Source organism: Mytilus trossulus, chromosome 2 (assembly GCF_036588685.1).
Source record: "Mytilus trossulus isolate FHL-02 chromosome 2, PNRI_Mtr1.1.1.hap1, whole genome shotgun sequence".
NCBI classification, from domain to species: Eukaryota; Metazoa; Mollusca; class Bivalvia; order Mytilida; family Mytilidae; genus Mytilus; species Mytilus trossulus.
The window spans coordinates 83,184,131-83,293,295 of record NC_086374.1 but is presented as its reverse complement, the minus strand read 5'-3'; the positions used below and the strand labels follow the sequence as shown (position 1 = coordinate 83,293,295).

Genomic DNA, 109,165 nt, shown 5'->3' with positions numbered 1-109,165 from the left:
ACACTGAATAACCTGTGTAGCGTGTTATTGTAAAGTGTGCACCACATTTTTTTAATGTTATTTCGAATAGACAGAAAAGACATTTTTGTTAATTTTAGTTTTCTAGGATTTCAATGTCAAGCTGTATTTGTTCCTGTATCATATAATGGAAGCATTATGGCTTTAAATGTATGACAGATTTGGTTTTGAAGGTTGCGGCGATGTAACCACCAACCACAGACTGTTCCTAAATGTTAACGATGCAATCGACGACGAAAGAGATCAGTCTCATTACCGCAACAAAATGTTGACTGAAATATTATGCAGCCAGATATCATCCCCACAGAATTAGTCAAAAGCACATTTTAAAATTTCCTTCCTAAAGATTTCTTTGGGAATTGTAAAGTAGTTTTCTATTTTGCAGTCATTTAAAATATACACTCAAAACAAAACTTAATTGGTGCTGATTTCCAAGTGTTTTTCTTATCAACTGGATTCGTTGATTAGTTTTTCTAATCTTTACCAGACTTGTTTCTTTGGTTAGTTTATGTAATCTTCACCAGCCTGGTACCTTTGATTAAGCAAATATGGATTTCATATCTTAACCAGCCTAGTACCTTTGATTATGCAAATATTGGTTTCACACCTTCACCAGCCTGGTAACTTTGATTAAGCAAATATTGATTTCATAATCTTCACCAGCCTGGTAACTTTGATTAAGCAAATATGGATTTCATAATCTTCACCAGCCTAGTAACTTTGATTAAGCAAATATTGATTTCATAATCTTCACCAGCCTAGTAACTTTGATTAAGCAAATATAGATTTCATAATCTTCACCAGCCTGGTAACTTTGATTAAGCAAATATTGATTTCATAATCTTCGCTAGCCTGGTACAGTTGATTACATTTTATAAACTTCACCAGATTGATATATTAGACTAGTATTGATTATCTTCATCGGGTTAACTCATTAACAAAGTAAGTGGAAAACCAAAATACAATTTTCGAAAGCAGAAAAACCCTATATATGTATCATCCCGTTTTTAATGCACTTCCTACCGAGTTGGTTCTACACTTTGTGTTTATTATGATGAGTTTATTTAATAATCAAGAATGCTGTTTATACTCTATATACTACCGAAATTACCAAAAAAATATTGACTTCAATGAAATTTAATATAAAGAGCGAGATGGTTCTTGTATTCTTGTGTTCTGTATTGTCAGTATACTTTTTGACGGGGATGTTCTTTCATTCCATGTTACAGTATTTTATAAGCCATTGATTGTAATGACGTTATACATTTGACGAATTAAGTCTAGTTTTCACATGTAACAGAAAGGCGAAAGATATTAACGTACATTCAAAAGTTGAAAATAAACTGACAACCACATTGCAAAAACAGAACAAGATACTTCACAGGGCACATTCAAGCTTGATACAGCTCTGAATTTGGATTATGATTAAAAATCGGACACATAATAGATTTCTGACACAGAATGATCGAATGTGGTCCAAGACCTTAAATAAAATTAAATTGAACATTTACCTTTTATGGTCCAATACCCAAAATCTAAATTCATGGTTAGATTAAGCATATCAAAGAACCCCAAGAATTCGATTTTTGATGAAATCAAATAAAGTTCAATATTTTCACCTTTAAAACCCAATGTTGATAAATGGGCCCAAATATCAAAAATCGAAATACATTGTTAGATTCAGCATGTCAAAGAACCCCATATATTAAATTTTTGTTACAATCGAACTAATTTTAATTTTGAACCATTTGGACCTTAATGTAGACCAATCTGAAAATGGGACCCAAAAAAATCAGAATCTAAATACACTGTTAGAATCGGCACATCAAAAAGACAAACAACAGAATACAAAATACAACATAAAAACTAACAACTAAAAACAAGAACTCCTAAAAAAAATTAGGGATGAACTTATTTGTTGGTGAAGGGTAGGCAAGTCCTACTCCACATGTGATAATCGATTAAGACAGGGATTTTTTTACAAATTACTGCAAACATAAGAAATTTGGCTGCAACTTGTTTAAATAGGACATAGTATCATTATTTTTATAAAACCTCATCTCAATATCATACATGTTCCATTATCATCTTATAGATCTTTGAATGATTCTCAAAGGTTTTCAATTTAACACTGCAATAACATCTTAGAATATTATCCATACCCGACCTAATATTAATTTGGTATAAATTAATTAGATAAAGGCAACAGTAGTATACCACTAATCGAATTTCATAAATCAATTGAGAAAAAAAAAAATTCGGGTTACAACTTAAAACTAGGGAAAACACATCAAATATAAGAAGAGAGCAACGACACAACAGAAACACAACATTAAAAAGCAACACACATAGAAACGAACTATAATAACACAATGGCCATTTTCCTGACATTTTAAGAAAAAATGGTGGGTTGAACCTGGTTTTGAGACTATCCAAACCTCCCACTGTTATGGCAATGTTAAATATAACATTAAAATGACAACATTACATGACAGGAATACACTACAAATAAATGAAACGAAAATGCAAGTAATTCTTATATCTAAATTAACTAAATATTTATTCCTACTCAGTTATGAACATTTACAGTCAATCCCTTTGATACCGAAAAACATTGCAAAAGTACATGTTTCCCTCAGCTGTTTTTTTTGCAACTTAACACTAATAGATACATATGTACTTATTGATTTTAGTCTAACATCCATTATTTATTTACTAATTGTAATATTTGCTTTAAACTAGGTTTCAGTATGTGTGAGTACTTTTTTCTTTATTATGTTTGCAATCTTGTGAGTGAAACCTGTTACAATGATATTTACTTTTTGGTCTTGTTATTAAATTGTGAAGCCACAAAAAAAACACTAATTTCTAAATTACCAATGAAAATTTGCCTATTGAGTTATCAAGTTGATGTATATTACTATTATTTATTTGTTATAAAGCAGTTTATATCTAGAATTTAATAAAATATTATGGTCCTTGTAAGTGATTCATGTTACTAATACAAACAAAAAAGTGACAAAATATAAAACTTTTATCAAAGGGAAAATCTTTATACTTTGATTGATATTGTTTTCATGGATAGAAGAAAACTTGCATTTTCGTTGATATTTGATTTCCTGGTTTTATCAATCTCTGCAAACAAAGCCTTTGCCAAATTTCTGTTTGTTAAAGATTTGAAATTGTGGTTCACTTATACCCACAACACACACGCACATTAATATCCAACGATTGTTCTTAAATGAATCTACAGTATGTGAACTTTTAAGAGGGTGTCCATAAAAAAAAAACAGGCAGTGGATGGCGCATGACATATTTTGTTTTCAAATTTTTTCCATCAATTTCATATCACAAATTCATTCTTTCTCAAAGTTAAATTTTGTTTTTTTATTAACTGCAACAAATAAACATAAAAAAATACATAGAAAGCACTGAAAATTCATTGAAAAAGGGAGATAACTCTTTGTTTTGTACAAAATTTTGTTACATTGTTAGTGAACTTTAAAATCATTTACCGAGCCATCCACTGTAAATTCAAAAATATCTTTGACATATATATCCTTTGTATGATATAAATATTGCATTGGAACCAAAAATTCAGTTGGGAAAAAAAACGTTGTGCCACCCATGTCATTGGATTTGCCTGATATTTACTTGGACAGCCTCTTAACTCTTTATATATTCTCCTTACACACATTGCCTTTTTAAATTATGCTTAGTCAATGACTTGTTACTTGTCTATCACAAAACCATTTTCAATATTTAATAAACACATTTATGGCTTTGTTTGAAAAAAGAGGGGAAAAAGATACCAGAGGGACAGTCAAACTCATGGATTGAAAATAAACTAACAATGCCATGACTAAACTGTTTGATTTTTAAAAAATCATTTTACAAAATCAGCATGATATTTTTTATTTCATCAACAACAAATAAATCTTATTTAGAGATCACAGCTTGGAAAAAGGGTAACAGAATATTTAACAGCAAGTATAAGTTTGTCTAAAGCGTCAGCAAAGGTCTCCCAGCAAATATAATTATGAACTAATGTTATCCAAAACCATTTAATAAAATGAATGTTCTATAATGATTCGCTGACTAATGAAAGCTTTTCCTAAAAAAAGTTACAATCTTCTAAATAGCATTGTTTTATATTTTTAAAAAATTAAGTAGATTTTATTCTAGACATCAGTGTTGTTGATGAATCTCAACCCATGCATTACGGTACTGGTATAGATTCACACTCACAATCCTCGATAATGTCAACCTACAATAGGAAAAACATGTATGAGAATATTGATCATAATAAATCTTACTACAATTGTTAATAAACTGTTATGACAGAGATATTTCTCGCCTTTTTGTTATTTTGATTATCAAATGTTGAAATAACAAGTGACAAATTGTGAGCTACTGCTCACTGATGATACCCCCGCCGCAAGTGGATAATATTAATAGTGTAAAAATATGCAAGTGTTCGGTAAACAGGAAGTTGTCAAGTGATGAATCTGAAAACGCATCACACGATATAGCTGACTTATATAAACCCTGAAACCAAATTTCAGAAATCCTTGTATTGTAGTTCCTGAGAAAAATGTGACGAAAATTTTCAACTTGGCTATCATGTGTAAAATCATACAAGTGTTCGGTAAACAGGAAGTTGTCAAGTGATCAATCTGAAAACACATCACACAGTATGGCTGACATATATAAATGTTGATACCAAATTACAGAAAGGGTGGATGTGTAGTTCCTGAGAAAAGTGTGACGAAAGTTTCATGGGACGGACTGACTGACGGACGGACAGACTGACGGACGGACGGACTGACAGACAGAGGTAAAACAGTAAACCCCCCTTTTTTAAAGCGGGGGTATAACCTTTTTTAAAGCGGGGGTATAAAAATAGCATACTTTAACATCTCACAAAAGTTATGCAAATATTCAAAGTTAATGAACCATGACTGAGGTACATGCCATAACAATCTCAATGTTAATGAGATGTGCCAATGCTTATACAACTGCATACTAAAAATCATTGACTTATTATAAGTTGTTCCCTTTAAACCATAAAGAGAGGGTTTGGGATATATAATTTCCATGGAAACAATATTTGTATACCTAATATCATTGACTTAACATAAGCAATTCCTCTTAGACTGATCTAATCACAAACCAATATATGTAAACTAAGCAAAAGTTTCAAAATCGAAAGGCCGTGACTGAGGAGGCAGGGCCAAATTTTCTCCATGGAAATGAGATGTGCTATTTACTTTAAATTGATTTTGCTTTTATATTAAGCCATACCTACCTTTTTCATCCCTGTTGTCTGGTCTTTACACACCAACTCTACATCTACCTGCTTTGTGATTGGCTTACAACATAAATTAGCATACGGGCCACACCCTCCATCACATTTCCCTAGATTAACCTTTCTCTCAGATAAACAACCTTCATCATTTCTTATTGTTTCTAATCTTGGCATCTTGGTACAGTTGAGTGGTTGTGCTAAAAGAACAGTTAAGATTGGTTACTGTAGTGTTACAAGAGGCATACATGTGCCTGTATCTCTCACCTGATATGAAGCATCCTTAGTTACTATAATTTATATGAAAATACAATAGTTACTCTATTGTTGTGTGGCAATATTGGAATTAAGAGTTATTTATTAGCTCCCTTTTAAGTTTAAGCATATTTACATTTTATATAATTACAATTGTTTACATGAAAACTTTCACCTGTGTTTATGTATACAATAACTTTACTCCTTTTCTAAACCGGTTATTAATAGTTAAAGGTAAGATTGTGTTGGTTAAATTGCAAATCTTATTCAAGAAAGTACCATGATCAGTCCGTTCACAGTTGATTGTTTTTTACTATTACAATGAATGTTGAATTTGTTCTGGCAGTTAAATTTAAATTGGGAATGCCTTTAACTTGTTTTCAGCCAATCAAAATACTGATTCTTATGAAACATACATCTAATGTCATACCCGTAGCCTGGGGGTTCGGGAGGTTGGGAAGAACCCCCCCCCTTGAAACCAAATAAGCACTGTTTAAGTCAATGTTCTGTTCAAATTGTGACTGTTAAAGTCGAGTTCATGAGTCCAAATAACCCCCCTTGGAAATTCCTGGCTAAGGGCCTGAATGTAATTATTGATGTATATTGAAAATGAGAAGATTTTGACAATTTCAATACCAAACTTTTCATACAGGGATTTGCTTTATGCATTTACAAAATATCTACATTTAGCATAAATATTGTTTCATTCATCAAAATATTTGATGAACAGAAAATGGGGGGGGGAGGGGTAACTTTATATCATGTTTAATACTATGTTATTTTTATGATTATGAAATAACCAAAATGAACGTCATCAAGAACTTCTACTATTACAGTACTCCACATCTATTCTAATTCATACTTACTTCCACAGGTACCAGCATACAATTCTTCATATGGCTCCCCTTCATCACATGCTTGTTTGGAAAGCTCACAAGGATTTTTATATGTTTTTGTGTACTGAGATCCAATCTTTCCACAGACTGGGTCCTCTCCATGATCTGTACAGTCAGGACACACACAGAATCCTTCTCCTGTCTCACTTTCAACACAAACTTGACTTGTGTTGCAGTTAATACCCTCGCAGGAACCTAAAAAATTAGCATGTAAGGTCACAACAACACTTAATCCTTGAATAAAACAATAACACAGGATTTTTGACAAGAGCATGCACCTGTATCCCTGCATGTATTTGATTAAGGTAATGGATTATTACTTATCATTCCCAGATCATATATTAAAATCCTAACTTCAAAAGGAGCAAAGAAAAGTTTGATAAAAATTTTCCTTATTCAACGAGTGTTATACAATTCTAAACTATCAGCAAATAGGAAGTGGCTATAAGGCTGATTTTAAAATTTGTTACTCAATACAACTCAACATTATCAAGTTACCAATTCAAATATGAAATCACAAATTTCATAGAACCTCAAAATAATTGACAAAACTTTCTTTCAGAAAAACAAACAGACAGGCTGAGTAGTGTTACAAAACCTCATCCTTTGGCAAAGCAGGTAAATATTTCAACACAGGAAAAAAACATTTGAGGTATTAACACAAAATTGACACCGGAACAAATGATTGACAAATATTTTCTTGTACAGGGTAGTTAAACTTACTTCCCACACAAGGTGGTTTGTAACAATCTGATGCTTGGTTCAGTGGATACTTCTCTGTCAGGAAATCATCAAACTCTGCCATAGCTTGTCTATCTCTGGTCATTGTACCATTACCACAGGTTACACTGCATGGTGACCATTCGGACCACTCTGTCACTACCTCAACTGTACAAAGAATAGGAATTAATCATCAATTACAGGTAACACTGCATGGTGGCCATTCTGACCACTCTGTTACTACCTCAACTGTACAAAGAATAAGAATTAATCATCAATTACAGGTAACACTGCATGGTGGCCATTCTGACCACTCTGTTACTACCTCAACTGTACAAAGAATAAGAATTAATCATCAATTACAGGTAACACTGCATGGTGGCCATTCTGACCACTCTGTTACTACCTCAACTGTACAAAGAATAAGAATTAATCATCAATTACAGGTAACACTGCATGGTGGCCATTCTGACCACTCTTTCACTACCTCAACTGTTCAAGGAATAGCAATTAATCATCAATTACAGGTAACACTGCATGGTGGCCAATCTGACCACTCTTTCACTACTTAAACTCTCAACTGTACAAGGAATAGGAATTAATCATAAAATTTGTGTTAAAAAATATACTGGGTCATATTGTAAATTTCTGTGTAGACAGCTGTTTCCTGTACCAATCAAGTAATCAATTTTGTTTTTAAAGAATTGTGTTTTTATATATTGTGCAAAATGAAGATTTTGAGAAAATAAGTGCTGCCTTCTGTCAAACTATGTAGATCACCAAAAGGTTTAAGAGTGATTTAAGATATTTACTTTAAAGCTGTTATAAAATAGCAGACAAAAAGCCAAACTTTAACCCAGGGAACCTAGATAATTGATGAACAATATGATTACTACTGTTATAATTGACAAAGAAGGGTAAAAGATATTAAATGGACATTCAAACTCATGAATGTCAAAAATAAAATGACAACACCATGGTAAATAAAGAAAAAAGACAAAACTAAGACCACTCACGTCCTTTCTTTTCTTCACATGGTGCTATGGTGTTCTCTATAATGGTATCCTCTCTGTCCAGTGCACACTGGATTTTCTTAAAAGAACATATGTTGGTATATATATCCAACGTGCTACTGCAAACTTTTACTGAAAAATTAGAAAATCTTTAATTAGTAAATGAGTCTGTTTAAAAAAAGTTGTTCAAGTGGAGTTTGTGCTTCTCTATGTTTTAAAATATTTCTTTGTTTATATTTAGAAATCTTTTTTCTGCTGTTTTGGTCATAGATTTGTCTATTTTGATTATCTATGACATCTTCCCCCCCTTTTTTTTTTTATCTTTATTCAATTCTTCAACATATATATATACAACAGATATATTACATATTACACAAAAATATCACAAAGCAATGTTTTTAAGTATAATGACATATATAATCAGAACAATAATTAGAAATTAAATGTTATGACACCTTTGGTTTCTTGTACCAGAATATTATTCCTTAAAAAGTATTTCTCAAAAACATTTCTCATACATTTTGCATCACACAAATATTCATATATATGACATCTTCCTATCAATAATCGATTGGCTATGATTATTGCAGTGGGTATTCCAAGCAGAGCAAGAAGTAACTGCTATACTTTCCAAACATTGTAAATTTCAAAGCTACTCTGCTAAAATGATTAGTGTAGGACTATTAAATATTCCCAATTAATTTTACAAAGACAGTTTTTCAAATAGTTAGCAATTAAAGCTGCTTAGAGATTGTTACAGGTTCCATTACTCACCTTTGTCAAGGGAGGTAACTTGGTATTAATCATTTACATTAAAGTCTACCTACCTTCTGACACCACTTCTTCTGGTGAACATGGTGGACAAGTACATTCAGGTTTTCCTGTTTCCTCACTGATATTACATGTCTGCATACCTGGACAGCTATTCTCCCCAGGGCAGGAGTCTACATAATTATAACAGAAGAATTACAGATTGCAAATGGTAATAAGCTTTAACTACTATGGAAATACACATTAGACAGACAGTTTGAAAGTCCTTTTTTCTATGTAAGCTGTTGGTCATACTCTATTACTAGAAAATAAACTTATTCATTTTTACATTTCTGTCCAATGTATTGCCCTAAAATTTCATGGGATTTGGTGAAAGCAAATTTGAAGATGAAGTTACTATCAATCATCAAACAATCATTTAAGTTAACTTGATGATTTGTATACTATATACTGTAAACCAACTTATTTTCGCGGATAATTTAATTCGTGATTTATCATTACAAGTCCACTTCGCGGCTATTTAATTTCGCGATTTTTTAAATTTATATGGTGTAGTTTAATAAGGAAAGATCCAAGTTTTACAATTTTCGGAAAGATTTCCATTGTGTTTTTCTACACGCGAAATTAAGTTGGTTTACAGTACTAGAATTGAAAATTGATCTTTTTTTAATGTTTAACTATTTTTATTTTAAATATTCATACCTAGACAAGGTCCTCTGTAATTTAGACCAATCTTTTTACCCTTTTCACATCTTGCTACAATCAAATCTCCCTCTGAGCTGTAAGTCACACCATCAGTGCCACATACCTGTACACAAAATACAACTGTAATTTTTTTTTTACCTAAATGATAAAACTTCTATAATGGCTAAGACAAAATACATATTATCTAAATTAGAAAATAAGTGTGTAAATATGGGAATGTACCTGAATGACATCACTTTTTTTATGGCTATGACAAAATAAATGAATATTTTGTAAATTTGAAGAACATTTAGGCACAAATAGTTAAAGCTAAAGTTAAAACAAAATTCTGTCATCACAATTTGAATTTGTAACAGATCTTTAATTTGCTACTCTAAAATCTAATATAAAAGTCTGCAAGTATTAAAATGCTTTAAAGTTATATATTTTCTAAGGCAATAGCTTTATTGAACCTACCATTTGATTGTAGGGTTACTATGAATTTTATCCCTAACAATACTAGGTCAAATCAAAACCACCATTATAAACTTTTAACAAAAACATCAATAAACAAATTGCAAAAGAATTTAAAATTTAAGATTCTAAAAGTGCTTCATAGAAAGTCAATTTCATTTCTTAATTTACACTCAGACATATAAACATATGCAATGCATTACATAGTTGATGGGGGATAGGACCTATATCAGGATTTCGAGATTTACCCTTTAGGGATCAGGAAATTCAATTTTTCGATTTTCAGGACCTCAGGATTTCATATTTTTAAGCCTGTGATTTCAGAATTTCGTGATTTTAAGCCCAGGATTTCTGGATCAGGGCCCCTCCTAACCCCCCTCATAGTTAAATTACACATAACATATAACTTACTTCTCCTGGAATATTACATTTACCTCCATAGCATACACAACATTTGCCATCTGGTGAACCAGCTGGAAAAAAATCATGAACATTGTTAAAGGCTATATAATTGATTGATAAGTATTTGGTCTAAGCCTCATTAGCACAAAAAAAAAACTATATTAAGGAAAGCTATATTAAAAGAGTTTTCTCATTCTTTCTTTGTTGCTAAAACTGGTTTTTTCCTTCAAAAAACAGATTTCACAAACAGGGTTCACAAGCATTATCATATATAAATTATAACTTAGAAATTAATCACATCTTAATTTTTACAACAATTTCTGTTACAGGTATAATCCAAAAAGTTTGAAATCTCCCTAACTTTAAAGCAGAACAATAAGTACTGTGAAATTCAATCATATTTTTGAGGTGTACCAATTTTCATGGATTGCTGGAAAAAAAATGATATTTTGAGGATATTTGATTAGATGGTTTTACAAAAGTCTCCAATCAAGCATAAGGAAAATTTATTCTTAGCTGAACATTTAAATTTGTTGTTCACCTTTACTACTGGGGTCGGAGGGGTCCTGATACTTTTCCATATTGTGAAAGGACCAAACTAGTAGTTGTAAAATGCAAGTTAGAAAACATCTTTATTATCTTTAGAATGCTTTTGAGAAATGGTTTCAGAAAATAAAGATATTATTTGTATTTTTCTATTGGATTCTATGTTATAATTTGTTTGTAGAACTATTCCCAACAGCAGTAATCACTGGCTGATCCAAACCTTTTCCGTCATCCACAACCTCTAAGAGGCTGGTAAAGGGTTATTTTCGTGCAACGTGTTTTGCCATTTTAATTTCACTTGCAGCCATGAAAAAGGTTTGTTATTCACTGTGTTTCGTGAAAAATATCAACGTGCAAGACATTTCTAATTGTTCGTTCATCGTGAAATTGCAATTTTATTTCCTGTTCTTCCATGAAGATACCCCCCTTTACGCCCCTCCTCTAAGTAAGACGTACCTGAGCAGGGTTCACATGCGAAGCTACCTGGTTTGTTCATACATTTAGTTCCGTCTCCACAGGTGGCAGTTCCAATCTTACATTCATTTATGTCTGGAAACAAATTTTTATATAATGAGTTCTTAATATTTGTGGCTAGTATTTAGATATGGTGCAATAAATATACATAAGTAATGTTGGCCTTTTAGATTTTCAAGATTTCTGTTTTGATTTTCATGCAATATTCAAATTTTATACAAATTTATTATAATGCATTTTCTGAAATAGATTATATAAGGTCTATCTTGTTTCTTGAATACAAGCTATTCTTTAATTACTGCGATTTCTAACCATATCTTAAATATGCAAAAGTCTTCTCTTTTTTTTTTAACTACAGATATTTTTTCATAAATTTTTTACAGAATATTTTTTAAATCATAAAGCTTTCTACCCATGCATACATATTACATATCCGTTATTGTTTATTTCATATACTGACACATATACAAGTGTTGTCAACTGAAATGAGTATGGGGTATTGTTTACAATATTCCAGTTTATCTCAAATATTCTATTTTGAATAAACACATGCATATGAAGTAACACAACATAAAATAATAATAAAATAAAGGTTTATTCCTACCTTTACATCGTTCATTATCTTTCTGGTAGCCCTCAATACATTGACATGTATAACTACCCACGGTATTCTTACATCTGGAATGTGGGGGACACTCATCAGTTTTTGTTGCACACTCATCTATATCTGAAAAAAACCCATACAAAACATATTCAATTTTAACTTCTATAAAAATACAAAATTCCAGTTGTAAAATAAATTTTGTGAATTGAAAAACAATGTGTTTCATTACTTTGAAATACTGTGGTGGGGTTAAAATTTCGTGGTTTTGTCTCTCTATAAGATTTCATGGGGATTATTTTCATGGTTTCCTTAAGTTTATGTGGTATTATATGAACGTTCTATACTGGCACAATTTAGATGCGGCATACTTCCTTTGAGGATCGAAACCGGACAGTTCGTCGGAGAAGCAGAAGTTGATCGCATTTGCAAAATGTGTGACTCATGTGATGTTGAAAATGAACGCCACTTCCTGATGGACTGTGTCTTTTACCGAGATTTAAGAAATCAACTTATATTGGATATAGAACACTCTTTTGAAAACCTTTCTAATGATGAACAATTTAAACTTCTTATCTGCAATTATCCTAGAAAAACTGCTAAATTTTTGAACAATGCATTTAATAAAAGAAAAAACTTTCTGTATAGGAACAATCAAACATAAACTCTAACTTTGTCCGCTGTTAAATGATTATTATTTTTTATGTATAAATGTTTAAAGTGACTTATAGGTCCAAAGGGCCGGGTGTTGATACATGTAATTACAACTGCTTATTGAAATATTGTATATTGTCATATAACACATTTCACTATAATAAATAATTTGGTATTGGTATTGGTATTATATATGGAGGTTTAAATATTCGTGGGGGTTTTAATTTCGTGGATATATTTTTTTCACGAAGGAAACGAAATTTGATCTTCCCCGAAAATTTCTGCTTTTACAGTATTAGGATACAATTCTTAGACACGAAATATAAATGTAAACTGGAATTTTAATAATAATTACACCTTATGTAAGAATCCTGGATTTTGATTGGTCGATAGCCAGTGTATTTTTCACCAATTTTTTGTTATCAAATGAATATCGTTCATTTTTTAACGCCGCCGGGGTATTTGCCAAAAGGATTTGCCTTTTTTACCCTCTCTGTCGTGGTATTTGCCAAAAAATACTCTATCTGATTGGACGCTTGTAACGTCATGATCATCACTGCGTTTTAGAACATTAACATTTGGTGTAATTAAACAGATATATCATGTTCTTGAGGGGTATTTGCGAAAAATACCAGTCTTGAGAATGAATTTCCCTCGCCTTACGGCTCGCGAAATTTAACATCCTCTCGACTGGTATTTTTCGCAAATACCCCTCCTTAACATGATGTATCTGTTTAAAACTCATCAAAGATACCAGACACTTCTGATTTTGTATACCAGACTGCTGTTTTGTTTACATAAGACTTATTAGTGACGCTCATATCAAAACAGTTGGAAAGTCAAATCAAATGCAATGTTGAAGAGCAATAAAATTAAAAAAAATCAAGAAAATTGTGCCTAATAAGACTAAAGCAATCTATAATATCAAATGGTAAAAAAAATAGTCTTCAAAATATTGTTGGCAAACTGGAAGTAGAAAATTGAAGGTATTGAATACATGTCTCCATGTATTGCATACCTATATGAAGCTAATGTGCCATATATTGATATATGAATGTGGTTGCTGGCACAAATGTGACACAAATGTACAGACAATAATAAATTATAAAATCCCCTCTTTTTGAGCTGTTGTAATGAATGGAAATTGAGACAAAATGAAGTTAAAAATGTCTGATCTTTGTTTCATATTCAGTCTGATTGTTTAATGATCAATGAAGTGAATCCAAACTGGTACCTACCTTGACAGTTATTACATTCTCCCTGGAATCCCATCTGACATTCACAGATATAGTACTCTCCCTTTACTGGTACCTACCTTGACAGTTATTACATTCTCCCTGGAATCCCATCTGACATTCACAGATGTTTGACTCTCCCTTTACTGGTACCTACCTTGACAATTGTTACATTCTCCCTGGAATCCCATCTGACATTCACAGATATAGTACTCTCCCTTTACTGGTACTAACCTTGACAGTTATTACATTCTCCCTGGAATCCCATCTGACATTCACAGATATAGGACTCTCCCTTTACTGGTACCTACCTTGACAGTTATTACATTCTCTCTGGAATCCCATCTGACATTCACAGATATAGGACTCTCCCTTTACTTGTACATACCTTGACAGTTATTACATTCTCCCTAGAATCCCATCTGACATTCACAGATTAGGGCTCTCCCTTTACTGGTACCTACCTTGACAATTGTTACCTTCTCTCTGGAATCCCATCTGACATTCACAGATTAGGGCTCTCCCTTTACTGGTACCTACCTTGACAATTGTTACATTCTCTCTGGAATCCCATCTGACATTCACAGATATAGGACTCTCCCTTAACTGGTACATACCTTGACAGTTATTACATTCTCCCTAGAATCCCATCTGACATTCACAGATTAGGGCTCTCCCTTTACTGGTACCTACCTTGACAATTGTTACATTCTCTCTGGAATCCCATCTGACATTCACAGATTAGGGCTCTCCCTTTACTGGTACTTACCTTGACAGTTATTACATTCTCCCTGGAATCCCATCTGACATTCACAGATATAGGACTCTCCCTTTACTGGTACTTACCTTGACAGTTATTACATTCTCTCTGGAATCCCATCTGACATTCACAGATTAGGGCTCTCCCTTTACTGGTACTTACCTTGACAGTTATTACATTCTCTCTGGAATCCCATCTGACATTCACAGATTAGGGCTCTCCCTTTACTGGTACCTACCTTGACAGTTGTTACATTCTCCCTGGAATCCCATCTGACATTCACAGATTAGGGCTCTCCCTTTACTGGTACTTACCTTGACAGTTATTACATTCTCTCTGGAATCCCATCTGACATTAACAGATATAGGACTCTCCCTTTACTGGTACTTACCTTGACAGTTATTACATGCTCCCTGGAATCCCATCTGACATTCACAGATATAGGACTCTCCCTTTACTGGTACCTACCTTGACAGTTATTACATTCTCCCTGGAATCCCATCTGACATTCACAGATATAGGACTCTCCCTTTACTGGTACCTACCTTGACAGTTATTACATTCTCCCTGGAATCCCATCTGACATTCACAGATGTTTGACTCTCCCTTTACTGGTACCTACCTTGACAGTTATTACATTCTCCCTGGAATCCCATCTGACATTCACAGATATAGGACTCTCCCTTTACTGGTACCTACCTTGACAGTTATTACATTCTCCCTGGAATCCCATCTGACATTCACAGATATAGCACTCTCCCTTTACTGGTACCTACCTTGACAGTTGTTACATTCTCCCTGGAATCCCATCTGACATTCACAGATATAGGACTCTCCCTTTGCTGGTACTTACCTTGACAGTTATTACATTCTCCCTGGAATCCCATCTGACATTCACAGATATAGGACTCTCCCTTTACAACACAATTCTCATTCGGATTACATGGGTTGGTACCACAAGGATTAACTAGAAAACAAAACAATTATATGTTTTAGTTTTGAAATAAGACTTTGTACTGTCACATGTTCTAACTGCAACATGGCAAATTATTTGAATCTTGAAAAAATCATGTACTATATACATTTATAGGCATAGACTTGGAATTCATTTTGTTGTGCATAATTTCAAATTTATTTAAGAAATTTACCATTATTTAACTATTTGCTTTTGTTGCATTGTTTTCCTCTCTTTAATGAATGAAATTTCTTTGATAAATTATTTTCCCTTTTTGAATGTTAAACCTTTGTTGAATGTTAAATGAATTAATCGATTGGTTAAAGAAGTGTTGCAGACAAGAAACAACAATAAACAACCACAAAACGACAGACAAATTAAAAGAAAATTAACAAACAAACAAAAGTATAAACATTCCCAAAATATCCTGATGTTTATATCTGAAAGATTTGTATAAAAATGTCCAAAGTTGGGACACATTTGATTGGCTGAATGTTTTTGTCTAGTTATATATTTACATTCACACTTTTCTCCGTCTCCCATGAATCCTTGTTTACAATAACATCCATACACGCCTGTATCTTTATCCAAACCACATGTGGCATTCTCACTGCAGGTCAGAGGTCGTGAGGTGAATGACCTGTCAGACTGACATGTAGACATTGTTGTGCATTCTTGATCAGTGTAGAACTCTCCAACCTATATTAAAAATCAAAATTCATAATTGTAAGGTCCATATGTTATGCGTTAGTAAAATATCATTCTATCAGTAATCAAATAGTATCTCAGTTTCAGTTTGTTACTTTTTTAGCATGATGGTAATGTCCCTCTTTTAATTAAAATGGCTGAATAGTTATGAACTGTTTGGTAAGGTTGAGTTAAGGTCAAGGATTGGGTGAGCCAAGGTTTAGTCCAAATAATTATGAGGTCTTGAAAGGTTATCTTTTTTTCTGTGAAGCCTTTCTACCATGTTCTAACACTGAAGCCTCTTTTTCTGTGGACCTTGAGAGAATTTTTGGTGTAATTTAATATTTTGAGACCTATTTTGCCAAGAAATCTTCACTCATGGCTAGAAATGTTTGCATTTTACAAATTCTTACCTTTTTTGTACTTCTTCATGCAAAATATGTCCAGATATATCAAAGTAATTATGAAATAATTAGTAACATATCCATTTTAGGCAGGCCCGTAGCCAGGAATTTCCAGGGGGGGGGGGGGGGGGGGGTTGTTGGACTCACAAACTCGACTTTAACAGTCACAATTCGAACAGAACATTGACTTAATTTATATTATCCTAAAAATTCTGGTTGACTAAATTTTAGTAGTTTGATATTACTCTCCAGACATGAAGGATCTTTGGAAATAAGAGAAAACATTTCACATATGAAGTTAATAATTTGCAGTGCCTCCATAAGCAAAAATCTGTAAATTATGGACCCTCATGAATTGTTATGGAAGTTAACTTAGTCTTCCTAATACAAACTCTGTGTTAAATATTTACGAAGATTTATTCACGATTATTATACATAATTTAAACTTGAGCTATTGCTAGATCTGTTCAAATGGACAAATGGATAAATGACAGACTAGAGAGAGGATTACCAACAGAGGTATGCCATAGTTTAACAATAACTTACAGAATAGTAGAAACCATTATACAGACATCCACACTGTTCATATTCCACACACTTATTACCATCCAAGAACATGTTCTCTTTACAATAGCAGTCGGCTGTACATTTCTCATAGGAATCAGTCTCTATTGTGGTCGTATTCTCACATGTTCTCATTCTATCTTCACTGCCACATGTTAAATACTCCATATTTACTGGACAACTTGGAGCTAAAAAAATATGTGTGAGAAATAAAATTATATTGATACATGTTAGGTATGTTGTCTTCCACAGGACTTGGCTATAAAATTTGGGTTTATAGGTAGCAGTGAGTCATTGCAATAATTTTTTGTAAATGTTATATACAATGTAGAAGCCATGTTCACTCTGCAGTTGTAAATCTTATAACATTTTCTAAAACAGAACATTTAAAGAAATCTGTTGACAAAATGAACTGCAACTTTTTCCCTTATCAACCTCACAGTCTCACTTTCTTGAAAACCATATCGCAGTTTTAATGTTTCAAAAGCATATAGCCCTCTCATTAAAAATTGCAGTGATCAGAAAACTTATTTCAACTTTTGCTTGGAGAGTATTTTGGAGATTAGCTTTGGCAAAAAAACTCACAGTGTTCTTCCTATAGCCTTTTAGCATCATGGTTATATAATGCTATAAACTTAAGGTGGTACCTAACACTACAGGGAGATAACTCTGTAATATCAGCAGAACGTTTTAATGACGTTGTGTTGTGAAGGCAGTATAAAGCTTCTCAATGATCAAAATTGGTGTTTGTCAAACTGCTATATAACCAGTGTAATTTTTCTGATAAAACGCTTGGTTCAAATTTTTTGAATTTTTTATATTTCTGTTTAAGGCTCAAAGTAAATACTTTGTCAAAATTTTATGAAAATTAAAAGAGCCAAATTAATTTTAGTGAAAGTGTTGGGTACCACCTTAAATGTGATAATTTCTGAAGGGGTTTTCTTATAGATTATGTTATGGATGTGATGCTAAAACTTTCAGAAACAAGATGATATTTTTCAATTTCCACTGTTTTCCAGGATTCTTAATGACATATCTGGGAAGAACACTAAACAATGAGTCTTTCCTCTTTCCACTAAAATATCACATGGTTATAACAAAGACATATTACATATTTAAACATTTGTCACTGGAATACACCATCACTATATATCCCACCATAGGGGTGAGTACAATACAAGAAAACTACTTAGGCAATTAAATCCAGGAATAAGATTTTAAAATAAATCAAACTGATAACATTGTTTAAGATTATTCAATTTTAACTATAACTAAATCAAAACTCACAAAAATAATTATACATAAAACTTAATTTATAAAACTTACAACACATTTCCTGAGTTCTCCAATCAGAAATGACTGTGTCATAATTATCCTGACATTCCTTGACAATGTTTTCAGCAATTGCGCACATGACTAACTCTCTGTTCTCTGTTACTTTACATTCATCAAAGATACAAGTCGAGTAGAAACTTTCTAGAACACCATCAATATCCATCTTCTCAAGACATGTCTGTCAAGATAGGAGGGCAAATATAGAATTAGTTTTGGATTCATAAATATCAGTTACATACCATTTTTGGTAGAATTACATGTATTCTTTTTTATGTTTGAGAATACCATTTTTTTTTTTTTCATTTTTTGTAACATTAGTTCATTATTCCCTCTTATGTAAACCCAATACAAACTGTCAATTATTCTTAAACCTGTCTGCTATAATAAATACATGAGAATAAACGAACATGCATGTTTTAATTAAATGGCCAGCATGTGATTCGATTTGTCAGTGCTATCAAATATTTTGTCATAGTTCTACTTGTATTGATCTTACATGTTAAAGACTGCCACAGTGGCTTTTAACTTAACAGTAAATATGCCGCTTATTGACAACAGCATTAAAGCTTATTACAGTTGACATATTTCTCACCATGAATTTTCCATCATAAGAAATGGTTTGTCTCTCATAATATCAATCTCAGTTAATGACAACTTGCAACCTTGTAACATATTTATTTCTCAGTTGAATCCTCTATTCAGAACAAAGTTTTATGGCAGTGACTTTTGAGGGAGGGAAGGAGGGGTCCTGATCCCGAAATCCTGTGCTTAAAAATGCGAAATCCTGAAATCCTGTCCTTAAAAACAACATATTTCTGAGGTCCCGAAATTAGAATTAGGAATTCCTGGATCCCAAAAGGGTCAATCGTGAAATCCCGAGCTTATAAACACCAAATCCTGGAGTCCCAATAAAGGTCCTATCCCCCCTCACTTTTGCATATATATCAAAAAATTTCAACTTTATGACTACAGTACTAGAGTTCAACCTCTTCATATTAAGACTTTTTTCTCACCTTGAATTTTCCATTCATGTCAAACACTTTGTTGCAGTAGAATTTAGATAATGTCATATCCATGCCTGTACAAGGTTCTTTGGATGGTGGAGGTTGGTTACAATCAAATGAACATTGTGGGTTGGCATCTTTATAACTCACATCAACAAAGGAGTTACCAAATTTGTTTGGATTGTTTGTCTACAAGAAAAAAAGTAAGAGATAAATGTAATGAGGTTTTAGAATATTAAATGTTCCAGCTATCCAGTTGAATTCAGAAACATGACTCAGTGACATTTTCCCCCCAATGAAATAAATCTTTCCTGTAATGTTTTACTACATAAAGAATAGAAATGTATTTTAATACATTATCAGTTATTTCATTATAACTTGATATTAAAATGTAAACAAATTGCTTTGCTCTTGGTCAATTCAGTTTGAATTTTACTAAGAACTTTTGAGCATTTTTTTAAATGAAAAAAATACTGCTCAGGTCCCAGAGCTTGTTTCAGGTGAATTAACCTTTAAAAATGTATACCATCATTGACAAGAAATAGAATTAACAATTGTACTTATATCATTTTGCATATAAATAAACATACTATTGTTCCTTGACCAGCACAAGCAGGACCAAGTGTCCAATCATCTGCAGGGTTGCTGTTATAATTACCACACAGACCACACATCTTATCCTGATAATTTGGTGGCACTTTTACTTCGACTTTCTCAAATCCATCCCAGTTGACGTTGACACCAATTGTTGTTCTTACTTCCTGTTAAAAATAAGTCTCATTGTCATTGAATGTTATGAAAAAGGGACGAAAGATACCAAAGGGACAGTCAAACTCATTAATCTAAAACAAACTGACAACGCCATGGCTAAAAATGAAAAAGACAAACAGACAAACAATAGTACACAGGACACAACATAGAAAACCAAGGAATAAACAACACAAACCCCATCAAAAACTAGGGGTGATCTCAGGTGCTCTGGAAGGGTAAGCAGATTCGCTCCACATGTGGCACCTGTCGTGTTGCTTATGCCATATCAAATCCGCGAAATAGTCTAATCGGTAGGTCACATTCATGAAAGGGAAGAGGATTGTAGTTACGACGTTAGGAACATATCCGATATCATTTGTGAAACGGTTATTCCATAACGGTCAACCAACTCGTGATGGCATCCGTTAAATTTACAAAGGGATGATTTCAACTTCACCATTTGAAACTCTTGGTTTAATAGCTTCCTTGTGAGCAGCAAAAATATGCATGTGTGAAGCAGTGACATATTCTAAATTTAATTAGAAAACATTTCATAAGCAAAAAATATATTTTTACAATGCTAAGTCGACTCTTTCAGATTTTATAACATCTAGACTTTTAGCGATTAAGAGAATATTATAATATTTTTTGGTAAACATATTGATAGGTTTACATCCTTTAAACCTTACCAACACTTTTTTTTTATATAGATTATGCCTTGATTGTATGTTAATTTTTCACTCAAATGGCAAGGTTACCCTTGTTTCTTTTGTTTTGTTTAGACCTTTTAAGAGCAATTTTTTTAAACAACAAATAAAATCAAAATCCTCCTCCTTAATGCAAAACATTTGAATTTTATAAATGTTCTTTGTTCAAGATAATACAACTTAAAAGTAATGGTTCAACAAAAACAAAACAATGATGGCCTTTGTATTAAGTAATTGGATTGTATATATAGAATAATAATGAAAATATGAATAATATATAATTACAATCCATTTTCCTCTCCTCTGTGCTAACATGTTATCTGTTTTGACAGGTACCGATCTTTTTAATCCATCAACCTTAAGCTCATGATCCTGGCCTAACTCTACAACCTAAAAAATACATAGAATACAAGTTAGGACAAAAGATCTTTTTAATCCATCAACCTTCAACTCATGATCCTGGCCTAACTCTACAACCTAAAAAATACATAGAATACAAGTTAGGACAAAAGATCTTTTTAATCCATCAAACTTCAACTCATGATCCTGGCCGTAATTTTTCTGATCATTTGGTTGGCTCAAATTTTCTGAAATTTTTATATTTTTGTCAAAGGGTCAAAGTAAACACTTGGTCAAAATTTGATGAAAATTAAACGAGCCAAATTATTTTAAGTGAACTACAACCTACAAAATATGAAATACAAAGTTAAGACAAACTTTTAGTGAACAAAAACATTGTTCTTTATTTTTTGTACTATAACATATAGACACAATTAAATGAAATTTCTAGAGAAGATGGTACCACTTCTGTTTTTTGGAATTTAGTAAATTTAGTCAACTTTCTATCAAATGGGCTTCTAAGATTTATCAAGTATTACATGTATTAGTCAGCTTTGTTTGTTCATGTTTTTTTGTATTGTCCAACTAATTTCAGCTTATAAAGTGATCTCTGATTGTGTGTATGCTAAGATAGCACTTTTATTTAAATAAAACTATACATTCGCTAAAATTATAATACTTTAATTTAATAATTTTTATAAATAATGTATTTTTTATTGTTTGACTAATTTCAGCTTACAAAGTGATATCTGATTGTGTGTATGCTAGAATAGCACTTTTATTTAAATAAAACTATGCATTCCCTAATACTTGTCATTTTTATGAACACATGTATTTTGTATTGTCCAACTAATTTCAGCTTATAAAGTGATATCTGATTGTGTTTATGCTTTTTATATTTTTTATATTTTTTTATAATTTCACTAATATTTGATATTTTTTCTCAACAAATTCTCAGATTTTAACAAGTAACTTTGAAGATGCATTTCAGAGTTTCTAACAGTATCTGAATATAAGAGAATGGTCCATATGAAAAGTAATTGTAATACTTACATGACCTGGGAATGTGAATATGACCTTTTCTACCCAGGTGGCATCTTCAATACCAACTATGTTTTTGTTCCAATGTTTTGTTAGTACTTTAAAGGTCTGATCGGTTCCGTTACACCCGTCCTGACTCATCACATACTGACAGTCTCCTTGGTAATGGAGGAACTTAGAATCATATGATATACAATGTGGGTCACCAAAACATGTACAAAGACCAACAGCTGAAAAAGAAAGTACAGATATCAATAGCTAAACTTGAATATTAAAAACTAGAGGCTATAACCTGGATCTATTATCATTTTCAACAAATGGCCATTGTAGACTAATATAATATTTCATGATTAACGAGTCTAAATTGAAAACTACATTCAAACCTATGATTGCATTGGATAATATATATTTGATGATTTTATATTGCTGATAACTTTTCTACTATTGTTTTTTACTGTTTATTTGGGATTAGAAAAATAATCATCTTTAAAGGGCAATAACTAGTGAGAAAGAGCCAACTACCAATTTTTTAAAATATAGGAGTCACAAAAATATATTAGGTCAGTAAGATTCCAATAAATGTTCACATCATTCTGTCAAGAGCTCAGGAGCAGATATTAATACAAAAGTATGACTGAAGGATAATCAGACTAACAGACAGACACCCCTCCCCCATCACTATTAATTTTTAAAACTCCTGCTTTGAGAATTTTTCATAAAATATTTTTTTGAATGCTTAATTTTTATTTTACATAAAAGGATTGTATTATTTGTTTGAGGAAAGAATAAATGGTTTAGCTTTCCCAATACCATACTATATAATAACATGTAAAAATTTATCTCTTAAAAACAAATGTATTTTTTTTCTAAAACAAAAAATTGTTGATATCTTACGTATGCATTCTACTCCATCTCCTCTATACCCTCTCTTGCAGCGACAGCTGTAGGACCCCTGTAGATTGGTACACACAGCGTTCTCACTACAATTATTTTTCTTTGGATCAGCACATTCATCTATATCCTTGCAAACAGCTTTACATTGTTGGTAGCCTATAAGTGAATTTACAATGTGTTTTTCAACTCATTAACAAACATTATAGTTATATTTAACACTGTTTTGTATGTTTTTTGCTATTAAAACATTATAGAATTGACATTGCAACAGTGTTAATGGTGAATCATAATCTTTTTTTGTCATTTTAAAAACAGATGTTGATGCTTCTGTAACTCAGAATGCAATTTTGAAATGGTTAAATACATACATAGTAAATCAAATGGCTACAGCTATAATATGGATAATAAATATTGCAATATATTTCTTGAATATAAGGAATAAAATATTTTTTTTAGCAAATTCCAAGAATAAATGGTCATCATGGTCATTTCTGTCTAAAAATTTCAACAATATAAAAAAAATTTAGGATGATTGGTGTTGCTGCCATAATAGCAAAAAATATGCCTAAGTCTGACCTCCACACCTTTGATTCACCTGTGACTTACCTCCACATTCCTCGGGTAACTCCTGTGTATATCCAGGTTTACATTTACATTTGAAGGATCCAGGTATGTTCTCACATTCTGCTGAGTGTGGACACCAACCCAAAGCACACTCATTATCATCTAAAAGAAATAAAATAAAGCATTTAATAAAAAAAACCGATATAAAACTAATTTTCATATTCCTTATAAGGTACAAGAACTTAACAAATGTGTTATTCATGTTGTCTGGGTTTTTTTTCTCTTGAGCCCTGTAAAATATACACTTAAACTTTCAAAGGCTAATGATGCATATAGATACACAATGTACTGTAACAGTTTTTGATATTAAAGCAGAAATCTATTATAGTTGCTGTCAACAAATAGATCACACACCAGATGTACATGAACAGCTAGTGGCTCTCATGACAACAGAGGAGGTTCTTATATAATGCAAAAGTTCCTAGAGTACTCCGTGTTCTTGCCTTACTCTAATAGTCCAGTCAATTTAGCATAAATTTGACCCTAACCAGAAAGTAATTGCAACAGAAGAATTTAAAGTTTTAATCTTTAGCAATATATCCCAAATATACGAAGAAAAAAGTCCCATAAAATTAACTTGAGGGAAACTGAAAAAAATCACTATTTAAAATTCCTATGGAGATTTGCATTGAAAAGGGAGATAACTCTTGCAGAAATGGCAGAAATATCAATAAAAATTGTTAAATTTTAGTTTGACCGGACTATAAAGCCCTATTTACCTTTACATTGATTCTGTCTTTGTTGATACATGCTGTTTGTAATTTTAACACAAAAGTTCTAAATACTTACCATAACAGTTTCTACCATTAGCGTATACCCCAGATACTTTCTTCCCTTGATAGCCAGGCTTACAATTGCATTCAAAGGTTCCATCTTTGTTGGTACATGTTGCATGTTCATGACAATCATTAAATCCTGTATCACATTCATTCAAGTCTGTGAAAAAAATTAAGAATCAAAATTAAGATGTTTTTTTGGTTGGATGTTTCTAAGCATTGTCTATTTATACATGGAGATAAGTTACTTTGTACTTTTAATAGTCTTTAAAGATTTAAAGGTTTTTTAAATACAAGAAACAGACAAAATTCTTAGAATTTTTAAGTAAAAGAAGAGTGCATATATTCTATTACCCTAAAAAGTCTAAAAACAAGGCTGTTGAGTGCATAACTTTCTAAACTTGGTTATCAATCAAGTAAGGGATAAATTAATATCAATCTCACTAAAAAATAACTTACCAAACTCCACTTGACTGCAGAAAAGTTTTCCAAGAGTAATCTTGCCCGTAGCATTAACTCTGCCAGAGTCTAGGAAAGTCATACTAACGACAGGCAAGTTATTGGTAAATACTCCAGCATCACTTCTCCATTGTAACTCGCCTGCATCACAGCTACACTTTCTAATGAAAAACAACCAAAGTAAAAAGTTTATTACTTCAAAGAATCAAAGCAAAGTTTACTATTTCTCAAATAGCCAAAGCAAAGTTTACTATTTCTCAAATAGCCAAAGCAAAGTTTACTATTTCTCAAATAGCCAAAGCAAAGTTTACTATTTCTCAAATAGCCAAAGCAAAGTTTACTATTTCTCAAATAGCCAAAGCAAAGTTTACTATTTCTCAAATAACTAGGGCAAAGTTTATTATTTTTAAATAACCAGAGCAAAGTTTACTATTTTCAAATAGCCAGAGAAAAGTTTACTACTTCTCAAATAACTATAGGGCAAAGATTATTATTTTTCAAATAACAAAGGCAGGGTACACTTATACTCAAGTAACCAGAGCATATTTTACAATATATGCTGTGTCACTGTTACATGTATTAATATAATTCAATACATTCAAATCTACTTTTGAGGAGATTAAAACATGTTGTATTGTAAAGGTTAATGAATGCTCTTGCAGAAAAATAATGGAGATTAAAATATAATGAAATTTGATATTTTGATGACCTTACATGAATGATGATTATTATGGGTAAGTTATAAATCATAGCCAATGATAGGTGTATCTGAATGTTTTGAAGAAAGATGGTAACACTATCTCTATTACAGGGACATGTTTATGCATATTACCTTGTTTCTAAGACACTTTTTGTATTGTCTCCTCCACACAGTTTATCTATCCCTCCACTACAGGAGCACCCACTACTTCCAGTTCCTAGGTAGTATTTACTTTGACCACCAGTGCCAGTCCAGTAAAATTTACCATATCCAATAAACTGTAAATGAAAACTAGTGCAAAAAACAAATCTGTCAAAATTGGTCAAAATTTCCTTAGTATCATAACATTCATATTTGATTGGGTGTTCGCAGTATTGTGACATGTCAGTGTTGCCTACTAACTTTAATTAAACATGTGTATTATAACAGTCATATTTGATTGGCTGCTAGCAGTATTGTGACACATCAGTTAAGAGACTATTGACTTACATGTGTATTATAACAGTCATATTTGATTGGTTGATAGCAGTATTGTGACACGTCAGTAAGACCATCCACTTGTTGACTGGAGGCATTGTTATAGGTAACAGTTTCTGTGACTGTTCCCTCAGTTACTGTTGGCTTCTCATGGTCATGGCTTACCACTGTAACTCCTATAAAAAAAATATCAGTAGATGAAAAATTCATTGAAAATTACCCCTTGATAAAGAAGTAGGTCCGGTTAACGACCCATTTTTGTCCCCAAAATATAGCAGTTTTACAAAATTGTTAAACAGTACACTTTTAGTTATTTATTGAACAGTAGAATGTTTCTGCTACATAAATATGGGCTGTTTTTGACAATACAGTGCACATATATGAGGTACTAGCACCATTAAGTCATATGCTAAATCACTGAAATCTCACAATTCTAGCATTTTAGTCAAATTTTAGACGGTTTTCATGTAAAACAAAAGTGGCAGCATTCGTATTCATCCTTAATATTAAAATGTAAGTTGTGTTTGATGATAATACATAACATATAGACAGTATGAGGATGAACATGGATGCAGCCACTTTAATTTTTGACAAAACCCTTCTGAAAACGGACATTTTTTGGCATATTTTGTAGATTTTTCATATTTGAGCTTGAATCGGATAGTTTTAATGACAAAAACAGTTAAAATCTTTAACATAACCTAATAAAATCAAATAAAATAGACACTTAAGTGTTTAAAAAGTGGTCAAAATCTTTCGTCAGATGAACCTGAAATTTGAGGCCAAATTCAGTCCTTACCAGAGCTACTCCTTTAGGAGATACTGCGGATTCATACAATAGTCACATGTTTCTTTGATACCAAATTTTGTGAATTTGGTGGGTACAGAGGAGCCACGAATTTAACTGCCCAACAAATTGAAAATTTTCTAAAAATATGTGTGCAGACTTTCCCAATACCTCAAAATTTGATGTCCACGAATATGCAAGTTTTTCTCGAACCAAGAAAAATTGGTACACATTAAAATAACTGAATCCACAGTACCTTTATAAACGTATTTACAATTTTGGTTTATAGCTGAATTTTGTCTCTGAATGACCTTAGATCTGCTCTAAATAACCTTCAAAGCAACTAACACTTCTTAATGGTGATGTCAAATCTTTTGAATAGATTAGAGTATCAAATTTTATTGGAACTTGTGTGATTTTATGTAATGGCGGACAAATTTGCAAACAAGTGTGAATATGTCTATTGTATATGAAGCTTTGCCTACATCAAACACAGGTTTTATTGTTGCAGATTGAGTAGTTGGATAGATCATAACATACCATGTCCTGGAACTATCTCCATATCACAATAAACCATGTAAGGTTTTGTATCAGTAGTTGGGTAGATCATAAATTCTCCACTTTTTTGGAAACCATTCTTGTAAACCTCCTCACAATCTTTAGGTAAGTCTAAAACAGAAAAGCAGTTTTAAAATACCTTCAATGTTTCTTACTGTAAACATTGGTTGGCTGTGTCTAAAATATTTATAAATTTATAACTAATATATTCATAATCAAATAGATTGCCATTTATAAAACATGATATTGGAAGAAGAAGTGACAATTTATAAAACATAATATTGGAAGAAGAAGTGACAAAGAGTTGATGTAATCCCAAACAGAAAATGTTGTAAAAGTAATATAGTCCTTATAGGATTTACATGATAAATAATCCTTTATATGCATGGACATCATTGAAACTTGGGTACAGAATTTTAGGAGTAAAATTATGGGTCCTTGAAAGAGAGAGTATGGTATTGACTTAAAGCTGCCATTCTAACAATTTCTCTATGACTAAGATTTGAAAAGAGAGCTTTATGTCATAAAAAAAAGATACTCAATAAGAATTGTACAAATGTATTCACCTAATTAGACAAGCTATTAAAATAATGTCATTGTTTTATACCTACTCAAGAGTCAAACATTACTTTAAAGGGTAGTTTTAAATCAATCATTCCCAATATAATGGCTTGAACAAACATTATACTCTTGGTTATTGTCTACATTTAGCTGTTATGGAAGTTTTGTTGAAGTATCTAAACTGATATTTGGAAAATGAATTGTAAAATAAACTGCGTTATTTTGACCATTGATAAATATTTTAGTTAGAAAATATATCTACAAACTTACCAAAAGGTGTAGGACCACATCGTACATCACCAACAGTTGCAGTGGCTGTGGCTCCAGGTGTAGATTGACCTCCAAGGTTTAACTGTACTATAGGCATTACATTTGTATCTGTTAATATTCCATAGTCGTATGCAACCATTGGTCCTAAAATGTAAAGAAATAGGCATAACGTTTGTATCTGTTCATATTCCAAAGTCATATGCCACCATTGGTCCTAAAATGTAAAGAAATAGGCTTAATTTTTGTATCTGTTCATATTCCATAGTCATGGGCAACCATTGGTCCTAAAATGTAAAGAAATAGGCATAACATCTGTATCTGTTAATATTCCATAGTCGTAGGCAACCATTGGCCTAAAATGTAAAGAAATAGGCATAACATCTGTATCTGTTAATATTCCTTAGTCTTATGCCACCATTGATCCTAAAATGTAAAGAAAAAGGCTCAACATCTGTATCTGTTAATATTCCATAGTCGTAGGCAACCATTGGTCCTAAAATGTAAAGAAATAGGCATAACATTTGTATCTGATAATATTCCATAGTCGTAGGCGACCATTTGTCCTAAAATGCAAAGAAATGGGCACCATCTTAACCAGATATTGCCAATTAATCCTTGAATAAATAGAATATCAAAATTTAAAAATAATTTTATAAATGCTACATGGCTGAGATTTTTCCATTGTTAAAGGCAGTGTGATGACCTATATTACGTTTATCTATGTCATTTGAAATCTGGTAGATAAATATGCCATTTGTAATCTTATCAAAACTCCTTATTTCTATAATCCATGCTTAATAAATAATATATATCAGTAGTCAATACAGCTAAATCCAAAAACAAATTACCCATTGACAGGTTCAATTAAAATCTTTATACTATTGGTGCCTTTTGAACTAAACATTTTTTTCACTTATCACTGTAAAGTCATATGGCTTTGTCAATATCTAATGACTATGTCAATATCTAATGACTATGTCAATATCTAATGACTATGTCAATATCTAATGACTATGTCAATATCTAATGACTATAGAACATATTTTATTTTCAATTAAGGGCCCACAAGGGGCATACAGAGCATACATGAATATAAAGGAAAAAGAATATTGATTTGATAGATCCATAGATACAAACACTATTTTACATACAGTAACAATACAATTACTAACTCATATTCACTTTAATAAATTTACCAACAGCATTAAGGACCTGATTGTCTTCACAGTTTAATAAATAAATAAATTTATGCTGGTTATCAAGTATAGACAAATTTTGAATTCTTTGGCAAACAAAGTCAAAGAGAGCATCTCTATCTGATTTAAAATTTTCACAGTTAGTTAAAAAATGGATTTCATCTTCAGCACAGCCAGAGGAGCATTTTTTTGCAAATATCAAAATATGTCAATATTATATATGTCAATATCAAAATATGTCAATATTATATATGTCAATATCAAAACATACACTGTCTTCCTTCCTACCAAATATTGTAGACCTGTGATGCATGCTTTCTGAATCATTTCATATTGTATGATACTATAGCAGAATGTTCTGCATGTTTGTAATAGGGATAAAAAAAAATTCTAGTTGTGGTTGCAAATTCAGCAATTACACTTCTGGTCTATCATAGAGCAAAATGGAAACATGTTTTTCAATACATTTATTGCACTTTACTTTGTATTCTTACCTTTAGCATCACAATGACAATTTGTTCCTGGTGGACAGGTTCCAGTCAGAACACATGCACATCCAGTAACATCAGACTGGAAACCAGTACCAAAACTTGACGACTGGACTCCTCCGTATGTGGTGTAGAACCCATCAGCAGGTGAATTATTATTAATGAGAGCTGTTTCTTTACATTCATACTGTATTCCCTGTTGATAAATAAATACATATTACAATCAATGTATAATTAAGTCATATTATTATATTGAGATTGACAAAGGAACCAACTTATAATTTTACAAATCAACTTGATCTGAAACCATTCTTATACATTGACCTTCAAATATTTAGCTTTCCTTAAGTGTTCCTGATTAAGGTGAATTCACCAAAGTGCTTTGGAAGAATAAATTCATAAAGTGTTGTTTTTCATTTTTTCTGAAGATTTTTACAAGAATCCTAAATACCTAATCTTGAATTTGACATTGAATCTTTTATAATGGAAAACAAGAAAGAAAAGGAACATTTTTTACTACTCATAAATTTGTTCATGTTTTGTGAACCTCTACAAAAGATAATGTTACCCTGCATAAATTGTTATACTGTTGGCATTCATGTCGGTTCAAACAGAAACAATAAATAAATCTATACTAAAACTTAACAGGAAGAATCAGTTTAAATCATCATAAAAAATTAGCTGTGTTTTGACTTTAATCTATCTATCATCACTGTTATTACCTGTGAACAGAATCCTGATTGCTTAGTCAGAACATTTATTTGTTCAGGTGTGACATCTGGATATACAATATCTGTGACCTGTGATCCTGGTCCAGTTTGTCCTTCAACTTTTATGCTGTCTGGCTGTCCTGGTATCTACAATTAAATAAGGTGAAGGTCATATATAAGCCCTACCAGACAGATATAATCACCTAACAATCAATCCATACAACAAGTAGAGTTTTAACAATAGATTATAGTATCATAGAATATGTCCTAATTATCATGAAATGAAATGAAAGTTTACCAGTTGCAATGAACACCAAAAATCAGGCTATGGTCAGATGAAATCTGTCAAATGGACATGTACATTAAACAACCATTTTATACAAAAATACAGTCAACTTATAGCTTGAGTCTATGACAGATTTATTTAGGAAATCTTAACAATGACGTCTGAGACAGATCTATTAAGGAAATCTTAACACCAAAGGCGGATCCAGTGGGAAACATTTGATTGATTCTATAGGGAATCACTGAAGCGTAACTAGAGCAGCCCCCCCCCCCCCCAAAAAAAAAGAGTTCTGAATTGTCGAGAAGACCGCGGATCGGCACTGTATCGGAAGTCACATTGTATCTAAGGTCGATGTCACACGGCGACGTGTCCTTATCTTTTCTTGGTAACTAGTAAACGTCAAACTACAAAGCTGTTGTGTATTTTATCAGAGTTATATCATAAGATATTGTCCCCACTTAACATTGATGTCTGAGACAGATCTATTAAGGAAATCTTAACACCATAGGCGGATCCAGTAGGAAAAATTTGGTTGATTCTATAGGGAATCACTGAAGTGTGACTAGAGCAAGCGCCCCCCCCCAAAAAAAAAGAGTTCTAAATCCACCACTGAACACTGATGTACACTTATACACCTGACAAACATTCCATACACCAAATAAAGTTGGCCTTTTGCTTATATGAGTAAGGGACCTAATTTTGAAAACTAAATGATGACCAATGAGCCATGAAAATAAGGTAAAGTGAACGCTGTTCGACAGACATGAGTTCTTGCAATATAATTCAATATACTTTTGCCATTTCTAGTATTAATAATAACCAGAAAAACATGTTATAAACAAACTTAACAGTTATAAAAAGGGACTGAACCATAAAATGAGATTGTGGACAATTGACATACTCCAGAAAGAAATATGAGAACATGAATTCTAAAATAATTCTTGAGAGATAAGTCTTTCATGATGTGTATAAATGAAGCAATTATTACTCACAATTGTGATACCAATACTAGGGTCTGTTTTAAAATCACATGTGACCTCAAAGAATTCCACGCCGCCTGGACCATCAGGGTCTACGGCATATTTATTCCCTCTATATTGGGCAGAGTTCGTAATGGCTTTGTTTACTTTTATATCATGGCAGTCTTTGTACAAATCTGAAAATCAAATTAAATTATTTAAATTAATTGATTTGGTAAAAAAAAATGGATATAAATAAATTGCATGATCAAATTCATGTATATTCAGGCTAAGACAATTTAGCTGTACTTCTGATTTTTTTCTGTTTAGCTGACCTGCTTCCTAAATGATGTTGGCCCTTCTTTGATCATGCTAATATACGAATACTTTTAATCTATATCTAGACAGATATGATAAAGTGTTTAGACCAACAGGGTTAAAGTCCATAGGAGACCAATCACATCATAATAAATTTCCCTGACATATAACAAATAAGCCTGTTCTTACTCTTTAATCCAATAGTCATGATTGCATTGTCTTTCAATCTGACAGCAAGTACAAGTCACAAAATCATTGGTTTGGCCAAATAGAGTAAGGTGATTAGTTTTTGCAGTTTACCAATATCAGTTTGGTTTTTTTTTGGTTTTGTTTAACCATTAATTTTAGTGTTCACAAAATACAGAAATTTAACCAATAACATACAATTTTCATCATTCTATGAAATTTGGTACTGATTAAAATAAAACTGACAGATAGTATTTGTCTGGATGGCAATATGTTAAAACTGCATCCAATATTTGAGTCAACAATCAACACTCCACCAAATATAACAACAGGTTACAACATCTTATGTTTTAATAAGCAATTTAAATGAAATCTCAATTACAATGATACAAAATTGACCCCAGGATTAGTCACTAAACCTACCATAACATTTGAGTGGTCCAATATGTACTTTCCTGTCTGCTGTGGATGTATCTAGTATAACTGCTATAACTGGTAAACTACTCTGAACTTTAACAAATCCACCATGAATCTGTCCATCTGAACAGGAACAGGCTCCTTCTTTACACTGAATGGTTCCTAAATAAAAAAATAATGGGTTCAAACTCCCAACATCAGTGTTGACAGGCTTGTGATATAGTAAATGACTATTTAGATAGTGCTCAATGAGATTGCTAAGAATATTTACATTACATGGCACTCACAATACTTATAAACTTTCCCTATAGATTATTTACATTACACAGCACTCACTTTACTTATAAACTTTCCCTATAGATTATTTACATTACACAGCACTCACTTTACTTATAAACTTTCTCTATAAACTGTTGAAATTTCATTAGATGGTTTTTGTAAAACTATAAATTTAGGCAAACTTTAAAAAAAAATTAGGCAGAAAATGTTTGACTTTTTAGTATTTTAAAATAGTTTAGCCTCTTGATAAAGCACAGTAGCCCATAACCTGCTAGCTGTTTGTTTGTGCATGTCAGTTAATATCCCATGAGATCTTACAGTGAGTGTATTTGTTATAGCCATGCAGACATGTTACCAAGAGTGTTGTTCTCTAAAGATTTTTTGTATAAATATTTTAAGACAAAAACTTTTCAGACTTTTTTAAAATGAAAGGAATTAAAAAATAACAGTATAAATGAAAATCAACTATATTTACCGTCGTTAGTTACAATCCACTCATCATAGGATCCCCGCTGTGTTGGAGGCTGAGCGCCATTACATAAAACATAAACTTCCTGTTCACAGAACACTGCCTCGCTTACCACAACTTTCATATACTCCAGAATATATACATAGTAGTCCACTATAATCATTCCACCTTCCCCAGGGACTGGATTAGTCTCTTTTTTAGGATATATGGTCTGTTAAAAGTAAAGGCATTAACAGCTATGAATTTCAAGTACCAAATGTAATCACATTTTTAAAAAATTCAATGACATTGGTTTAATTCAAATCATTTTGTCAATAGGGTGACACCACATACATACAATATACTATGAACCTTTTTTCCAGTGGTAGTCAAGCTGTCTTTCCCAAAATTCATCCCAGACAGTCTCTATTATGGACTTACTTTATGTATTGTGGATTCATTTATATTCGTGGGTACCAATTTTTGTGGTTTGAGGAAAACTTACATATTCGTGGATATTTAATTTCGTGGTTTTAACAAAGTCTAGACTCATTCCTTTAGAAAATATGTTATTCGTTGAACATTTGAATTCTTGGTTCCCCTGTACCCACAAAATCCACGAAAATTGATATCCAACGAATATTAATGAATCCACAGTATTACTTATTGTAAATTTGATCTCATATTGATCATGTATGAAATATTTGCCACTGGATGTTAGGCAACTTACAATCAATCAATCATTTTCACAATACATTATAATATGAACCTATGATAGTTGAAAAAAAAAGTGTTTCAACTTTTCAAGTTGCCTGCAGAAAGATAAAGGAAAAGACATAAAGTTAATGCCCATGAAATGAGGTTTAAAATACAGATTCAACCTTTATAAGACATTTGAAACTATATTCAGTCAACTTTTTCTTTCATATAAATTAGCTATTTGTAATATAAAACAATTATTTCCTTTTTTCACTTACCACAATTCCTGCTGGTGGATGGGCCAGTATTTCACAGAATATAGGGAAAGGGGGATTTCCCTTGTCATATCCATCTGGATCAATATAAACTGTATCTGAAGGCTGTGGAGAATTAGTAGACTCACGTCTTGCTTGACAAGAACCAAACACACCTACAATTTCAGAAGGTATTAAAAAAGGTAACACATATATATACTGTTTAGCAGAATTATTTTTTTAAACAGATATGAAAATAATATTGATTTATTTAATAATAATTGTACATAATCATTGATCCTAATTGAATCTGTATAAACTAAAAAATTGCAGACAAAAAATTGTAGCAGCACGTTCTTTTGTTAGTACAATTTATTTCTAAATTATAAGACTATAATAATAAGACTGTTTTTGCCTTTTTGATTTATTTAATGCCTTTAGAAATTTGTAATAGCATTAGAATTGTTTTCTTTAGTCATATTATCACAACACAGGTTTCTTATCTGTTATATGTGTTTTCATAACAAAATACAATCACTACAATAAGCAACAAATGAAAGCAAAGAACTAAGGGGAGACAACTGAATATTTAATTTGGAGGTAAAAATTTAATTTTTTGAGAAAGACATGTAGAAGTCTGAAATATATTTTGCAAATTAAAAAATATACAGAGTAATATCACCTCAGAATGATAACAAAAATAAAGGACCTCATTGTCTCATCTGTAAAAAGAATAATAAACACCTCAAAGTTGGGTCAACTTTGACTTGCACTTTTCCCCACCATGGACATATTTTTCTATGCAGTCTCAGGTTTTTGTGAATAATTTTGTATCATTTTTAAGCGTCTGTTCTGGATGAATTGGAGTGCTTTATGATATAATACGTTGAACTTGGCATTGATTAAGATATGCTGAAGTTTTTAATGATTTTTAAAATGGAACCTTTTTTGAAGACTTTGTGATGAACTTCATACATATCATTTGGTAAAACTTGTGACTAACCTACCTATATTATAATCACTACATTTGAGAGACGAGACTTCATATGAAGCAGATCTTGATGGTTGCTGAGGGTTAACAGGATCTATCGTCATACAAACTTCACAAACAGGAAGCCGAGATTTGTCTCTAATCATTCCCCCGTCTGAACGCTGTTGTCCATCTTGGATTGCACAGTTACATTCATTAACTTCTCCGCTAAGACTAGCACAAGTTCCTGTTACACCACAAGCACACATGTCTTCTCCATTTGATCCAGCAAAACCTGATAAAATAAACATATTTATATTATTAACAATGGTGATGAAAACATATCCCTTCCACCCCTTTCCATACCAAATTTCATTAATCAAACATCTTTTATGTCTGTTATCATCTTATAATCCTTTCAAAAATGGAAAAAAACAGATCTCCTCATAAGCAGGATTTGGAAAGGAAAGAATGTTTATTTAAGAGCAGAAAAAATCAACAGAAAGAACTCTCTGGACACTTAATTCTTATGTACCATATTGACAGGGGTCGAAATAAGTGCTAGTCCGGTAGTCTAGGACTAGTAAAATTGGCGTTAAACCAGCAGATTTTGTCAGCTGGTGGTCCAGCGGACCAGTAGAAATTTGTTGATAAAAATCACTGATTGCATCGAAATCTCCGTCTGTTTACAGAACAATTTACCTGTGAAATCAATTACATGGTACTGGGGGGTATTACAATTGATCAAGTTAATTAATATCTCGGGTGAGCGTCCTTCACAACAATATAAAAAGTGGAAATTTTTGGAAGGAGTTAAACCGCGGGACAAAAAAATTAAGATAATTTAATCCTGTCCCTTCCTGCTCATTCTGCTGATGCAAAAAGGGTTTTTTCTGAGATGAAACTTGTAAAGAATGATTGGCGATCAAAATTGCATCCAACTGTTTTATCAGATCTTTTATTCATTATGTTTCACACTGAAGATATAGCATCATGTGATCCAGTCCCGGCTATTGAAATGTGAAATATTTTGATTGGAGCCAGACCAGTAGAGTTTTCAGTCCACTGGTCTGGCTGGCCAGTACACAAAAAAGCTTAAATTCGACCCCTGCATATTGACCAATGAAACTCTACAGAACATAATTCATATTGACCAATGAAACTCTACAGAACATAATTCATATTGACCAATGAAACTCTACAGAACATACTTCATGTTACTAATGTACCATATTAACCAATGAAACTCTACAGAACATACTTCATGTTACTAATGTACCATATTAACCAATGAAACTCTACAGAACATACTTCATGTTACTAATGTACCATATTAACCAATGAAACTCTACAGAACATACTTCATGTTACTAATGTACCATATTGACCAATGAAACTCTACAGAACATACTTCATGTTACTAATGTACCATATTAACCAATGAAACTCTACAGAACATACTTCATGTTACTAATGTACCATATTGACCAATGAAACTCTACAGAACATACTTCATGTTTTATCCTTTTACAGTACGCTTTACATGCTGTTCTTCAAGATCATTTTTTTTTTAAATATTTTTTCTCATTTTGAAATACAGTAGTGACATTTTCACTGTTAACAACAGTGGCTTCAGTGGATAATCAGTGGTCAAAGTAGTTCATTTACAATATCACTAGCCTGTCAACATTGAGGTTGTTAGTTCAAACTCCACATGCTTTAGTGTGTTCTTCTTTAATCTTGATTGACTATTGTTATTAGTTTTTCTACCAAAGGTCAGTCAGTGATTATCCAGGCACTCTGGCTTCCTCAACAAATAAAAACTAACTGCCAAGAATTAGCAAATAGTACTGAAGATAGCTTTTTACACCAACAATCAATCAATATAACTGAACAGAACAAGAAGTACCCACTATAAAGGCCATTGATTTTTCCTTGTGCAAAGGAGTATGTCCGGTAAGGACCGATTTTGGCCTCAAATTTCAGTTTCATCTGACGAAAGATTTTTACCACTTTTTAAACACTTAAGTGTCTATTTCATTTGATTCAATTAATTTTTGTGAAAGATTTTAACTCATTTAGTCAATTAAAACGATCCGATTCAAGCTAAAATATGAAAAATCTACCAAATATGCGAAAAAATGTCACTTTTCAGATGGTTTTTGTCAAAAATGAAAGTGGCTGCATCCGTGTTCATCCTCAATCTTTATATATGTTATGTATTATCATCAAATACAACTTCCATTTCAATATTTTGGATGAACACGAATGCGGCCACTTTCGTTTTACAGGGAAACCGTCTAAAATTTGACTAAAATGCTGGAATTGTGAAGATTTCCGTAATTTAGCATGACTAAATGGTGCTAGTACTCAATATATGTGCAGTGTATTGTCAAAAACAGCTAATATTTATGTAGCAGAACCATTCTACTATCCAATAAATAACTAAAAGTTTACATTTTAACAATTTTGTAAAACTGCTATATTTTGGGGCCAAAAAGGGCTCTTACCGGACCTACTCCTTTAGGATCATCACAACCCATTTCTTAATTGTCAGCAATACATAACCATTAAACCAAGAGGACATTAAAATTTTGGACCTCAGCCAAATAAAATCCAACAATATTTCTCAATTTTGTCACCAAATCTGCAAAGTCTACAAAAAGATTTTTTTTGATTCCAACTATACCACTTAATTCTACAAAAAATTATAATGCACCCACAGTGTGTAGCTAAAACAGAGCGATTAAGAAATTGTACATTCTTTTATTTCATAGAATACTGTGGATTCATTTATTTTCGTGGGTACCAATTTTCATGGTTTGAGAAAAATTTGCATATTCGTGGATATTTGACTTCGTGCTAAAGTCTGCTCATATTCCTTTAGGAAATTTGTATTTCGTTGAATATTTGAATTCGTGGTTCTCCTGTACCCATGAAATCCACGAAAATAAGTATCCAATGAATATTAATGAATCCACAGTAACTATCTTCAAGTTAGAAAGATTTGTGATTTCAAAATAAAATTATCCTAATTTTAGGAAAACTGATTGGTTGTTGGTTGCTTAATGTCTAGTGGCTAAATGTTTTATGTATTACAAAAACATATGTATAAAAATTATATGTATAAAAATATAAGTAATATTAACCTGGTTGTTTGTTCCCGTCACATGTGTCATAATGAACACGGTCTGTAACAGGGGCATTAACACAGTTATACACAAGTTCCTGTACACATGTCTTGGAGTTATCAATCAGTGCCTAAAATATACAATACAAATGGTGAACACTACCCTCAATTCTGTCAATTTGGTTAGTTTGGTAAATCTATTCATTCTGTTACCAGGCAGTATCTTGCACCTTTACAATAAGCCACATTATTCTCAATAATTATGGGGGCTTTGGTGGACAAGTGTTCTAAGTAGTTCTATTAATGTAATCACTAACCAGTCCACACTTAGGTTTACTACTAGTAGATTTTGAAAAGGCTTTTGACTCTATTGAATGGTCTTTTTTGAAAAAAGCATTGAAGAGTTTCAATTTTGGGCCATCTATATGCAGATGGTTTGAAGTATTTTATTTGAAAGCATCAAGTTGTGTTATAAATAATGGCCATCTTTCAAGCTTCTTTAATTTGGAGAGAAGCTGTAGACAAGGTGACCCCCTCTCCCCTTATCTTTTTATTATAGGTGTTGAGTTACTTTCTATGAAAATAAGGTCAAACCCCAAAATAAAGGGAACTTTTGTTCATGAAAATGAATCCCTTTTGAGTCAATATGCTGATGACACTTTCCTTGTTTTGGATGGAACTGAAACATCTTTGAGGGAGACTTTAAATTGTTTCGACTCATTCCACAAAGTATCTGGGTTAAAAATTAATTCTTCCAAAACTAAAGCTGTGTGGGTTGGCAATAAAAAGTATTCAGATCTGATTCTCTGTCCTGATTTAAAACTTCAGTGGTGCTATTCAAATTTTAAACTTTTGGGAATTGAATTCTCTTTAGATCTTGATAGTATGCCAGAAATTAATTTCTCCAAAAAGATAAAGGAAGTGTCAGGCATTCTTAAGAGTTGGCAACATAGAAAATTAACCCTAATGGGAAAGATTACTGTTATCAAGACTTTGGCACTTCCAAAATTAATTCACCTGTTGACTGCACTACCCAACTTGCCAGAATCAAAATTAAATGAGTTGAATACTTTATTCTTTCAATTCATATGGAATGGAAAACCTGATCGAATTAGACGAAGTACTTTAATCAGAGATATTCCACAAGGAGGTTTAAATATGATTAATATACATTATTTTAATATATACCTTAAGATTGGCTGGATAAAGAGGTTTTCATCCAATTTATATGGTAGTTGGCAATCATTATTATTAAAAAACCTTGAACAGTATGGTGGAGAAAGGGTATTGCATTTTCAAAAGGAGAAACTCAGAGAAATCTCTGATAGTCTTAGCAATCCTTTTTGGAAGGATGTATTTTTTAGCTTTCATGTAGCAAGGTCTGCTACCAATATTTCTGTTCAAGATATTTTGTCATTAGATATTTTAAATTTTGCACCTCTAGTAGATTTTCCGTATTTTATTCAGTGGCATAGAAGGGGAGTGCAGTCTTTGTTTGACCTTATTAACTTAGAGACTAAGGACTTTTGTAATTTTGATCAGATAGGACCAAGACTTCAAACAAATAATTTTTTAAAGTATTATGGTCTCATTGCTAACATTCCAAAGTATATGAGAGAATATATTAAAGAAAATATTGCTCATGTAAATTTTGAAACTTTTAACTGTATTGATATTTTTTTGGAAAGATTATTGTGTAACAAAAAGGCAAAGTTTGTATACAAAGATCTTGTTGACAGAAATGTGCAACTGCCAACAGAAAAGTTCTTACAATGGGAGGAATCACTAGGTATTGAAATTGCAGATTGGTCAGAATATTATGTTATTTTAAGAAAATCATGTAAAGACACTTATTTAAGAACTTTTCAATATAAATTTTTACATAGAATAATTGCAACTAACACTTTCTTATATAAAGTTAAACTTAAAGATTCAAAGCTTTGTACTTTTTGTAAGGTTTCTGATGAAACCATGGAGCATTTATTCTATGAATGTCCAATAACACATTTTATATGGCAAACTTTTTCACAAAAACTGAAAAGATATTTTGTGAACTTTACATTATCTAAGAAGCACATTTTTCTTGGTCTTCAAAATGAGAGTTTACTGTTGAATTTGATTATTATTATTGCAAAGAACTATATATACAAATGTAAATTGTATGAAAAGAAACCAAGTATTATAGGGTTATTAGCAAAAATAAGAAAATATCAGGAAAATGAACATTATATAGCAAAGAAAAATGGTACCACACCTTATTTTCAAAAATTCTGGGCCCCATTAGATTACATTTTTACTGATTAGTCACCATTACTTTTGATTCAAATCATATAAAATAAAAAATGAAACTTACAGTTCATAAAGAGCAGATCTTTACAAAGATAACATTTTTCTTTGCAATACACAAGTTGATTTATGTTATGTTAATGCAGGAACATATATATTAACGGGACTTGACACTACCTAATTATCGCCGATTTCCTTGTCGTGAATTTAATAATAAATGACACGATACGGAAACGGACATGGTATAAATTCGTATTCGCAATTATGGTCGATAATTAACGGCTCTACATTTCCTATTCGAAACAGCTCAAAAACTATTGGTTTGGAAACTTGTTTTTCTTTATTCATTGAAATAGGAATATAATGAATCACTATTATAAATATACAGTATAATAAAAAAGAGATATATTGTATTAAAAACGGCAAATTATTGTTATAATCGTCTCCTTTTTTCAAAATTAAATAAATAAAAAGTTTTTGAACAAGTTTTTTTTTTAAATTAAAAACAAACCTCTTCTAGAAAATCGTTTTATCTTGAGAAAATAGCTTTTTTGTTCTTAAATGATTTATTTTAGTTTCCATATTAAAATACAAAGTCTTGGATAATTCTTTTAAATAAGGAAGCATAGTGAAATAATTACAAAATTACTTGTTTATACAAGTCCTCATCATACTTTTTTTTATGTTTAAGGTTCCAATATGAATAATTGTTTTTATTAAACTGCTTTTTAGCTGATAAAAATGTAATTTCGAATTTGATTGCGGATCAAAAGATTTGATTAACGCAATTAAAACAAATATCATCCCAATAAAAAATGATGAAAATATTATGAAAAACAACCCAAGCCGACCGAGAAAACTTGCTTTGAACATGATTCCTCAACATTCATGACAAAATACACACAAGCCCACAACATGTGAATGAAGTTTGTAAATCCAAATCATTCATTTGCTAACCATGTACGACAAAGAGAACTTCTTATCTCGGTCTGATGGTCTGCCTCTTTTCCGGTTAGGCCGATGCCTTAAGAAAGTTTATTGCTATAGCAAACTTTCCAAAAACCCACAGAAGAAGAAAAAAGAGAACTTCTCTACTCGGTCTGATGATATGGACTTTGATGGTTTACTAGAATGCTAAACAGAGTCTGACACTGCTGAGTTTTTCAGATGAAGAGTTTGAACCTTTAGCTGCCAAAAAGTCTAAAATTGCAATAACAACACCATGTCAGCCTAGCCAACTGAACACACCCTGTTATCAGTGTCCAGATTGTGATAAGACGTAAAAGTCAATTGCTGGGTTTAGAGGTCATGTACGACAAAAAGATTGGCATTACAAGAATAAAAGGAATTTTCTTCTATTCACACCTATATTAATATGTCTTCTTTTCTCAAACGTCGACTAAATAAATAAATACTCGACATCCAACCAGTAACAAAAAACCTACAGGTGTTGTATTATAAAATGAACGCCAATGAGACAATATGGCTCTTTACAAAATAAAATATGTTTTTCATTAACTATAGGTTACCGTATAAATAACCCTGCAAAAAGTAATCTTATACAACCGAGAGTTATCAAAAACCAGCGGAAAATAATTGAAACAGTCTAATTTAAATACATAACAAAAACTTGTAAACAAAACAACTATTCACCAAAGACCAAATATTTTGCTGTATGCAAATATTGTTTTTATAACCTTCAACATGGAGCACATTGAACCAGGCTATTTAGAAACAGAATGAATAGTGTTAAACAGTTTGAAAGAGAAAACCAACGGCATAATTTACAAATAATACAACAACAAAAAAATGACTTTCAAAAACACTAAAAATAACCATTGCATTAACCCAATTTCCGTTACATACTTGATTGTAAGCGGTGCAAATGTGCTACCATAAAACTTTAGTATTTCATACCATCGCACTTTAGCGTGTTATACCATCGTACTTTAGCGTGACAAACACCATCGCACTTTAGGGTATCATGCCATCGCACTTTAGCGTGTCATACACAATTGCACTTTAGCTTGTCATAGACCATCGCACTTTAGCGTGTCATACCATCGCACTTTAGTGCGTCATCTTTTTACACTTAAAAACAAACAACAATCGCACTTTAGCGACTTACATCATCGCACTTTAGCATAGACCATTGCACTTTAGCGTGACCATCGCACTTTAGAGTCTTACAAATATATATATATATATTGCAGTGCTTTAAAAACATAATGATATCAGATGTGGAATGATTGCACATGAGCTTACTTTCATTTTTTGATAAGATTGTGCAAGCTTTTCGCACTTTTTCTAGTTCCTAAATATATACATAAATTTTCCGAAAAAGTTGTAGATTTTGTCGTGCTTGAAAGACAGATTAACATTTGCAATGCGAATGCTTAAGAATGTTTTTTTTTGTCAGTGCATATTTTAGTATGGAAAACCTTAAACCTCAATCATGACCAGTTCTTTGGTATATATATTTTAAGTCTTCATATCAATTGTATCCTAGTTAGATTGAATAACTATAACAAGTATTTTCCCATGTTTAACCCGCCACATTCTGTATGTATGTGCCTGTCCCAAGTCAAGAGACTGGGTTCAGTGGTTTTCGTTTGTTTCTGTATAACATATTTGTTTTTCAATGATATTTTTTACATAAATAAGGCCGTTAGTTTTCTCGTTTGAATTGTTTTACATTGTTTTACCAGGGCCTTTTATAGCTGACTATGCGGTATGGGCTTTGCTCATTGTTGAAGGCCGTATGGTGACCTATAGTTGTTAATGTCTGTGTCATTTTGGTCTTTTGTGGATAGTTGTCTCATTGGCAATCAATAATTTAACTGCTATAATTCTTGCAATGATTGATTAACGTTTTCTATTTGTGACAATACCAATTAGACTTTTTATTAATAATGAAATAAATAACAAACAAACTTATATATTGATATGCTCTCTTTAATAGAGAAAGGATCGCATTGGTATAGTTTTATATGTCTCATCTTGCTCAATAAGGAAAGCTGGTGTCTGAACACTGCTTATATCACATAATACTGTCAATTCAGTGATGGCCCAAAAAACTGTATCTGTATGAACTGTATATGTAACTGCAATAAAAATTATAATTTTACTAAATTGATAAAATATAAATTGGGAATGTGTCCATAGGGCACAAATTATACCCCTGCTGCAAAGCTTCAAAAATTCAAACTAAACCTAAACTATTATCATGATTATATATTTACTTTTGAACACATATACATATATTTATATTAAAGTTTAGGAAATGTGTCATTATACTTGAAAAATGAAGATTTATTTAATATTTATCATGCAAAAATAATATTTCTTGGCACCATGAAGCCATTTAGGTGCCAAGCCACTTTGACATTTTGTTTTTTTAACAATAATTTGATCATCTTTAATTTTTTTTTGATAATTTTTGTTTACAAAGTTTGTTTATATACAATAGTTCAAGTATAATACAAATATATTTTTTGTATAAATAAGCGTCTTTTATTCAAAGAAAATAATCAGAAAAAAATAATTGTGACTTCCTGTCCTACATTCGCTTCGTACACCCTCATAAGCCACCTCTAAATTTTGTGAAGAAATGAATCATTTATGATCTAAAACTTTGAAAAAAATGGGACAAATAAAGGTTGCAATACTTATATATTATAAATAAAAAAATAGTGTTATTGTTGTAAAATAATGACATTTTTCTGTGTGTTTGTGTGTGGGGCGGGGGGGGGGGGGACATTTATGTACTTCATCAAAATCACATATGCATGTCAAATTTTATATTTATTTTAGTGTTTATGTGCTTTAAAAGGAGTTTTATTGTGATGGAGATTAAATAAGGTACACCTTGGAATAGTATAATATAATAATATATATGTTCCTGGGTACACCGACTGGCCAGATAACAATGGATAAGGACCAAAAATGGCAAAATTGATGACTCGATATTTCTTTTAATATCAATAAAATGTCATTAAAACTAAGTTACCCGGGATGCCAGTGTATCAAACTTGTAATCTGCAACATTTTTTTTGTAATAATTGCATTCATTTAATTACAATACGTTGGACAATGCAAGAGGGGGGATAATAAAAATGGCGCCAATGGCATTTCGGAATGAGACCGCGAATGATGACTGATTTCTTTATCAATACCAATAAAATAACATCCAAACTACATGAAACGTGAAGCTAGTGTACTAGACTTGTAAACTGTCGCTTCAAATTTGTCATGATCGCATTTTTTTCATCACAAAACGTTGGGCAATGCAATCGGATAATACAAAAAAAATGGCACCAGTAGCATTTTTCAATGATCGTGAATTTGGCCAAAGTAATAAAACACTTTACATAGAATAAATCACTCTCATATTAGTTACTTCATGTGAAAAAATATATCTTCTTTATGCTTAAACTTACCAACTCATTAAAGTTGTTGAACGTGTGGAATTATGTGGATGATTCATTAGCAGTCACGATAGCTTTCAGTCCGACGCTTCCAGTCTCCATTAATCTCGCGAAGTCTCGTGACGTACGGGAGTGAAATAACTTTATACTGAAATGCGTACGAGATTCATTTCCCGTTAGATATACTGTTCCCAGGTTAATGCAAGTGCGAGAGTGTGTGTATGTGTGCGTGATTGTTTCTTTTCCACTTTTTATTATAATGTTAATATTTAAATAATATATATTCACATTAGAAGAAAAAAATGTAGTCAATTTTTTGTTGTATATATATATATCAAACCTCTTAACACCATGGTCAGGTGGTGATGTAAAGGGATTGTAAAAGCCTGACTACTGAAAAACAAATTAAAAAAAAAAAAAAAAAGGTTTAGATCCCAACCTTGCAGGTGCCCTCAACTCCAATCCAAATTGACAAGGGTTGTCAGTTTTTCTTAAGAAGGTTGGTGGTTTTCTCTGGACAGTCCGGCTTCTCTTCCCATACAAACTGACCACCACGAAATAGCCCAAAAGTGGTGCTTAAAAATGACTTTAAAACACCAACAATCAATCAATCAATCTCAAAAGTTACACACCTCACTGCTTAATTTTCATCACAATGTTTGCATTGGCGAATTTAGGCCATTGTCCAACACCTGGACTAAGTTTCAGAATGTTTGCATTGGCGAATTTAGGTGATTGTCCAACACCTGGACTAAGTTTCACAATGTTTGCATGGGCGAATTTAGGCCAACACCTGGACTAAGTTTCATAATGTTTGCATTGGCGAATTTAGGCCAACACCTGGACTAAGATTTTCAAAATAGTTGACCAACGGATAAGACTTGTTGAATAGCTAAGTAACACTGATTTATTCATACTTTATTAACTGGTCAGTAGTTATTTAAGAGATAAGAGTTTCAAGCCACTCCCTCCTGGTTTACTTACCTGTACTTGTTCCTTAGTTATTCCATTGCCATAGTTTATATCAAAACATTTAGTAATGGGGTCAGTTCCATCTGGAGATTCAGTGCCATTGGTATTAGTACCTTAATATAAAATAATATGGTATGAGACATAAGAAAAAATAAAATGAACATGATGACAGACAGGATAACCCATCAGATTCCCATGGAGGATTATGCACCTTTGGAATAAGATTTTACCTATCCATTGTATGGTTTTTTCATGTAATTGCTCCTAGCTATATAGGGATTTGGATCGTCTGTGGATTCCATTTTGAATATCCAGTATGGATCATAGCATGAATAAAAAAGGCCCAATAATTAAAACAAACTAGAGGCTCTAAAGAGCCTGTGATGCTCACCTTGGTCTATGTGCATATTAAAGGACACAAATGGATTCATGACAAAATTGTATTTTGGTGATGGTGATGTGTTGGAAGTTCTTACTTTTCTGAACGTTCTTGCTTCTTACAATTATATCTATAATGACCTTGCCCATTAGTAACAGAGAAAAATATTTGGTAAAAATTTACATAAATTAACCGAATTAATGAAAATTGTTAAAAATTGACTATAAAGGGCAATAACTCCTTAAGGGGTCAATTGACCATTTAGGTCATGTTGACTTATTTGTAGATCTTACTTTGCTGAACATTATTGCTGTTTACAGTTTATCTCTATCTATAATAGTATTCAAGATAATAACCAAAAACGGCAAAATTTCTTTAAAAATTACCAATTGGAGGGCAGCAAGCCAACAACCGATTGTCCAATTCATCTGAAAATTTCAGGGCAGATAGATATTGACCTGATAAACATTTTTATCCCATGTCAAATTTCCTCAAAATGCTTTGGTTTTTGAGTTATAAGCCAAAAACTGCATTTTACCCCTATGTTCTATTTTTAGCCGTGGCGGCCATCTTGGTTGGATGACCGGGTCACGCCACACATTTTTTAAACTAGATACCCCAATGATGATTGTGGCCAAGTTTGGTTTGAATTGGCCCAGTAGTTTCAGAGGAGAAGATTTTTGTAAAAGTTGACGACGGACGACGACGGACGACGACAGACGACGGACGACAGACGACGGACAACGGACGACGGACGCAAAGTGATGGGAAAAGCTCACTTGGCCCTTCGGGCCAGGTGAGCTAAAAAGCATATTAACTGAGGACAAATTCTGAGGTAGATATACTCCTTCTGATTAATATATATAGAATAATAGGCATTTGAGTTTTTGATACTGACTATATCATGTGGAATATCTAGACGAGCCCGTTTGGGCGAGTTAAGATATTCAACATGATAAAGTCAGTATCAAAAACGAAACTACCTATTATTCTGTTTATCGGTAACTATGACGTCAGGCAATGTATTGCCTAATATTTTCAGTGATACTGCCAGTACGTTGATACTCGAAAATATTAGGCAGTAAGATCAAAAGGAAAATATACGAATTACCGATAAATCCTAGTATGGTCCTCATACAAAGGCTACAATTGTTATATTATCATTGTCTATACATTGTTGTAAATTTAGTATTATCAAACATTATCAAACTTGTGAACAGTAAATACAAACCAGGTAAGATTGGAATCTCTGTTTTAGGGAACTGACATGTGACCTTGAAAGATTCCACACCACCAGCGCCATCTGGGTTGATTGTGTATTCACCATTCTTAACCATAGCCTCATTTTCAAACCGATGAAAGTACATATAGGCAAACAGATCACTGCATGTAGGGAAAGTATCTGTAATGATAAGTAAAAAAAAACATTTCCTAGACAAATGCAGAAAACAGGAAGTAGAGTAGGTGTCTGGTAATGATAATCAAAAAATGAGTTTATTTAGTAATAAGAAAACAAATATTTACAAATCACAGTATGTAGGGTAGGTGTTTGGTATTTGCATTAAGTAAAATAAAAATCTGGCACAAAGCATTGTTTGTTTTTTCTTCACTGGAGGAGTAAAAATTATAATAACAGGTTTAAACAGAGGGTAGAATTACTGTACGATCAGACAAAGAGAATGTATTCTTTCCTTTTGTTTTATGATATCAAATACTTATATGGTCTAGGTGAATATTTTTAAGCTCACTTTGTAGTGTGGGTTTTGCCCATTGTTGAAAGCCAAACGATGACTTATAGTTAAAAAATTCTACTTCAATTGATTTCATGTTAAGAGTTGATTCATTGGCAATCGGCAATGTGGTATACATTTTATTTTATTATAAATGTTAACATGCTATTATGATATGTATATTTAATGATATGTATATTTAATGCCGCAAAACAATATCCAATAATATTCTTTTTAGATTAACTGATTGCTGTTCTTACCATAACATTTCAATGGTCCTACATTGATTGATGGTCCAAAACCTTTGACCTCAGCAGCAGGAAGGTCATCTTTCAAAATCAGGTTACCCACATCTTCTCTATAAATATAAATATTTGGGAGAACATTTTAAAAGCCTTCATTACACTGGAAGATATATTTTTTTTATGAAATCATAAAAAATGGCAACTATGCCTTTTGAAGTTATGTAATTTTGGCTGTAAAGTGAAGAATGTCACCATGGTTAAATTCTACAATTTTAAGTGCAGTAACACAATGTAAAAGGAAGGCCTACGGTGACCTATAGTGGTTAATGTCTGTGTCATTTTGGTGTGTTGTGGACAGTTGTTTCATTTACAATCATACCACATCTTCTTTTTAATATAATGTGATTTTTTTTTTAAATAAGATTGTTTTTTACCTTTTCTGTGCATCATTTTTATCACAGTTACAGAGTGAGCCAGCCCCACCATCACATGTTCCCGTCAGAGCACAGGCACATCCATCTTTGCTACCATTACCATTGAAGTAGGAATGGGCGTCTCCTTCTATATCATACCACTCGATGTTAGGAGCACCACCTACAATTAATACGAGTACCGGTATGGTATTTATTACCACAAAAAATGTTGGAATCTGTTTTGTCTATAAATGATTTAAAGACTCTTTTCTAATGATCTGCAAAAACATGTTCATTCTATCTGACTTCAATAGGCATAGTTGCCTTTTCTCTAACGCAAAAAAAAATGGAAATTCAGAGGAAAACAAGTAAATTTAATGCCATAATTGAATTTTGACTAATAAATAACTGTTTTCAACAAATCAAAACAAAAATAATCATTAGGTCTCTAAAGTGATAACTCAAATTAGAATTAGAACACAATATTATATCTTTAAATTCTATACTGAACTGACCTTCAAAAATAGGTGAAGTTGTGCATTGAAATGACACGGCCTGTGTACAAAACACTGATCTCTTGCGTAGTTTTTGAAATTGTAGTGCAGATACATAGTAATAATTCAGTACCAATGACCCTTCCAAGGTTTCCTGTGATTAAAGTAAGGAAAATCTATTAATAGAATCTAAATTGTAAAAAGAAAAGGAAAATTAATTTAAAATATATTAAAAAAATATATATCAAAACATTGCAGGTAAAAAATTGAAACCATCAAAATAAAAATAAAAATTACTATAATTATGATCTTGTTTTTTAAAATGCGAGTTGCTTTATAACTGTAATTCAGTGGTTGTCGTTTGTTGCTGCGTTACATATTTGCTTTTTGTTAATATTTTTTTTTACATAAATAATGCTGTTAGTTTTCTCATTTGATTTTTTTTACATTTGTCAATATAAAGCCTTTTATAGAAGAGGGAAAAAAGATACCAAAGGGACAGTCAATTTTTATAGCTGTACGGACTTTGTTGTTGAAAGCTGTACGGTTCCCTATAGTTGTTTATTTCAGTGTCCTTTATTTAATTAGTCTCTTGTGAAAAGTTTTCTCATTTGCATATACACATCTTCTTTTTTATAATCAGGAAAACTTGTAATAAAAAAGCTTCTAGCATTTACAGATTTATATACAATTTACTTACATAATTTTCGTTTTCATGATGTATAATTGTAACACCGTGTGGTGGTTCCTTTACCATTACACACTGAGCAGGGAAAGGAGCAACATTTTCTGTAATGTAAATTACATATATATAGCATCATTAAACAAAGATTACAAAATGTACTTGGTATTAGGATTTTTGTAATTTGAATGCACACAAATGCTTTTAATGGGTATATCTATCATTTTTCAAAGTCATACAGATTTTTCTCTAATAGACATATATCACAATAAAGCTCCAACTAAACAGTATATCAGAGTCCAGTGACAGAGGTCTTTGTGGGTCTAGACTATCAATTAAATACAAGTTGCAATACATCCCTGTGATACCAGCTGCAGTGATACTTTATGTTATACCTGTATCTACAGAGTCAAAAGGTAGAGATCAATCTGGATCTATCATGTAGGTTAAAAAAAATACATTTGAACATTTTCCCATCCTTACCAATTACTGTGGATTCATTTATATTCGTGGGTATCAATTTTCGTGGATTGCTAAAAACTTGCATATTTGATGGTATTTGATTTAGTGGGTTTGCCAATCTCTGTATACAAGGTCTATTAAAAATATGATATTTGTTGAACATTTTAATTCGTGGTTCACCTGTACCATCGAAACCCATGAAAATTGGTATCCAACGAATAATAATGAATCCACAGTATACAGTATAGTTTACCTATATCCACAGAGTCAATACTGAATAGGTGGAAGTTGATATGAATCTATCTAGTAGGTTTAAGTCTTTATTACCCTATCATCTTATGTGGATTCATTACCATTTATGTGATACTGTGGATTCATTTATTTTTGTGGGTACCAATTTTCGTGGATTAGGGGAAAATAAAATGTTCGTGGATATTAAATTTCGTGGTTTTGCCTAGGTCTGCATACAAATATTTAGAAAATTTGTTATTTGTTGAACATTTAATTTCTGGTTCACCTGGATCTACGGAATCTATGAAAATTGGTATCCAACGAATAATAATGAATCCACAGTACACTAATTTTCGTGAATTTCATTGGTAAAGGTGAAGTACGAATTTAAATGGTCAACAAGTACAAATCTTCTATAGGCTTGTCACAGTGCAGCCTTTTTCAAAACTACAAAATTAAATATCTACGAAAATAATATTTTCCCCTAAATACTAAATATGTACATGAAAATTGGTACCTTTGACAAGTAAATGAATCCACAGTATATTGTATATTATACCAGAGTCATTAGGTAAAGGTCCATTTGAATATATCTAGTAGGTATAAGTCAAACTACTTAACCACAGTATATTATACCTCCATCTATAGAGTCAATAGGTAGGGATCTATCTGGAAATATCTAGTAGGCATAAGTCACATTACCTAGGAAACTATATAGTATATCATACCTGTATCTACAGCATCAATATCTGGGTCTATCCAGTAGGTATATGATACATCACCTTACCAACTATATAGTATATCATACCTGTATCTACAGCATCAATAGCTGAGGGACCATCTGGGTCTATCCAGTAGGTATATGATACATCACCTTACTAACTATATTGTACATCATACCTGTATCTACAGCATCAATAGCTGAGGGACCATCTGGGTCTATCCAGTACGTATATGATACATCACCTTACCAACTATATAGTACATCATACCTGTATCTACAGCATCAATAGCTGAGGGACCATCTGGGTCTATCCAGTACGTATATGATACATCAGAACCTTTTTGTAGAAGAACTTCACAGTTTGCTTCAAAACCTGTAAATAATTCAAACATTTTAATGATCATGATGATAGTAAAGTTATTCAGGATCAGCAAATCTCAAAATAATTTTAAAGTTTATCAAGAAGGACAACATTAATCATAATACTGCAGAATATATTTATAAATCTGTCAACGTGTGTTGTAAACTAAATGAGCTTAAACTGCTACTGACAATTTGACTGTTGAATACATTTTAAATTTTTAATCTTAAAAAGTAATGTTGTAAAGAGATTTAAATATTTCCTCTGTCAGACATAAAGATCTGCCAACTGATAGGAAGACACAAAGAATGTATTTATCAAATATGAAGCTGTTCATTATCTGTAGTTTAATGTTACTTTACTTTTTACTATATACCTTAAACTTCATCCTTGAAGATAGTTGGCACTTTTAACCATGCAATTTTAGAAAGCTAATTTTACAGTGAAGCACATGATTTGTTTGAGAATAAAGGTGACTCATTCTAGCTTATAATTATTATTGATTGATTGTTTATTGTCTTTATTAGCGACATCCAGTTCTCTTGGCTTTATCATATAATTGAATAACATGCTTACCAAATTCTCGTCTACTACACATCAATGGACCTAGAGTAACAGTGGAATTATTTCCTGGGTCTGTTGATGTTATAGACCCTACAGGCAGATCTCCTTTGTTTGTCACTGGACCAAAGTCTTGTCGTCGGACGCCATCAACCGTGTCACAATTACATTGTTTGGTTTTATCAAAACATGTTCCTGTCAAACCACAAGCACACCTTCCAGGCAGACCTCCTGGATAGTAATCTTTCACGTTACCGTCTATATCTACAATCTGTGTGTTACCATTGGCCATAATTGGTGAGTCCTACAAAAATAGCAGGTACTTGAAATTGTAATTTTCAGCAAGAAATATTTTAGTGTTGTTGATACATTTATGACAATTTGCAAAGATAACCTATTACAAAATGTAGGTTATTGGGGTTAAATTTTCCTAACACTTCAGGGCGATAACTCAGTAAAAATCAGCTGAATGTTTGAATTACGCTAAATTGTTTTGGAAATAGTAACCTTTTCAATTATCAAAAAGTGTTTGTCAAACTGCTATACATTCAATAAAATCTTTCAGATAAAGTGTGTGGTTCAATTTTTTTTCAATTTTCATATTTTATGTCAGGGAAATTAAAGAAGCCGAAATTAATTTTAGTCAAAGTTTTTGGTACCACCTTAGGAAACATGATATGCAGTAAAAACAATACTAAGTTAAACATTATTAATTACCTGACAATCATATGTGACATCTTGTCTACAGAATGCTGATTTTTCAATAATTTTACTGATGTCTCCGTTATTACCAGCATATTCAATGGGTGTATTAGGTGGAGTGGGACCTGGCCTGAAGCAAATAAAATAACTCAATTATGTATATGGCATGTCTAAAATTATTTTTGTTATTCTACATAAACTATACACCTAGTTCCTTTATTTTTTGCTCAATGAACAAAGTAAGACGACTCTTTTTTTAAGCAATAAATAATAGATTTTATACATATAATAATGCTCATTTTCATGTTTTTCATGAAACAAGATTCAAATGTTTAACAAAGTTTAAATTTCTTATAGGGTTGTACACTGACTTTAGCTAAACCATGAAAACTAAATTTTATGATTGCTATTTAAGTTAACAGAAAGTTGAATTTTTAAAATGTATGACATCGTATGGTATGTTCACATAAAGCAGATTCAGGAAAATTTTATTTGTATTTCCGTAGAAAAAATTAATGAACATTTCATGCGCTACCATTATAATACTTTAACACATTAAAATTCAAACTTTTCTTACTGATCATGGACTATAACTGTGATGCCAACATGTGGATAGGATTCCATGTCACATTGGACCAAGATAGGGTTCGCTGGTCCATCAGGCCCATCAACATCTATGATCAGAGGTCCATCTTTCTTGATTTTATCCCCACTAAACTTTGCTTCATAACAATCGATTGGAAATCCTTTAAAAGAAGGCAAATTATTGTATTGTCATTACAGAAACAGACTAATCCGTTTCAGCTGAAACATAAAAGAGTACAATAAAAATATCCTTGCAGAAATAGAATATAGTAATTTAAATCTTGTTGAAATAAATTACAATAACATCCCTCGTGTTGCACACATTTTATATGTCAAGGGCAAGAACAAAGAAAAATGTTTTTTGTTCTTTATAAATATTTTATAAATATCTTTATAAAGAAATGAATGCTTTAGAGAAAATGCAATTAAATTTCAGGTATGATTATTATTTCCAATTAGAATTACCAAATGGTTTAGGTCCACATGTGACTGGTCCGAGGATGATGTCTATCTTCTCAGAACCTGTCAATCCACCAATGTAGACTTTTCTAATAGGAAGCTGATCTTTCTCAATGATTTTTCCATCATCAATTTGTCCATTTACTGTACCATCACACACACAGTTAGAATCAGGATTAGGACAAGCACCTATCTGTCCACATACACACTGTAAAACAAAAAACAAATTTAGATTAAATTAGATGTGGCATTAATATCATTGAAATAGCAATCAAAGAACAATTTGTTAGTTTTTTAAAGAAAGAACAAATGTCAAAAGCATATGTCAAGGCAGTAAGTTATTAACCTTTTCTTCCATTGATTTTTTTTTTGCATGCTTGATTTGCATAGAATTTTTCAATAAAATTTGGATAATATGCTTTCAAGTATTAATACACTGCGAAAAAACAAATATTTCATCAAATAAATTTAAGTCTGATATACTTAAGATATTCCTTTTCATATTGGATACACATTTTATTAAGTCTACTCCAGACACTTTGTAGTCAAAGTGTTTCAGCTGAGGTACTACACAGGCGTCAAAAGGCGTCATTATGGAGTAAAGGGGGTTGCGTCAAAATGCGTCACTATGGAGAAAAGGGTTAATTGTTGTGCAGTACTGTAAACTTTGGATGCACACTGAAATTAATCTTTATCTGTAATTTTGAACATAATTCTGCCAATGAAGGTACACCTCCACATATTATCTCTGGTAAATCTGCCACCACTTTTAGCATTGATCACAACATATCCTTGCAGTATATTGGTAATATACACAAATATTTTAAATAACACAAAAAATAAATATTAGGGCACAATGCTGTATAAGATAAAAGTCTTTTCAATTAAAATTATTTTAACCTTTTATCAAATAGAAACTTATTAACATGACTTAAAGATAACAAAGATAAATGAGTGTTGGAGTAAAGTTTGGAAAAGAACAGAAGAATTGAAAAGTATTTGGTTCCTAATTCATTCACAGATTAACTATTTTCAATAGCTTTTAACATGTTTAAGTGATTTCCAAATACAAATATCATATTATTACATGAAATGTATTTCAAATACCCTACTTTATACCTTTCCAGTTGTTTTAGCTCCTCCCCATGTGTAGTGTGAGTTGTTTTTTCTGTCCACCCAGTAATCATCACCATCTAACATCTTGGCCAAATAACGGCACTTAGCACTGTAATAACAAAATCATTGAACTGAAATATTTGGACAATCAAAATTTTTTAATTACAACATATTTTTTAAGGAATTTATTGGTTTATAAACTGGACCAAATCACTCACATACATGTTTGTGAGTGACTTGGTCCAATATATATGCCAATTAATAAACTCCTTAAAAAATATGTTTAATCCTTATAATGATCTAAATTGGCACTAAGTAATTTAAATTTCCCAATCGTAACCATAGTAACCTCTATCACATGTAAATTGTATGTTTGTGCCATTGAATTGGCCTTAAATTTGAACCCTAATACTGTAAACAAACTTATTTTCGCGACTTTCGCGAGTATAAAAATAATGCGAATATAAATCGTCGCACATATGTCAATCTTTGATCTTTCCTTAATAAACTTCATCAAGTAAATCAGATAATCGCGAAATTTGATAGCCGCGAAGTGGTCAAGAAAGGGGAAACGCGAAATAAAGTATCCACGAAAATAAGTTGGTTTACAGTATTTATTCAAATCAGATAAGAATTATTTGTTTATAACAGTTTTTAAAACTTTTTAAATAAAACTTGCTATTGGTTAATATATTTTTAAAGAATTCATTCAAGGGATCATGGTACAATCATAACTGTAACAAACCTCATCAGCTGGAAACAGAATCCGGAGTTATCTGCCACTGCCTCTATCTCAGGTATTTGTTGTTCATACTCTACACTGTACTCAGGTGTGTTCCTATTTACCTGGACCATCTCAGTTTTAGGATTCATGATTGTTACACCCATGTCAGGCATAAAATCACAATATACCTGGTTATTGGAGGAACAAAATACATTTTTTTACTTTTTGTTATAATAAGGGTAAACAAGAAAAGTTTTCTTAGGTCATAAGGTAGTGAAATCTGTATAAATTTGTAAAATTTGAGTCGAAATGTATAGTACCAGGTTCTAATAATAACAAAAATGCTCAAATTTAGCTTAAAGACAAATCCTTCTATTCAGATCTACCAATAATATCTTCTTTATATTTTATATTTACTTTAGGTTAGGTAAAAGCTTCAAAAAAAGCGAATAAAAAAATGGGGTCACCGACCTCGTTTTCGATTTAGAACGCCGTCTTTTTCATGGAATTTGGAAATCGGGACCTCTAGTCAATAGCAGTGTAATATTTTTTTTTAAAGTTGGTTTCCCAAAAAACCTGTTTGTTCTGTTAACCAAGTTGTTAATACAAACTATTTTAATAATATTACCAATTTCTGAAGGGAAAATAATAGCGATAAGTTGCTATAATAATTTTCCCGCCTTTATTTATTGTGAAATAACTATAAAAGAATGATGTTTAAAAAAAATTGACCAATAATTTTTCAATGAGTATTCAACAGAATATGCGTTGTTTATTTTTAGATAAAATCATGAAATAAAAAGATGGGGTCCCCGGAATGGAAAAAGAGATATTTCTACAAAAGGGTTAACAATTTGAAATGGCGGGAATACATTGCGCCAATTCTAAAATAACGTCGAAAGCCGTTCCGCCGGTTTTGGACGTTATTCCTATACAAATTACGGACAACACAGTTCTCGTTATTTGTTGTTATGTTGTTTGTTTGTTTTCAACTACTATTAATGCATATTAATTTACACGTGATAGTACTTAGTTTTCAGTCAGATTCACATACACGTAATATAAATGCGGTGGTTGGAAAACAATGCGTTGAACAAATGAACACGCGAATGGATTATGCTACTATGAACAACATTTCTATTCAGGTTATTTATAGTGCTTATGTGTTGAGCAGAAATTCTTCTTAAAATGGTGAATACATTTGTTATATAATTTCATAGTTCAGTCAAAGTATATCTGAAAGACAACAGTTTTTAGACAGACCTTTGCTTTCGATATCATGAATTCTAATTTGAATGTTGTTCCTTTTTATTTTGATGATAATAATTTAAAATCAATAGAAATCTAAGACCACTAACAATAAAGATCGACGAGCCGATATTGCAAATATGAGAAAGATCGGACTTAAAAATACCACTTCCAAATGTAGTTTTAAAAAGATCGATTTTTTATGAACCGGGTTCCGTTCAATATCGTAGCGGCTACGTAGTGCTACATAGATTTTGATCTTATGGACGAGTAGCTAGGCTAGCTGCAATCAATATCTATGTAGCAGCTAGGCTAGCTATATGTTCAATAGTCATAAATCTACGTAGCCCTATGTAGCCGCTACGATATTGAACGCAACCCTGATCTTTGTTTAAGTTTAAATGCTTAGATAAATTGATCTACAATTCAAAATATTTTATGTAGATATGAAAATAAATCTGCGCATGGTCAGTTTAATATACTCATATAAGTAACTGATTTCAGAGTTTCATCCGTATACTCAAATGATTTGACAGAACATGAAGATAAACAAAAATGTATACGACGTTTTTTTGCGTCATTTTTCTGAAAGATAAAGATATGATAGCAAATAATACAAATTTCGACAAGAGACCAATTGACACGAACTATTTATAATAGGTCACCGTACGACCTTCAACAATGAGCAAATCTCATAATGCATATAAAGCTATAAAAAGTCCAGAAATGACAAATGAAAAACAATTAAAACGAGAAAATAACGGCTAAATTTATGAACAAAATATAAATAAATAAAAAACAAATATGTAACACTTTAATGACAACTACTTAATTAAAAGCTCCTGACCTTGGACAGGACCCGTTTCAGTGCTCGACTGATACCGTTACTTATTCGTTCCGTATTCGCTTATTAATATATGTGTGTTAATCGGAGCACATTTTAAAAACTATCATTTCAATTGTATTTATTCATTAATTTTTTTTTTATTATTATTTTCTGTAAATTCCTCATCTTGAAACAAAATGACCGTTATAAGTAAAATTATTCTGACATTTCTTTGTTTTTAAAAGGACTTATGACATATTAATCAAAAAGAAAGTTAACAAATGCAAAAGCACATCTAATGAACCAAATATTTCCTTATTCTATTTACTACGAGTGGTTTTTTTAACGAAATGACCGATTATTTTTAAATTGCAAAGTTCTAAAAAGATCGTAAATGAGAGATGCTCTTAAAAGATCGATTCAAGTTCGTGCAAGTGTTAACGGGGATCTATTTAACATACTTTCTGTTTTGATCATTCATCCATAGGCATCTATCATATCGAAATATTCGGTCATGTTGCTAGAAACTCAGTATAAGCATACTCATACAGTTGCCATACCGTGATTATGAATGGAACCTAGTCCGACCTTTTTTTTCTCAAATCAACTATTGATTTTGTATGCTCCACCTACGATATGCCCCACTTACGATAGTAGAGGGGCATTATGTTTTCTGGTCTGTGCGTCCGACCGTTCGTCCGTCTGTCCCGCTTGAGTTTAAGTTTTTGGTCAAGGTAGTTTTTGATGAAGCTGAAGTCCAATCAACTTGTAACTTAGTACATTTGTTGCTTAAATGATATGATCTTTCTAATTTTAAGACCAAATTTGACTTTTGACCCCAATTTCAAGGTCCTTTGAACATAGAATATGGAAGTGCAAGTTTAAGGTTAAAGTTTTTGGTCAAGGTAGTTTTTTAATGAAGCTGAAGTTCAATCAACTTGAAACTTAGTTCACATGTTGCTTATGACATGATCTTTCTAATTTTAATGCCAAATTAGATTATTTTACCCAATATCACGGTCCATTAAACATGGAAAATGATAGTGTGAGTTGGGCATCCGTGTACTTTGGACACATTCATGTTTCATATGCATTCCTCTTTAATTCTTCATCCAGACAACTTTTAAACACAGGAAGGATTATGTTGTTTTTTTTATATAAAAGTTGCGCACCTAGTACATAAATATAAAATTTGGCGAATCGGATCATACTCGGGAGTGGTCAAATACAAAAACCTACAATGTCAGAAGCGAAAATGTTAACTTCTCTAGATGGACTTTATTTTACACGTATGCGTCGTTGGGTTACTGATTTTATTGTTTGTTGTCATAAATCTAAATATTATATTCGTGTAAAAATGTAATCGCCTTACACATTCAAAATACGTATATGTAATTTGCCATATCCATATAGGTACGTTAGGTTTCTAATTCTAAAGATACATTGAATTTTGATGACATGATTTATGATTTTCATACTTTCTTAATAATTTGTGGAAATAAAAATACAATTTAAAACCTAGGCTACCAAAGAGATTGTCTCTATAGAACAGATAAGTCCATACACGTAGCGAATTATGGAAATTAGTTTTATATTATAATATGATTGGCCTATCCTGAAATCCCGGACTTAAAAAAAAACGAAATCCCGAGGTCCCGAATTTAAATAAAGTAAAGTTAGAAAGGATTCCCGGATCCCGAAATCCCGACCTTAAAAACACCCGATCCCGGAGTCCCGATAAAGGTCATATCCCCCTCCATCTTGTTGTCGAGTATTCAGATTTTTTTTTGTTTCTTGACAATTGTTAGTTTGCTGTATAGTTGACTGTCTTTTTATTCATATATTTTATCATTTGCTGTTTTGTTGTTTGTTTCAGATACACTTAATTTATATATCCAATTCTGGAACATGTCTATTATATAAAAACAATTTTCATTTTCTTCTCGGAAAATCTACTTATCGAAACGTTTGTCACTCTCTCCATCGGCTCAAAGAGGAATAACTCTCATTAACGTTTCGAGTTCGCGGAAACCACGACGTCATAAAACGCTGACGGCATAGTACTGTTGCGCTTGCATATGCGCATAAACAATAGAGGGATTTGTCTTTAAGGAAAAACAATCTGTAGTTCAGAGATTGTAGTTGGTTGCTGTGTGTTTTTGTTTGTTTGTTGTTTTGGGTTTCTTGGTGTTTTTTTTTTAATTGTTTTACTTTTTGTCATGTCAGGGGCTCTTTTATAGTTTACTTTATGGTATTTGTTCTGTTCATTGTTGAAGTAACCTTCATTTTTCTATATCCAAGTATTTGGAATCTCGATAGTATGCATGTCTCATTGTCAATCATATATCTACTAATATCCATAATAATTTTTTACATTTCTTTTGTTTGTACACAGAACATATGTCTCTAACAAGGACTACCTTCAGAGTTTGTTGTTTAAATTAGTGTATACCAGAAAATGACGAATATTCCAGCAATATAACCATGTGATCAGAGGTAAAATAGAGGCCCACTCACCTCCACTTGAGGTAAAGCATCAGGTCCATCTGGATCAATAATATAAAGTCCATCAGCTGATTTGGGTTTTGTTTTAAAGATTTCATCACATGTCCTCGGCATTGCTGTAAGTTAAAAGAACTCTAGTGAAATCCATAACTATTTAAATCATATTAATTTTAAAAATACTTTAAAGCTACATTCATTTAGTAAATTATTCACTTGCTTTATTTCTATTAAAGACAATTCAATTTAAATATTCCAGCTCAGTTTGATTTTTAGAAAAATATTATATTTACCGTATATACAAATGAAAAAAATATATATAATTCTACATAATTATGTACCATGATTTACACTAAACAGACACTTTGAGCCAGATTTTACACACATTAACTTTGGTCGTCAAAGTTGATCGAACACTATTTAAGCTGTCATCTTAAGGCTTGTATACTGTTATAATCTCCTATGTTTTTTTGCTTTCCAAAATAAAAACCATCCAGGAATAACCCAAAAATTGTTTCTGATATGTTTTTTGAGTAGGACCCCATTTACACTGACAAAAAAAATCCATCTTTACTAAGATCCATCTTTGGTCCAGTGTAAACGGGTAAGATCGATCTTCAATCCGACTTAAAAAATCTACCCCTAGAGGTGGTTTTGAAAAGATCAATCTTATTTGAATCAATTTTTTTTTTTGGTGTCAACGCTTAGATCAAGGTGAATGTTATATTTAGATATAAAAATAAAGTTCAGACCGGTTCTTTTTATGTTCAAGCGTAAACACACTGGATTAAATATGATCAATCTTAATCTTGATCGATCTTGCTAGTGCAATGTAAATGGGAAATGGTCTTTTCAAAATTAATTAAAGTAATCAATTGATTCAATTTTGTTGCCAGTGTTAATGGGGTCTAAGTAGTTTCATATCTTCATACAGAAATTATAGGATAAAAAGTGCATTACAAAATAACCTCTGTTTAGGCAGACATATATAAATGTTCACGGTCATTACGCTGTAACCCACAGTGAACCTTCTGATTATGGTAAATAATTACTGCAAGATAAGGAATGCATAATTTAAATCTTTCAAATGTGCTTTTAGACCGTTGGTTTTCCCGTTTGAATGGTTTTACACTAGTAATTTTGGGGCCCTTTATAGCTTGTTGTTCGGTGTGAGCCAAGGCTCCCTGTTGAAGGCCGTACTTCAACCTATAATGGTTTACTTTTTAAATTGTTATTTGGATGGAGAGTTGTCTCATTGGCACTCACACCACAATCTTCCTATATCTATTTTTAATTATCCATGTTTCTGGTTTTAGTTTGGACAAGAAAAGAATATTTACAAGAAAAGATAGACTCAAAAAACAACATCTGTTGTAAAATTGTTATCATCAGTAATCTAATCAATAACCATATGATTGGTTTAATGCCAACATCGCACATTCTGATTGGCTGAATATGGGAATTAGTAGTCATTATTGACCTTGAAATCCTATGCTTGTTTACCATTGGGTCATTCCGTCCTTATACAGGTTTTATGATTCAAAATAGATTTTTTAAAGAAATATGCTTATCAACATATTCTCTAAACAAACCAAATCTATGATTCATAAAATTCAATTAATTTTTCATTGTCATTTTTTCTAAATAACTATTTATGCATAAAATATTGTCATTTGTCAACACAGTGGAGAAATCCATGCAGAAATGTAATTATAGTTGTTATATAAAGAGTAAAATACCTGTACAATCTTTCCCGTTGCCGGTGTATCCATTTTTACATTTACATTCATAGCTGCCATCTGTGTTAGCGCAGTCAGCATCGACAGAACAGGGATATGGTGGCAAGGCACATTCATTTATGTCTAATAAAGTATAAAACTACTTATATAATACAGTAAATTCAGGATTTAATGCGTGCATTTATTATTGCGATTTTTGTCATGTAAGACTTAAATGCGATTTTAATTTTTCAATTTTGAAAAAAATCCTGTTAGTTCATATAAAATGTTTCAAAATGTGAGTTTTTATAATTATTGTGTTTACAACTCTGTCTGTTTTTCGCAATAATAAAAACCTCACAATAATTTCTGAATACATAAAAGTTCTAATGACAAAAAATAACAAATTGACATCTGAAGGGCAAAATTCAGTCTTCAGTTGTTGTCATATTTGCATGAACCTGTTTGCATGGGGTCAGTCATTAATAGTTAACTAGTTTGTTTTACTAGAAGAGTTATTTCCCCTATTAAAAATAAATATCATATCGAGGTTCTTATTGCACATAAAGTTTCAACCTATCTTGATTAATCTCTGTAAAGTAACAACTAAATGTTGAGTGATGACACTTAAATAAACAAATGAAATTTGGACAAACTATTGATATAATTGTTGGTGTGTTTGACATGGATGATAACACCTACCAGTACAGTTGAATCTGCCATCCCCTTCATATCCATTCCTACAGATGCAGGCCTCATTTTGGCATCTTCCATCTGCATGGCAATCAGCATTTATAGAGCAGAAAACTATAATTAAAAACAACTTATTATGAGACAATTATATCCACCATTGACCAAAGGACATGAATATTAACAACTTTTTGTTTTTTACATGGAAACTTCTTTTTTTATATGCCAAAATCCAAGGAAATATATATGTGTCGAATACATATGTCAAATACATATATATATATTTCTGTTGACATTTATTACATAAATATGAACTGATTATGTTTCAATCAAGTTAGTTTCAATACATTTTAATTTCTAATACATAAAGTTACCAAAATTTTGGTTGAAATTTTAAATAAGAAGCCATTTGCATTAGGTATAGTTATGATTATGATTTTTGATACTTTTGAATGGTTAAAATAAGACACTATACAGCTATGCCAACAATCCAAAGATACATTGTAAGGCAGGAAGTACAAAATGTAAGACAAACTTTATACATTGACACTGTATTATAAGAAAACCCTTGTATTACTGTATCTGAGGGAACTCCATTTATAATTGACTGATTTAGAAACAGTGTGGCATTCACTGATCATATATGGGTGAGGAACTGTTTTTAAAGTTCTCGTTCAATCTCACTTACTTATGAATTAACCTTGAATTTTTTAAATTAGCCCATCTTCTCTGGAAAAGTTATAAAAAAAAACAATTTTAAACTTATAATCAAAAAGATCCCGCTAACATGTTTAACCCCGCCACATTATTTATGTATGTGCCTGTCCCAAGTCAGGAGCCTGTAATTCAGTGGTTGTCGTTTGTTTATGTGTTACATATTTGTTTTCTTCTTTCACTTTTTTACATAAATAAGGCCGTTAGTTTTCCCGTTTGAATTGTTTTACATTGTCTTATCGGGGTCTTTTATAGCTGACTATGCAGTATGGGCTTTGCTCATTGTTGAAGGCCATACGGTGACCTATAGTTGTTAATGTCTGTGTCATTTTGGTCTTTTGTGGATAGTTGTCTCATTGGCAATCATACCACATCTTCTTTTTTATATTGAATGTTTATCATGTTTATCCTGCATTGTCAAAAAGATAAATATTGTCTGTAATACCAATACATACATGAACATGAGTATCCATCTCCTCTGTAGTTATTTTTACACTGACACGTAAAGTTGCCAATGGTATTAGTACAGTAGGCATTCTCATCACACATACAGGTTTCACCGCTGCATTCACATTCATTTATGTCTGTAAGTATAGGAAAATAGTATTGCAGTGTTTGCCCTTATTATTTTTATAAAAGTTAAATCATATGTACATGTCAGGGCCGTAACTGGGCTTCGATTTTTCCGTTTTCTTTCGATTTCCCTTACTTTGAGAATCATTAGTATTGCTTGAATTTGGAAGCAATTTTTATGCATAATTAAACAAACTGAGATTGCTGTTTGGGTTCAGCTAAGGCTCCGTGTTGAAGACCGTACTTTGACTTATAATTACTACCAACAAATACATTGTGACCGCCGATTTTTTCCTCTCAATAAAATGGCTTAATATGACCCGTTTTCCTTACTTTAAGACTCATTTGTAATGCTAAAACCTGTAAGCAATATTTATGCAAAAAAAAAAGACTGAGATTGCTGTTCGGGATGTGATTAGGCTCTGTGTTGAAGACCGTACTTAAACATTTAATTGTAAACTTCAAATACACTGTGACTTGGATGGATAGTAACAGTCATCTCATTGGAACTCATACCACATCTTCTTATATTCAAATCCTTGATAAAAACATACAATTTTGGTTTTTGGAAAATGTTTTATTTAAATTTAATCAGCCGTAAATGCAAGGTGAATCTTCCTGTTTCCTGATAAATCCCATCTTCTAAGTACTGATTCAGCTCTAACTTGCCCTACAGCGTCATTCCAGTGAACATGCAGCAATGCTAATCCACATAGCCGATCTTCCGTCATTGTAGCTCTGCACCACGTCTTCAACCGTCGGAGAGCAGAGAAAGATCTTTCGCAAGAACACGAGCCGACTGGCAGTGTAAGTAGCAACTTTAATACCAAATGGATATTTGGATATAACTCAGGGTCAGCATACAAAATTGCACCTGTTAGCGTTGTTACTAACGACAAGTTGTCTCTATGACATTTTGCCACCCATCTATGAACTTCTTGCGCAAAATCATTTGGGTATGGCAAGTCTACCGAGTATTCTTGTTTCATTGAAGTGACCACCTCTTCTTTTATTTTTCCTACAAGCGATGGCACAAGGTAGTTTCCATAGAAAATTGCTTTCAGCTCTTCCGGGAATCTCGAATCCAAATGTGAAATGATATGATCAATAAACGGTAGAAAGTAGTTAACACGAAAATGCTCTTCGATGCTTTCGACTGGAGCATTTGCTCTGTGCCTTTGCCGTTGCGTGCTTCTTGGTTTTGTTGGTACCACATCATTGTCAGTTGCGATTGATGCGCTCCTCTCGTAAATATCGTGAAACTTAGCATCGGAATCCGACCTTATTCCTTGAAATATTACCAGAAGATCTCTAGCCTCCTGATGAGCTTTTACTAGATCACAAGCCTCAGACTGAAGCAGAATGGACAACGGTCTGATATAGCCTAGGGTGTATTGTAACATTACTGTTACAAGGATGAAATCAAATTTAAGTAGCACTGCATGATATGAAGAAGCATAGGCTGCGGCCTGACCTTTAGAATTTGACTGTACATTTTCAAGCACATTTAGTAGAGACTTATAGTGAGCCAAAAGCCAAGACAATGTGTCTACCCTAGACGTCCATCTGGTCTCTGATAGTTTCGGCATCATGGTCTGTCTCATTGCAGCTTCAAACAGGGCATCTTCATTGTCATAGAGTAAATCGAAATCTAAATCTTTGTTTCCTTGTTTGACCTCTTTCATTAAAATGGCTTTCCGTTTGCTCACGCCACATATGAACCATGTTATCTTACCAAGTATGGTTAGTGCATTTCTAGCTTCAACAACTTTATTACAAGTGTTGACTATCACCAAATTAAGACGATGTGATTTGCAATGTACGAAATATTTCGCCTCCGGCCATGCATCTTGAATTCTTTTCTGAACTCCAGATATCGCACCAGTCATTGTAGCACAGCCATCATAGCCCTGTCCCCTCAACTTCGTCAAGTCAAAACCCCATTCCTGTCCAAGATTGTGCAAAACTGCACCACAAAGGGTTTCTGCGTCAGTTCTCTCAACTTCTACAAACCCTAAAAAATCTTCATTAACCTCATACCGATCTCTCTCCTTACTGACGTATCTTACACAAATCGAAAGCTGTGCTTTTTCCGCAACATCTGTAGTCTCGTCCACCATGACACTGAAAAATTCAGACTCTCCACAACGATCTCTAATAGCATCACGGATTTCTAGTTCACATAAATGAATAAATTCGTTCTGAACTTTTGGCAATAAATATTTGTGCTGTGAAGTCGACAAATGTAACTTCAGGACATCATCAAAATTTGCCTTCCAGTCAATAAAGTATTGGAAATTACCGTCTTCTTTTCCTTCATCTTTTAGCCAATTACCACGAAATGCAATGTTCCTATGTCCTAATCTGATAACTACATCGATTATTGACATTAAGCTCGGTTTCTCTGAACTTTTTCCTGGTACGCTTTACTGATGCTCTCTGTGACTGGGATACTCTTTCCTTTGACTGTCATCAAAAACATTTCACTCTTTTCTTGGGACAATTGATGTCTTTCAGATTTTGAATGTTTTTCTAGTGCGCCTCGTTTGTCTCCAATCTCTAAAGCCAATAGTTACGAACTCTGGATGTGTTTCTGATACGGCAACCGGAAACGCAATACAGCAGGCACAGAATACACTGTCATTTGATGGCGAATAACGTAACCATGGACGTTTTTCTTCCCATTTAAGGTTATACCTTCTGCCCTTATCGTTCACAGGATATTCGAACTTCTTGTCCGGTTCCCATTTATGCTCCAAAATTTGTTTGCGTTCGTTTTCCGAAAGAGTTCTGTCGATGAATTTTATTGGATCTTCTTGATGGTGAAACGGCAAGGAAATGACTGAACCAGATGATGTAGATGGAGTGTTCGTTGATATTGAAGTTAAAGGAGCCTCAGATAAAGAAGGTTGAATGGGTTCTTCTGAGTCTTCGCGGCTACATGTAGTTTTACCGAAAAACGTCTCTAATTTAGACTGTTTAAACGACATTACTGCAAACAAAAAAATATTATCTGTATAGAGAAATTTTTGTTAGAAATCAAACTGGTAAGTTAAAAAAAACATAAAGCAAGATCATAGAACGCAAGATATTTTTTTAAGACCTTTAATTGCAATATTGTTGAAAGCTAACTACATGGTTAACTACATTTGGCATTTACCATAAAGTTCTCGTGTGATCGAAAGAGGTACTGTCTGACTAGACACAAAAACAAATATGATCCAACAGCCCAGAACGAATTGTAACGTGTAACCAGGCGTTTATATCTTAAACGAACGTTCCAGTAAATACTTGGATCCAAGTTGTCCACAAACAATAAGTCAATTATACCAAAAACTAGTCTATAACTATCTATGCTATGTACAATGAACCAAAATATATACACTAGCTCCTTGCCGATACAAAGTACATGTAACAATGAACAATAAAACAATTATATGTATACAAATATAATTATAACACAGCTGTCCTCCTAATAAAACAATCTGTCCTATACGACAGTGCGGGCTGGTACAGTGTGTTAGACAGTGCAGGCTGGTACAACTTGCCCTCCGAGTACATATATACATTCAAGTTTTTCGTGTACATATTATAAATTTTTCATTTTATTACTTAAAAAAAAAATTTTTTCTGAAAAATTTAGGGGAGGCAGTTGCCTCGCCTGCCTCATCAGTAGTTACGGCCCTGCATGTAGATGCCAAGACAACCCATATACAGATATAAAAATTTTGTGTCTTTATTGGAATCAGCTCTATTTATTTTGTAAAGAAGTCCAATATTCTTCAATTACTAGCTCTGCCCACAAATTAAATTAATAAACACTTAGTTCCCCCATGTATTGTGTATTTCATTGGAACAATTAACAGTGCTCTTCCCAGAAATTTTGGATAGCATCACAATTGACGTAAAAAAATAAACTGTATTTTTTCAATGTCATTTGTCACGACGTAGGGATGCTCTATTTTCTTTATGTTACATGTACATGTATATATGCTTCTTTATATCAAAATGATATATAATTTTAAGTAAACTACTTTAATCAGTATATTGAAACAATGTATTTTCAAAAAGGTTACATTTAGCAAGGAGATCTAACAAATAGTTTGTTACATTGGAATGCATGTAGAATGCGTATTTTTCTCTTTTGAGATCATTTTAAAAAATTTCTGTCTAATATGCCGTAATTTGTGTATCGGTAGTTGTTATCGGTAAAATGCAGATTTTTGTCTTATCTAGCCCAGTTCTGTAGTTAACATGAAAATTTCAATGGCGATTGAAACAAAATTAACGAAAAAATAAACAATGTTTGACAAGAGATTGGGAATAAATTAAATATACATGATGCTTTTAATGCATTAAATGGATGAAACATTAACTAAGGCCAATTATGATCCCTTTCTAAAGAAGTACATGTATCAATTTTTTTTAGCTCAAAATATAAATGTTCAATGATCAAGTAGTAACGGAAAGAAAGGAAACTACGGTAATCTATGCCAGGGAAAAACATGATAAGAAAATCCTTAGTATTTCTAATAATTCATACTTTTGCAAACAGTTAATTCATAAAAGTTACAATATATTATATATAAGGGACTGTGCAATATTTATAAGGCAGATGGACCGGTGAAAACCATTGTTGGACAAACAGATTTTCATCCACTTTAGACATACAGTAGGGTTTGACTTATAATTTTTAAAATCAAAACAAAATAAAGAAATAGAGTGATGTCCCTTTGTAAATGGACGTGTGAGTTTTTGTGCAGCGGAAAATTAATTTAAACTCCTTATATTGGATATTTCTGGTGCCAATTTTTTCAAGATTTTCATATATTTGTTCTTCAAAAGGATTTAGAAAACAAAGAAAATGAAATTTTGCACAGTATATGCATAATTTGACTTTGTTTATGTGTCCTGTTGTGACATCCTGATTTCAACTCACTGAAAAATGTCGAGGGTAAGCAGACAATTATCCATACATTTTTACACCAAAGGTTTCAAAGGGATAAAACACGATGAAATTCTAACAGAAATAAGTAAACAAATCCATATAAACAATGTTGGATCTATACAAATTACAGAAAAAGAATGTATTGTGTCTCTTAAAGACGAAGAGTCAAAAGATACGTTGGTAGTAAATGGTATAACATTAAGGAACAGGTCAATTAACTTTTTTGATGTAGAAAAGTCAATAACACATGTTACCATAAAAGATGCTCCGTACGAGCTTGACGATCGTTATATTGTTGCACAAATGATTCGATTTGGTCAAATTGTTCCCGGCTCTGTTAAAAGAGGTTATATTAAAGGGACCGAAATAGAAAATGGGGCACGGTATATCGATATATTGAACTGTGAGCCTGTTCTTCCTCTCAGAACTAGCCTAGGCCGCTTTGAAGTTCGCTTATTTGCTGACAATAACCGTACACCATGCTTTCATTGTAAGTTGATCGGTCATTCCTCATATCAATGTAAAGATCGTCCAAAAATTATGAATGAGCGAAGGTGCTATAACTGTGCTGCTATTGGTCATTTAGCTAATGTTTGTCCAAATGAACCGTATTGCTCTTACTGCAACATAGATGGGCATCCTAGACGAGACTGCGAAAGTTTTAAGCAAGACCAAGAAAACCAAGGTTACAGTAAGCAAGGTCCTGAAATAATTGAGGGTAGACAAGAAACTAAGTTAGATGCACATTCAGATACACACTCAGTTTGTGATAACGACACCTTTTCCGAAAGTGGGAAAAATGACACTACCGATACACTAAATGTCCTTATTGGCGCGTCCAATTGTACAAGACTCGGCGAAACTGATGAAAACTTATTGAATGCTTCAAAATCAGGTGCAAATTTTGAAAATTTCACACAAATTTTAGACATTGCTGTTCAGAAAACTGATAGTTTCAAAGTTGATAAGGTTGCTATTTGTCTTGGTACAAATGATATAAGTAAACATAAGGATGACAGTGACCAAATAAATTTACTTGTGACAAAAGCAGTGGCTCAAGTGAAATCCGCCTATCCAGAGTCGCATGTTGGTCTTTGTAGCATCATACCACGTAAAGGTAACAGTGCGCAAATAAACAGATTAAACCAATCGGCAACAAGCGTAAACAAGTTTTTAAGAAAATTGTGCGCTCGCGAGGACAATATAGATTATGTTGATTTAGAGAAACTGTTCTATAAAAATGGAACAATCATCAGATCTTTGTTTGACAAAGCCGACAACAGCGGTGTGCATATAAGCACCGAAGGTGCACTAAGTATTAACAGAAAACTTGACGATTTCTTTCATTCTCCGAAACCGTGCGTACAAGAACAACACACACCAATGGACCCAAAACGAAAGAGAAGTGACGGAACAACAACACCTTCCTCCGCGGATAGGATGAGCAAACGTTCCAATACTGAACCGAAAAAAGCTTAACTCAAAATATGTCAAACCAAACTGTATTATGTTCATAAGAAAACAAAAACCTAAAATAAAAAAAAAAATGCATGTATGAGTTTTTAAAATTTGTAAATATGTCCACTACTTTTAAACATCATATTTGTATATTGTTTCTATTGATTGTAGACTGTAGTTTTTATTTCATATACCATATGTATAAAAATAACTGTTTCAGGAAAGGTGAGCAGTATAAAGTCAAATTATTGAATATTTATGATAGGTTGTTATGTTTAACCAAATACGGTAATGCAAACATATTATATGTGATATGTAGTGTATATAGTGTACATGTATGTGTTAAAGATTTCGTAAAGGTAATTACAATTCATGAAGTCAAAAATCTATTGTTTGGAAACAAAATTAAAGATAATCACGTGTCGTTAAACGTTACATCAGAAGTAAACAAAATTACCTTTTCAAACTTCTACAATGAGTATAAAAATAGCATCAATAAACGTAAATGGATTAAGAAATGTTAAAAAACGTACATTAGTTTTTAATTGGATTGTTTCACAAAACATAGATCTTGTCTGTTTACAAGAAACGCATTGTACACAGGACCAAACTTGGCTTTGGAGCAAAGAATGGAAAGAATATGGGGGTGGTGAAAGTTTTTGGAATTGTGGTACAAACGAATCGAGAGGTGTGGGAATTTTATTAAAAAAAGATTTTACGCTTAGCTTTGATATCTCAAGGATAGATGATAAAGGTAGAATGCAAATTGGTGAATTTAAAACTAACAGTGCGGTTTACCATATTTTTAATTTGTACACCCCAAATAAGGGTTCTGAAAGGAAACATTTTTTTGAAAACCTGAAAAACTTTAAAAATGACTTGTATTTAGATGATGGAACGGATCATTATAATATTTTTTTAGGAGATTTTAATTGTGCGTTAGATAGAAAGTTAGATAGGTCCCCTTCACACCAAAAAGATGATACAGGCTTAAACGAGTTGAAAAATCTTCTATTGAATTTTGATTTATATGATATATGGCGATCTAAATTTCCAACAAATAGACGGTATAGTTTTCAAAGAGGCAATTCAAAATCACGAATAGATTATATTTTTTGTACGAAATCCCTTAGCTGCAAAATTTTAAACACACGTATAATCACATTTCCATTTAGTGATCATGACATAGTCACTTCAAAAATAAAATTAGATGACATTGAAAGAGGACCGGGAATGTGGATCATGAATCTAAATACAATTAAGACTGATGAATTTTCAAATGCATTTAAAACGTTTTGGGAAAATTGGGTTAAAAGCAAGAACCGATTCAATAGCATTCAAGACTGGTGGGATGTTACAAAATCAAAAATTAAATTTTTGACCATGGAAATTAGTCAAAAACTAAACCGTTTATCAAAACAAAATAATGTCATTGCTTTAGAAAAACAGCTTGAAAAATTGAAACTTCAATTAAACGAATCAAATAAATCATGTGACAAAATTTTAGAATTAGAAAATAAAATTAAGGAATATTATACTAAAAAAACAGTCTCCGCAAAAATCAGATCAAGAACTAAATGGGCAGAAGACGGGGAGAAGTCGACAAAATACTTTTTTAATTTAGAAAAGAAAAATGGGCAGAATAAACTATGGCAACGTGTAAAAACAGAAAACGGTGAGTATAAATGTGACATTGATTCAATCTTAAATGAACAAGTAAAATTTTATACTAAACTTTTTGCTACGGAAGGATGGGACAAAACAGCGGGCGAACAACTTTGTCAATTTATTGTAGACAAGGTAAGTAAGGAAGATCAAGAGATGTTAGATAGAGATATAAATATATCTGAAGTAGAAAAGGTACTGAAATTACTTAAACAAAACAAATCACCTGGCGAAGATGGTATAATATCAGAATTTTATGTTTTATACTGGGATATAATAAAAGACGATTTCTTTAGTTTTACTACAAGAAATTTTTAATGATACTATATTGAGTAACTCTCAACATAAGGGGGTCTTAACCTTATTACATAAAGGAGGGGAAAGGGAAAATATCAAAAATTGGAGACCACTAACGTTACTAAATTGTGATTATAAAATTATTGCTAAGATTCTATCTGAAAGACTTAAAATAGTATTGCCTAAAATTATTCATACCGATCAGAAGGGGTTTGTTAAAGGTAGAAATATAAGCGAGGCTAACCGAATGATTCAGGACATTATAGAATATATTGACAACGAAGATGAAGAAGGAATTATATTATTTTTGGATCAACAAAAAGCGTTTGATAGGGTTGAATGGGAATGGATAGATTTTGTATTGGAGAAATTTGAATTTGGCCGGAAATTTAGAGCATGGATAAAAATGCTATTATACAATGCTACAACGTGTATCAAAACTAATGGGTTTGTATCCAGATACTTTTCTATTACTCGCTCCGCTAGGCAAGGGTGTCCAATAGCGCCTCTCTTGTATATCATACAAGCTGAACCCATGGCATGTGCGATAAGGGGTGACATTAAAATCGAAGGATTAAAATTACCAGGAGGGGGAGGGAACTTTATAGAAACCAAATTATGCATGTTTGCAGATGACACCCAGGTATTTAATAAAAATGAAAAATCTGTAGAAAATACTTTTAAAATATTGTCCTTATACGAAAAAGCTTCGGGTTCTAAAATAAACTTTGACAAAACAAAAGGCTTACTATTAGGGGCTTCTAAAAGAAAACGATTTAAATTTGATAAAATCAAATGGATCACAGGCAATGTTAAAACATTAGGGGTTTGCCATGGTTATGAAATAGATGACGATGATATTTGGAGAAAAATAATAGAAAAAGTTAAAAATTGTACGCATGTATGGAAAAGTAGGAAGCTTACATTTAAAGGTAAAACACTTATAGTAAAAAATATGATACTTTCTCTTTGTTCTTACGAGATCGAAATACGAGGAATTCCGGATAAATACACTAAAGAGCTAAATAATATAATTTGGAACTTTATATGGGACGGAAAAGTGAACCAGGTAGATAGAAATGTCTGTTGTTTGGACGAAATAAAAGGGGGGATGGGAATGGTAAGTATAGATACGTTTATAAAAAGTAAACAAACAAAACTTGTATATCGTTTAATTCATGAGCCATTGGAAAGCTGGAATGCGATCGGTAAGTATTGGCTTCGGACATTTGACGAAAAATATAATGATGCTTTTTTTGTATGTAAATGTTCAAGTTTAAATGGTTTAAATATGAACCAACTACCACAAATTTATCAGAAAATTATAAACACGTGGTCAGGATTTATTCAAAATGTCGAAATACCTCCATATAAAAGTGCTATTTTAAATATGAGGATATTTAGAAACTCTTCTATTCGTTTCAAAAATAAGCCATTGTTCTACTCTTCTTTTTTAAAAAGCGGTATCACAACTATCCAGGACATTTGGAATTTAGAAACTACGGATTTCATTAGCTGTAATGAAATTTATAGGAAGCTGATTGATCGGAGAAATTGTATTTCCGAATTTTCAAAAATTAAACAGGCAATTCCAAAAGATTTCGTGCAAATTTTGAAATCTTGCGGAAACCAGAATTTGCATTATGAAAGTAGATTAAACATATCAAATGACCTTGAGATCATTAACTTAAACAACCAAAAAATCAAACCAGCGAAGTTAAAACTCAATTATATTCGTACGGTTTTAAATAAAGATGTATCTCCAAAATGTCAAATTAAGTGGGAGGAAATATTTGGAACAAATATACCTTGGAAAAATATGTGGTCGGAATTAAAATATTTGAAAATTGAAAATAAAGTAAAAGAATTCCAATGGAAATCCATGCACAATATTTTATATACTGAAGAAAGATTAAAAAAAATGAAGATATCAAATGGAAAATGCCACATTTGTCAAAATGACAATAATATAGAAACCCTGCAACATTTATTTTTCAGTTGTAGTACATCACAGTTAATTTTAAAAAACCTCCAAGAAATACTTATCAAATCAAAAATAGGAATAAATAATCCTTTTGGTGAAAAGGAGGTTATATTGGGCAAAAATACGGGAGAACCAAAAGATGATAATTTTTTAAACATAATTATCATATATTTTAAATGGACACTATGGAAAATTAGGAATTCAATAAAATTTAACATAACGCCTAAAACACCACAAGATATTTATAAAATTTGGAAACACAACTTGAAATATAATCTAAAATTTGTTCTTCTTTTGAAAGGCGTTGATACCATTGATAAGACAAAATTGGAGGCTGTCATAATGAAAATTTAGACATTTTATATAGTAAAATATAGCTTGAGTCAAAGTTCATTTTTTATGGTTTATAGCATTAGAATAGTGATTGTATATAAGAAAATATGACAAAAAAGTAATAGCCTATCATGGTTATTTTAGTAAATGCACATATTCTATGTGGGTTATTTACTTACTATTTTGAAATTAAAGTATAGATCTGTTAGATGCTTCTAACATTATATGGATATAATTTTTTTTTTACACCAAATGTAAATCCAAGGTTAAAAGTGGACTACTTTTTTATTGCCTTCTATTTCCCCTGGATAGATGGTTTCACTTTGTAAACAGGGACCCTTAGTCTGATCCTGGACGACTAAGGTAATTGTTCACAGGAAATATTTAGGAATAAAACGTTTATATGTCTTAAAAAAAAAAAAAAAAAAAAAAAAAAAAAAAAATAAAGCAAACGTGATTATTTGTGAATGGACAGGTATTTATATATTAACCCTTCTCCCAGAGACTTATTGGAAAGTACTACCTATACATTCCACCTTTTTGCAGTCTCATGTTGATTATATTTTAAAACTTTTAATTTTATCCGGTGAAAGTACCTGTTGTTTGTTTACTACTTGAAAGGTGACGAAAAGAAAAGGGAAAGAAACGTTGAAACCGTGTATAAATCAAATCAAATCAAATGTATTTATGATCCTTTTATATTAAAGGCGGACCTCTTCAATATAAATTGTATTTGTTTTTAATATTTCTAACTGACACTCTAAACGAAAATTTCGTTTCCTATAGTATTCGTTGTATTCACACGAATATTGTTAAATATTTCTGTAAGACAAATTACGGTTTGAAAAGGCTTTCGTGCAATGATCTGTGATCTGTAATCCTCACTAAATATGTTTTTTGAGTTTAGCTGTGTTAATGTTGGATTATTCAATTTGTTGGTATTTGTCTTAGTAACATTTTCACTGATGATTTGACTGAATGAAAGGCGCTAGGGGAATGCACACCCTTTTTAAAGATTTTTTTGTAAGTGTGGACACAGACCAGTGTGGATAGTATACAAAAAACAGTGTTAGGGTGTTTGACAATAGGCATGTTTTAAAATACTTCTTTATTTTATTCATAAGGCGTAATGTTAACTGTGTTTATTAAATAACCACATGTTTTGTCTTAAAAATGTGTAAAAAAAAATATGAAAAAAAAAACAATTTATAAATTTCGCGAGTCTAATAATTCTGCACTTTTCTGGATTAACCTTCATCAGGAACGTTCAAAGTATAATATCTAAAAGCCAAAAATGTAATTATAAGTACCGAAACACCCGAAGAGTGACTAAGGAAAAGGGGATTGATATATAATAATATAAGAGACATATATGTGATATTTCGCTAAATCGATGTCTTGTTACAACTTTCCATTTTAACTTACTACAATAACAGTTGTTTATAGAATTTTATCCTGTATCCTTATTTATGGAAAGGCGGACAGACAAACATGAAGACGAATGGAAGGCGAGATGGATAGAACGTATACAAATTGATATCAATGATATTGGTTACCTACCTTCACACACATCATAGCCATCCCCTTTAAAGCCATGTCTACACACACAGAAGTTATCTTCACATTCACCACGTGTATGACATTCATCATTTATAACGCAGGGGTTTCGACCTAAAGTTAAGCAAAATATATTGATACATGCACAGCACACTTGGAACTATATAATAAAAAAAAAATAACAAGATCGAGACTACTAAAAATTTAAACAGTTGCTGATTACATTGAGCTACATAGTTTTAGCGCATATTGATTGATTGATTTCTTCATTCATTAAAATACATTCACGTTTCAATAAATGACCGATGCATCAATACCGGTAATTTTTATTATAATGCAACATTGTTTGATTGGACACCGTGAAGTCACAAATTTGAGGACAATAATTCAGATCAGAAGTCGTGCGACAGATTTTAAGATGAATAATTTTATAGTATAAAATAGGGAAATATTGTATGACTGTCAATGCACCAGGCACCAAATGATGTAGATGTTAGCAATATAGTGCTAGTACAGTTTTATTTCAGTTGTATTATAATGTTAATAAGAGTATTGGATTTGAAAATTAGCAGTGGGCAATTTTTATTAATTGATTGCAAATATCCGTTTACCGAGGCTCCAACGGTGTCCATTTGATACCCGCAAATTAATCTTTAGATACATCCTGTCATGTATATTTGTCTTTTAATCTTATGCCGATGTGTTGCATTTCAACAGCATGAAAACTAATCCTCAGAGAGTTTTTGCTTGCACTCTTTAACAAACAGTTATAATGGCAATTACCATACTTGAGGCAATTGATTGTTTGTCTCATTCCTATACCACACGTTGCTGCGAAATGCATGTCCCATTCCGGTTCAAGTCTAGGCTTTGAAAGGTTTGTATCCCATTACTTGATCGCACTTGACTGAGTATTGTATGTCCCAGTCCTATACTGCAATTCACTGCGTATTGTATTTTCCATTTCTATACCGCACTTGACTGCGTGTTGTAAGTCCCATTTCTATACCACTCTGTACTGCGCATTTATGCGTTCCGCACAGTCAAATTGACTTGTAAAATTGCGCATGCATTGCTGACCAAGTATTGCCATCATGTTTGCCAATTGTGATTTTTGCAATACATTATTTTCGACCATCGAGTTAGTGTTGTTAAAAAAAATGATAGAATATTAGCATTATCAAATCTTATCGAATAAATAATTTCAGCTCACCATCTGTACAGCCAGTTCCATTCTTATATCCGTCTCCGAAGTAACCTGTATGACAAACACAGTCGAAGCTGTTTCCTTCATCCTTTTCTACGCAGTCTGCTTTCTCGTCACATGTTCCCGCTTCATGGAAGGAGCATATTCCAGAAGAAGCTGAAACTGTATAAAGATTGAGATAATAAAATTTAGCGTTGTATACATACATATATATAGACTTTCTAGAGGAAATAAAGCAATCAATACTTTTTGACTGCTGTATCAGTGTGAGTAACCTATGATTTTACTGGTAAATCCTTTTTACTGCCTTGAAAGAAAGTGGTTTTATATAAAGATATTTGCTTTTAACGGAAATACTTTGAATTGACCATTATTATAACTATAATGCTTGTAAAAAAAAGTAAAATGACAAAAATACCGAACTCCGGACAAAATTCAAAACGTGAAGAACCTAATCAAGTGGCAAAATCAAACGTCAAGAATATCAAACGAATGGATAATAGCTTACATATTCCTGACTTGATACATGTGTTTCTGTATCGTTGTTTTCCTATACACTGGCTGCTATTTTAAGTTTTGAACTAACTTCGAAGCCCCGAATGTTCTCATTAATATTTTTCATACATACTAGGAAAACTCTTGTAATATCTTTTTATTTTGATTATCTAAAACATGAATTTGCATTTGATATTGTTTTAGTTCAAAAGGTTTAAAAACAACTTCAGATAATATCATGTTTATTTGAATTATCACTCACTAGAAGAACATGTATCATATATCATAAAAAGGGCTATTCAATTTAGTAATGACTTTATTGACGTGTATGGAGTGTCACATATGTCATAAATACGTTTAACCCTATTCAGATTTCAATGATAAACTAATTTTTTTTAAACTTATTTTGACAAATTATTGACAAGTTTATCTGATGGAAACTTAACATGACAATGTTATTTTTTGTTATTTTTAGAAGAGTGGGCACAATTTTCAATCATTTATAAACAATCTAATGTTTCTTTTGTTTTACTTCGTATGACGTAGAGGTCAATGTCAACACATATCCGATGCAAACTTATGTAAAAAGCTTCCAAGCTTTTATTGAATTTAACTTTTGAAGTGCACTGTACTGGAATGTTGCATGGGAAATTTCATGCTTGAAAAAGTTCAAGGATACGTTCCATAGAAAAATCATTTGATCGAGTAACAGATTGAATATAATATATATATCATGTATACCAGTATATTTTTATTCTATATTTGAGATAAACAATTTGTCTTGAATTTTTTAATCGAAATTGAATCCTAAAATCATTTGAGAAATTCTTTTCAAATCTTCTACATTAATGATATAGTATTCGATTAACCTCGCAAGGAACTTACTCAAACTATGAAGAAGACATCACAGTAGGGTATCATCAGAATGAAAGTGGAATGATGAAGGAGCTATATAACTCAGATTAAAATAGAACAAAGGGGGTTATAAGGTGGAGGACCTTATGTTCACCTCCTTCACTTTCGAATTTCTCTTGTGATGTAGTTGTGTAAAGTATTAGAGACAAGTGTACTTCAATTGCATTACCATTTAACGGTTTCGGTACTTATACTTATACATTTTTACGTTGAGTCGTTTGTGTTTTCTCTTATTTTTGAGATATTGAGATAAGACTAGGCACGGTACTTGTCTATCCCAAATTCATGTTTTTGGTTTTCATGTTACATTTGTTATTCTCGTGGTGTTTTGTCTGATGATTGGTCTGTTTCTGTGTGTGTTGCGTTTCGGTGTTGTGTCGTTGTTCTCCTCTTATATTTAATGCGTTTCGCTCGGTTTTGGTTTGTTACCCCGATTTTGTTTTTTGTCCATGGATTTATGAGTTTTGAACAGCGGTATACTACTGTTGCCTTTATTTATACATCTTCGAATTTAAAATGTTTGGCTTTGGGCGTTCCTGATGAAGGTAAATCCAGAAAAGCGCTTCGGACGAAAGAAATTATTCAACGTGTTATTTTCAATTTTTTAACACTTCAAACAAGCAATAAAATAAAGATGATATAAAGTTATAATAGAAATTGTTACTGCCATTGTCACAGGTGTGCCTCATCCAATTCCAAATATGAAATAATATGATGTAATCCGAAACAATTTAATTGTTACAATGTGTGCATATGTGTTATATAATTCTTTTCTAACAACGTTAGATAAAAGACAACACATTTATTAGGTAACAGCAGTTTGTCTATGTTAGTATATTGTAAATCTGTTTAGCATGTGCAAGATAAGAAATAAAAAATAATAAGGAAGTAAGATCATAAAGTGCGATTTTCAGTTTTCCATTTCACCTGAAAATATCATTTCTGTTAAATTGTATTTCATTCGGAAGCATACAAAAAGCTTGAAAACGTTTGATTTAGAAATGTAATGCCTATAATTTCCTAATGCTTTAAGATCGAGGCATTTGTGGGTTTGCCTGCATTGTTTGTATTAAGTTATTTTAAGATTGACACCTGCAAACAATATGAATAGGCGGAGTTACTTAAATTTGGTGTATACTAGTTTGCTATCCTAGAGGTTAACAAATGGTTAAGAATCCAAATATATTGTTTATTGCTTGAAGTTTTGAATGGCTACACAGCCCTTGTATTGCAAGCCGTTCTCGTCAAAACTATGTTTAAACCATTTTTCGAAAATTTTACACACTGAGAATTACAACAAAGCACACTGAGATTTAAAACCTTCAAAACACACACTGAGAATAAAGAATTACACACTAAGAATTAAAAATTACACACTGAGATTTCATAAAGACGCACTGAGATTACAAAAATGAAAAACACACACTGAGAAAAAATAAACTGAAAACACACATTGAGAATTTGAAATTACACACTGAGAATTTAAAATTACACACTGAGAATTTAAAATTACACACTGAGATTTGTTCGCACTTTTTATGCGCACATATCTATCTATCATAATTAATCTGAATCTATTACAAGCTTAAAACAACTAGGGGACAAAACTCGTTAGTCCACCGATTTGGTTCCAAATTATTTATTAAAAAAACCCTTTAGAAATGCAAGAACAAGAACAATACCCACTTACACTTATCACAAAATATAACCAAATGGTGAAAAACTTTATTGAAATTATAAGAACATTTTTGGAACAATCTGCAAAAAAACAAAGAATGCAGTGACATTTTTACTCAAGTGTCTATTATAGCATATAAACGCAACAAAAATATAAAGGATTACCTTGCGAAATCACGGTAACAGTTGGAAGACTTTTGAAAAGGGACCCATGCTTAAACTAAGGATTTGCATCTTACTATACAAATCCTTGCTTAAACGATTGTAAGTAAAACAAAATCCTGATACACTGGTAGAAATAATCAGAATTATAGGCAACAAACTTATGAATATGAGCGATGCTAAGTCTTGAAATTTATTACGCATGTTGGTTGAAGGAACCGCATTTCATTATAATGAAAAGAATTCTTGAGATCAAGATATTAATCTGTTGAATTATTCATCTCATGAATATTCATTAGTAATTTGCATATTAATCTCAGTGTGTAATTACAATTCTCAGTGTGTAAATTACAATTCTCAGTGTGTGTTTTTCAATTTATTCCATCTCAGTGTGATTTTTTAAAATCTCAGTGTGTAATTTTAAATTCTCAGTGTGTGTTTTTTATTTTATTAAATCTCAGTGTGTTATTTCAAATTTTCAGTGTTAATTTAGGTTTTTAAATCTCAGTGTGTATTGTTTTCGAAAAAAGGGTTTAAACATAGTTTTAACGAGAACGGCTTGCCATAACACTTAGTACAACTCATTACATAAGGATAGGTTGGAACCCGTAGCGTCCAAATTGGACATAATATTAGTAGTTATCAAAGGTACCAGGATTATAATTTAGTACGCCAGACGCGCGTTTCGTCTTCATACGACTCATCAGTGACGTTCATATCAAAATATTTATAAAGCCAAACAAGTACAAAGTTGAAGAGCATTGAGGATCCAAATTTTCAAAAAGTTGTGCTTAAAATGGCTAAGGTAATCTATGCCTGGGATAAGAAAATCCTTAGTTTTTAGAAAAAAACAAAGTTTTGTAAACAGGCAATTTATTAAAAAAAAAATGACCACATTAATGATATTCATGTCAACACCGAAGTGTTGACTACTGGGCTGGAGATACGTCCACCAGCAGTGGTATCAACATAAAAGTATTCATCATTTCTTATCCGCAAAGAACACAGACAGACAAAAGAATGACGTCTATCTAAACCCTAACTTTGCGTGGGAATATATCAAAGGAATAATCAAACTCAAAAGTCGACGGACAAGGCCATGAAAAACAATAATGTACAGAACACAACATAGAAATCTAAAGACTGAGCAAAACAAACCCCACCAACACCGGGTGATCTCATGTGCTCAAAAACGGTATGCAAATTCTACTCCACTTAATTTATGAAATACATTTGGCAAAATGGCAGATACTTATAATTATAAAGTCTGAGGAGGCAGTTCCGATTTTTGGGACAGGAGTGAAAAAAATGGTTTACAAATTTGGTTTATCCGTGAAAAACAAAACATACGTCATTTACATATGGAACAGGATTGCCTTTTCCATCTCGATCACCTGAGATTACCCTCTTTTTTGTCGTGTTCATGTAGCTAAGTTTTTTGTTTTCTATGTGTTTTTTTTTTATACAGGGGTTGCTTTACGGTCTTTTTTGTTCTTTTTTAGTCATGGATTTGTTATTTTGTTTTCGATTTACGAGTTTGAATGTCCAGAGCAACACAAAACCCGTCAAAAACTGGAGAAAGTCTCAAGTTCTCCGAAACGGTAGGTAAACAGATCCTGCTCCACTAGTGACACCTGTGATATTGCTTTTAAAACTATAAATCCTGTTTATTTCTTTAGGTCTCGTATTTAAAAAAAAATAAGAGGACGAGCTTGTGGTTACAACATCTGGAAATATCCGAAAATTCCATAACGGTCAACCATCTCGTGATGACGTGCGTACAAATTTTGATGAGATGATTAAAATTTCAACAATTAGAACTCATGATATAATAACTTTCGTATGTGGTACAAGTCTCTATCAACAAAATCATGATAAAAAATGCAAATTGTGTCATAAATTTTTTATATAGAAATGAAAAGTTAAGAATTTGAAAGCTGAAATAAACTTTTTTTACGTAAATTTAATTTCAAATGACCATCGGTGTCAATTTGTAGATGTCAGTCGAGATACGAGACAGACGTAATTGAATTTGTTATTTCCGTTGTTTCAAGTTTGATGGAGTAAATGCTTTCAACATTTAGTCAAAAAAACGTAACACATATATGTTTTTTCGACAGATACCTGTCACTAGTTCAACTCTGTGTTTTTATGGTCTATTCTATGCTTGATTTATTCATATTCATTTTCTGACATAAAATGATACCTTTGCTAAATTTTGTTACCCACAAGCTTCCAATTATCATCAACTTAACAATGCTTATAAAAGTGAATACTTACGTGAAGATGATATTAGGCCGAGGAATATAAGGAAAAAATAGACTACTTGTTGTACTGACGTCATTTTGTTGCTGCCATACAAGTAAGTCTGCAAAAGAAAAAAATGTAATGAAGATCTCAGCGAAAAAAATATTCCACGACTGAAACCACTCCTTGCAAACATTATACCCACAGTTTTAATAATAATCTAATCACTCAAAGCGTCCAAAAGCTGCTCACAAAATATATCTATAATATCTGCTTTTATAAACAAGTACATCGATCTACATAATCAATTCGGTGAATAAAGCAAAGTATAAGTTCTTTTTTTCAAAATTCAAGTCATATTTAGTTTCGTTATGGTGTATCAATGTCAATTTGACTTCAGTACCAGATATGAAACGTGGTTTTATTACCATTTTTCTCTGCGTATAAGAATGTATGCGAAATACGATTGGCTTATAAATATTTTGATGACCAATAAATGTATCAACGGAGAACAGGAGAATTTATGAAAGGTATGTTATCATGTCAGCACTGAAGCACTAACTACTGAGATGATGACAACCTCGGGGATGTATCCGACCACCAAACATAGGTATTAAATGAAAATAGCAAAAATACAGAAATTAAAGGAAATTTAAAACGATAAGTCTTTTATCTCATATCAAAATCAAAAGCGCAAACATATCAAACGAATGGAAAACCTGTCATATTTCTTACATGGGTCGGCATTTCCTTATGTTGAAAATGATAGATTGGCCCTGTTTTTATAGCTAGCTGAACCTTTTGCAAATATCCGATTAATACTAGTGTTTAAAAATGAAAAAAAACAACAAAAGCTTTCCAAATTGGGAGTTTAAAAAAATAAAATAATAGATACCATATTCAAAGTGTTGTACCCTAGACGTGCATCACGACTTCAAAAGTAGTTTCAGTGACACTCAAAACAAAAAGATAAAAAAAATCGTTATCTAATAGTTTGTTTTTATGTTTATTGCATCGTCGTTTGTTTTCGTTGAACTCTAGTGCTTCTGTTGTTTTTCTTCTATAGTTGATGTGTTTCCCTCAGTTTTAGTTTGTTTTCCGAATTGGTTTTCCTCCATTCGATTTATTACTTTTGAACAGCAGTATACTACTGTTGCCTTTTTATTTTTTTTTAAAAAGAACGAAGTTGAAGAGCATTTACGACCAAAAATTCAGAAAGGTTTTGACAAATATATCTAATAAAATCTATCCCAGGTGTAGAACATTCTATGCGTTTTACAATTTAATAATCGTCTTTAATTTTGAGTTTTTTAATTTAGCTATTGTCAATAGCTGTATTTTCCAAAGGATATCAGCTAATCTGGTTGGTGCAAAGTTGAAAAAATATTTCCCGGAATATGAAATTTATCATATATACGTTGTCATATAGAAAGCTTGCAAAATGAAAATGCAAAAACAAAAATGCAACCTATCAATCATCAAATAAGGACACAAATTAACGTAATAAACCAAACTGAGGGAAATATATGAAACCCAAAAGAGACCGTTTGCGTTAACAGGATATTCCTGATATGCAATGATCAGCTACAATGCGAATCTATAGTACCTCCAAATGTCACAATCGGTAAAATTACTTATTAGACAACCATTAGGGTATCTGACGATCTAAGACTGCGAAAACATCATATGTGCCTATATTAACTGATTTATAGACGCTCGGATGCTCGATTGCATTTAAAAATTCGACCAACACACATAAATGACTATAATATAATAGAATTTTTAACAATTTTATTAAATTATGTCACTTTTATACTGCTTGATACAATGTAATACTGTATCAATTTCATCTTAAAATAGTTTTCAAAGGTATTTTTAAATTGTATTTTTATATTTGTTTTAATTTAATATTTTTTTTTTTTTATGCTTTTACGTTATGTATAGTTATTATAATAAACTATAAATCAATATCTCAATATTGCTTAGAAAATGGATAACTTTACAGGAAACCTTTACCGCTATTTGTAGACAAAACGTTGTGAAAAACAGACTTTTTATACATCTTGACTTTGAAAATTATTTTTCTATCAAAACGACGTTTAAATATTTAGAAAAGTCACTTGCTACTTTGTGAAATAACCAAAAGGAACTTACTTGAAAACATGTTAGTAATTTGTAAACTTTTTTATGAATAAAATCCACCAACCATGTTAAGTCTTTGATTTAAAAGAGAATATCAAACGGATTTTATACAGAGCTATTCTATTCGATATATTGTTTCCAATGTTTTTTAACCGATTAATGTTGACAGATGTAGGACATTTATCTAGCTTTAAAATACATTCGATTGACGTTTTTTTTCACTATTTCTAAAAACGTAATTGCGTACATTAATCGATTAAACTTGTTGATCTTTCGACTTCCAGATGTCCCATCGCTAAATATATATAAAAAAAGAAGATGTAGTATGATTATTATTTTGGCGGATTCAACATTTTTAACATTACCTTTGCATGTACACTTTTAAATTGGCGGAATTTATTTTGGCGATTTTGTTCTATCCGCGAAAATAAGCGAAAATTTACACCCCGCGAAAATAACCCGCTATACGGTATATAAACCATAATGCATAATCAGATGTGCTTTCTACAGTGTAATGCGAGATTTATTTAGTCTGGGTACGCTACCAGATCATTATGTCATGTATATACATGTTTTTAAATCGTTTATTTGATAAACCTTCAATTGACAGCCACCCACGAACAAACATAATCGCAAAACATATATAGGTACAATAATGGAACGAACGCACTGTTTAAATCTACTGCATACCATAGAGAAACATAACAAAAATTAGCAATGTGGACCTCATTCAAACTGGTGTCGAACTCAGGTACTTCGACAAAGACACCACCATATGTCTTGTATAATAGTCTGTTAATGAATGTGACCAAGCAAATTATACAGCGGACTGGTGGATATTTTTAATTATTATTAAAGTAAAATAGTACGACAGTGATTAACCGTACGTGCATTTAAAGTCTATAATCTTAAGACTTGATTGAGTGTGGAATTTAGAAGTGAACTGATGATAGGAAGGAACAATTTTCTCTGAAATAACGCATGTATTGAAAAACAGAATAACAGTCAACAGTAGTTTACTGGTGCTAATATATATATCTCTCTAAAATCAAATAAGAATACAAGTTAAGTAAAATAAACTGTGTATTTGCATTCATATATCGCAGATCAAATTTATTCGTTCATTGTGTTTTTTTACGTTTTTTGATTGAGTTAAGTCTGCCAATTGATATTTTATCGTGTGTTTTTCTATGTTGTGTTGTTATGCTATTGTTTCAGAAAAAGGGAGAAGGTTTGGATCCATTAAAACGTTTAATCCCGCTGCAAATATTTGCACCTGTCCTAAGTCAGGAATCTGATGTACATTAGTTGTCGTTTGTTTATGTAATGTATAAGTGTAACTCGTTTCTCGTTTTTTTATATAGATTAGACCGTTGGTTTTCCAGTTTGAATGGTTTTAAACTAGTCATTTTGGGGCCCTTGATAGCTTTTTGTGCGTTGTGAGCCAAGGCTCCGTGTTGAAGGCCGTACATTGACCTATAATGGTTTACTTTTTTTTAAATTTTTATTTGGATGGAGAGTTGTCTCATTGGCACTCACACCACATCTTCCTATATCTATCTAGTAGTAACTCGTACATCACGAACCATTCGAATTCATTCTTAATCATAATGTCACAATAAAAAATAGGACACATCAGTAAAACTACATGAATTGTTTTCTATAGAGATCCAAGATCGCGAAACCATTTATTTGTGTAAGTTGAGACACTGACATCGAATCGTCAATTCAACTAATTCAAGACGGTGGTCGTAGTATAGATTTCCGTCGTTCAGCTGGATAATTCATTCTGCCAGGATCACAACTCTGTTTATGGAATATATGTTTACTGTGAAAATGTACATAGGTTACGTTTCATTTGAAATACGCAATTGCTAAGCGATTGGCAAGACGATATGTGACTGTTTTTTTATTTTCGTATTTTGGAAGGTTTTGTGTGAGTTGTGCGTTTTAAAGGTACCAGAAAAAAAAACATGTCGGGCAGTGAATGTGCCTATTATCCAAATGGTGAAGTTGAAATTTTTTCTTCGTAAATTTTACGGACGCTATCACGAGTTGGTTGACCGTTATGGAATAACCGTTTCACAGATGTTATCGGATATGTTCCTTACGTCGTAACTGCAACCCCCTTCCCTTTCATGAATGTGACCTACCTAATTAGACTTTTAACCTGATTTGTCATAACATGAGCAGTACGACGGGTTCCACATGTGGGGTAGGATCTGCTAACCCTTACGGAGCACATGAGATCACCTCTAGTTTTTGGTAGGGTTCGTGTTGTTTATTCTTTAGTTTTTCTATGTGTCATATGTACTATTGTTTGTCTGTTTGTCTTTTTCATTTTTAGCCATGACGTTGTCAGTTTATTTCCGATTTATGAGTTTGACTGTCCCTCTGGTATCTTTCGTCCCTCTTTTATTCCATTTAGTACCGACTCTTTGTTGAGAAATGAATCCGTCAAACTTATCGAGTAATGTGCTTCAACAGGTTTTATTATATTGTCTCTGTTGTTGTTGTAATCAGTTCGTGTTTTAATAAGAACATTTTGTTTATAATTAAAACATTTAAAAACCATATGTGTACTAAAGTATTTCGAAACGATAAGTCGTAATCAGTCAGTAAGCTTCAAACATGTCATAGGTGGAACCTTACTTAAATTTATGGAATTTACTCTGAGAAATAGAAGGAATGAATCAAACAAATTCAAATTTTAGAAAATTTGCAAACTTGATCGTGATTGGAAATTTCGGTGTAGAGTTTCTACTACATCCTAATCTAAAAATCATCGCTGGTTGCGTATACACCATCTCAAATAACATTAAGTTCATCTGTTACTGTATTTAACTTCTTTAGAATCGTTTTTAGTCGAACATCTAAACGAGCCAAAATATGTGAATTCCGGTTACAAGAAGGGAGATTTTTATAGTATTTTTTTTTAAATTTTAAAACCTTTTGAATAAAGACAAAACATTGTTTAATCAGTTCGAACTTTTAGATATATTCAATGAAGACAGTTCAATTAGGGAAAATTTGAGCATTTACACAAAATAAATTTTTAAAAAGGTTATTATCTTAACAATAACAGCTTTTAGCTGAACAAGGAGCTTTGTCTTTTGTATACATCACCATTTAAGCTAATTGTGGTTCAAAACGTCCTTGTTTGCCAAAATTAACCAGCTATCATGCAAAAATAAAATACTATAAGCCAAATATCGTGTGATTAAAATTGTCATCCATTATTACATATGAACAGGAGAATAATCAATTTTTATCGGAAAACCAGCGAAAATTCAGATTTATTACAAGAACATGACTAAAATAGATATAGGTAGATTTTCATTTTAGAGTCGTTTGCAGTACATGAATTTCGGATGCAGATGACTTTAACTGTACAGTATTCCGTGTTAAAGCGGTAGGATGCGGATGACTTGAGCTGTACGTTATTCGGTGTTAAAGCGGTAGGATGCTGATGAATTGAACTGTACGGTATTTGAAAGAAAGGTAACTGCAAAAAGTGAGCTTTTTTATATAAATTTGCTCTGAATCTAAAACTCATTTATTCATCACAAAAGTTCATAATTTAAAAAAGAATATCTTTATTATGCTTTTAAAAGTACATATCCTTCTTTTACGAAACCATATTGACTGAATTGTCAGTCATTCAGGATTTCATTAAATGTGCGTAATTTGTCCTTCTCCATTTTAAATAATCATACGAGTCATTGATAATAAATAAAAGGTTCATTATATAATGTAATGTAATAAACAACAGCTTGGCATTCGTGCTAATTTAACTTTTTTCCAGATTTCCTTAAAAAAAAACACGTCAATGCCAGTTATAAAGATTACAAAAAATTATTTCTATGCATGACATAAGTAACACGCAATTCCATATTGTTAAAAAAAATATTTTAAAATTTTCGCCAAAAGAGGTGCGAAATATACAAGAGGAACAGTAAAACTCATAGATCGAAAATAAACTGACAACGCCATGGCTAAATAATAAAAAGACAAAAAGACAAATAATTAATACAAAACACACAACATAGTAAACTAAAGACTAAGTTACACGAGCCCCACCAAAAACTGGAAAAGGGGGGGGGGGTCTCAAGTGCTCTGGAAGGGTAAGTACCATATAGTATTTTGCTTTTGGTGAAAGATTTATTCATGTCAACAATAATAAAAAAAAAATGACGGATTATCTTTTTATAAATTAGTGATTCTCAAATCGTGCTTGATTAGGTTTTTTTTTTTAATTGATTTTGGAAAACAGATTAAGAATTTTATTTTAACGCATCTATTCTGAAAAAATTTAGAATGACAACAACACTTTCTAAATTTTACAGCCAATGGTGTATAGATGCTTTCATACTTGAGGAATTTATGACCGAAATCGAAATAAAAACAATAGCTGAATTCATCTGATGTCAGTTTTATCTGAGGGAATTTTACATAGTCTTCTAAAAATTTGAGTTAATTTAGAAATATGATAATTGATTCCATTCTTTCAACCTATTATGTTTTGGTTTAAACCTTTTTTAATTTAATCTGGGTTTTTTTTACAAATTTTGTTTTTTAATGATGAATTAGAATGTTTTAAAAACGCTAACTTGAAAAGAAATATATATACACTAAATTCAAAAACAGATGCGAATTACTGTTTACTGGTCAATTGTGAAATCTTAAGATCATATTAATGCATGCCAAAATCCCTAATATAATAAAAATTTAATAAATGCAAGTTTTTGTTTTTGCATTCCTGATAATGTAGTATTTTTGCATCAATAAGAAATCGAGATAATTGCTTAATTAACAGTATAAGTATAGAAAAACGTCTATTTGGGTAAAGTTATGATATTCATTCTGCAATATCCTTTTATGTTTTCCGGATTTATCCATTGATTCGTCATTATGTAATACATAATAGGATAAACATGTATTCGGTTTAAAGACGAATAGGGCAAAACGATAATAGGACAACGTGTCAGTTATATAATGATGATATTGAAATGAGCAACAGCTTTATGCCATATTCTAATTATTAAATCTTTTTATTGTTGATCTAGTCAATTTAATATTACATTGACTCATAAAGTATCCATCAATGCTTTAAAATGATATTTTCATTGAAACACACACAATAGGTATCTATATTTGCACTATAACAACAATTACGGAATGTATGACTTAACAATTTTTTTTATTATTGCTACCAAAAAATCTGACATGAACGAGAATGAAATTTGAAAAAACAAATTCACACTGAAACATAATTGTTTAACATATGAAACTAGTTGGGTTTTTTTCATAATGTTTTTTAGTATGTGATGATATTTTTATCAATGCTGCTGTGTATTCAATTGTGTCTGCTAATGTAACAATTTATTATACTTCACGTTAAAATGCCATATTTTGATTGGCTAATACAAGGGTGTTAATTTACTCTATCACATGGCTGAGCGGGTAACAATTTTTTTTTAATGTTGAGACCAACCAAAAAAAAAAACCCGATGAGATAAAGGACAATGAATTGAATTTACATCAAGTTTTTACGATGCTTCAGTTCTATGTTTTGGCTCATAATCTATTACTTGACTGTCAAAATAAGAAAAACACATCTTGCTTAACTTTTGTTGTATTTTCACAAAACGTAACGTTGTTATGTACGTGACGTCATAGAAAATACTTTTAAATGTATCTGTAAAAGACAAAATGATAGGACATTCAGTAAATAAATCAAACAAAACATAGCTGAGGGGGTAATATAGCAGATTGTTTCCTTCGAAAAACTGTGTTCTCGGGTTACCAATCTGCTCCATCACACTTCAGCTATGTGTTATTTATATACTGTTAATTGATCTTTGTGTGTGGAGGAGTTATGCAAAACATCCCAGATTTCTATTGTGCGACAAAACGTTCTCGATAAACTAGTCATAGATACCAGGATAAGTATTTTGTACTCGCTTTTTCGTCTACAAATTAATCATCAATGACGCTCGAATATAAAAAAAAGAAGGGTTAAAAAGGCATAACAAAGTACCCAGTTGAATTTAGCTTTGTAATGGTATTGACAAGAGTTATGTTGTCATGATATGTCATATTATGTCACATTGGGATGTTTGTAATGAATTTCAGTTGGTGGCTGGTTCATTTGTTCATTTGTTCATATACTCGTTGTTCCGTATAAATTATTCAAAGGAGAACAAGTTATATTTCAACTTCTGGAGTTGAAAGATAAGTTGAATAAGGAGATAACTTTTTCTAGCACTTGAAAAGTAGGGCTTATGAAATAGGGCAAAACAATAACAATCGTCAGAAAAACAATTAAAGAGTTTTGAACCGATGTTCCTTACATATATGGCTTTCTCCTACAACATTAAAATGATTTAACATTTAGAATCATTATATCTGCGTCGTACAATCAATAGATGCATATTGCGAAAATGCAGATATTATAGCCTTGTTTATGGCAAAGTTTACAGAGGACTCCTGTTAGGAGGAACAACTACGCGTTATATCTAAAATTGCAACCTTACGTACCCAAGAAAAAATGTAATAACAAAACATCCCATATCCGACGTACAATAAATTAGACAAAATCAAACTCATAACTTTTTCAAATTTTTCAATTTATGGAAGGTCTGGAAACAAAACCTATCATACTAGTTATAATTATGTTCCGAAACTACTGGCCGTTTTCTTAATCAATATTAATTTCTAAACAAATTTGCGATAAAAAAAAAAAAACAACATGATATATATCATATGCACTTCCTTGTATACATTAACTTATTATATGTCAATATCTAACTCTATGTAATTTACACTTATATTGAATAATTCATCAGGTTTCTCTAAATCGAATAATTATTGTAAGCCAAAAATAGTGTCACGTGTTCAGATACATCTGTGAAAGAGTAAACACAATAACAAAAAAGGGAGCGAAAGATATCAGAGGGACATTTAAACTCATATGACGAACATAAACAGACAACGCCCTGGTTGAAAAATAAAAAGACCAACAGACAAAGAACAGTACATCTAATAGTTATCACAGGTACCAGGATTATAATTTAGTACACCAGACGCGCGTTTCCTCTACATAAGACTCACCAGTGAAGCTCATATCAAAATATTTATTAAGCCAAATAAGTACAAAGTATCTAACACAATATATAGAACTACAGACTGAGCAACAGGAACCCCAGCAAAAACTGTTGGCATATAAAATCCTTTATAATTTTATGAACCGAAAGTTGTTCAGTAAGAACACTAAAAAGTGTCGAAGTCGAAGGGACCAGACGAAAGTATTCGACTCATCCTAGGTTCGACTCCTCCGAGGTCGTGTGTTACGTCATAAGTTTGAACTGTATGAAATACCAATATGTGATTTCTGTAAACTGGATACATGTTTATTAATCATTGAGCTTTTTTCGACATTATAATATATGATTGTGTATGTATGTTCCGTATTTTTTCTTCAAATGTCTTTATAGAAAGAATCTCGCATCTGGCATGGAATATTTTAATCCTGGTATCTATGATGAATTCCCATTTAAACAAGAGGGACGACAGATACCAGAGGGACTTTCAAACTCAGGAATCGGAAATAAACGCCATGGCTTAAAATAAAAAAGACAAAGAGACAAACAATAGTACACATGACATAACATAGAAAACTAAAGAATAAACAACACGAACCCCACCAAAACTAGGGGGATCTCAGGGTTTCCGGAAGGGTAACCAGATCCTGCTCCACATGTGGCACCAGTCGTGTTGCTTATGTTATTAATGAGTCCCAACCAATGGTAATTATTTTGTAAAACTAATAAAACATTGCAGTATATTTTTAGCCTTACAGTTCATCAAATAACCAATATTTGTATTCCATTTTTGTATCGTTGGCCTCCAATAAGGTCACATACTAAATTTGTTATTAATACTTGAATATCAAAATACACATAAAATTAGATAGAAATCACTAAAAGTAAGAGTATGTACAATTCTTAAAATTTTCATTTGACCAATGTGTAATTCATTTGTTTACAACTAGGATTCAGAATTAAAAGTATTTTTACATCTTAATAAACGTCATCATATTTCTATTTCAAGATATTGATAGGCAGTTGAACTGTTTTGATAGATTAAAAAGACATTCATTAAAGTTGTTATTTATGTCAAGCTACAATACATGATATACGTCAGATAAGTATGTAATGGTAATTTGTCAATATTGACCATCAGTATATCTGATGTTCGTATCGAATTTAAAACACCAGATGTTGGCGTTAATAACAAACTGATTGAATGTATTGAAATTGATCTTAAATGCTTCTGTACTTAAGTAAATTGAATTTGGTCATAAGTTAGCTATTTATGAACTGGCATATCTTTAAATCAATTCAGTTGATGTGTGGGACTTTAAGAGTACAGATGATCAAACAAATTGATGACCATCCTACCACTAAAAAACAGACCATTTCGATTTTCTATATTTCTTAACCGTTTTACACTACTTTGCGTAAAGTTCAATCTTTTTCCGTAGAGTACGTCATGTTTACATCTTTTAAAAAATATTAAGTGCATGAGAACGTATGATGGTTGTTTAAAACGGGACATGTCGTGTATAATGTACTTAGAAAGTGAATCTTTTAAATCCTCTTACTGAACAGACAGACAGACAGATTTTAAGTACACAAATAGTTCTTTTGCAGAAGTAGCTGTGTAGGATATTTTGATTTGGTAAATGGTGCTAAAAAAGGTCAAACCATATATATAGATAATTTCTTAAAACTCTCTAGTTATAAAATTCATGGAAAACAAAACCACAACGGCTTACGGTAATGTCTTGCGAGGGTGTCCACCGTCAAATTTAGAAGTTTATTGATAAGACAACTGTCAGTTTCAACGTCGTTTAACAAAATATGAAATCGATTTCTGGTCCATAATGTAGTGCTTTTCCGTAATTGGACCATACAAAATAATCACATTTTTTTTTAAACTACATTGCTACTTTTTCGGTACTAAAAATATGTAGTACTAGAAATTTACCTTTAGATATTCAGTACAATTTCTTTACTTTAAAATTATTGTGATATCTAGGTACCTGTATTTAACAGTACTTGATTTGTATTGAAAAAATTGGTACAGAAATAATACCAATAGTGATAGCAATATTTCATGTTTAAAAAATTATAACTTTAACCATCGTTAGTAATCATAACCTTCTTAAGTTTTACGGACGCCAACACGAGTTGGTTAGCCGTTGTGGAATTATTGTTTAACAAATAATATCGGATATTTTCCTTACATCGTAACTACAATCCCCTACCATTTCATGAATGTGACCTAGCAAATATTTACCGGGAATGTTATAACATGAGCAACACGGCGAGTGCCACATGTGGAGCCGGATCTGCTTACCCTTCCAGAGCACCTGAAATCACCCCCAAGGTTTTGGTGGGGTTCGTGTTGCTTATTTTTGAGTTTTTCATGTTGTGTCATGTGTACTATTTTTTGTCTGTTTTTCATTTTCATTTTTAGCTATGGCGTTGTCAGCTTATTTTCGATTTATGAGTTAGACTGACCCTTTGGTATCTTTCGTCCCTCTTTTAAGAAATTTGAAATAGACAAAACTTTGAAATGCTGAAAATGTCATGGTGTAAAAAAAAAATCTGTAGTACTTAAATTTCAAATATAAACTAAGTACTGTAAAATAAAGGCACCTTAGAATTACAATAAATTTAAAGTAATCCAATAGTACTGAATAATAAAAGTAGCTTTTGAATGACTTCATTGTCTTTGATCTACCGTCATTATATTTTATATGCAAACTTCCGTATAAAGAACCATACAAACTTGAATCTTTCAAAAGTGCAAACTATTATTCTTTCTACAGGAAAAGATGTCTTTCAAACATTTTGTCATGATATTTATCCAACCACTATTGTTGTCAATCATATGTTCTCAAAAATTTTAACGACCTATTGCTAAATTTTAGATCACAATCTCGGCAATTTTGCTGCAACACATAGACTGTTGATTCTTTCAAGCTTAACATTACTATTCCCTATACTAAATGCTAGATTTTTGCATCGACAATTTATTTGTTGAGTTGATAGGGTTAATATTGAAACAGATAACAGTATTTGAATTGGTACTAACTGTGCTTTCAGATATATTGATGCTCGTTTCTTCTACACTAGAACACATACGCGAAATCGCGGACATAAACAGCTTGTGAACTGTTGTAGGATGATTTTTTGTAAAGGATATTATGTATGTAAAATTTCATTAAAGGTATCAAAAGCCCTCTCCCTTTTTTCAAAGTCCGATATATGTTTCCTGTCTGTTAAATTCAATTATTTTCGTGTGTCTGGCCTCAGACATCAATTATTCTTCTCCTTTGCTACAATGCATCTTTTAGTAAAAGTCGTATTAAATTAAAGATTTGCACCGTTTCAAACATGAAAATAAATGCAACTGCTTATATATATAGACCATTATTAGTCTAATAATAAATGCTTCTAGGACAATCCATCAATGCTTTTTTCTTTTGAGAGCCATATTAATATGCCAATGGTAGGATATGAATCATGTATAAATGGCTAAGACCTACTAAGGCTAATTTGAAGGGTGATCGTAAGGGTCCTGATCCCGAAATCCCGGGCTTTCAACCCTGAAATCACGAGATGCAGAATTTAAAAAAAATCATATTCCGAAATTCCGAAATCGAAAAATATATTCCCGGATCTCGCAAGGATCAATCCCCCAAATCCCGAGCCTAAAAACACTCGATCTCTACCTTACTTTTCATTTTTGCCAAATCACTACTGTCCCTTTCAGCAATAAATTGGTATGCCCCATTTATTGGCATTAAGATTCTTCATTATGTTATCTAGTCTGTCATCCGTGAGTTCGTTCATTCGTTCATCCGCCTGTCTGTCCCGCTGTAGGATCAGTTTTTGGTCGATGTAGTTTTAGATGAAGTTGAGGTCCAATCAACTCTTAACTTTGTTAATAAAGTGCCGATGTGGCATCCGTGGACTATCGACACATTCTTGTTTCCTCAGTTTTTACTTATTTATACCAACTGTTCGCAATATAGTGGGTTACATCAAATTTTTACTTTAATGACAACTAGATCATGAGTTCCAATATTATCTTTGTTAAAGTTGTAAATTAGGTTACGATATGCCCGCCGATTGTCTATATTTAATGGTCTTCTATCCTAATCAATCATGTATTGTAAGCTTACAGTATGAAGTTTTATCAATTGTGGTGTTAAAGTCATTTGTAGTATTGAAATAACTTATGCAACGTTCCTGAAACTATTTTATCAGTGATCATACTGTCCTGATTGAACACTTCATAATAGGACAAATATTTACTGTTGTTAACTTTATTTGTACACTCAAGAGAAATTACCATTTGTTTTTCATTTGTTTTCATCCAAAGAAAGACGTGTTATTGGTTAATCATATGTTTATCATTTCATTTCACAGAAGAGTAGTAGTTCCTTTGAGATACATACTATGCAATGCGTTATGAAAGGTTACTAAACTTTTGAGGGTTCAAACTAATTGTTTGCAGCAATTATATTATAAAGACTACTTGTAGTCAAGGAAAATATCAATTTAAAGCTTTGATCAACTTCAAAGTACTTTCACAATATACTGGTAATATATCTGTAACTATAGTATTCATGCATTTGCTTCAAAGGGTTAGCCGGCGTACGATAGAGATGTTATTGATTCTCAATTTCATATGGTGCTCTATAAACCGCAATAACAACCATTCAATATGACAAAAAAATCTAGTTCGCTCATTTTAAGTTTGCCGACGTATTCTATCTCCTAAGCATGGCACGCCCTATTATATGATATAAAAATTCAAACAAAAATACATAGCGCCCATGTAAATTAAAAAAAGGAGAAGGCAATAAAACCTGACGGTATCAAATACTTAATTATATCAACCAACGGAACTAGTAGATAACAAATATCATATTCCTGACATGAGATATATATGTCTCTTTTTTAAAGTGAAGTCAGCAATAAAAAATTCATCGAAATTAACATTTGATATAATTTTACAGATAAGTTGAAGTAATAGCAGGATTGTATTTTGTTTGTTGTTTTAAAGATGCTTTCCATCGGCATTGAGGTAGCCTTATCTAACTTGTGCAAACGAGTTCAGGCTGATATATATGTTTTAAAGATTGACAAACATACTTGGATTTTTCTTCTTTTTTAAAAGGGCACTCTTTTTCAATACTATGAACCTTTTATCTTTGATGAGATTTTTGAATGTAAATTTAGAATATCATTTTAACTGTTTACACTAAACTAGTCTTTAGATAACACTAAAACCAAATCCGGAATATTGTTCATTCTTAAAAGTACTAACTTCCATATATCTAAGAATTCGGCTGCGAAGAAGGCGAAATACATCTATAATATACATTTCACTTATTTATCATTCGCCTCTCCTCTTCGCTGAAATCTATATATAAACTTGAATGTGAAAAGATGACTTACATATTCTCAATCGGAATAATTCCTATGCAAATTATAAAATCATGTTTTTAGTATAACTGAGTTACATTAATGTCACCAAGTACAGATAGGCACCAGAGGACATGTCTAACTGACTATACTAACATTGTGTTATTTTCTAAGAAAAATTACAATTTGAATTCCTTAACTCTAACCTAGTAGAAATTTCTATTGTGAGTATTAACAATGCAAATCAAAAGATAATTATTCGTTTTCCATAATGGTGTATGTAAGGAAAGGCAACAGTCGTATATCGCTGTTCAATCGTCATAAATCGATTAAGCAAAAAAATAAATCCGGGTTACAAACTAAAACCGAGAGAGACATATTAATTATAAGAGGAAAACAACGAAACAACAAAAACACTGAACTGCAACAAAAACAAACTCCAACCTACGTATGCGATAATTTATCTAAACTCAAAACGGACAAATAAAATCAAGCAATTGTAATTTCAATGAATATTGTCATAATTCCGCATGAAGTGCTGTTGCAATAAGTTTGGTTAAACAGAAGAATTGAGATTTTTCCTCGCAATAAATTATGAACCGTGCTTATAATAGGTGCCTATATAAGCTATAGGGTTGCTAAATGTTTAGATATACTTTCTGGAGATGATTATTTTACATTATACATCTGAAATGTAATTTACTGATATTTGCTGTGAGATATAACCACGTATATAACGACGGGGCCCAAACTTTTCGCACCTGAATAAATCAAACTCTGAAGGTGAAAACAATTCACAACCTATTAGAAAATGCAAATTAACTTATTACCTGTCCTGTCTAATGATTATCCTCAATAATAACCCCGTTACAGTAATCTCCTGGGGTATCGACAAACTTAATAAAATATATTATTAATTTTCGTTATATACATTAAAGTATACAATGAACGACAGCTGTGATTTCATCAATCTGCTTAGAGATGCTTTTAAATTATCTACTGAGATGATACGCATGCTTTTCATAAAAAAGGGAGGAGTTTATTTGATCCGTCTTTTTTCATCAACGTATACATATACTTGCTAGTATATCTATATGGCCACTATATCAAAATTAAACAAGAAGAACTTGTCCTATACTGTCTATATGATTTTGTCCGTCACCAAAGCTTGGTAATAAATATAAATCGAGAGCAACATACCAATTACAGTGCAACCGAAACACTGAACTACAAAAGAATCAATCGCCAACATACATTGACACTGACTGTAGATAACAATAACCTTATTCCTGACTTGGTGAAGGACCCAGAAAGGGTAACAATGACATTCACCTGTAATTCCCTCAAATCTAAATCGACGGGTGATGTATGTGGAGCAGGACCTGCTTTCGCTCCCGAAACACCAAAGAGAACTTCCGTTTTTGGTGTGCTTCGTGTTGCTCAGTCTTAAGTTTTTTATGTTGTGCTTCGTGAACTGTTTTTCCTTTCTTTGTCTGTCGATATTTTTGCTTTTGCATCGTCAGTTAAGATACGACTTTGGCATCATTGACCTTTCGTTGACGATAAAGGGTCTATAAAATTCAATCTTACCTTACCTGATCTGCCATATTTAAAAGCACGTGAATAAGATGAATATACAGCAAGATAATCTAAATATACAGCAAGATATTCTAAACTGTGTGTTTTTTTTAATAGAAATCTGCTTGCATTTATCTTCTGACTACCCCCCCCCCCAATTTTTAAAAATATTTTTTCAATTATTAGGATAAAAAATATCATAGAAATCCACTCTGTATCATGAGCCCTCAAAATATTGTGTTTTTGGAAACAAAAAATAGTTCGACCTGTTTATGATGTAAAGCAGTGAAATATGTATGTCTAACGATGTATAAATAAATTCAGAAAAAAAGTTAAAAGAATGATTTTTTTTCCTAAAAAATACAATATCTTGATTTTATGAAAAAAAATAATAGGGATATGGGCTCATTAGATATAAAACATTGACAGGGACTATGAGTCCATATCCCGATTTGAAGATCCTGAATGAAATATAATCATCTGGGGGCTAAGCGGATAGTCCCTTATCAAATGACAAATTCAAAAACTCATACACATCAGACGAATGAATAACAACTGTCATACTTCTGACTTGATACAGCCATTTTCGTACGTAAAAAAATGGTGAATTAAACCTGATGTTTTATAGCTGGCTCAACCTCTCCCTTTATGTATGTAGAAGACAAACAGACATAATAGTTAAAAAGGTCAAAAGTGGGGTAGAGCAGCCAACATTGAAGTGATCTTAATCACTATTAAAACAAACAATTATGTAATAAAGAAAAACAAAAACACATAAGGAAAAAGCACAATAGTAAATTTGAAAGACAAAAAAAAATCTACGCCACAGGTAATTAATTTGCATTCAACCACTTCCTCATATTTGATTTTGTATGATTTCCATTCACTTGAGACTAGCATATGTTCCTAAAGGTAGGAGCTGATATAACAAAAATTGTACAAAATCGTTTCAGTAAAAGTTTTCCATGTAATATCCAGTCATTTTATCAAGCCCATTGGTATGTATTATTAAGAGATTATCATGTTACTTTGATATTTTGGTATGTGTTATTAACATTCTATCATGTACCTTTGATATTTGGGTATGTATTATTAAGATCTTATCATGTTACTTTGATATTTCGGTATGTATTATTAAGATTTGTCATGTTACTTTGATATTTTGGTATGTAATATTAAGATTTTATCATGTTACTTTGATATTTCGGTATGTTTTATATATATTTTATCATGTTACTTTGATATGTTGGTAGGTATTAATAAGATTTTATCATGTTACTTTGATATTTTGGTATGTGTTTTTAATATTTTATCATGTTACTTTGATATTTCGGTATGTATTATTAAGATTTTATCATGTTACTTTGATTTTTTGGTATGTAATATTAAGATTTTATCATGTTACTTTGATATTTCGGTATGTATTATTAAGATTTTATCATGTTACTTTGATATTTCGGTATGTATTATTAAGATTTTGTCAGGTTACTTCGATATCTAAGTATGTATTATTAAGATTTTGTCGTGTTTATCTCAATCATCATTTCCAAGGTGAACTCATCAACATAAATTTACATTTTTCAATGAAAAGCACTAAAAAATAGAACATTCATTACAACAATATTTGTGTTTTAAAAACACAATGTAGATCACTCCATTAAATATAACAGTCTTTTTGTTGGAAAAGTATGAAATGACGTCATAGTGGAACATATTTTTTCTTGGAAATAGAATATTTATTTTATTGCTAAATGCCAAATGTCAGAGCTTTGTTACCGGATAAAGTACAACCAATTCAATTTATTAACCATAAAATTAAACAATATGAGGGCGCCTTTAATATTACTATAAAAAGGATGTAATGTTAAAATTATAGTAACATATGTTCTTTCAAGTTGATTGACGTTTTTGTTAATAGATAACTTAAGTGTATTCTTATATGATAATGGGCGGTCATAAACTATATCTACAGACACTGTTGAATAGAGTTATTTATATATGTGTGAATGACTTCACGCTGCTATACCCAGTACTATATAACATAAGGAATACATTCTTAGTTCTTTTGTTATATTTTCGTTTTTACATTAAAGGGAAGTGGAAATGTACTAAAATGATTCTTATATCAGGAATGATTGTGTTTTTGTAATATCTAACCTATATTCTTCTTATCAGAAACTCAAAAAAAGGCAACAGTAGTATACTGCTGTTCAGTAGTCATACGTCGGTTTAGCAAAAACACGTCCTGGATTTTTTTTTGGAAAATGACTCAAAGGGATATTACAATACAATACAAACTGACAATACCATGGCATAAAAATAAAGGAAAAAAACAAATTACAGTACACAAATAAAACAATAGAAAACAAAAGACTGAGCAACAAAATAAAACATAGAAAACTAAAAACTGAGCAATAAAAAACAACATATAAAACTAAAGACTGAGCAACAAAACACAACAAATATAACTATACACTGAGCAAAAAGACAGTAGTTTTCCGAATTCCTAAATTCGTAAATCTATTAAGAATTAACAAATAAAGATGAAATGACTGCTAAATATGGACACTTAACAAAGCTAGACCGAATGCGTATAAATGTTCAGCGACTAATGTTGTTTTCCATTGTTTTGGTATGCTTGAGCTTTTGATTTTGCCATTTGAAACGGGACTTTTGGTTTTGAATTTTCCCTTGGAGTTCGGTATTTTTGTTATTTGACTTTCAGCATTTGTCAACCGCTATGCAAATCTGGATTTGGTCATCATTTCCAAAAATGCAACAGAGTAAAGCAGGTCAGATTACAGTTCAGTTGATTATTCTGAGTTCTGAAGATGTAAGACCATAGACCTATCGCGTGTGAGTCGAGACAAAGACACATCTATTTTTTTTTATTATAAGGTTGACAATAAATGTTGTGTAGTGATCTTCTTCCTTGTGATATGCAAGGGCTGGTTTTTGTGTAAGGAGCATACATTTGTTACTGAAGCCGTAAATACCAACAAGATTTTTGTACGCGAGCGGCTTAACAATAAATATATTTCCATCAAAACTTACTTAACCAACTGCTTTCAATTAACGGACATACAACTAAATAAATATCATCCAGTAAACTGATCACAACACATTCAGCTGTTTGAATTTTTCCCATACGAGCACTCATATAACGAAAACGAAAATTATAATGCAAAATAAATAGTTCAAATATCTTTATTCAAAACAATTAATACTTACTGGAACTTATATGTGTCTATGCAATATGGAGTCGGTCTCTATACAGTTGCACATGCTTACGTGACACTACTATATCCTTTAGTTGTGCTGCACTTAAAATGGTAGACATGGATGTTGTTATAGACTATAAAGTACTGAATGACAAAATAAACATTTCACCATACATTGTCCCTGATTTTTTGTTATCCTAATCAACCAGGGTCGTTGCATAATAACAAAGTACTGAATATTGATAATATCAAATAAAACAAGGTTGATTTCAACTTACATCGATCAAATTTTGTTACAGCTTTATACATGGATTGAATTTACCAACCCCAGACATCATGATACAATAGCGGTAATTCTAAACAACAATAATAATAGTGTCGTTGAGAATTGAGTCTAGACAAACTATGAAAAAGTACAGGTTCAGTAAATAACACGAAATTGACAGAATCTAATAGATAATTTTAAAAAAAAATGATTTAATTTCTGCCTGTCTTTCTGTCTGTGTTTTTGCCTGCAAAAAATAACAAAACCAAACTTAAAAGAAGATGTCAGGAGTGTGTCAAAGAGACAGCAACATAAAGACAAAAATAACCAACAGATCGTTTGAAGTTTCTGTATCTTTATGGGTACCAATGCTGGCTTTTACATATAGCATCAACAGTAGATATGTAGCTTCCAATGTTATAGAATTTGATGCGACTGTCATAGAAGTGAGAAGTTTAGCTAGCTATGAAACCAGGTTCAATTCACCATTTTCCACATTATAAAATGCGTGTACCAAGTCAGGAATATGACAGTTGTTATCCATTCGTCTGATGTGTTTGGACTTTTGATTTTGCCTTTTGATTTTGAACTTTCCATTTTGAATTTTCCTCGGAGTTCAGTATTTTTGTGTTTTTACTTTTTGCTGTATTGCTATTTTGAAAGCGTCCAGAAGTCTAATTTCTCATTGAAATCGGTTTAGATATTTCATATGTCTTATTTAATGATATTTTAGTGAATTAAAGTCAATGGATAGAAAAAAACTTTGATAAAAAAAAAGACCAGCAAAATTGACAAATTACCAATTACACAAACACATTAATGATGATTGAAGTGTTTAACGATCTTGACTGGCTTTACATCCCTCGCACGGTCGGCTCGGTGTTTGAAGGCTTTTGGTGATCGTTTAAATATTTGCATGCAAGACTATGGAAAGTTGGAAAGGACGGCCATCATTTTCGTTTTGATAAGATCATTTTGGTATGTTGACTATTTCATGTCGTTTGCTGCCTTCACAACGGCTGCTTTCAGTGTTATGACGATGAAAGGAATCTTTGTCAGGATCAAAGTCGTAAGACAGTGAATGAAATGGCGGTCCCTTATCCACTGCCTACGATACGGACCCTTGGACGATAGGCGGCATAATATGTCCCTCTTAAAGGGTGTTACAGACCATATGCTGACGCGGGTATTACGCAAAACAACAAGTTTATAAACGTACTGTGCAGCGTTTGATTAGTTTCTGTCATCGAAAGTAGTGTGTGGTTGATCCATCTACCAGTAAACAAACATCGAAGGTAGAAGGTAAAGTGGAGCTGACCCAGCACGTCCTTTCAGATACAATGACTGAGACGTGACCTAATCGATTGAAACACATTAACTCAGCAAAGCAACCTAAATGAGGAAAACAACGCGGTGACCTTTTGTGATATTATATGTTAGTAGTTCCTGTTTAAATGGGAGCACGGTTTGGAGTTTTCAATTTATTTTTTTGTTCATGTTTTGTATTTAACTTTTTGAATTTCTGTCGTTTCCGGTTGTTTTGGCATGGCATCGCGTGGTCAGCTTTTTTTTACTCCTGTGTGTGACTACTCCTTTGTTGTCTTTTGCCTCTCTTTTAACTGTCGCCGTATAAAGTGTTTATAATTCAAATAACATCTGATTGATCTCATTTGTGAAAGGAAACAGGGGTAACATTTATTGAGAAAGCAACAAACAGCACAAATTACAAAACTACACATGTCGGACTTCCGGTTTTAGTCGCTTTTCAACTATTTTTTAGTTGACGTTCCTTCTAGTTTTTGGCCTTTATGTCTATTGCAAACGAACCAAATTTGCGTGTCAAATTAAGCGCATGGCATCTTTACTAACTGTTATCAACCGGCAGCAGTCATAGTAACAAAATGTCAATGCGTATCAATCGTATTTCTTAGAAAGGAAACGGACTGAAAACGGAGTCTAAAAAACTTAAAACACTGAATGTGTATTTACTTTGGCTACAATGTTAATCAATTAAAAAGATAATTGAGAGGATTGCATGTTTTATCGATTTGATATTTACAACAGCCTGTCCTCCTCTTTGATTTATACGGAGATAGTACAGCTGATTAAATATTTGATTACAATTTAAAACTAATTAAAAGTTTTTTTTTTGCGTCAGTTATCGATGCATGCACCCACATAACACACACTTGTATGTATTTGTAAACGTAAAAAATCTGTAAATTTACTTTGAGCTATTGAATAAAATGCACTAGAGTACTTAATGAAATAGATAGCAAGTATACATAAGTGTACTCAACATAGTTTAATGATTGTCTACGTTGTGGTAATTTTTTTTAAAACGGTCATACTTTAAAAAAAAACTAAATCTTTCAAAAGACGTGGGCTATCTTTGTGAATTTGCATGACGAAGATATTTGAGAATAATTACAATCTCTAGATTTAAGTCTGATTCTAAATTATACCAAAAGCCTTATTTTACAAGCAGGTTTCTTGTAAATAAACTCATCATAGATACCAGGACTAATTTAGTATATACGCCAGACGCGTTTCGTCTACAAAAGACTCATCAGTGACGCTCGAATCCAAAAAAGTTAAAAAGGCCAAAAAAAGTACGAAGTTGAAGAGCATTAGACCAAAATTCCTAAAAGTTTTGCCAAATACAGCTAAGGTAATCTATGCCTGAGGTAGAAAAGCCTTAATATTTCAAAAAATTCTAAAATTTGTAAACAGTAAATTTATAAATATAACCATATCAATGACAATTCATGTCAGCACAAAAAGTGCTGACTACTGGGCTTGTGATACCCTCGGGGAAATAAATCTCCACCAGCAGTGGCATCGACCCAGTGGTTGTAAATAAACTCATCATAGATACCAGGACTAATTTAGTATATACGCCAGACGCGTTTCGTCTACAAAAGACTCATCAGTGACGCTCGAATCCAAAAATGTTAAAAAGGCCAAAAAAAGTACGAAGTTGAAGAGCATTAGACCAAAATTCCTAAAAGTTTTGCCAAATACAGCTAAGGTAATCTATGCCTGAGGTAGAAAAGCCTTAATATTTCAAAAAATTCTAAAATTTGTAAACAGTAAATTTATAAATATAACCATATCAATGACAATTCATGTCAGCACAAAAAGTGCTGACTACTGGGCTTGTGATACCCTCGGGGAAATAAATCTCCACCAGCAGTGGCATCGACCCAGTGGTTGTAAATAAACTCATCATAGATACCAGGACTAATTTAGTATATACGCCAGACGCGTTTCGTCTACAAAAGACTCATCAGTGACGCTCGAATCCAAAAAAGTTAAAAAGGCCAAAAAAAGTACGAAGTTGAAGAGCATTAGACCAAAATTCCTAAAAGTTTTGCCAAATACAGCTAAGGTAATCTATGCCTGAGGTAGAAAAGCCTTAATATTTCAAAAAATTCTAAAATTTGTAAACAGTAAATTTATAAATATAACCATATCAATGACAATTCATGTCAGCACAAAAAGTGCTGACTACTGGGCTTGTGATACCCTCGGGGAAATAAATCTCCACCAGCAGTGGCATCGACCCAGTGGTTGTAAATAAACTCATCATAGATACCAGGACTAATTTAGTATATACGCCAGACGCGTTTCGTCTACAAAAGACTCATCAGTGACGCTCGAATCCAAAAAAGTTTAAAAGGCCAAAAAAAGTACGAAGTTGAAGAGCATTAGACCAAAATTCCTAAAAGTTTTGCCAAATACAGCTAAGGTAATCTATGCCTGAGGTAGAAAAGCCTTAATATTTCAAAAAATTCTAAAATTTGTAAACAGTAAATTTATAAATATAACCATATCAATGACAATTCATGTCAGCACAAAAAGTGCTGACTACTGGGCTTGTGATACCCTCGGGGAAATAAATCTCCACCAGCAGTGGCATCGACCCAGTGGTTGTAAATAAACTCATCATAGATACCAGGACTAATTTAGTATATACGCCAGACGCGTTTCGTCTACAAAAGACTCATCAGTGACGCTCGAATCCAAAAAAGTTAAAAAGGCCAAAAAAAGTACGAAGTTGAAGAGCATTAGACCAAAATTCCTAAAAGTTTTGCCAAATACAGCTAAGGTAATCTATGCCTGAGGTAGAAAAGCCTTAATATTTCAAAAAATTCTAAAATTTGTAAACAGTAAATTTATAAATATAACCATATCAATGACAATTCATGTCAGCACAAAAAGTGCTGACTACTGGGCTTGTGATACCCTCGGGGAAATAAATCTCCACCAGCAGTGGCATCGACCCAGTGGTTGTAAATAAACTCATCATAGATACCAGGACTAATATACTTATACGTTGAAATAAACAATTAATTTCCCCATAGGCGACCATGATAGCCTTTTTGAGATACAGACTTTAGAAAGATGTTTTTTACGAAACCTCGCTTAAATTACAGAACAGTTATTCGGACAGTTTATTTGGTCCTAAAATTATAGGTTCGCGTTGCTTTTTTAACGTATTTTGTACTTTTCTCCCATGCCAATGTTGCACATAAAAATACGTGTCTCGTCATAGCGTTGAAAAGACATCTCATTTCCTTAGGGCTCAGGAAAATATTTTTTTTACCCTAAGTAGAAAGCAGATGCACGAAGTCTCTAATAATAAAAAAATAACGGGGCACATATCAACCAATCAGGATTAGCCAAACTTTTAATTCTGAATACCATCTTATGCCCATAAAAGGGCTGCGCCATATTAAGAGCATAATATTTTCCTACCTAAAATGCAGTATGAAAATTAAACTGTTTATAACAACCAAGATATTGTAAATATTCGTAATGTTCATTTTTCTTCCGTAGCTAAAAAACTTATTGGAAAAAATACTTCAGATATGGATTTTTCTATGCTACAAAATTTTACTATTACAAAAATAAAGAAAACTGAAAATTTTTATTTAAAACTCATTTCTGTTGGAGAGGTGTGTTCTAAACTGAAACACCTTAATATTAATAAATCCGTAGGTTTCGATGGAATCGGTCCCAAATTTTTAAAAGCTAAGTGCAGAAATAATATCGTCATCATTATTTTTTTTAATAAGCAAAAGTATAACTTCAAATCGTTTTCCGCAAAAATCAAAACTTGCAAGAGTAACTGCTATACAAAAAGAAGGACCAAGAGATATTCCCTCAAACTATCGTCCAATTTCTATTTTAAATACTATATCTAAAATTTTCGAGAGACATGTATGTACACAGTTCTATGAATTCCTTAACAATAAAAAATTATAAAGTCCTGGTATATATGATGTGTTTATTTACATATCGCCCAGTCAGGTTTCAGACAATGTCATTCGTGCCAAACAGCTCTAACTAAACTAATTGACGAATGGTTAAAATATTTAGATAATGAAGATATAGTTAGTACAGTGTTCACATTACAATTAGGAGTGCCTCAAGCTTCTATTTTAGGTCCGCTGTTATTTTTAATACATATATATACGTTTTGGCAGTCAGCAGGGTTAAAGAACATCAGTTGTTCGACCTGTTAATCAAATGCGTTTTGTTTAAACATACTTTTTCAATTTTTTGGTCTTTTGGAAAATGTTGTATGTGCTGTTTTTAGACCCTTCTACAACTAAATTTGTTTTACATGCACACGTAT

At 32.0% G+C, this 109,165-nt stretch overlaps 1 protein-coding gene across 1 annotated transcript; it reads right to left on the bottom strand.

The window, feature by feature from the left end:
• Nucleotides 1-3,917: 3,917 nt before the first annotated feature.
• On the bottom strand, nt 3,918-99,400 carry LOC134708172 (uncharacterized). Its single transcript, XM_063568501.1, has 55 exons — nt 99,288-99,400; nt 83,843-83,930; nt 78,320-78,475; nt 77,110-77,220; nt 64,747-64,875; nt 63,590-63,694; nt 62,909-63,031; nt 61,185-61,288; nt 56,615-56,781; nt 55,873-55,978; nt 54,760-54,961; nt 54,287-54,455; nt 53,725-53,839; nt 53,023-53,311; nt 52,354-52,458; nt 50,687-50,775; nt 50,008-50,140; nt 49,514-49,673; nt 49,095-49,192; nt 48,336-48,506; nt 46,738-46,838; nt 39,060-39,171; nt 35,948-36,205; nt 34,965-35,116; nt 34,015-34,219; nt 33,267-33,422; nt 32,373-32,536; nt 31,107-31,241; nt 30,391-30,580; nt 28,701-28,844; nt 27,852-27,980; nt 26,537-26,700; nt 26,180-26,325; nt 25,348-25,508; nt 24,902-25,048; nt 24,095-24,214; nt 23,489-23,644; nt 22,607-22,824; nt 21,500-21,604; nt 20,348-20,518; nt 19,767-19,946; nt 18,745-18,931; nt 17,401-17,606; nt 16,282-16,462; nt 15,662-15,775; nt 12,163-12,285; nt 11,541-11,633; nt 10,548-10,609; nt 9,681-9,786; nt 9,035-9,151; nt 8,211-8,339; nt 7,198-7,362; nt 6,445-6,669; nt 5,327-5,523; nt 3,918-4,285 (listed from the first exon to the last, which is right to left on the bottom strand). The coding sequence occupies exons 2-55, from the start codon at nt 83,904-83,906 to the stop codon at nt 4,238-4,240; spliced, it is 7,863 nt and encodes a 2,620-aa protein (XP_063424571.1). The 5' UTR covers nt 83,907-83,930; nt 99,288-99,400; the 3' UTR covers nt 3,918-4,237.
• Nucleotides 99,401-109,165: the final 9,765 nt, after the last annotated feature.

Coding starts and splice junctions, on each gene's coding strand:
- LOC134708172 (XM_063568501.1), bottom strand. CDS start 83,906: ATGACGTCAGTACAACAAGTAGTCTATTTTTTCCTTATATTCCTCGGC. Junction 34,220..34,964: donor ATCCACCAGCAGGAATTGTG/GTAAGTGAAAAA, acceptor TACTTTTAACAG/ACCATATATCCTAAAAAAGA. Junction 6,670..7,197: donor CAAACCACCTTGTGTGGGAA/GTAAGTTTAACT, acceptor CTAATTTTTTAG/GTTCCTGCGAGGGTATTAAC.